Source organism: Aotus nancymaae, unplaced genomic scaffold (assembly GCF_030222135.1).
Source record: "Aotus nancymaae isolate 86718 unplaced genomic scaffold, 86718_ANA_hifiasm-v0.15.2.pri h1tg000033l, whole genome shotgun sequence".
NCBI classification, from domain to species: domain Eukaryota; kingdom Metazoa; phylum Chordata; class Mammalia; order Primates; family Aotidae; genus Aotus; species Aotus nancymaae.
Window position 1 is genome coordinate 50,917,114 of NW_026988447.1, and position 144,179 is coordinate 51,061,292.

Below are 144,179 nucleotides of genomic sequence, written 5' to 3' on the forward strand. Positions count from 1 at the left end.
AATCTTAGATTGGAGTACCTCAGAAGTGGGGAGACCCCTGGGTAATGGATGCAAAGGCCCAGATTTGGAATGGAGTTGCTGACCGAAGAGGAAGGAAGGAAAAGGTCAAGGGCTTTGACAAAACCAAAAGAATCTGATATTAACTTTTCAGATGGCCCACCAGTATTGGAAGGACTTTTAAGGCCACTAGTCCAACCTTCTTAAACAGAAAAGTATATTAAGGTGTGACTTTCAATAAACGTTGGCCAAGGAGCAGGCATCCTGAGCATGAACTAGTCACCCGTCATAGAGCATCCTATGCAAATGATTTAGCTTAGGTTCTCTAAAGCAAGTATAAAATAAGTCAGTGATACTTCCTGGGTTTTAAAATTTAAATATTATTTGCATACAGTAGTTTGTGGTTTTTACTTTTGTTTTCAGAAGAAGAAAATGGTTGACATGATTTGAAGGGAAGGATCTTTTGATTCCCTCTTGGGCAAAATCACTTCAGCAAAAATCCTAGAGGGAGGAGCAATAGGGGATGTGACAAATGTCCTCTTGGAGTTGACATCTAAATGACTTTTCACTGTTGAGGCATCGAACCAATCTAAATTCTCCCACCTCCTGTTATGTTGCTCAGCCAGCTCTATTATCTTAAACTCTCAGTTCTGACGGCCTATCAGACAATTAAATCCTATTTTTTAATCCTCATATAAATGTTAGCACTGGGCTTAATATGAAAACAACGTTTTTCAAATATGGATTTAAAAAATTCTGTTTGTGGTTTTTAATTTATTAGATTATACTGTCATTCGCCACTAGTGGAAGAAAGTTCAAAGCTGTTTGCTTTCCTGGCCTGGTTTTCTCACTTTGTCTCCAAAATGAATCAGGATCAAGGAAGAAAAGTCATTTTAATTCATCCCTAAGGAGGAGGAGTATTGTTTATTGCCAACTCCTAGGATATAATAGGCTCAATGAGCTAGAACAATCTAATCAAATCTTTGTAAAAGGGGTTAAAAGGTACTGTATCCGCAGGGACTCCACACACAAACTTGAAACTTTTCCTAATTCTATTACTTTACAGTCTGTGTTCATTACCTGTTGGCAGACAAAATATATTAAATCTGAGAAGAGAGCTATTAAATTAATAGTCAAATGTCTTGATTACTTTTTTTTTTTTTTTGAGACTGACTCTCGCTCTGTTGCCAGGCTAGAATGCAGTGGCGTAATCTAAGGGCAAGATCTCTCGGCTCACAACAAACCCCCCGCCTCCCAGGTTCAAGCAATACCCCTGCCTCAGCCTCCCGGGTAGCTGGGATTACTTCTTTTACCACACTTCATTAGTGCTCTCAGGTCCTTCAGCCATACAGAAGTTTGGTTTACCTGTCTTTTTCCTTTCAAACACTTGTGAAGCTTTAGAAACCACATTTCATATGATTCTGGGATGTGGGTTTGGTATTTGGAATGCATACTTTTGTGAAATGGAGATTAATAAAAACAGAGTAGTAACTACTCAAGCAAAACCAAGAACTGCAGGAAGAAGCAAGTGCTGATTGAATAATGTGAATAGCTACAGTTTAAATCTCTAAAACATATAATATATGACATTCGGTTATTATATTTCCTGTATAATAACTCCTTAATGTAGTAATTTCTTTTTTTATACCAAAGATATTATATAGTAACCTATGCACACCTATTTAATTCATGATTGCTTATATAATTGTAATGTTATTACTTATACACTTAATCTGTCACTTTTTTTTTTTTTTTTTGAGATGGATTCTCATTTTGTTGCACAGGCAGGAGTGCAGAGGTGTGATCTCAGCTCACTGCAACCTCTGCCTCCCAGTTTCAAGTGATTCTCCTGCCTCAGCCTCCCAAGTAGCTGGGATTACAGGTGAACACTACTACACTACCTAATTTCATATTGTTAGTAGGGGGTTTCACCATGTTGGCCAGGCTGGTCTCAAACTCCTGACCTCAGGTGATCCACCCACCTTGGCCTCCCAAAGTGCTGAGATTACAGGCGTGAGCCACTGCACCTGGCCTGTCACTGTTATTGTTGAACACTACTGTCAGTTGATACTCCTAGGCATTTATTTTTCTTTACTATATTAAGCAAAAAATAGTTTATAAGTTGTTGGATTTGCTGGATTCTTTTACTACCAGAACATATTCCTTTTCATATTTTAAGATGAAAAAATGCTCATTCCTCTTCTGCAAACTAGTAAACTAGTAAGAAGCTGTACACACTAAAACTGTTTTGCATATTTCCTAAGTCAAGCATAAGTAAACTTGAGTGCTACCCTTTTATCTATCTACAATTTAGCTTGAATAGAAAGCCACGTTATGCCAAATCATCTGTAACACAAGAAGCTTGACACCAGCTGTTTGGAAAGTTGCACTATATGACCAGGTATTGAACACTCAGGAACATAAACACGCACCTTGGGGAAAATTATTGAATAGCTAATGCAAGGCAGATTGTGTTATAGTAATAAACTGAAGAGCCAAAAGTAAGACTGAAGTCAGTTAGAAAAGTGTTTTTTTGGTTTGTTTTTGCTTAGCATAGTGGTCACATCAGTTCATCATGTAGACTCCTATCAGAGCAAACTACCTGCAGTTCCTTAATGTGCCACACTCTTCCATAAGTCGATGCCTTTACCATAGAGCCATGCCTTCCAAGAATTATCTCTATCTACTTCTTTACCTGATGAACTTCTATTTATCCTTTTTGACTCAACTAAAACAATCCCCAGGTGGAAAGTTCTCTCACTCTCCTCTATTTCAATGGCACATTGTCTGTACCCACATTACAATATATATTCCATTGCTTATTGAGATAGCTTACTTGCTGGTTTTGTCCCCTGGAAGTCAGAAACTATAGCTTCTTCATCCCTGCATTTCCAGTATCACATATAGTGCCTGGCACTTTGTAAACAGAAAATAATGTTTGTTTGTGTTTTAATAAAGGCAGTACTTACAGCAGTGAGATCAAGAGAATAATAAGAATATGGACAAAGGAATATTATTTGGTGGTGTTATAAATGAAGAAACATATGATTTTCTACAAACTAATAAATTTTACTAACTTAGGAGTATAAAAGATGTCAGTGTGTTTAGAATTGATAGCAAAGGAAGCAGGCATCTTTTGATATAATATTAAGAATTATTAGACAGAAGGTAGCAAATGAATGTAAACAAGGTTAAGTGCAAGGACTGTGATGAAAAGACCATAAAATGTAGCCAGACAGAAGATTTTAGAACAGTTTTAGGAGAGAAAGAAGATCCAATGAATATATCAAAAACTACACTACCAGTGAGGAAGAATATCCTATTATCATGCCCATATTAAGGAATGAGGCAAACAGAAAATGATGAAACACTAGTTTATGATTAGATATAAAAACATCATGAGAATGCAGATCACAGAAGAAAAATTATTAAAGCAAATGATCAGATAATTCAAGTAGAATGAAGAAAAGTGGTAAGCTGGATATTGAAAGAGAGGAAAGGAGCAACTAAAGTGGTAAAGGGATGTGCAATGAAAGCCGAGGTGGAGCTAAAAATGACCTAGGTATGTTTGAGGACCAGAAAGAAGACCAACCCCAAGAAGACAAAATGCTGTTCTGAAAGGTGTAGATGTTTGGGTTAACATTGAAAATTTGAGTTGAAATATACGAAACTTTTTATTTCATAGATCTTCAAGTCTTTTTTTGTGGTGCTGACTGAGATAAACCAAACTAACTCCATCTTAGATGTAGACCTAACTGACTCCATCTTAGCTTTTCCCCCTGCCACGTCGCCCCCAGGTGCACAACTAGGTCACGCTGTGCGTCTCCAGGTCACGCTGTGCCCAGAATCTTGCACCTGTTGTAACCACATCCTGGTTGGCAAGTCCCTTGCTCATTGTGATCAACCCCCTTAGTAACCAACAATCATGAGAATTTCCACCTTCCCTGGTTACCAGTTTCCTCCCCTAACTCGCTTATTCTGCTTCTGTAAAATTCCGCTTTGCCCCCTTAATAGAAAAGAAAATCACACCCCTTCCTCGGGGCCCAGAGATTTGAGCGTGAGCTGACTCTCGGACACTGGCAATAAAGGACTCGTGATTCAAACTCAGAGTGTGGTGCTTCCCATTCAACTTGCTCAGTTATAACACTGACAACAATGCAAATGGATATTTAACTCAAAATGAAATACAGAGCCTTCTAGGAGAAGAGACACCAGAACAAAAACAACTGGAGCTATTTGATGCCAATAACAACAAGATATTTTCCTATCCGGAACTAATAAGAGCATTTGGACTGATTGGTAAGAGGATTCAAGAGCTGGAATATCAATAACGGTCAAGTGACAAGTAGTCTTGAACAATGTTCTGTATTACAGTCGAAAATTAACAGGCAACCCACATTTTCAATTGTTAGTTTATAATTGAAATCCAAAAGGCAAAGTTTATAGAAAACCCTGAAAAGTAGCAATAAACCTGTCATCCCAAGCCATACACAAGGATAGAGTTTAAAAAACTGACAATAATTGTTTAATTGCATGAATAGATGGGTTATATATTTGTAAGCTATATATTTAGTTTCCTTTTATACTTCATAATAGAATTTTAGGATGGCACTCTTAATACTGTTAAACTTTAAAGCTTGAGTATTATAAAGTGGTGATATAAGGCTACTATTCATTTAAAGAAATACGAAATTAAATCAACATAAATTACATGAAATTTTAGTGAACCTAAAATACCTATAAAAATTGTACTGTTTCCTCATCTGGTTCTTTTCTATTTCATTTTCATAGAATATCTTAGGTAATTCGAATAGATTTACTGTACATATCTAGGAGCAGTTTCTCAACCAGTGAGGAAGAGCAAACATACTAGACCTGGCATCTGAAAGCTGGTAGATGAATAGAACAAACAACTATAAAATAAAATTCCGTGTCACCTAATGCTAAATTTATTTATGATTGGAGAACAAAAAATAGTTACATTTCTGTCATTTACCTCTGATATAATAAATGATAGACAGCAAAGAGATGTTCTGCACCTTGTCTTGATATGCACAAACATGTGAGTTGGTGCCACCTACACTTTCAGTGGTATACCCACATTGTCAGATAGGAGATCCATTTATGTTGAAATCCACATCACTAAAACATGTATGACATAATATGGCCCATATGCCTATAGATGCCTAGATATTGCCAGTCTTGCACTTGCCAAATTCCTTTGACATCTTTGGGTCTTACATTCAAGACCTTTCAAGGTCTTTGCTTGATTTTTTATCTTTCCCACCTTATCCCTGATGAAATAATAATAATAATAAGATGGATGACCATTCCAAAATATAGATTGCATAGTTGGGGGCCCCACTTATCCAATTTAGATAAGCCTCTCCGGAACATCACTGAAATATACCAAGTGGAATAAAAATACATTTTGAAAAGTATGAGAGGAATTCTGAGGTAGTTTTTGATCTGTAACCACTCACTGCTGCTTCCTTCCCAGATTGTCCTGGTCTTTGCTATCCACAACTTTCTGTTCATTTTTATAAGGAAGATAATTACTGCTGCGATCCTAGCTTCAGATACGTTTTTGAACACCTGCCATCTATTTGTTTTGGGCTTTGCTTGTGCTCTAGAAGACAGCTGGCTGTAGTTCTAGCATATTGTAACATTGGGGATATGAGCGATGTTAAGTGAAATTTACAGAATCAGAGACAACGCTCATTTTCTGGTGCAAAGGGATCCTGTTAGGAGCACCAAGAATGAATGTTTGAGGCAGGTGTCCACAGTGGAAAGCCAACATCTCTATTTGTACAAGGTAGTTGTCTAAAAATTTTAACTGACCAAGTTGGGGATAAGAAGGGGCATATGTGGCTTGATAGTTTAGAGACCACTGAGCTATGCCCCACGTGGTTCATGCAGTGCCACATCCAGAGCTTCACACAGTGCCCTGAGGGAGTGCAATGCTCATTCAGTGGTAGCCCTCCTCCCAATACCCATAAGAAGCACCATATGCACATCCGTTGTTTTTGATCTTACATCCTAAATGGCATTTATCTAGTACAGATAAAAGATTTTTTTTTTTAAAGGCTAGGCATTCTCTTGGTTTGCATGTGTAAATTAGAATGTTTGAGTTGATTGTATTTCCACATTGTTAAAAATAATAAAAAATACAAAGTATCTGGCTGGGCACAGTGGCTCACACCTGTAATCCCAGCACTTTGGGAGGCCAAGGTGGGTGGATCACTGGGGGTCAGGAATTCAAGAAGAGACTGGCCAACATGGGGAAACCCCATCTCTACTAAAAATACAAAAATTAGCTGAGTGTGGGGGAGCACATCTGTAGTTCCAGCTACTCAGGAGGCTGAGGCAGGAAAATCACTTGAACCTGGGAGGAGGAGGTTGTAGTGAGCCAAGATTGTGCCACTGCACTCCAGCCTGGGCAACAAAGTGAGACTCTGTCTCAAAAAAAAAAAAAAAAAAAAAAAAAAAAAAAAAAAAAATCATTAGATACACATTTGATACATAGGCACAATCTATGCACCATAAACTTGAAAAGGATACGGTAGCTTGGAAAATACCTAAGAGTAATAGAAAACCCAAGAGAGGAAACTGAAAGCTTGGCAGCAAGAAGATGGGAGAGAACAGGTAAGGAAGGCTATGTCCTATCAGTAGTATGAAATCTAGATCTGGGGTATGTCATATTCAAACTCAGAATTAATTGTGCTTTCTCAAATGGTGCAACTGGTGTATCCATTCTCTTGGATTCATAAAATTTACTCAGAGGTACCCAAAGTATTTCTTCCTTGCCTTCATCTTCTTTGAGATCGCAAATGAGAAGTCATGTATCAGTTTTAAGAAAAATGTTATTTATACTATAATCTAAATGTAATTTAAATTTCTAAATCTCAAAATGTTTTTCATCTTAGAATAGGAAGACAGAAGCACAAGAAAGGTGAATATATTCAAAGCAGTGACTTGATTTTATTTTGTAACAATTTCACTCTATTTATTCCTAATATTTTAAGCAAGAATTGTTACAGAGGGTACATCTGACCAAATTTCTAAAACTTGCCAGTCCTTTTGAACTTTAGTTTTAAAAAAAATAGGTTTTGCTTCTTAAAAGACTTCGAGTTCATAATATTCCCTTTCTTTAAAAAAAATCGAGAAAGCATTTTAAATGTTTTAAAAATCAAATTTCTAAAGAATTGTGAGGATAATTTAAATGCTAACTACACACACAAATATATATAAATGGTATTAATAATACATATTTTTGTTTATTTAATATGTCTTAATGACCCAAACTTGCTATTTTTAATTAATTAATTTATTTATTTATTTATTTTTAGGCTAGTCAAGTGAAGCAGTGGGAGTGGAGAAGGAACAAAGAAATCTGTAACTGGTTGTGATGAATTAGTTGTAAACACCACTGCACTCGGACCAGCCACTTTGCTATTTTTAAGTACCCTTGCCTTGCCTTCTTACTCATAAGTTGAATCTCTCATTATACCCGGAGGGCGGAATCCAGATTGGAAGCAGAATTGAGAATCTTTAATATATCATAGTGTTGGACTTTTCTGGATGTCTGATCTCTGCCAGTTCCTTTGATTTGTAGACAAAATAATTACCCAGAGATACACATCCTTGCTAATTTGAAGTTTAATGTTATCGTGCAATTTATCAAATGCATTTACATTCAAAGGTTTTCATTTTCTGTTAAAAGTAAAGAATATTCATGACCTTCAGCCAAAGTCCTACGAGGGTAACTAAAGCAAAATTATCATGAACATATGAAAATCATCCTTTGAACACATTAGATACTCTAATGCAGTACTGTGCTAAGTAAAAGAGTAATAGATCCCTCAATTAAAGTATTATCTATTTGCATAAAGGATCTCAGCAACAAAACTTTTCTCTCTGCATTGTTTTTTTGGTATTTTTTACTTCAATGGAAATATGATCCTAATATTAAGGCTAAGCCTCAGTTTAGTAGATATTATCTTCTTAATAGTACAGGTATCGGCTGGGCGCGGTGGCTCACACCTGTAATCGCTGCACTTTGGGAGGCCAAGGCGGGCAGATTACTTGAGGCCAAGAGTTGGAGGAGAGCCTAGCCCACATCTCAAAACCCCATCTCTACTAAAACTGTGAAAATTAGCTAGGTGTGATAGTGCATGCCTGTTATCCCAGCTACTAGGGAGACTGAGGCAGGAGAATTGTTTGAACCAGGGAGGTAGAGGTTTCAGTGAGCCGGGATTGCACCACTGCACTCCAGTCTGAGCTACAGAGTGAGGCTCTGTCGCCAAATAAATAAATAAATTAAGTAAATATTAAACTGACACAGTGGAACTCAAGTCACCTCTGCTCTTAGGAATATGGAATAATCACTGCACAAAATAGGGTTCCTGAAAAGTGAAAACTAATTATAGATAGAAACTAACACATAAATAAAATACTTTTAATTCTATAAAATTCAGCAAGAACTTCAGGTTTTATTGGTTAATAAATGAAAAGCCTGAGATAATATTATTACCTGAGATTAATGTTGATGTTGAACTTCTTTAAGTAGACTGACATTATAATTGTTTTATTTGAATAACATAATTCTATCTGTAGTTCTGAACTTGGATTATATATTACTCTATTAAAAATAATCTGCTGATTTTATTATACTAATAAGAAAGATCACTAATCTTGCAGGCTACAATATAAATGAATTCTCCCTTACATCATGTCTGCCTTACCCAAAGTGAAGGTATGAGTCACATAAGGATTGTGTGCCTTTGGTTTCTGTATTTTAAAAGCTATGAGTCTTGGTACCAATACACTTACCTGCCCTGCTAACCCTAACTCAGCAACCCAACACCCAAGTGATCGGAGATTTTTAACACTTTGCAGGACTTGTAGGAAAATGACAATATCAATACTTTAATTATGCTGACATCTAAGACCCTTCTAATTAAATTTGTTGGAAAAATGTTTTTGCTGTCAAAAATATCAGTAGTATCTGCACATGAAATATATGTCTTCAAAAGCTGGCTAAAACGTTACCGTCTCAGAAACATGATAAACAGCTCTTTGACGCACATTTTAGAGAAGTTTCAATAATAGAACTCCTATAATTCTCACACTTCATCATATGAAATGTAGAAGTTTTCAATTTCAGACTGTTTTTCACTATAACGATTGCAAATAACCATTCTCTAATGTGATTTTATATTTACAAGCTGTTTGAATTACTTAGAAGCTAGAATGAAATATGAATTATGCTTTCAATAAAACAGATTGCTGACATACCTTTAGATTTTTCTTTAACTTATTTTGATTCTTTCGTTTACAAACCTTTTATTTTTGAAGTGGAGTTGTTCAGTTTTAGTAGCATTTGGGACTGGGTGAGTAGTTAACTTATGAAGAGAATCTCTAGCTTCAAGCATGAACTATTACTTTAACCCAAACATTAGCTCTTACCAACCCCAGACATCCAAATCCTGCCCTTATGTCTCTGTGGAGGGATATTAGAAGTTGTCACTCTAGAGGAAAAATGTCTTCTCATTTGTGTTTGACACAATGATAGCCAGCTATGGAAATATTTTAATAGTTGCAGAAACTCTTTCTAAATAATAAATGAATAAGTACCTTCTTGAAAACTTTACTTTATTATAGACTCTAGCTCAAGCGTGGAAAATTTAAAAATTACCCTATTTACCAAAGCTGTCTAACAATAATCTTACTAGAAAAAAAACAAACAAACAACAACAACAATGATCAGTAAATACCTACAATTAACATTCTTAATTCTGGAACAGAATTTTAAGATTCATGTTGATGTCCTTGTAAGGTAAATTCCTCTGTTTAACAATAAAAAAAAAAAAGTCTCACATTTAATACATTGTTTCCACACTCATATATACATATAAAAGTTGGGAGACCTTTCTTAGAAACATGTTATATATAACATGTTTGAGATATATATATATATATAATATTATATATATATATAATATTATGAAATAAAATCTGAATAAAAATTTTATTCCAACAACACTTCTCTATTTTAAATCGTTTATTAAGTTTTTATCACAGTGGAGATTAACTTATGCTTAATCATCCAATCAGTGCCTACTGTCAACTTAATCAAATTCCAAAAAAGTAAAACCAACGCATTCATACACTCTAAGTCCTCTTACTATCCCACCATTCATTGCCTGTATCTTTTTTCCCTTTTAACGGCAACATCGTAATAAGATTGTGAAAAGGCGTAACTAACAGGTTTCTATGTATGTATAATACCATTTCTTCAAGTATTCAGAGAGCAGTACATTTGTCTGCATTGTACATTAGAAAACTACTTGTGACATTGTTTCTAAGTACAGGAGAACAGCTCCTGGTGGGAGAGTAATGAAGTTGTTTGTCATAGTGTATGCCAAGGATTTACAGCATTCTAGAATTTTCACAACTCTTCCATGTTAGTGAATGACATTAGGTAAATGTTGTATTTGCCTACTCTCAGCTATCAAATGTGGGATTTCAAACTACAAACAAATAAAGCATACACTCAACCAACAAGGGTAGTGCAAGTGCTAAGTAAACAGAATGACATGGAATAAATTCATAGTTGCCAACTAGTGAGTGCTTCAGCAGGGAGGCCCTGATTTTATGATGTCTGTGACTTGCATCCCTGTTCTCAAATGAATACTGTCACTGTTCCATGTCAGCCACGATGACCAAAAAGGCTGCTGAGGTGGGGGCTGAGGGAATAAGGAGGGTGACTGGAATTCATTTTTACAAACAAGTGGTACAATTTATCTGTCATGTCTGTATATAGTGTAAAGTAAGATTTGTTAACAAGATCTTAAACCTCTCCAGAAAAAGCAGGCACCAATATGGAAAACTGAAAATGTTCCATTTAAAAGAATTAAATATTGGCACCTAATATAACATAGATTGTGTGGCCTAAGCAATAACAGGGATCAGAAGATGGTTTTTTTAAAGGTAAAAATTTGGAAATGTAACACCTGAACATTCAAAAGTTACATCATAGAAAAGCCATCCAACAGTTAAATAAACATTCAACAATACAATGGTGCTGTTGAAAAATGCCCTAGAAGCAATACTCTTCAGTACTTTGAACAAAGTCAGAATTTCATTGCTTTGTCTTACTTATGCATTGAACATAATGTTACTCATTAAAGTGAAATAGAAAAAACTGTAAAATTCTTCCAGAAGAAAATTATTGGTATTGAGAAAACAAAATAAATGTGAAAACCAATGTATACATTTACTTAATTATATGCTTTTCCCCCAGAAGTGGCCATCCTCTATCAGAAAAGAAAAGCAAGAACAAGAACAACAACAAAAAACTAAAACAAAAAATACAAAAGAAAAAAAAGTATGCCATTCTTTTTTTCTTTTCTTCCTCTGCATCCAGTTTTGGGGGAAAGTGTTCTTTCATGGTAGTGTTCTGAGTTCACACATATTAAATGCTAGAAAAGAAACCTCTGGATCCTGACTATCTTTTTGCCTTATCTTGAATGTGTTGTACCCTCAACAAATGTAACAAGCAGCCAGTAAAAATTCTCTTAATTAGGACACATACATACACACATACACACACACATACACACAAACTTATTAAGAAAAACGAAACCATTTCTGATCTGGGACACACACGTATCAAGATTTAAAACTAAGGTCTGACATAGTCACTTAATTGATTTAAATAATTAAGGCTTCTAAAAGGTTCAGTGCCAAAACTCTCTGCATCAGTATTTGAATAAAATACATTTTTGCATTTTAGGTTTGTGCTTTTTACAGCCAGCTTAATTCCACAGAATTTCATTAGTAAGATCTCATAAGGGTGTGTTAAAATTGTTTACTGATGTTTTACTTTTAGTAGCTGTTAGACTAAATAATAGCAATAAAAATTCAATGAGTGAACCAATTTATTTCTATCACGTGGGTTGTTGGCTCATTTCACTTTCTTTTCATGTTTAATATGGCCATTTCTTTTGTACTTGCCATTGAGGATTCCATTGTGGTAATGTCCATTAACTGTGCTATGTCTACTTCTAGACCACAGACTTTTGATTTTCCTGTAGATAAATTTTGTCACCCAAGACAAGAGAAAGTAAAACAAGGCAGCACCAAGCAAAAGCACAAAGGCAATATCCAGTAAAAAATACTGACAAAAAGAGATTTGATGGACAGCGGCACGTAGGTGATGGGCTCCATTGTGACGAATAATATAATCTATCCAATAGATAGTTCGATTGACAGGGTGACCAGGTTGATCCTTGTGAATTTCCGAAAGCTTCTGGGCCCTCTGACGGTAGCTATGGAGAGGGGACAAAACACAGAATGATGATGTTTATAATAAACTTCTATATTTATGGATAACTCCATTTAAAAAGGGGAAATAATAAAAACAACTATTCTTTATTAAGTACTTTGCATGCACAAGCACTATGTTAAGTGCTTTAAGCACATTAGCTTATGTTAACTCAATAAAATATATTTTAAATTGGTGAGAAAAATGAAAATCAGGGAGACGAAGTAATTTGATTATGTTACAAAGTTGAGACCCAGAATTTTCTGACTCCAAACCTTATGCTGCTTCCACACTACATTACATACAAATTTTCTCTCCACATACTTTTTTTTTTTTCTTCTTCTAAATTTCTTTCTTTTTTTTTTTTTTTTAATTGCATTTTAGGTTTTGGGGTACATGTGAAAAACATGCAAGGTTGTTGCATAGGTGCATACGTGGCAGTGTGATTTGCTGCCTTCCTCCCCTATCTCCACATACTTTTAAATAGTATAAATCAACAAGTCTCAACCAGGTTGGAAAGTAAATTTATTAGATTCTAAAAGAAACATGGAGAAAAAGATACAGAACTTCATTCTACCACTTTTTTTTAGCAATGATATTTAATTTTAATTTAAAATAACATTAAATATGGGGTGAAGATATACTTATTAAAGAGATAACAAAAGAGTTGAGAAACACCATGAAGTCAGATTTTATGTTATATACAGTATATATTGTACAGGTAGTATATGCATGTATATATGCATAAAGAAAACACCCTCTTAAATGGTTAATTAAAAAAACAAGGAAAATGGGGAATCACAAAGTGATTAAATATAAGCATTTTATTTTAATCTAAAAACATGTGACTGCACATTCCTGTGCCAATCTTTGACAAATGGCTAAAGTCCCGTTGCATGAATCCCTGACTGAAGTTTATATTGTTTAGACATAAAAAATAATTTCCACCTCAAGAGATACAAAATCTATCATGGATGATATAGCACTATGGAGTTTTGCATTATAGAAGAACAAAAGATTGGACATGTGTGAAGACTTGATAAGCCAAGAGAAGAGTGTAAACTAAGTCATAAAAGTGGGAGAGTGAGAATATCCCCAGAACAAGTTCATTTGGAGAGTATAAAGTTTAGTCAGAAATTAGACTGGAAGAAGATATGTCTTCCCCATGGGTATTCTGAATGACAAGATATAATAGCTTCTTTCTTAGAACCAGGGAGCCATTAGATGAGGGAGACTGGGTGTTAAACCAGAAGGAAGATACTCATGGTGGAAAGTCCATTAAAAAGACCTCAACAATGGCCAATGAGAGACTGACTTGTTGACAGGAATTGGTAACAGTGTGGATTAAATGTGAAAGGAAAGGGAGAAATGATATGTAACTGCAATGTTTCCAGTTTGGATGACTCACATGGCAGAGTTAATAACAGGACACAGTAACACAGAACATAGGACATGCTGCTGGAAATGACTACAGTTTGGGATGTAATGAAAGGAAAGGTGAGAAAGTAGCTTGAAAGGTGAGGATGGAGCTACGAGATTACAAAGTCTAATGAAAAATCTACTCAGATATTTAAGAGTTGATTTGATCTTTATTTTTTATGGTTTGACTCTAGACCTAAACATTAAGTTTTAACAGTTATGAAAACAAATTTGAGAGGCAGTGGACAGAAGGTTGTTAGGAGAGAGGGAAAAAGCAAATTAAACCTATTACATAAGAGCATGTAATTAACAGGCAAGTTTTCTCTCTCGTCAATGCCTCATAAGAAAATTACGACCATACAATAAATCTAGTAGTTTTAAAAATATAAAAGCCTCACCAAATATTAAAAGGCCTCCCTTGCTTTGTAATTTATCATAATTTATAACTGATGGTAAAAGGGAAACTAGAAAGTTTATATTACTCCATTTTATGAGAAAATGCTTATGAGGCAAAGGAGTATCTTTAAAATACAAAAATGAAACATGACATCTTAGAAAATAAAATCCAACCTTCTATTTTAACAAAGATGGAAAAGGAGGACAAAAACAATCTTAAGTCTTCAGGTTCCTTAATGTCACTGTGTATATAACTCTTTCTATAGAGATGATTAAACAGATTAAAGAGATGCTTCTGTGGGAAATCTGACTTCTTGCACTCTTGAATTAATTATTAACTCATATGGAACTTCAATATGTTCACTAAGTCATAGATCACTAAAGCTCTTGGCATCTGCCTCACTTTATCTGAACAAGGACTTTCATCAGTGAGACTCTTAGTCCCACCTAGGAGTAGACTCATAAAGCTGGATTGTGGCTGGGCACGGTGGCTCACGCCTGTAATCCCAGCACTTTGGGAGGCCAAAGTGGGTGGATCATCTGAGGTCAGGAGTTGGAGACCAGCCTGACCAACATGATGAAACCTCGTCTCTACTAAAAATACAAAAATTAGCCAGGCATTATGGCATGCAGCTGTAATCCCAGCAACTCGACAGGCTGAGACAGGATAATCACTTGAACGCTGAAGATGGGCTGTAATGAGCCAAGATCATGCCATTGCACTTCAGCCTGGGCAACAAGAGCGAAACCCCATCTCAAAAAAAAAACAGCTGATTGCTTACTAATTTGATTTTGTATGACTATTCTATTCAGAAGAGGTCTATGGATCAACTGGAAAGGAATATTGGAGACGGCAGATAAATTTTTGAGGGGTAGGTAGTTTCCATGCTGAAACTGACCTCAAATTTAGTGTAGTGGCATTGTCCTATGAGCCCGGTTTACTTCACAATTCAAAGTTCCTTCCAGCAAGAATATGAATATTGCAAAAAAATAGTGTGATTAAAATAGTCACTCGAGACATCTCTAAGTTATTCCAAGGGATCTCTTAAATAAAATCTCTTTTAATAAAACAATTACCTTTTATGGGGATCATATGCACATTAAATTTTATAAAAGTATAAATATCTTCTATGAAAAGTTGACCAAAGTTTCAATATGTGCTAAGTTAATAATCAACTCTCCATCTTTCTTGTAACAATAAAAGCTCCAGACTCAAAAGAAACCTCTCAAACAACCAAAAAGCAATAGGCTTTTATTAAATGAATCCAAAGCATTAGGAAGCAGAGATGTAAGATGTGTAATTTCACTTAAGTTGAAGGTTAAAAAAAAGAAATACTTCTTGGGTCTTTTTTTTCTTCTAAAAAGAGAAAATGGGATACATGTACAGAATGTGTAGGTTTGTTACATAGGTATACACGTGCCATGGTGGTTTGCTGCACCTATTGACCCATCCGCTAAGTTCCCTCCCCCAACCTCCCAGCCCCCAACAGGCCCTGAGGCGTTGTTCCCCCTGTGTCCCATGTGTTCTCATTGTTCAACTCCCACTTATGAGTGAGAACATGTGGTATTTGGTTTTCTGTTCCTGTGTTTGTATGCTGAGGATGATGCTTCATTCATGTCTCTGCAAAGAACATGATCTCATTCCTTTTTAATGCTGCATAGTATTCCATGGTGTATATGTACCACATTTTCTTTATCCAGTCTATCATCAATGGCCATTTGGGTTGGTTCTATGTCTTTGCTATTATAATTGGGCTGCAATAAACATACAGGTGTATGTGTCTTCACAGTAGAATGATTTATATTTCTTTGGGTATATACCCAATAATGGAATTGCTGGGTCAAATGGTATTTCTGGTTCTAGATCCTTTAGGAATCACCATAGTATCTTCCACATGGTTGACCTAATTTACATTCCCACCAACAGTATAAAGCATTCCTTTTTCTCCACAGCCTCACCAGCAACTATTGTTTCCTGACTTTTTAATAATCGCCATTCTGACTGGTGTGAGATGGTATCTCATTGTGGTTTTGATTTGCATTTCTCTGATGATCATTGATGTTGAGCTTTTTTTTCATGCTTGTTGGTCACATAAGTGTCTGTTCATATCCTTTGTCCACCTTTTGATGGGGTTGTTTTTTTCTTGTAAATATGTTTAAGTTCCTTTTAAATTCTGGATAGTAGACCTTTGTCAGAGGGATAGATTGCAAAAATTTTCTCCCATTCTGTAAGTTGCCTGCTCACTTTGATCATAGTTTCTTTTGCTGTGCAGAAGCTCTTTAGTTTAATTAGATCCCATTTGCCAATTTTGGCTTTGGCTGCAATTGTTTTTGATGTTTCAGTCATGAATGTTCATGTCCTGAATGATATTGGACATGGTTTTCTTTTAGGGTTTTTATGGTTTGGGGCTTTACATTTAAGTCTTTAATCCATCTTGAGTTAATTTTCATATAAGGTGTAAGGAAGGGGTCCAGTTTTAGTTTTCTGCATATGGCTAGCCAGTTTTCCCAACACCATTTACTGAATAGGATATCCATGCCCCATTGCTAGTTTTTGGCAGGTTTGTAGATCAGATGGTTGTAGATGTCTGGTGTAATTTCTGAGGTCTCTGTTCTGCTCCACTGGTCTACATGTCTGTTTTGGTACCAGTACCATGCTATTTTGGTTACTATAACCTTGTAGTATAGTTCGAAGTCAGGTAGTATAATGATGTCTGTAGTCTTTTTTTTTTTTTTGTCCTTATGATTGTCTTGGGTATATGGGGTCTTCTTTGATTCCATATGAAATTTAAAATAGTTTTTTTGAACTCTGTGAAGAATATAAATGGTAGTTTGATGGGAATAGCATTGAATCCATAAATTACTTTGGGCAGTATGGCCATTTTCACAATATTGATTTTTCCTGTCCATGAGGATGGAATGTTTTTCCATTTGTTTGTGTCCTCTCTTATTTCATTGAGCACTGGTTTGTAGTTCTCCTTGAAGATGTCCTTCACATCCCTTGTTAGCTGTATTCCTAGATATCTTATCCTCTTTGTAGTGATTGTTGAATGGGAGTTCATTCATGATATGGCTCTCTGCTTGCCTATTGTTGGTATAAAGGAATGCTTGTGATTTTTGCACATTGATTTTGTATCCTGAGACTGCTGAAGTTCCTTTCAGTTCAAAAAGTTTTTGGGTTGAGATGATGGGGGTTTCTAAATATACAATCATGTCATCTACAAACAGAGACAATTTGACTTATTTTCTTCTGATTTGAATACCTTTATTTCTTTCTCTTGCCTGATTGCCCTGGCCAGAACTTCCAATACTATGTTGAATAGAAGTGGCGAGAAAGGGCATCCTTATCTTGTGCTGGCTTTCAAAGGGAATGCTTCTAGCTTTTACCCATTCAGTATGATATTGGCTGTGGGTTTGTCATAAATAGCTCTTATTATTTTGAGATATGTTCCATCAATATCTAGTTTATCGAGAGGTTTCTACATGAAAGGATACTGAATTTTATCAAAGGCTTCTCTGCATCTATTAAGATAATCATGTGATTTTTGTCATTGGTTCTGTTTATGTGATGGATTATGTTTATAGATTTACATATGTTGAACCAGCCTGGCATCCCAGGAATGAAGCTGATTTGATCGTGGTGGATAAGTTTTTTGATGTGCTGTTAGATTTGGTTTGCCACTGTTTTATTGAGAATTCTTGCATTGATGTTCATCAGAGATATTGGCTTGAAGTTTTCATTTTTTGTTGTGTCTCTTCCTAGTTTTGGTATCAGGATGATGGTGGCTTCATAAAAGGAATACTTCTTTTATAGTATTAGTTACTTGGTTTAAACTAGAATATCTCAGACACAATATTAGTGAAGCAAACTAAACTTTTCAATAATTATCACCTGTTAAATGTGGAATAGTGTCATATTTGAAACAAAGAAAGATAAATGACTTTATATAATGACTTTTAGCAAAGGACACGCTACACAAATCACTGGCATGTTTACATTGACTATGACATCTTTCTACGTACAAAAAGCCTTTCAGTTAAATATTTAAGGTTTTCAAGTTTCATGCAATTAACTCATTATCTGATATGCATACTTTTGGGAATGATATAAATTTATTCACTGCACAAAATAATTCTTAAATAAGCACTTACATGTCTTCAATATTCTATAGCTGGAATTTAATTGCAGTGTGACTTAAGATTGTAACCTGTTCTTGCTCTGATTCAGCTTGGCTCATGCCTCATAAAACACAACTGGACTAACTTCCTGTAAATAACCTAGATTTTTGCTCTTTCCTTTTTAACCAACCCAATCTCAGCAGTTCTGCCACTGTTTCCCCATAATTCTACTTAGGACTATATTTTACAAATCTTCCTAAAAGACTGGAAATATATATATATATGTACATACATACATGAAATAACATAATGTTTTGAAAAGCACACCTTAAAAGAAAAACTACAGATAACAGAAGAAGGAATATACTCAGGCAACCCTAGTTATGAAACACATTGCTCCAATGCCAGAGCTGTATCCAACATGGGATCCTTTAAGAAACTAAAGCATGAAGGTCACCCCTGAGCTCACATAAAGGCAGCATAATGAACCTCAGTTGAATTCAGCCTTTTATATGCAAGCTGTATCTTTTTATATAAAATAATTTTTTTTATTATTGGTTGTTCCGTAGAATGTGGCAGTGTTTCTCAAGCCAGTGTTAAGCCGTATCCCCTGGCTATAAACAGAAAAAGTTATACTCTTCTAATCTTTAATGCTGTTGGAAATGCAACATAAATTAAATATCATGTCTAAAAATGAAGAAAACTGCTGCTTTGTTTTAAAACTACACGGGCCAGTTCTTCACCCTTTGAGACTCATTTGTGAACTAGCTTAACTAATTCAGGACCCATCAAGAATTTGAAAAGCAAAATAAAATAAAGATTCTGCTTCATCATTCACCTGTGTAAATAAATCTCAGCATTTCTGCAATACTCAGTGCTAGGGAAACCCAGCAACACTGGGCTTACCACGCAGTACAAAGAGCACTGTCTTGGGAATCAGACAGTTCTGGCTTCTACTTTGGACTCCTACTGCTGTGTGAGCCAAATTACTTAAGCCCTCTGAATTTCAAGTGCCTGCTTGTATAATGTGGATAATAAACACTATGATATACAGCTGTTATAAGTATGAAAATGAAATAAAGCACACAACATTTAACACAATGTAGATGCCCGAAGATTGTTCACATTGTATTTTCTCCTTCAGTTTGGAAAATCCTGGTAGAATATTATTTGGTATTATAACATGATAGTTGAATGACTGCTGTTTTTATTTTCTAAATTATAGAAAACATGCATAAAGCATTATCACAGGAATCTAAAGGATATTTCCATAATTTGATAATTTATTAACAATCTATTAAAAATAATTGGCTACTGATAATATACTGTGGTGTGTACATTCATCAGCTTTAATGTTAACTGAAACCTTACCTGGGATTATTGATAACTTTCACCAGTGCTTCATAGAGCTCTTTTTCAGTAACTGTCTTCCATTCTAGTAATATCCCCATGCCTTTTGCCTGTACCCTGGTCATAGTATCATAGTGGTCTCCAAAGAGTGGAATTCCCACTACAGGCACACCATGATACATAGTTTCAAAAATACTGTTCAAACCACCATGGCTCAGGAAGGCTTTAATCTTTGAATGCCCTGAAGAAAGATGAAAAAGAAAACAACTTACATTATTACTCTACAGAAGAGATTTTCCCATAAATTTATTAAAAATTGACACTACAGTAAACATGCATTTCAGATAAAGGATTCCTAAAGGTATAATTTCACCAGTTCGATCTTTGAAAATATACATGTGCCAGGTACAAAATTACTGTTGTAGGAACCATGGTCTCAATGGGGCTCCTGAAGCTCTTCCTTCCTGAAGTCTAGTGGAATTGGTTAGTTAGTGTCTCTAGCCCTTACACACAAGTGGCTTCTCTGACTCTTAGGTCCAACTAAAGGATCTTCCCTAGAAGTGGACTTCAAAATTTATTTTTAGAAGAAACTCCTCTCTTTGAACAAAACCTACCACCAAGCCCAACAGTAAAAAAAATAAAGCAGAGCTGCTATGTGGCGGAGGCGGGTGGTGGGGGAAGGGGAGGCGACTATGAGGGGAGAGGAAAGATATTGATTTGATTCCCACTTCTCATCCTGGAGGAATCTTTTGATCATAGAAGGTATTAGAGGACTCACAAGGATCATGCCTGTTGTTAAAAAGGATACTAATCTTGAAAAAGTCAGAGAGCTGAGATTGAGAAGCATAGAGGAGCTATGGACTTGAGGAGGATGTTCAAGCATGGACATTGCAGTAGAGCCTCACAGTCAAAAAAAAAAATAAAGAAAAAGGAAAACAATAATAAATGGAAAACCCCACATACAATAAAGTTTAGATGTTCATACATAACAGTGTTACACTGAGGTAGCTGATAGTCAAGTTATCTTACTCAAATTTCCTGCTTCTTTCCTTAGATTCCAAGGAGTCTAAGTCATAATAGTAAACCCATAAAAGACTTGAAAAGAAAAAAAAAATACAAGTATCAAGAAAGGTAAATTGCCTCGTATTCTTTTTTCTTCAGTTTTAGCATCTATAGAATACTACTAGTATAATAAGCTAGATGAAAGAAATTATATACATAAAATTCTTTACTGGTTTTTAGTTATAAAATTCAATTTGCTAATTTTTAGGAGAATCACTATAGCTGGATTAAAATACAGTTTCAATTTCTTTTCTTAAAAGTATAATTTAAAATCAAAGCCACTTTTACATGTTAAAGGCATTAGTAATATGGAATAAATAGGGGTCAATACTGTCAAAATAAATAATCTTTTTATAATTTCCTTAATTGATAATATATTAAAGGATACTATGGCATTAAGTTTTCCTAAAAATTTAATGAATAAAAATTTACATTTTTACTATCTGTGCTTATTTGAACATGGAGTTAAATTATCTAGACTCAAACACACTTAGAAGATATGCATATAATGGTTACTATTTTAATTTTGAGAATCAGAATCCCCAAAATTAAATAATATAAAGTGCTTCAAAAATATCCAGTGATTTAGGAGGAAATAGAAGCAGATAATCCAATCAAAGTTAAAATAAATTGACTGTTCCCCTGGTCTTCTGCTTCTCTTTGGTTTCAGACAAATGAATAACTAATTTCTAATTTCTCTTGGTTCTCAGACCATCTGTAATAAACCTGTAACCTAAATCTACATTCTTATTGTTTTAACTGTTCTACTTTCACCTGATTTCTCTAATAGGTATAATATTATTCACTACTAATTTATATAGTTTATTAAGTAAATAATTTTCAGATAATTAAAATTGGTGACTGGTCTAAAAATTTTAATACGGAGACCCAAATGTTTACATTTTACAAATTCTTTTCCAATAAATAAAGACTTAAAATTTTGGCCTCAAATTTAAGACTTGAGACCCTGGATAAAAAACATAGTAACTCTACCATATACTACACACATACTGTATGAACCTCTCAAGTAAAAAAATCACATTTATGTATTAAAACCTAACAGCCAAGTAAGTAACCACACATCATTGACTTACCAAGCAGGTCATTCTGTGGTAACCATTCTATGAGTTTAGTGTTGCTTCCTAGATTCTTTGGTTTGGGTCCAGAAAACCTAAAATGTACACCAGACAATTAATCTTTTAAAAATAAAAACCATATTCATAGTATGGGCTCTCTGATTAAAGTGTGGGATTTAAAATAAATCTTAGATGATCTTTTTTTGGTATTCTTAAGAATGAATCCATGCTTTGGTAACAATAAATATTTGATTAAGTATCTTTTTAATAAAAACTTTCACTTGTTGGGGGGAAAAACAAATAATGTGTTTATATAGAGGTCTATTTTCCATTGGCTCCTCACCCTATACACATACAGAGACGGGTAAAAATAAAATAAAATAAATAATAAAGCTACTCTAGAAGGTCATTCCCTACAAACACCCAGAAGCTAGAACAAGATGGGGCAGAGAGGGCCACCTCTTGGATATTGCTAGGGCAGTCAATATCCCTAATCCTTAACACCCTGAGCCCAAGGGAAGGAACAAGTATTGAAAGAAATTAGAAAGTTCTCTTCTTTAGCTTCACCAGAGATAAAAGTTTTGTGGGGCAAAGCAGGGTGTTTCCTGTCTGATCTTCAAAAGATAAAACATAAATATGCCTAACAATTGAGAGGGTGACAAAGAGTCTAAATGGAGTAGGTATAAACTGTGCTAAAGGAAGCAGAAGAGGTACTTTCTGGGGTTCAGCCTAATAGAGGAAACCCAATGGGAGTGGAATCTGAAGGGAAAAGTCCTGAACAGTTAGAATAAAACAGGTATCAGTGCAGAGCTCAGCCAGGAGAAGTAGAAGCTAATCCTTACCCATTTGTTATAAAAGGAAAATCTGTTACTCAAAGCCTACTTGCAATGGCTTGAGGAACACTTTCTTCTACTCATGGTAGCAACTATGGGACCAACGTTGTATCCCTAGAGTTCAACAGTGGTAGTATGTGCTCAATAAATAAGTGCTAAAGAGAGTGTTCATGTCTGAATTTTTCAACATTAGGTTGCAATTTCCAAAGATAGTCATGTGTTGGCAAAGCCTTCCAAAAAAATGCTGGGGTCAATCTATGGTTCTGTCTTAAACTGTGTTAAATGGTAAGTGATTGTGTTTTTAAAGGCCAGGTTTCTTGAATAAAATAAATCAAAAACATATGTAAAGGGGACAAAGTGGGAGTCCAAAAGAGTCCACGGTATTTTAGGTATTCAAAATCCATCATTTTCTTCCCCATTTCAAAAAACTGATTTGAAGGAGTATATAAAAAGGCATGCAATTACAAATAATTTTAAAAATTATAATAAATATTAAAAGAGTTAATGCGGGTAGAATTCTGAGGGAAACATAAATATGCATCGGACACAAGGAAAAGTCATCCTGAATCATATCTTCTTTCTACGCCATAAGTTGGAGGTTTCTTTATTCATCATAGAGCCTTATGAATTAATTCCTAGATTTGAATACGCTAAGTAACAAAATGAAAAGTCAAGGGCATCTTGCTAATCTTGCCAGGGAAACAACGTGCTAGACTTTACTGGGTCTTGTGGGCTAAACAGGGAGATACTGAGTGTCAATAGCAAAGAAACAATCTGCATTATTACCTTACCTCCATATCACTTTTTGAGGCAATCTCCCCAGAGCTCCTGCCAGTTTGTTAGCAATATCTTCTGACAGATACTTGACACCAGCTCCAAAAGATACCAAGACAAAGCCATGTTCATTAGCACCATTTACCCATCTTTGGAGATCCTGTAAATAAAACAGGGCAGTAAGTTTTACAAAGACCAATCTAGTTTATAATTGGTGTCATAATCTTTCAAGTACTTTTCTTAATTAGTAAAGAAAAGAATATGATATTTTCTTCTAAATAACTGCTGTTGTTTACAACATTTCATCTGATAATGCTAACTGAAATAAGGACATACGGTTTATTTGGTAAGATCAGTAAGTAACAAAAACAACTTAAAAATCAGTGGCTAAAGCCTTAAAATCTCAGAAAAAGGTTAAAATATGGAAACGACAATGGATACATGGTCAGAGTTGTATGCAGACACAAGCAAAAGACGTGGATTAAACATATGAAAAATGAATTATACTGGCAAAAATTTGTTAATGCATCTTTGACAAATTTTTGCCAGTATGATTGATTTGCATTGAAAATCAAAGCAGTTCATTTTAAGGAATACCACCCTTACTTCATTTTATTCTATAGGCACAAACTTGTTTTTAAGGATGTCATCCCTTTGAATAAATCTTCGCCAAAGACACCCAGCTTCAGTTTAGGAAAACTAATAGAGCCATGACATGTTGAGGAACACATTAATTCCACTGTAAGAATGACACACTTGCTGTCCATTGATGACTCTTATGCCATATTGCAGTCATGAAAGCAGGGGCCTGACTCATTCTGTGTTCATAATGTGTAGAGTGAATTGCCACGGTTATATCTCATAGACCCTGCAGGTCTCTCACTCAGGAAGAATGAGTTATTGCCATGGCTGTGTCAGCCATGCTTCTGCATTTCACACCAATTTGTAGCATAACTGATTCGTAGCTAAGGAGTACTGCACAATAAGAAGTATCATCACAATGGCATCACTACAATGGCATCACTACACAGCTTAATTAAGTATTTAATGGAACAATAAGCCTAAGTTTTCTTTCCTTTCCCTTTTCCCCTTTTCTATTCATTTTATAACCTAAAGTGATTTGCATTAACTTTCTTTATTGCACTTGTTCTTAGCAGGGGACAGAGAGACCACATTTTATGACCCCCAAAATTAATAATGTCACTGCATGACCAAGACTGATGACAGAAAGGAGGTGCATCCTTCTAGCTACTGAATGAGTAAAATAGGCTATGATTATTGGTAGGGAAGAAAACCATACCAAAACATCTTATGTTCCAGGAAGCTCTATTTATAAATACAGATAATCCCTGACTTACGATTTTTCAACTTTATGATGTTGTGTGAGCTATACTCCTTCAGTAGAGCCTGTACTTCAAATTTTAAATTTTGATCTTTTCCAAGGCTGGTAATATGCTTGGACAGTGACAGTGAGCTGTAGCTGCTAGTCAGCAATGAAATCAAGAGATGCACACATAACTGTGTGCTGTCTTGGCAGATGATTTTGTCCAAGTGTAGGCTAATGCAAATGTTCTGAATATGTTTAGAGTAGGCTAGACTAGGCTATGACATTGGTATGTTATGTGTATTAAACACATTTTGACTTGAAATATTTTCAACTTACATTAGTCTTATCAGAAGAGAACCCCACTGTAAGTCAAAGAACATCTATATATAAAACAAATAGAGTCTATGTCAACTTTGAATTAAAACTTTTATATTTTGATACATTTACCAAGAATATCCAAGGTGCTGAAAATTTAATAGTGTTATCCGTGGATTGAAAGTAATAAACAAGAGCAGAATGATTTAAAATTTTATGTACAATCCTAAGCTAGAGGTACTTAAAACAAATATAAATGCTACACAGTAAAATCATTTGAACGCATATGTTGTAAAGGAGTAGAAAAAATTATATTCATCATGGTTTCCTTTGGGAAAAATACTCAGTACTTTTAGAAGATAATATTCCACTTGGCTTAGAAGGAAGAGTGGGAACCAAGGTGACATGCAAACTGCTATTTTCTGAGTCGGAGGTGAAAGGCCACAGCAGAGATAGTAAACAGGTGGATGCCTCACTGTCCCTTGATGTAACCCCTCCCCATGATCTCTAGTCTTCAGCCTAAATTCACAGAACATTTGGTGTGATGGATACTTTATAAGAACATTGAAGGGGTTGGGTTTTGGATTCAGTTGACAAGGTGGAAGCGATCTTAAATTTGCTGAACTCATGGCAAAACTTTGAAATTGGAACGTCACAAAAAGTATACTGATATCTTCCTGTGAGTTGGGAGGCCCTCAGGATGTCCCACCTTTATATAAAAATACAGGATTTTTTGGAATGTAAGATCCATCAGTTATAAAAGGCAAATTTACTTAATAACAGCTCTTAAAAAACAAACTTCATGGTAAATATTTTCGGCACACACACACACACCACCCCCTAACTCCACAAATGTAACATTTTTAGAAGTAAAAGTACTTCAGAATCCTGCTCCTGGTCAAATACCAAATTTTAAAACTGGACTAAAAAAATTATTTGTAGTAGCAACAAAATCCAAAGACCTAAGAATAAATCTGACAAAAATATACCAAATATACATGAAGAAAACATGAAAACTTTACTAAGGGACAAAAGGAAGGAAACCTGCATAAATGGGGATAATGGAACAAGATGACAGAGACAATCAGCTACTGATTTAAGAAAAAATATGAGGTTCTATCCTCTACTAATAAAAGTCAAAGAGAAATTAAAAGTTACAAATTGAATTATAATTTAAAAAGACATTTTAAAAATCAACAAAGTAATTAATAGACTGACAAATATTTATAACACACATAATAAAGGATTAATACTAAAATAATATAGGGGGAATAAGGCCAGGTGCAGTGACTCACACCTGTAATCCCAGTACTTTGGGAGGCCAAAGCAGGTGGATCATGAGGTCAGGAGATCAAGACCATCCTGGCCAACATGTTGAAACCCTGTCTCTACTAAAAATACAAAAATTCACCAGGCGTGGTGGCATGCGCCTGTAGTCCCAGCTACTCGGGAGGCTGAGGCAGGAGAATTACTTGAATCCAGGAGGCAGAGGCTGCAGTGAGCTGAGATCGCACCACTGCACTCCAGACCAAGACTCCCTCTCAAAAAAAAAAAAAAAAAAAAAATAGGGGGATTAAACCACAAGCACCAGAAAACCAGAAAGCACCTATTCACAGAAGAAAGCTAAATGGCATAAACATAAAAAAAATCTTTGTTCCACACGACTAATCAGAGAAACAAATTCAAATTGTTTTCATATTGTTTGCTGGAAGGACAAATGTCTTTTCTGAAATGGCCTCTGGGTTTACTGTCTTATTAGCAAGACTTTCTCACTTCAAGATTATCTTTTAAATGGTCCATATTTTCTTTTCAGAATTTTATAGTATCATTTCTTTAACATTTCAACATTTTATCCAATGAGAATTTATTTTAAAGATAAGAATAACACTAATATCCATCTTTATTTTTAACCAAATGGTTAGTCAGTCTTTTCAGCATTAGTTATTTAATATTTCATCTTCTCAATTATTTGAAATGCCACCCTCACAGTCTGTTTCTGAATTCTATTCTGTTCCAATTATCTATCCATCTCTGTGCCAGTGCCAAATAATTTTATTTTACATTATTATATTTGCAATGCTAGATTTTATTACTTTTCATTTTGGGAATTCCATTAGTTACTTTTGTATTTAGTACATTTTTTAAGGACCTATCTTTTTTAGTAACTCATCAACTGCCATTGACTACCAGTACTACTACTTTTTTTTTTTTTTTTTTTTTTTTTTTTTGAGACGGAGTCTTGCTCCAGCGCAAGGCTGGAGTGCAATGGCGTAATCTCGGCTCACTGCGACCTCCGCCTCCTAGCTTCAAGCGATTCTCCCGCCTCAGCCTCCCAAATAGCTGGGACCACCGGCATGTGCCACCATGCCCGGCTATTTTTTGTATTTTTAGTAGAGACGGGGTTTTACCATGTTGGCCAGGATTACTACTACTTCTTAAATATGTTATGAATATTTGGGCATTAGGTACAGACTAAACCTTCTGTTTCACTCAATATAGGAATTTAGAAATCGCACCATGTTTTACAGTGGCCAGCACTGCATGCACGTTTCTCCACTAGATGGCAGGACAGGAATGGAGCTACATCTGGGCTCAACCTGCATTACATGCCTCTACCCAGACTACCTCTATGGGTACAGGGGAACCTAAACCAAGGGGAAAAGCTGACATTTTCAAATTGAAAAGAAAACGACCACAATAAGGGACCAAGTACTGAACCGAAAATCAGCAACACTCATAGGCGTTCCCTTCACTATATTAGAATGAGTAATTCCATTCCAATACAACTAAGTAACAGATATCTACCTATACTTTGCTGTGTCTTTTGAAAAGACAACCTCACAATAAAAGTAATAATTTTAGCTTCTTGTAGGATTAAGTCATCTGACTGAAGTCTTTTATGGGAAATAAGGAAATATGGATAATATACATTCTATATACCACAATCAGATGCTATATGTTAAGTATTTGCATTTATTTTAATGATCATGGCCTGGATAGACACTCATTTGTTTCTAGTATTGCCAGAATTCTTGTCCTAGAGTAATTATACACCAAGTGCCTTGACAGCCGCAGGAAGTTTGAAGCAACGAGGGGTATGTTGTCCTCCCCAGCCTCCCACATTCCTCCATGTGGTGCTGTCTAGCATAAGCTAGTAAAGCAGCCTAGCTCTGTGAGGCTGCAGACAGGGCAGAACAGAAGCTAAGGACCAGAGTCAGACTCGGGGAGCAACTTCGTCCGAAGTATAAAATTTTCATTATTTTGAGGTAATGTTTTGATATTATGGACGTCAAACAATAGAAAATGGCAAAAAAATATTCAAAGAAGTGGAAAGCAAGATCTTGAGACTTTTAGAGAAGACAATCATTGGGTAATTCCTTTTTAAAAATATACTCATCCCCCTATCCAAAAATAAACAGAAATTTTCTATTCATTGTGGCTAGTGTAATTATATCCCAATGCCAGAAAATCATAAGTAGCTTCTTAAAAAATGAGTTTCAGAACCAATGCAAGAATAATTAAAAGTTGAATGGTGCAAGCCCTCCTCCATCCTTGGTATGCTGGATTCTGAGGACGTCAGAGTCTTTTAGACCTCTAAAGAGAACTTTAACATGTCTGAGGCATGGGGACACACTAGGCTTCCATGCTTGTGCCCCAGAGCTCTCCTGATACCAGCCTGCAACCCAAACCCACTCCTTTCTCTCCCTCAAGAATGGGAGCCTTGAGAAGGGCCCTGCGCAGTGGAGAAACCTATAACACTGCATCCTTTGTTGGCCCCATCCATTTTGAGGAAAAGAATGCCTGGACTGTGAGAGAATCCTACACAGAGATGATAATGGGACAAGGGGTAGGGGGCGGTGCTGGAGTTGCTTTTCTTATTCCCAACGCCAACATCAATAGGTCTCTTTTCTCATTTCATGTTTCTGATATAAAGAATGCTCTGCTTTGGTCAGGTGGGTTTCAAAGAATTTCATTCTGCAAAATTTAGTAGGTAAAATGATAGTGATTATTTTGATATAAATATTTTAAAAAACATCTTAGGATATCAAATGTGATCTCTGACTACTGCTAATATAGTTAATCAAGACTTATTAAACAAACAAGAAAAAAAAACACTGAAAATATAAAGGTCACCATTCAAAGTAAAAATGCACCAATCAGTTTTCACTGATTTGTTTAACAAAAGGTTTGCTTCAAACCCCAGTTACACAATTTGCTGTATGATCTTAATGATGCCACCTATTCTCTCTGAGGCCCAGATTCCACATCTCTAAAAATGCTTATGATACTTTACAAGGACATTGCAGAGATTAAATGATATTGAATATATAAAAGTGCTTTGTCAAACTAAAAATTATGCTGTTCATTTCTGGCTGCGATATCTGATAAGTAATACACAGATTATGGACTGAAATGATATCCACATTGAGAAAAGAAAAAAAAAAAGAGGTCATTCTGCACCAAGATATTTTCTCTCAGTTATATTTGTTCACTATGTTTTAGATGTTTCAGAATAAAGTTATTTAAAATACATATAAATACATATAAAATATGTTTTTATATAAATATGTTTTAATATTTTTAAATTATATTTAATTTAATTAATATATATAATTTAATTAATTATATTAATATTATATTTAATTTAATTAATTATATTAATATTTAATATAATTTATATAAATATGTTTTAAATAAAATACATATAAATACATATTTTATATGTATATAAAATACATATAAAAAATGTTTATATGTGGCATCAAATCTAGTTTTCAGCTTTTCAGAAAACTCAAATGATTTTCTAGATTATCTAAAAGAGTATAAACTACAATTACCCTACAGAAGCAATAAAAAGATCAATGTCAAGGCAATGGTTCTATTTTTAAAATCTCAAAAGATACCTTTATTAACACAGTGAAAGTTCAGGAGAATGAAATAAGCACCCAGAAGGGTGTATTCATTTCCACTGAGATTCTGCATTATCAGTTTTTCTTCATTGTGAGCTTGATGAATTTTGCCAGTACAGTTACAATTAATATAAGTAAGCAAAATTTGAAACCCTGATTTAACTTTGAAAAGTTAAATTTTCAAGGTTCTTAAGACCTTCAAGTAACTGAACACAAGCAGCCGGGACATCCTGAGGATATGATGATGGCAAGGCACTGAAGAGATATGGAAATTAACCACAAGATAGGAAAAAGGACAGAAATAATAAATGGAGGTGAAACTCTCACCAGAAAAAAAAAATCACTGTGGAAATGACATCAAAGTCTTTCTTACGTTACAAAAGAAAATTGATGAATGGACTTGGAAACCTAACTAATTTGCTAGGTCACTATTTGATAAGTGATTATTTGATAGCCATGATCAGCTGCTATGTATCATACCTGACACTCTTCTAGGCACCATATCAAAGAATAAATAAACAAAATGTTCTGTCTTCAAAGAGTTTATATTTTTTAATGAGGCCATACCTACAGTAAGTAGGTATCAGGAAATGAAAATTAGATAAAGTATTGAAACCTGGCCTCAGACTCCTCAGGTACTAGTACTTTATCTACTCTTCATTCCTCCAAATACAGCCTGCCATTGGGTGCCTGAAACTTCCCCCTCCTGTCACAGTTATTTACCAAGGTCACAACAAAGAATCCCCTCTATTGTTCTCCCTGTGAGACCTGTTCTTTCAACAGGGCACTTACCATACTTCTTGTAGCATGTGCATTTATGCACAAGACTTTTGTCCTCCTAGGTGTGAGACGCAGTAGGTGCTCAATACTTATTTCTTTTAATAAATCAAGAAAGCTAATAGTCATCTAAATATTTGAAAGCATAAACAACAAGTACACTGCTTTATTTTGTCATTCAGTTAATTGGATAAATAACACTGTCTTTTCCCTAGAACTTAAAAAAAACTATTGAGCACTTTAAAAAAAAAAATCTTCTTTTAAAAATCAAGCTTAGCTACTAAATTACGTGATGTACACAAACAAAAGAAAGGGTCTTTCTAGCTAGTCTGTCTGCCTTCTTTCCTTCCAGGAAAAAAAAGAGAAAAAAAAAACAAAGAAAGAAAACATCCAACATTTTTTTCATGATGGTAAGTATTATGCCATAAACACAGAGATTGATGAGGTATATTTAAATAGCTCCCAATTCTGATTATCAAGGTAAAATTAGTAAAGTGACAGCGAAGAAGCCTTGTACATAACACCTTAATCAAATGATCAAAGTGGACATCATCAATAATGAAGCAAGTCAAAATCATGCCCAACTAATCAGATGCAATATGCAGAATACAGTATCCCTTCTGTGACATTCCTGTATGGATGCATAACCTGAATACAATCATGAGAAACATATGATAAACTCAAACTGAGGGACATTCTACACAACAAGCTGATAGCCTACAACAGCATCAAAATCATGAGAATCAAAGAAACACTGAATAAACTCAAGAAGAAGGAGCCTAAAGACATATGGCAAATAAAGGCAACATGTAATTCTGACCTGGATTCTTTCCTTATAAAGGACACTGTTAGTGGATCTCACAAAACTTCCATGAGGTATAAGACTTAGATGGTAGTAATAAATCATTGCTAATTTCCTTATTTTGATGTTTTGTGTTATTGTTATGTAGAAAAATGTCCTTGTGACCAAGTGCGATGGCTCACACCTGTAATCCCAGCACTTTGGGAGGCTGAGGTGGGCAGATCACCTGAGGTCAGGAGTTCGAGACCAGCTTGACCAATACGGTGACATCCTGTCGCTACTAAAAATAAAATTAGCCAGGTGTGGTGGCTAATAGCACCTGTAGTCCCAGCTACTCGGGAGGCTGAGACAAGAGAATTGCTTGAACCAGGGAGGCGGAAGTTGCAGTGAGCCGAGATTGCACAACTGCATTCTAGCCTGGGTGACAGAGTGAGACTCCATCTCGAAAAAAATAAAGAAAAATGTCCTTGTGTACAAAATGTATATCAAAGTTTGGAGGGTGACAGGGTATCATATAGAAATGCTATTATTATCGGATGGTTCTGGCTAAAAACAACTTTGAACTGAGTCTGCAAATTCCCTGTAGACTTAATATTGTTTAAAAACATAATTTTGGGGATTACACTACATAAAAATAAATAAATAAAAGGAATATAGCTTTCAATTTAACAATTCCACAAGAGAAATATGGTTTACTATCAACAACCATTACAACCAAGTAACAAATGCCACCATCCAGAATAAGCCCCTGTAACCAATAATCTTTGTTTCCAGACAACTTATATGGACTTCCTTTTGTCTTTAAAAGCTTCCCCTTATTCCCAACCCCTCAGATGCATCTATGGTCTGCAACAGCATGTGTATCCATCACTGCAGACCCTTGCTATTACCAAATAAACTGTTTTAGAGAAAAAACGCACGAAACAAGCAAAAACAAATACCCCAGGATTGCGGATGCAAACTAAATAAATAAAAGTTTATTGTGGAAAAATCTAGATAATCAATTTTTATTTTTAAATTTAAACTTCCCGCCATCAATTTTACCATCTGATTAACATAATGAGATGCAAATTACTTTAAAAAAAACTAAACAGAACTAGAGACTGGGACTTGGTAAGTGGTCTATTTGGTAAAAACAATGTAGGAAAATATAAATTATTAGTCATACTTGAAAATCATAAAGCCATAGCAAAAGACATAGGAATTATATTGCATGGCAGACAGTATGTTCCCATAAACAGCTAAAGCAATATTTTCAGTCCCAGTGTGCTTTCAGAACCTCCCCATCAAAAGGTGCTATGTCCACACTGCATAAACCTGGATAGGTTAGCCTTGGCTGACTCATGAATTCTCTGACCAATTGATCACAGAAGTCATCCTACATGACTTTCAAGGGTAGATCATAACAAAAGATACAGTTGACACCTACTTCTCTCTTTTGCAATACTCACCCTTCCTTTCCCACCACTTCAGTAAAGAAGGAAACATGAAGAAGACAAGAGTAGGTGTTGTAGGTAACAGCTCAACTAAGGTCTCAGCTAACAGCTAATCTTAACTGCCAAACTATAAGACTGAACAAGTCTGAGGATGATTCCAGCCTCTAGCTCTTAAGTGTTCTAGCTGATGCCCCAGACAGTATAGAGCACAGAAAAGTTGTTTCTGCTATTCTGTCTGAATTCCTCACCTGTATCGTATAAACAACCTCATACGATAGATGGTTGTTTAAATGTCACTAGCGTGGATTTTACAGCTCTAGGAACTGAAATGTCTCAATGCATCTTCATTTGGCTTCTTTCTCAAGGGTCATAAATGGATCTGAAAAAACAGCACTAAGAGATCCACATAAGGTCCCTAGCATTTTTTTCTTCTCATAAAGATCAGGAAGAACAGAACATAAGCAACAGTCACTGAATATATATTTTATGACTTTAAACCCATTTAGTTATCTCTTCTAAGAAAATAAGAGAATAGATAAAGTTGAGTCCCAATAATACCAAAGAACCTAGTTCTAATCCATTAACCTATGGTCCTCATCAATACTTCAATAGAGAAAATATAATACTTACTGGGTTATTTCCAAAATAATTCTGGTATCTATATTCCCATTTGAAGTCCAGTGATATTACCAACAAAGACAAAGTGCAGTGCAGATCTTGTTTAACCTGCATGTATATTCATTTCATCAATAATTCAGTATCTGTTAACAAACTTCTACTGGTCAGCTTCTATGTGCCAGGCACCAGGTGCCAGGAATATAAGAGAGTAAGATGTGGTTTCCTCCCCAGAAGTTCATAGTCCATTTCAGACTCATGAGCTTCATTAACAGCACATTAATACTGCTTCTGCCCTATTTTCTCCCTGAAGACTGGAGAAATAAAGAGCTTGAAAATAAATAACAAATTTTCCAAAAATGCACTTACATGAAATATCTGTAAATTATAGCCCAGTTTTCTCTTGATTTCAGAGTTGAATTTACGAAGGAACAGTTTGGTGATAGGCAATTAAAGGTTGCACACCAGTATTTTCAAACCAATTAGAAATACATTTATAATCAGTTAAATTAAATATCACACATTCATTGGCAACTAAAGAATCCCTTCTTAAGTAAAATTTTTTTTCTAATGTAATACTGATATTTAGCATTTCTAGATTATAAACCAGTATAGAGAAAAGCAGTAAGTGCAGGATTTAGCTAAAATCAGTCTAGTTCACATCATTTCCAGGGTAAATCACTCAAACAGTAGTCCTTCCAGGTCAATAACAATATCAAAGTATACTTGAGTCAGCTTCTCTCAAATGCCTAATGTAGTACGTACCAAGCTAAACAAAGACCACAATATGCAATAAGGTCATATCCTATGACTATGATCTCATGTATATTTCCATTAGCTCTAGTGTTTCTATCTATGAGCATGAATAGCATATATGTTCAAGGGAAGAAAAGTCTTTAACTTTTATGGGGTAAGTGACTATATAGACTAGAAAACTAGGAACTGATCTGCCCCTTCTCCTCCATCTCACTCCCCGCTTTTCATAATCTATTCCTACAATTATTCAGGAAGTAAACTCGTTTGCAACAAAGTCAATGATCCAGAAGGGTATGGGCAATGGTGCATTAATCCTAGGATGGGTGACTTGATCAGATCAGGGAAAGCTTTTGTACCTTGGGCAGAAATATACAGAGCCATGATAACAGTGCCTGCTAGACTATGTACTCTTCCATGTACCACCTTATATAAAGACAAATTAAAAATAAGTCTTATTGTTTGCTTGCATAAACAATGAGAGGATCAGAATAAGATAAAAATCCTAACTGGACCCAGCAAAGACTCCAACGTTAGAATAAACATCAGTTATCAAACATAGCTACGTGGGGTTGCTATGACCTTCAGCCTTCCCTCCAGGAACTGACCTGCCAAGAGCACTCTTTCATTCATCTCATTATATTCTATAGAGTCAATTCCGTGGAATTAAAATTTGGATTTACCTCATGACTTCTTTCCATTAATACAATTTATCACTATGCTCACAGAGAAGTCTGTAATAGAAGTATATCTCCAAATAAGCAGCCCAAAATGTACTTTCTCATCAATTTCTTTTTATTGTAACTCCTAGGCCCTCACCTAAAAGTTCACTTCCCAATGCTAACCAGTATATTTTAAAAGTCCTATTAAAACACTCTGTATTCAATGCTAATGCTCAAGTTCTCTATATTAGTTACTTTAAAAAGAAAATTATCCATGAGAAAAATCTTGAAATTTTCATTGGTCCAACTACCAGTTGACATCCAAGGCCTTTCTGTTTCTTCCTACTTTGACCAACACTACATGGTTCTACATTCCCTTAGCTTAGCCCATCCCTAACCACTCTGGTGACTTTCTGCACTATGATTGCTTTTGTTAGAAGTACTTCCATCAGTTGAAATTCAAGCTCAGCTCAAATGCTACCTTCAACAGATCCTTCCAGGTCCGTTGTAATGCCACTTACTATATCAATTCATGTCTAATTAGGTCAAGTTTAGGAATATCTTCTTTGATAATACTTTATAGCTTTTGGTTCTGTTCATATTTGAATATGTGATAAAATTATTTACATGTCATCTTTTTCGCAGACTATAAATTCCTTTAATTTCAAGGCATTCAAAACACTGTATTGTCCATAATTTGTGTACATTCAATAAATAGTGATCTGATAGCTTTAAAACAAAGCCATAAAATAATTATCAACTTATAAGAGTTTATTCCAATAATTCACTTGTAAATCTTTTCAGAAATCTATGCACATTTTCCCAAAATGTAATTGTTATACATAGTAATTTAGGATAAAGTTCTACTTCAGTATTTCAGGTATATTTTGGATTAATTATTACTTCAAAAGACATTTGGAAGATACCTTAAGGTCCTGGGTACAACAAAGTAATGTTGTCTACTTCTAATCCTGGGCACCAGAGAATGACAGATTCTCTACATATGTGTAACAGTGAGCATGTTAAAGAGCTTATGACTCTAAGATATGTTTGTAACAAAGAGGGCAGGAGGAAAATCTGTATCAGTTTATTTCAGCAAAAGAGCAGAAGCAGCGTATATTATGGAAAACTAGCTTGTTCTTGTTTTTAATCTTGAAATTGTCTTAAATTTCACATAAAATTAAAATGAGATGTGAGATTTTTATATTTATAAAAGAGAAACATGTCTAAAGAAAAAAGCTTAAGTAATTCTTCCTAGAAAAGAACATTTGAAGCATTCCCAACTGTAGTAAAATGGAGTCAATCGTAACTTGTCTTTTCAAGTCAAACTGTTTGCATATTTTCTTGATGTACTTTATTTTACTATGTAACTTCACAGAAACATTGGTAAAAGAAACTACTCACTAGAATGAACATTGAAAAAATGGGGAAGCAATTTTTCCCTGCTAAATTAATAGCGACAAAGAAAAACTATACTGGCAAAGATTTCAAATATCTTGTCAAGTTCTAAAAACCAGAGTCTAAGATTAGGCAATCTGAGAACACAAGTACAGAAGGCATGTTGAGTAAAGTAGAGATCAGATCTTTCCAGGATCAATCAAGTAAGGAGTTTTTGAAAAGGTTAGTTTCAGGTAGAAAAGTCTCTATTAGAGAAAGGAAATGACAGGATGAAAAAAGGATGTTTGGGCAAAGGAAATGACAAGTTCTAAAAAAAAAAAAAGTGTTGCAGAAGGAAAACTTGCGTATTTGCAGAAGCAAAACCTTTGTATAAAAAAGCAAGAAATGAATATATCAGTGAAAGAGTAGGTGCAAAGGTTTTTCTTTTTTTTAAACAAAGCCCTGAATATATGAGTTTGTTCTAGATTCCTGTAACCTGAAGGCTGATTCTGACAAACTGAATACACCTCAAAATAGATTAAAAACCAATGACCAAAAGTCAGAAATGTCCCCAGGAAAACAGTTCTTTCAATGGAACAGGAAATCATAGTCACAATATTAGACTAAGTATCTCATAATATATATGAATACATATATATCACTTTAAATTAAAAATTGACAAATCAACTTTAACATATTTGTAAGCTGTAGTAACAGACTGCTTTGAAGGATATGAGGCTTTAAAAAATAGTTCACACCCACTTATGCCTAGTGTTCCATTATTGGAATGCTAAGTATGGGGGAGTTACTTATATCCTGCTGTTCAAGTCATCACCAAGGTCTGATTTTCCACTGATGCAAAAACTCAAAAAATTGCAACCTCTGGCATAAATGGGTTAAATAGATACAAATGTGGAAAAATTATTTAATAAGTGCTATTTGCAAAACATTCCAGGAGGATAACACGCAGGTAAGATGGTAGGAAAAGGTCTCCAATGCTAGCCAATTGCCAGGCATTCTGAAATAATGCAACTCCATAGGCAACAAATGTGACCACACAGCTGGAGTCACTGCAAAAGATTTAGCACCTGCGGAGAGGAGAATCAGTGATCCTAATACACTTCAAGTCCTCAGGGCAATTGCAGAATTGCCATGTGAGTTCAGGTTGGGAAAAATCTCTGCATACCAATGAAAGTGGTTAAAAAACCCACTGATCCAAAACATTGCTGCTTTTAATTAGCAGGTCACATCCAATTTTAAATCAGTGTTTATTGAATTTAAATAATCACATATAAATCAGTACTTCTCAAAGTGGAAAAACCCAAAGTATATCAGGGAATTAATACTATAAAGATATAAGATGAACATATTATTCTAAAATTTTAACAGTAATTTATAAATAAAGTTTAAGGGTATTTTTTTAAAATAATAAAACAAACACAGGTAGATCATTGTGGAAGAAACTGCTTCCACTTCCTTAGTAACAACTTCCAACTTTTAGCTTGGCATACCCCACGCAGCCCAGCTAAAGACTACATTTTCTAGTCTTAGCTGAAGCTAACTGTGGACACATGACTGGCCAATGTTCTGGCCAATAACACGTACTAAAAATGTACCAGCTGATGGCTAGAATGCAGCAGCCATCTTGACCGTGGGGTTGAGTGTTGCACAGAGGGGTGGTAGAGCAGAGTGTTGAAGGAGCTTGGGTCCCTACTGATTCTCAGCAGTTATACCACCCTGGACTGCCTATCTCAGAACTTTCTTGATGTGACACAAAAATAAACTTCTACTGTGTATAGCTACTTACTTTATTTCAATTATGTGGGTTAAAACCTAATCCTAAGTGATGCAACCACAAAGAAGAGTACAAAATGGGAGACTTTAAATAAATGAATAAATATCCAACTTCTGATTGACTTTATTTGGCTAGCTCAGTAACACTCAGGTAGGCAAACTGATTCCTCTGTGGTGTGTAGATCTGAGAAGCACTGCAAAGTAAATTATTAATATAATACTAATTTCTGGGTCATTCAGGTTGCTTCAAAACTAGAATACTCTCTACCCACACTACATTGGCAATCTCTAGTACCCTAGGGATCAGAAATTGCATATCCAATATGCAATCCAAAATTATCCCAGGATCATTAATTTTAAAGAAAAGCTAAAATTATATTGTATTAGTAATCTATTTTCCAGCTGAAGAAATTGAAGCAAGATATTAACTGCTAGGCGGTAACCAGAAGCAGAGTTACAATTAAGCTCCAGTTCTAAGTTCTAGTCCAGTGCCTTCCATCCTAAAATATTACCATGGCCATACACTATATGAAATAATCCAGGCTATTTAAAGTTCCTCAAAGGATAAAGTTAATAAATTGAAGCAATTCATAAGTTTTTACAAATTTGCTCAATGGGAAGAAATTATGTGGTATTATATTCCCAAAAGTTACATTCTTTTTCTTCCCCATGCTATATATTTGAAGGAAGGGACAAATAATGTTATACATAAAGAAATCTTAACCAATTTTGCAACTGTTAAACATTTTGTAGTTTCTATTAATTTCTTAATTATTTTCTTTCCTTTAAAAAAATTTATTTAGTGCATAGGCATTAATCTACCTTAAGCTCTGCAACTGGAGTTTTAAAAAATATGTCAATAGCTTGTTCCTCATAAATATATTCTTATTTAATTACAATCTATGACAAAATTGAAATAAATTATATATGCCTGAAATCTCATTTTTGTGCCATAATGGCAAGATTTTAAAAAATAATGCCTTTCCTGAAAACTATTACAATAGAGCCTAAATATCATTCATTAAGTATCCTGAATCTGATTTGTCTAAAAAAAAAATAATAATAAATTTTCTGTGTGTCTGAGATCACATACGAATGATGCTACTGAACATACATGCTCACACCATTTATAACCCTTCCTTCCGAACCACAGGCAAGAAGTGCATACTCTTCATTTCTCATATGCTTTTGAGTATTAATAATGTACATAAATGTTATCACATACTGATCTGCTCAGAGAAAGCTCAAATATGTTGAAATGGCATTTTATCCTATACAATGAAAAGAAAGGGAATCAAAATAAGGAATCTTTTATTATATATGAAAAGTCAACTAGGCAAAGGATCTCAGAAGGCAGGCTGAATTAAGTGGATTTTAGAGTCTTCAGGAAATAAAAAAATCTCTCTGGCAAATAGCACATTGAATTGACATCAACTAACCATAAAAATAAGCAAGTAACACTACATTGTCTATGAACTGAAATATCTGTCTATATTCACAAAATGTCTTCCAGAGTTCTGTCAATTAACAATCAAAAACAAGGACAAAGTAACAGAAGGATATAAGGGACAGAGGCATGGTGATGCCTAAGAGCCAGGAGCCTGAGTTCAAGTTCTGTCTTCTGCCCCTCACTGGCTGTGTAATCTTGGCAAATTCCAGTACCCTAGGGTCACTTAGCTTCCTTGGACCTCATGTTTCTCATCTGCAAAATGGAGACACAAGCAGTCCTTACCTTATAGGGATGTTATGAGGCTTAAAAGAGCTAATTCTGGTGGCTCATGCCTGTAATCCTAGCACTTTGAGAGGCCAAGGGGAGTGGATCATTTGAGGTCAAGAGTTTGAGATCAGTCTGACCAACATGATGAAACCCTGCCTCTACTAAAAACACAAAAAATTAGTTGGGCATGATGGATAAGCCTGTAGTCCCAGCTACTCAGGAGGCTGAGGCAGGAGAATCCCTTGAACCCGGGAGACTGAGGCTGCCGTGAGCTGAGATAGTGACACTGCACACCACCCTGGGCAACAGAGTAAGACCCCTTTAAAAACAAAACAAAACAAAAAGCTAATTCATGTAAATTGCTTAGAATGGTAACTGGTATAAAAAAGCATTCAATGAGCATTCGCTATTATTACTTAACTGTCATTGTAAGTAATGACCTAAAACAAAATCAGAAGTTATTACTATTGACCCTCAGGAAGGAAGCAGTTGACGTCTTTTATAACATTTCAAGCAATACCACTGGAGACTACTTACAAATTAAAGCTATAATTGATGTATTTTATAAAATCTCTACAGATGTCAATATGACTTTTTAAAAAAGAATAAATTATTTACTACTGAAATTGTCAATCTGGTTCTAGTTGTATATACTTTTTTTTTTTTTTTTTGAGACGGAGTTTCGCTCTTGTTACCCAGGCTGGAGTGCAATGGCGCTATCTCGGCTCACCGCAACCTCCGCCTCCTGGGTTCAGGCAATTCTCCTGCCTCAGCCTCCTGAGTAGCTGGGATTACAGGCACGCGCCACCATGCCCAGCTAATTTTTTGTATTTTTAGTAGAGACGGGGTTTCACCATGTTGACCAGGATGGTCTCGATCTCTTGACCTCGTGATCCACCCGCCTCGGCCTCCCAAAGTGCTGGGATTACATGTATATACTTTTACAAACAAATTCAAATCACTTCAGAATGAAGAGTTCAGACTAAATCCCAGTGATGGTAACATGCTTCTTTCCCTAGATCATTAGTCATGTTTCTGAATTCCAAAAGATTTAGTACTGTTTCAGACTCTGAAACTTCTGCAAAAGCCTGTCCCCAGTGATTGTGGAAGTGCATTTCTGCAGGACTGTGACTCTAACATGAAGGTGGTAGTGGCCCCAACAATTTGAACAAATTGAAACAAAAAGTATTGTCATTTCTAGGCATATCAAAAAACACATCATAATCATGAATTATTAGCATCACATAGCATGTAAATCTATTTCAAGAGACTAGCCAAGATCCTTTCTCATCTCTGCTTTTGTGAGAGAATCAGACCTAATGCCCTATCCAAGGTGTCCATTGTGTGCAATGAATTAACTTCTCTTGAATGCATCTGGAAATGGTACCATCTCTGTGTCATCTTTAGGAGAACTGAGAAAGTAGTCATTCAAATCATTTTTTGCAGGGCTTTATTCTCCTGTGAAACCCCAGTTGTAAAATGCTACTTCAAGAAAATAACTTGTTTTATTAAAACAGAAATTATGTCCCATAATACTCTTGATGATTATGATCATGACAATGACAACTTCACTGTTTTACATTGTTTCTATGACATTGATTGAGGCTGAAGTGTTTTATTATGCATATATACATATATCTACAGATATCTGTATACATATATCTATATATATATACATATATGTATCATCTAATATACCTTAAATTAGCAGCTATCTTTTTTTCACAGTGAATTTCAAACAAATAAATAGTTCATGTTGCTCTTTTGTTCAACTAGATATATCTGATTCAGGGTCTCTTTTAATTAGCAATTAAAATAAATGTCAAATTATTTCCCTGAAAGGCACTTTTGTTTTGTCACTAATCAACCCCATGGAAGTTTTTCTTTAAGTACCATATCACACATAAGTCTTGCAAAACAGTGTATCTAAATATATCTTCTGAGCTAATTCACTTTGAAAGATCAATAGATAGTCCGCAATATCTCTTATTACATATACCACACAATATGACAAAAAGATATTGTGTCTCTGTGCAGTTATCTATTTAACTATTTACATCGGACTTCCTGCTTAAAAATGTACATTCTTGTTTCATTCTTTCTTCTGTCCCCCAAACCTAAACAAGCTCTAGCTCACAGTATGCACTCAATAAACATTTGACAAATCAACAGTGTCCTGAAATGTGTATAATCTACTGATTTCACTAATCTTTCCCTATACAACTCAGATAAATAGAAAACATGTGTATCATATCAAAGCACAAATCTAATAAATCTAGCCTTTGTGAAATTGTCTTTTCCCAGATGGCATGTTAACTTAAGGTCTTTGGTATATATTGGATGACTACTTCTTTAGTATAAGCAGGTTTTTCTATGATGACCATAAGATAATTTTTCTTATTGTCTCTATTTTTCATCTTGTATAAAATATTAGAAATTTTAGTACACAATTACCATTTGTGGTCTTTTTCTAACGATGTGATATATAAGCACAAAAATTATGTTATGGCTTGATGATAAAAATTTAATCATGCTGTTTACAAAAAATCCAGAAAATGGGAAAATACTATTCACCTTCCAATCGTTTTTTTTAAATGATTTAGCCTATTTCAATACCAAATTAACTCTACAGCATTCAAAAATAGTGGTTAAAAACACAGGCATTCAAAAAGACCTGGGCTTGATATCTCACTATGCAACTTGGATGACATTACTCACCTTTTCTTATCTGATAAGGAAAATGAGGTTGCCAGTACTCCTTATATCTCACAGGCTATCATGAGGACAAAATGAAATGGTGCATGTAAAGCACTCAACACTACACCTCCTCATGGTAAGCATTCACCAAACAATCACCACTGGGATTGTTTTAAAGAAATCTTGGTATTGAAACTTTTGATGCTTATCCTCATTCAAGAAATTTTCCCATGGCTTGGTAACAACTTCTCACCAATATTGGGATTTGTTAATTTGTTTGCTCATTGAATGTTCTTCACCATAAACACAGCCTGAATTCCCCCTTCAAAGTTTCCTTATATTTTTCAAACCTTGAAGATGGTTAGGAAGTCTGTCTGTGTGTGAAGACAGACTGTGTAGAGTGTCATAATTAATTATAGTAGAAGAATATAACAGAATTAATTATAGTAGAAGAAGCTGAAAGCAGCTTTAAGGTGTTAATAACCAGATTAGGAATATTAAGACATAAGGATATGAACGTAGAACTGTATATGATGCATTCCAGCAAAGTAGTGTCTAAGAATGATAACTTAAGAGGCAAGTGGACCACTTTCAGCTGTAGAGGGACCATGCAGAGATGCATGTTGACCACTCCATGTTTCATGCTCAGCATATGAGGCACTCAAGAACCATTAAGTGAAAGAGATGAAGGATAGGCGGGATTTTAATAGGCATAAAGCAAGGGATAGAACACTTTAGGCAGCAAAAGGCTTGAAGATGCATAGATCATGAATTATATATTGTATTAATTCATCCATTCATTGTATGTTTATGAAAGGACTATAATATACACCAGCCTCAGGGAGACAAAGAGGATAAAATGAGTGCCTACCTCAAGAGATCCAAATGTGGAGCCAATGAATTCATCACAGTCCAAGGAGGGAAAGGTGAGTAAAAGAATCATTGCAATTCAATGTGATATGCTAAATATTCAGATAAAAACCTCAAAGGGTCCAGGAAGCCTACCAGATGAAGTGATGTTAAAAATGGAAAACAGATCACTTTACCTGAAGTGAATAACTCTGAGGCATAAAATGAGAAGGTTACCAATGAACAGGTAGGTCTGACTGCCAGTTATCAGGTTTTTTAACTTCATCATCTACATATGGGGCTCCGAAAAAACTATTTCTCAAAGGAGAAATCACATAACAAGTGCGTGTTGTTTGAAGATTAATCAGTCATTGTTTTCAGCATAGATTAGATTTAGAGAAGAAAGGCACCATGGCTGAAGGGTAAAGCCTGGAAAACAGGTTCGTAGGTGCTGTGATTGTTCGCATGTGAGGTCACAGCAGTTTGCAGAAAATGGGAGTGGAAATAAAATTGAACAGAAAAATGTAGATGACATTTCCAAGGAGAAACCACCAGTATTTGCTGAAACCAGAAAGAAGCATTGAGAGTTTGAGAAATGTGCATTTCATTTTTGATATGTCATGGCTTTTAAGAGATCTAAATAGAATATTAAAAAAGAATGCCTATGTTAGCCAAAGTGATTCCTTTTCTCTAACTCCTATGTAATATGCTTAATGTCTTAGTTTTTCCCCCATCTGAGAAACTGATATAAAAATTACAAATGCACTTATTTGTCCAGCAGATTCACTGAGTACCTACTGTGTATAATGTCAAATACATACTGTGCTTAGCATTATCAGAAGGAAATATAGTTGGAGTGATTTATCTTTTGTTTTTGAAACAGGATCTAAAATAATGCCTTGAAGCTATTTAAAGGCTAATTAGTACTGGCTTCACTCAGAAAAATGTGATAATATAACAGCTTTTCTAATCCCCTCAAGTTCCTCTTTATCAGTACCAAATGGAAAAGCACAAAACAAGAACAACTTCTCCTTGTCACTATGTGGCTCAGTGCAATATTATTTTTTCAAGGATATTCCTGCCTAATTGTCCCAACTATAATTCAAGTGGCTTATTTAGGTGCTTTATCATTCCCCAAACCTGTCTAACTATTAAAATTTAAACTTCATTTTTGGTATTTCTTTCAGTTCTCCTGAATACGAGTGCCTAATTACCTAGAAGCAACTGCCATTGACCCACATCCAAACACTGTTTTTATAACTTAATATAAACAAAAAAGTCAGAGAGTATCGTGACTGTGCATCTTAAGTCCTGGACTTAAGTTCATAATTTTACCTTGGACTTCCACCTACAATTAAACAAACTAAAACGACATTAAAATAATAAAAACAAAAAAAGCCTTTTGTTCTTCTTTTAAATATCTCAAAAAGCTACTTCCCACTGTGGACAAGAATAATCCTTTAAAGGAGTAGTTGTTTCTAATTCTGTTCTGATTGAGTTACAATACTAATCAGAGATCACATAGCTGATCTCAGAGACCCGTAGATAATAATCCACAAAATAAAAGTGCCATATTCTGCATTAAAAATAATTTTTCTAAAATATTGTCATTAAACAATTCCACCCTATTTATTTTCTATCACTTTTCCATTAAGGGCCTTTAAAACAACATATTTTTTTTGAAACAAATACATTTTTCTCACATACCAAAAGAAAGCTAAATGACAAGCAAACAAATCCTATTGCTTACAAACTAAAAGAGCTACAAGAAAGAAAGGTGCAATAAATAAAATGAGCTTTTATTTACTATAGTGATGAGTGCTAGTTTATTCAGCTGTCCATGTTGTGTGATTCAATATATAGCTGCTCATTCAAGTGAAAATATAGGAGGAGGATTCAGGAAGCAAAATAGTCACAGCCTGAGAAGTTGGTAAAAAATATCAAGTTTAGCTGAGCAGTCTCATATGGTAAAGAACACATAAATAAAACTCTACCCCCAAAATTGTAATATATGTTAATCTTGCTACAAGCTAAGAAATAGCTACTGATCACTGAGGGCCTAATATGTGTTGAGCATGGCAGAAAAAGGTGCTTTACTCACTTTATTATCCCATTTAAACTGCAAAACATCACTATAAAATAGATCATTTCCCTTAAAAATGAGAACAGAAGACTCAGGAAGTCCTATGATCTCAAAGATATAAATCACAAAAAAAACAGTCAAGAAGGGTTCATATATGTTGAAAAAGCTCATGATTTTTCAGCTTCACGTTGCTGCATCTGACCTTGCAATTTTATTACATACATGAGAGTCCTGTTAACAATTTTAACAAGAGAAGGCTGTTACTCAGCATCTAGTTTGTATTAATTCCCATCTCAACTACTTTACAAGGATAAGAAGCCCCCTTTCCTCTTTTTATTGATATTTATTTGCCTTTAACATAAATTTCCAACTTAAAAACTATTGAATGTCATCTTGTAACATCTCAAATTCACTTTTAAAACTATCAGTCACGTTGATTTTATTTTCAGTACACAGGTATATGGAAAAATACAATGTCTACCAACTTTTCCTTTTTCTATCAAAGTGTAAAAGAAAATGAGAAGATTAATTCAGGCAATGAAGACATTTTGATCTCATAATTTCTTCAAGTTTGTTTCTGTTTGAGATTCCAAAAAATCTAATAAATTTTTTTCTGTTCCATTCTTCTCTCTTGTTTTTCTCCAGTTTACTACAGTTGCTTACTACATTGGTTCCTACAGTCACTTTACTACAATGGTTAATCTCTCATTTTATGAATCAGTAAATATCATCAAGAGACTAGAGGTCTTCATATCCCAGTAACCCTGGCCAGACAAATGTATATAAATAAACCTGTGTCTAGCATCCATTAGGGTTTGCAGACACCACATTTTTTAAAAAACTAACATATTATGAAAACTTTCTAGGTCTAACATTTTAAATTATGAAATAACTCTCTCATAGCTTCCATGTATTGGAATCTATGATTGGGTCATTCAGGGAAGTTACCAGACTCAAATTTAATATAATCAAATTCCAGGTATTGCCTTGATTGTGAGAATAGAAACAAAGTGAGTCTGAACAAGGAGGGACATATTTCTCCCACAGATGAAAGGGAAGGAGTAAACACCTAATGATACCGTTATTTTAAGGTAACTTTGTCTATGAAGATAGTAATGCCACCAATAGTAGAGCTTTTGTGGCTCTTTTAGCAGCAATTGATTATTAATTGACAAAGATTCATTTCAAATTATTAATTTAGACTTAAGCTTTAGCCTTTCTAAAGGCTATGAATTTTAGTAATTAAATTTAGATATTGCCTGTCAGGTTTTTTGAACACAGCAACATTCAAAAGTTTAGAACTTCTCCACAGAAATACTCTATGACTGACAACAATGATAAAATGTCACATAGATCAGAGATTCACATAAGGTAAGACGAACCTATCCTTTTGATGATATTTCCTAAGATAGGTCTTGATATGGTTTGGCTGTATCCTCACCCAAATATCATCTTGAATTCTCATGTGTTGTGGGAGGGACCTGGTGGGAGGTGACTGAATCATGGGGGCAAGTCTTTCCTGTGCTGTTCTCATGATACTGAATAAGTCTCACAAGATCTGATGATTTTAAAAACAGGAGGTTTTCTGCACAAGCTCTCTTTTTGCCTGCCACCATCCACATAAGATGTTGACTTGCTCCTCCTTGCCTTCCGTCGTGGTTGTGAGGCTTCCCCAGCCACATGGAACTGTGAGCTCTCCATTAAATATCTTTCCTCTGTAAACTGCCTACTCTCAGGTATGTCTTTATCAGCAGTGTGAAGACAAACTAATACAGGTCTTTTGATGATATTTCCTAGGATATGTCTTTGAATTAAATAAAACCAGCTACCTTAAGGTATATCACATATATATTTTTAACTTTAGAACTTAAAAACAATCTCTTATTTTATTTTGGATGTCAGTTAGGGCTTACTTGAGTCAATAGCTTTAAATATATTCCTTCTGAAAAATATAATAGAAATAGAAACCTGAGAAACTTTTCTCTTCTAAAAAATATATTTTTACATTAAAACTATCAACCTATAAAATCTTAAGAATGAAAAGGAAAACGCACTCAATATGACACAAAACTGAAGTCAACAATTGATGTTTCATACACCCAATAAAGCATCCATTATCCTGATTCCAGTTCATTGCTTTCATGTGATCCCCTTCTCCTCCAGGCAAGTTCTGTTTCAGGAAGACAATGCTAGGCAACTAAGAAGAAGTAGGTTTACTGTGTGCCAGGTACTTAACACAATTCATTTTGTTTATTGTTTTACAAAAGAAGAAGAATTTTTCTCATTTCGTGGATAAGTTGAGGTTCTGAAAAATTAAGGAACTTTCCCAATGACTTACATCTAGTAATAGTAAACCCAGGATTACAACACAGGTTTGTCTTGTATTAAAACCTGTGCTCATTCTAGTACCAAGCAACCTCTTTAGGTCATCTCAAAGATGGTTTTCAAAAGGCACCATGCTCAGTTGTTAAGGAAAAGTCAAGAGACAATAAAAGAAGAAAAGGCAAAGCAAAGTAATGGGAAAGATTACAAAACACAGATTCTTCATTCCAAATTAACTAAAGGCCAGCAAGGCTGCCTTTCATGGTACCACCTTCTGGATACATAATCCCATTCCAACTCTTGGCCTCAACTATGTCTAGGTTTAATGGAAATGTGAATGTCCTTATGTTAAACAATAGAGCCAGGGACATCAGAACACCTAGAAGATGAGGCTTGGAGTAGCAGGTTCTTCGAGTATCTGACTGGAATAGCTCCTGATACTGAATATATTTGCTGAGAGAATTGATGAATGAAATCTGAATGGAGTCTGATAATGAGGGTAGAAGAGAGCCAGAGATTCCTATCCTTTATTTCCATTTGGGTTTTCTTTCACAAATGGAAAGGGCATTGGAATCACAGTGAACTAGAAAACTTACAGATTGCCTGCAAGATCCATGAGGGCTTTAAGGGCTACAGCATTTTATTTTGTATCTCCAGCATCTAATGGAGCCCTTTCTAGTTGATAGGCACTCAATAAATATTTCCCAGTAAGTAATGGAATTAGTCAACAATATAAGTATAAAGGTCTGGACACTATCTTTTACAAGGATAAAGTAATATCCTCTGCTAAGATCCCCACCAGATTAGGAAAGTCTCTGAGAAATCCTCAGTGAGTTTGGAATGAAAGCTAGAAAATCTTCTGCAGTAAGAGATATGTAAAAATACCAGTCAGGCCTGAGCATAATGGGACACAGCAGACCTACAAAACTTAATGGAGTCACAAAATGACATAAAGAATTCATCACCCAAACAAGTGACCAGTGGGATAAATGAACTTTCCAATAAAGTAGAGAACATTGGGCATAATCAAAGATCAGAATGACTTAAAATGTCAGTCATGATAGGAGAAGGAGGAAGGAAGTCCTTGCTCTCTGTCACAAGCGATGAGTTTAAAAGTGAGCCAGTGTCTTACACTTGGTGACCTTTGATAAATTATTATGGAAAGAATGAAATGAGCAAGGAAAATAGAAGGAGGGAGGACAGATGAATACTACTAAAATTTGCCTCATCTGGAGTTTTTCTTCCTCCTCCTTTCAGGAAGCTTTAGTTACTGGATTTTCCAGAGGGTCTTGTTGTCAGTTACCTGGTAAGCATTTTCTTAGCACAGATCCAGAAGTCAGGAATGGAAAACCTACAGTGAAACACCCTTGGAACTCTCCTGTAAAAAGCTCATAACGACCCTGTTTCTTATTCCCAGGCCCTAATGTCATACTCTCTAGCACTCTATGCTTTCCTTCGTAGCACTTCTAAATGTTGAGTAATGGGATCAGTCGTTTAACGAGGGCAAAAAACAAATGTGTTTTGTTAGATCCTGTCTTCTCAGGAGCTAACACAGTCACTGGATTTAAATGAATACATGATTTACAATGTTTTAAGTGTCATTGCTGGTCTGATCATAATGATAAAAGGTATTTTTTGCTGTTTTAAGTAAATAAATATCAAGTCATTTTAAATTTATATCATGTATGTATTCTATGGTAAAGCTAATTACAAGAAATCTGCCAAAGGTTTAAAATATTATTAATCTGGTAGAAAACATGTATGAGGTTACATATTTTAGCCTGTAATTCTGAAGGTTGGTTTAGCCCAAACTCTTTATTTTGCAAGTGAATCAAGTGGGCCTATCATGATGAAGTGGTTCTGGATATCTCTGTTCTGTCAGGTCATTACATCATCAGTATTCATTGCTTTCAGCATGCCTGCCTCAAAAATATACTTGCTGTTTTAACCTTCATAGGCTTGGAAATAAAATAACCAAGCTGTTTAGCAGGTATATAATTGGAATAAATTAACACTGCATGATGAAGGCCTAAAGGCAGCTGCAGTGAGTCAAGTAAATAAATGTTAGTTCCTGGGCATTTTGACATTTATTTTTGCCTCCCAAATGTCTTTGTGACTTTCTTTCTAGCTCTTGGTGTCATTCGAATAAATAGCACTTCCATAAAAAGCCCGTTTATTGCTGGATTTAGTAGAAGAAATGGCAGCAACATTCTAGATGTTTGGTTTTCATTAAATGTTCTCTTAAAAATGCAGCTCATCTTAGAAAATGATGCGTTGTGTTTTTAAAATTTCATTATGTATAGTTCCTACGTAATGTTGCAATAAACCCTTGGGCTTTATAATAATGCTCTGTAATTTATAGATACTTACAAGTATTATTTCAATAGATCTTCAATGTTTTGATATGGACAAAAGTATTATTTACCTTTTTTTACAAATAAGAAAGCTGCATCTGGAAAGTTCATGTGACAAATTCCATGATGTCAAAGTCAGTGAGTGGTTGACATGAGACTCAAGCTCCAATCTCTTGAATCCCAGGACTCTTTGTTACCACATGGACAGGTTTGAAAACAGTAATTAGTGAAAAGAGCTAGTCTACAAAGGCTAAAACTAAGTGTATACTTATTGAATTTCAGGAAATTGCAACTTCCTTATCTCCCAAAATGTATATTTCTAAACAAGAACACATACTCAAAAAACTATGTACAGTCTAAACAGCAACATGGCATGTGTCCGGCCTATTTTATTCTCAAACTAGAAAGGAAAAAACTACATCTACAGGAGGATGTTAAGCACCGTACCAAGCATTGTAACATTCACTATTACCTGGGAACTCACAATGATCGTGAGATGTGAGATGCAGCTAAAAATGCTGCCTTACCTTCTTCCTCAAAGTTTGAGCCATAATCGCCCATAGGAGTGGAACATAAAACTGGTATTAGGGGCATATTGTGTTCTCCTAATCCTCTTGAACCATCACCTCTCTGACTTTTACTAACCAGATTATGCTGCTGTTATTGATTCTTCCAACTTATGCCTCACTGTCACTAGACTCCAATTTCGGCATAAAATATTCACTACTCCTAGAAAGGTAATATGTTAAATTGCTATCAGCCATTAACACATAGTGCTGAATGAATGTCTTTGCCCTCATTCCTGCAGCTAAGTGTATCTGAGGTTTAGAAACAAGGTGGTTTAAATTTAAGGAAAAAAAAAAGAGAGAGAGAGAGAGAGTGAAGGGAATTTTGGAGCCTGAGCCACAATAAAGTTAATTGAGGATGCTACAGTTGGTTTGTGGCCACAGGGTTCCAATGTGGGGTAAGACAAAGCAGAGTGGAGAGGGGAGCGGGAAGTTTGAGGGGAGGGGAAAGGGGGCAGCAGAATGCTGAAATGAAGCAGAATAGAAGACAATGAAAAATAGAGAAGTCAAAGGCTACATAGAAACTTAATTTTGATAAGCTGCCTATATTTTAAAGAGATTATGGATTTCTGTGAAAGGATAATATCAAGAAATTATTTCTAGTGAGTTAAAACATTTTGTTAAAGATTGCCTGCTTTACACATTTAGTACAAATGCTTATTAATGAAACACTAATGCGTAAAGATTATTTATTTATGGTTCTCAAACAGAAATGGTATTGTATCAGCTCCACTGGGTACGCTTTGTCTGGTTTGATTTTCTAATTAGCAATTCTTAGCATGATTAAATGCTAAATACACAGCTGTGTTAGGCTTCAGCTGGTAGTAACCAGTAGTGCCTAATACTGACTTTTTAAAGAGAATAACAAAAGTACTCAAATACTGGATATAAACCTTTTGAAGCCCTATTCCCTATTCAGCTGAAAGAAGTAATCAACATAAGTACTGATTATATACAATATGTGAAAAAAGCTGATATCTATATATTATTTGACATTTCTGTTAAAATGTTATGTGGACTAGATGGAAAATAAGCCTAGCTTAAACAGCGTATTCATTTGAAATCACATATAGAACATATTAAATATGATCTCCATTAAACTGTAATCTAAAAAGACTAAAGTTATTACTAAGCAAGTCTAGAAGAAAGTCTAGAAGTCTACTATACCATCGATATCAAAACATTATCAGAATCCTATGTTCTGAAAAATGAGCTTTTTTGTATTCATATGAAAAGTCGTACATAATCTAATAGATAAATAACTTCTCTTTTCATTTTTACATATCTCTTCCTCATAACATCTAATGCTTCTAAAAATTGGAAACAACTGAGACTTTTCTATCTTCATAACAGGAAACTGACCCAAATTATACATTACAATAAATTTCTGCTCTTTAAATCCGTAAAGATCTGGTAAACAAGCCTCATTTGAAGTTTTATTTACAAAGCAAGTTACTTAAAACTTAACTGAATTAACTGTATCTCTTTTATGGGAGTGGGGGAAAGCATTTCAACTTTACCAAAATAAATTTGCAAGGTTTGAAGCATTTTCCTATAATTTCAATGTTTTCCTTAGAATGTTTCAAAAAAATATTTTACAAAATCTTATCCACAAATTCTCTATCACAAAAAGCTGAAAGGTATACTTTTTAAAAGGTAAGAAAATTATGTATATAGCTTGATGCTTTTTTTTAAAATTGTACTTTAGGTTCTGGGGGGCATGTGCAGATCATGCAGGATCGTTGCATAGGTACATACACGGCAAGTTGGTTTGCTGCCTTCATCCTCCCACCACCTATATGTGGTATTTCTCCCCTCATTATCCCTCCCCACCATCCCCACCCACTGCTGTCCCTCCCCTAGCTGCCCCCAACTGACCGCAGTGTGTGATGCTCCCCTCCCTGTGTCCACGTGTTCTAATTGTTCAACACCCGCCTATGAGTGATAACATGCGGTGTTTGGTTTTCTGTTCTTATGTCATTTTGCTGAGAATGATGGTTTCTAGACTCATCCGTGTCCCTATGAAGGACAAGAATTCATCATTTTTTATGGCTGCGTAGTATTCCATGGTTTATATGTGCCACATTTTCTTTATCCAGTCTATTGTTGATGGACATTTGGGTTGGTTCCAGGTCTTTGCTATTATAAACAGTACTGCAATGAACATACGTGTGCATGTGTCTTTATAATGGAACAATTTATAATTCTTGATGCTTTCCAAAATTCTCTTTAAGATTATAGTTGAAGAAAAAAGTCCTTCAATAAAAATTGTAATTCAATTATATTCCCTGGGGAAACAATGTACTTTCTATACTGTGCAAAATCAAATAATATGTTGGCTTGAATATATATATATATATATATATATATATATATATAGAGAGAGAGAGAGAGAGAGAGAGAGAGAGAGAGAGAGAGAGAGAGACAGACAGACAGACAGAGCCTCACTCTGTTGCCCAGGCTGGAGTGCAGTGGGGTGATCTTGGCTTACTGCAACCTGTGCCTCCTGGCTTCAAGCAATTCTCCTGTCTCAGCCTCCCATATAGCTGCGATTACAGGCACGTACCGCCATGCTTGGCTAATTTTTGTATTTTTAATAGAGGTGGGGTTTCATCATGATGGCCAGGCTGGTTTCAAACTCCTGACCTCAAGTGATGATGGCTTGAATTTTTAATCACTGGTTTTCTTAAAAAAAACAAATATTACTTGTCTTAATGCTATTTCTAATTATTGCTTATGGTTTACTAAAAAACAAATCACAGCTTCACTAGTACACAGATTGTGAAACTGATCCCTTTCTATGCCTCTCTCTTGTCCATCCTTTGCAAGACTCCATCTTCATGAATCATCAGAAATCTGCCAACTGCACTAGAAATAAGAATGTTTTAAAAATAGAAGTCTATATTTTAATGTATGTATAAGGCTCAAAATATTGTCTTATATACCATCACTGAAGTGGAAGACACGTTAAAGATTGTCCAAGCCGTATCACTAACCCACTCACAATTTAGTGATAAGGAAAGGTAAAGCAATCTTGCCAAGGACAATATATTCACCTGGTTCCCAGTGAGTGCTCTGTCACCTCCACCAATGGTCTGATGCCACAAATGTAAACAGATTGCTAAAGGAGAGTAAACATTTAGTCATTTATTACTATGTATCTACTTAGCAACAACTAAAATTGTCCAGTGACTCAAGACCACAAGGTACACATACCCAACTAACTCATGGAAACATCCGATTCACCAACACTGATAATGAATGGACCACAACATCACTTTTTCTAGTTATCCTTTATCCATTTCTAGTCATGACTTCTCAGAATTCTTGGAGACTCCTCTTCCTTCCTTCTCTTCCTTGGAGAGTCTATAAGCTACTGCATTTCTTTCTACAGCTTTACTAAAATCTCTTGGAATATAACTCCCACATCTGAATACTGAGCATTGATCTTTCTTGTTAACTCCATGCTCACATGTTCAAACATCAATTTGACATTTGAATCCACTCATATACACACAGGTTTCTCAAATTCAGTATGTCCCCAACTAAACAATGTATTTTCCTAAATAACTTCCTGATGCCCTAGTCTTTCCCATCAAGGAAATGCCATCCACCAGCTGCTCAAGAAAGAAAACTGGGTTTTTTAGAACCACCCATCACTCACCTTCACCCTATTCAATTCTACCTCCCAAATATACTTGGAATCATCCCACTTCTTACCATCTCTGCAGCCATCAACCCACCTCTGAGCTGCAACATTCACCCAATTGATCCTGCCTGTCTCCTCTCTTCCCCTTTTATTGTATTTTTTCCACAAAGCAACCAGAGTGATCCTTTCTAAAAGTGAATCCAATCATGTTAAAGCCCATCTAAAGCCTCAGAAGGAAATCCAAACCTTGGACAGTGCACAAGGTCTTGCATGATACCATCTCAGTTCATCTCTCTAAAGTCACCTCAGTCACTCTACCCTAGCTCCATGCCATCAGCTTCTCAGTCCCCACTGATCTTTCTCAGTTCTTCAAAATGTAAAGTCCTTCCCACTTGGGGGCGGGTATTGGTTGTCTGGAACACTCTTCCTCCATTGGCTGTCCCACCTTCTCAGGAGGCATTACACTGATCGCCAGAGTGTAATTATTCTTCTCTATTACTGCATTCTGTTGGCTTCTGTTACAGCACTTCAGCATTGGAATTATGCATTGTATTAATTTGTTTACATCGTTATTATTTCCCCCATTAGACTAGAAGTAACAAAACAAAAATACTATGGCTTGCAATTAGCATTGCTAGCTCAGTGCCTGTCACATATTAGGTACCCAATAAATCTGCACTGAATTTATAACTAAATGGCCATCTATCCTTTTTAACTGTAGCCATCTCTTTGTGGTTCGTAAAACCTTTTCAATGTCACACATGTGAAAAAGTTCTAAGAGGACTTTCCAGTGAAAAAAAAATGTCAAGTAGGTTTATCTGTTTCTCATTATGGGCTGAAAATGGTAGTCAAGGGATTTAGTTAGCCTCAAGGTTTTAATAATATTTATCAAGCCAATTGAGTTACTTTTCACTGATAAAAGGTCTGGAAATTTATAGTGTAACAAAACTTTCATTACATTTTTGCAAAATAAATTAGGCGAGTATGTTGGCTTTTGCAACTTCAGATTATATTACTTCAAAACGTGTATTAAAGTCCGTGCTGTGCAAGTGCTGTAGTACTAGATATGAAAGTGAATGAGACATAAAAGTTGACTGACCTGAGATCCCCTCCACTCAAAGAATAATGCTTTTTCCATTATTTTTTCTGAAAGATTTAAAATTTCTTAGAACCTAATGTTTTTCTTAAAGATCTGTGCAAATCAAATCTTTTTAAATGCTGTAAGAAGCCCTTTTCTCTAAATTTAATTCAGTATAAAACAATTCAATAGACATTTGTTAACTACTTACTATATTTAATGAAGTGTGAAACCAAGTCAGCTTACTTTGTAATGTTTATTTTACTCTATCATATATCCAGAGAGAAAAAAAAAAAAAGCAGAAGAAAATCAAGGGAAACTAGTATCCACCACATGGTCTTAAGTTTCCCCTCCTGCATTTGAACACTATAATTTTTTCTGAGAATCCACCCTGTCAAAGGCCACCCATATAAAATACTATAAGTAAATGACCACTTTATAGAAACTTCTTTGAAGTTTTAGAACAAAGGAAGATATGTTTGTCTGTCTCTCTCTTTTTCTCTCTCCTAACAGTATTTTCATCTCTCACAGCTCTTTCTAGAATGGATGCTCTGTTAACCAGCTAATTAACTCTCTATGTTTATATTAATCAGAATTCTTGAATCTCCTCCTAAAAATTATTCCTACAAATAGCAGTAAATGCTGCTTTACAAAAATATACCTTGACAAAAAGCCAAAAGCAAATGGCAAAGATGAATGAAAACAGGAAAAAGAGTTGAAAGTTATTAGTTCTGAAATAAAATAAAATAAAATAAAATAAAGTTATTAGTTCGGAGGCCCTTATCTATTATTAACATGGCTGCACATCGTCATTCTATTTAGATCTATATCTTAAAGCAAGAATTGATCATTCAACAGCATCATCTCAGTTTCACAAAATGGAACTGTCAAGTAATGAGCTGTCCAGATGTAGAATGTAATCTAGGGCTTTTCTAGTTCTTGAAATCTAGATATATATCCATTTATTTGGGTGTAAGTTACACTGAAAATAACTTTCTACAACAGAGAAAATCTTTAATTATCAGAAAAATGATTCTGATACAAAATACAGTACATAATGCTATTAAAATTTATGAATCACATTGATTGTATGAGTTTAAATTAATGGTTCTCAAATAGTGGCTTCTCCTCTGACCAACAGTATCAGCATTACCAGGTAACATGGGGCAAATTATTAGATCTACTCCAGATCTATTAAGTGGCCTACAATCATGTGTTAACAATAATTTCATGAAATTCTTATCTAAACAATACTGAGGAAAGTGAAAAAGAATATAAAGGATACAATGGGACATTACTTTTCATTTATTTATTTATTTATTTATTTATTTTTTTTTTTTTTTGAGATGGAGTCTCACTCTGTCACCCAGGCTGCAGTATAGTGGCACAATCTCAGCTCACCACAACCTCCGCCTCGCGGATTCAAGCAATTATCCTTCCTCAGCCTCTCGAGTAGGGGGCACTATAGGCATGCGCCACAATGCCCTGCTAATTTTTTTGTATTTTTAGTAGAGACAGAGTTTCATCATGTTGGCCAGGCTGGTCTTGAACTCCTGACCTCAGGTGATCCACCTGCCTCGGCCTCCCAAAGTGCTTGGAGTACAGGCATGAACCACTGAGCCCTGCTGGGATATTACCTTTAGTGGCAAAAACTGCAATTACTTTTGCACCAACCTAATAGAAAATATAGGAAGAAGTTGGGATAAATATTGGGGTCAGTTGCTGAGTGTGCACCTTAGATCTTAGAAGAAACTACTAAGCTTTTTTTTGACATTTCTAGGATACTGAGTCTGGTTCCGCAGGGTCTGAGTGTGGAGGAGATTCAGTATAATCCTGGGCTAGAAGGAAAGCAATCATTTCTTTCTCTAGAGTTTCCACCTTAGGTTCCTCAAAAATGAGAAGCACAGAGTCAGGAGAATGCATAGGTGTGGTTCCAGCAGAAGAGGGGCTACAGTCCCAGTTCCTCCACTGAAAGGCCTGAAAAACTAGACAGTGTCCCAGAGGTTAAAGAAGCCAACATTCTGATGAAGTTGCTCCCTAAATTCTTCTTTCTACCCTAGAGAAGATATATCTAACAATTTCTGCTCATTTCTTAACACACTCCAGATAATCTAAGAACAACATATCTCACTCAATTGTCATCTTCCTTCTACTTCAGTGAGAGAAAGGATGGAAAAAAGAAAAAAAAATCCCCAAAATGAAAACAGAAGTACCAGTGTCAACTGCCAGAATGAAGAGAGGTGAAATCACAGATGTTTCCTCCATATCCCTCCTACATCTCCATGCACTCCCCTTAGAACTATTCTTCTCTTCAGCATGTGGAAAATAAGAAGTGATCAGTGATTCCATACTCTTTGCTCACTGAAAGTTATGAGTTATTACAGCAATAATAAAAGTAATAGAGTAATAACTACCATCAGCAGGTATTGTCCTGGCTCTCATATACCAAAAACCCTCTGAAGTAAGTACTGACATCCTATCCTCATTTTAATTAAGCTGACTCCTTTATCCAAAAGAGTCACATGAAGATAAGACTAAAAGCCAGGGCCATTTGACTTAAAGAAGCCCACGTTTTTCCACTTTGCTATTTTGTATACCAGGTACAATACCTGGAAAATGATAATTTTTCATAAACAAAGCCAGAAAATAGGTAGTTTGTCTTCAGTGCCACTGACTTTTCATAAGCTCATGCTCACACCATCCTGTCAAAATCTGGCTCAGAATTAGATCTGACAAACTCTTTGGCAGTAGCAATTTAAATTTCATAAATAGACCTGTTTGGCTTAGGATAAGAGCATTTGTGAAGAATATCATTCCCCCAAACTGGTGTCAACAGTAATTTAATTGAGAAAATTGTAATTTCTAAAAATGATCAGTTAAAAATATTTCCCTTAAAAAATATTGCCAGTGTTTGACTTAATACCCAAATGAAAAATTCCCTGGGGCTTCTTAAAGCTTAAAAACTTAACAATGTGTGCTGCTGCAGTTAAAATCATGTCAGGTCTTGCAATATCAATTAAACACAAGTTTGTTTGATTCATTTGTATATTGTGTATCCTATCATATCAGGAAATCCTTGTAAGCCCATATTGCTTATAGAGCAGCTGATAAGCTATTTAAAACTACATTACTGCTTAGAAAATTTCTGTATCAGTGAACTGAACAGTAAGTCACTGATAGTTCCAACAGTGCCTGATTTATTTACTTCCTGGATAGATTTCTTTAGCAAGGTAATTTGGTTTCTTACTATAAAATAAAAACAAATACATGACTAGCCTATAAAACTTCTGCAAAAACATTTTACATTAATGAGTTCCCTTAGGGAATTTATTTTTTTCTGCCAAGCTTTCATTTAACAGTTCACTAAATATTACACTTTTATTGAGTGCCAACCATTTTTAGGCATTCAGGCTATAGAGTATCAACTTTTTGAGGTACTCACATTCTAGTTAAGAGAGCCATGTAAAACAAACAAACAAACAAACAGTAGTTAAAGTACTATCATTTCTGAACTTAGAATTAGTAACTGGAATGAAATAATTGTCTCTTGTAAACATTGTCGTCCTCAATTTTCTGACCCCCACATAGCTACCAACATAGCATAGTACTACCATATAGATGAAGCTTTACATCTCCAGCTTTAAATTTCATGAGATAAACTGGATATGTAACTATTAATAAAACAGCCTTAATTTTCCACATCTGCTGCAACCCTGAATCAAGTCTTTTAGCCCCAAGGGCCCTGGTCTCATATCCAAGCCTATAGATTTCATTCATTAATGATGAAATCAGATTTCAATCACCATATGTAAGAACATGTAATGGCTTCTATGTTAATCAAGGAATACCAACTATGGAAAGCCACTATTTTGTTTCTTCGTTTCATTTTTCTTCTTATAAACTCACCTGCTCACAAGTGGCTAATGTAAGGACTCTGTTGCTCAAGCTCTCATTGTTCCCAAAATTACTCTCTGAGGGAGTTCCAGCAAATGACAAAATGACAAACAGTGAATATCTCTGGGCCCATTCCTTGGTCCCATGTACTATTATCTCTGTTTATCTCTAATCTAAATCTCTCCCCATGACTGTTTCCTTAAATAAAAATGTCTCCACAACTGGTGAAATTAAGATGCCCTGAATACTCCTAATGTAGAAAAATAGCATCTCTGAAGAACCTAAAAAGGAGTGCTATGCTGCCTCAGTTGGCTTGTCTTTCACTACAGTCCCTGTTTATATGCAGTTTTGGAAGAGAGAAAAGACTATTTTAGTTCACAATTGGGTAATGTATGGTTATCTGCTTTTCTAACTATCCATAACATAGAGTAGCTATTCTAATTCATTAAAATAACTTAGGAGGAAGTGGGGCGGTGGCTCACACCTATAATCCTAGCACTTTGGGAAGCCAAGTTGGGCAGATCACTTGAGGTCAGGAGTTCAAGACCAGCCTGGCCAACATAGCAAAACCTTGTCTCGACTGAAGATATAAAAATTGACCAGGCATGGTGACACACACCTGTAATCCCAGCTACTTGGGAAGGTAAGGCAGAATCGCTTGAACCAGGGAGGCAGAGGCTGCAGTGAGCTGAAATCATGCCACTGCACATTAGCCTGAGTGATAGTGAGACTCCATCTCAAAAAAAACAAAAAACCAAAACAACTTAGCACAGATTTTTTTTTTCTTAATGGCTGGGATGGTATACAGACATAAATTTGGAATAAACAGATGATAGTTATAATATTAACACTGTTGCACTAACCGAATCACCTATTTTTGGCAACTATTTCTATTTGATACAGTTCATTAAATATTCAACTTTTATTGAGTGCCAACCATTTTTCAGGCACACAGGCTGTAGAGTATCAACCTTTTGAGGTACTCACATTCTAGTTAAGAGAGCCATGTAAAACAAAAACACACAACAACAACAAAACAGTACTTAAAGTGCTATTATGTGCTATAAGAGTTTGGGGCTATAGAAGTTGAAAAGTGGCAGACAGCAACTGCATGGCAGCCTAGGCCATTTCAGCCAATGGGAAGTCATCTAAAAGGTATCACGTGAAACATTTAATGTTTAATAACTATTAGATTGCCTAAGTAAACATGTACTCTTCTTTGGTGGTATTATTATCTGCTAATAAAATTAATAAAACTTAAAATCACTCTCCAATTAGATGTCATTAACATTTAATATTTAAAGCATCTATTCAAATAGGGGCCTGTCTACAGACCTCCTTCTTGATCAAAGCAAAGAATTTTTATTTTTTAATCTGTATCCATGTTCTCTCCTGGCCTGCAATGATGGAGTAGATAAATCACTATATAGATGTAATCCAACCCAGACTTCTTCCCCTTAGTCCACATCGTTTAAGGACTCCTATTATAGGTAGCCAGGTAGTAGATGATGAGTTGTTTTTCCAGGCACATTCCTAACATGCATTTTAAAATGATTTCTAGTATGAAGGCACACCAATTTCTTTACTCTACACTGACACATTTTGTAATCAAAAGCATTTGAATTTAGGCTGATTTAGTTTATCAAACCTGTGAAGCATAAGTAAGAGTCCATATGGTTTCATTTGACTTGAATATTAAGTCCTCACAATCTTTGAGAGATGTAAAATAATTAAGATTCAAAAAAGTGCTGTCTCTGCATGGTTTTATACAAAATTATAAATGAGTACATGGCTAAAATGAGTGACAAAAGATGCAATTACCTTGACAAAATACCTAATAAATAGCAAACAACCCACATTACACCTGACTTTGCAACAGACTTTCTGTGTGGCCCTTGATGAAGTCTTTGTATCTACTATATGAGAAATGGATGGACTGTTCTCTATGTCTATTCTACCTACTTTAAGGGAAGGAATAAATAAAATGAATGGAGCTGAAATATATGCTCTCTACAGGATTTCTTTAAGCTCAAATACTATGAAACCTCTTTAAAATGTTCTTTATAAATTTTATCTACCCTTTCATCCCAGGTTGTGAAATTCAGTCCCACTGTCCAGTCATTTACACACATCCACAAAACCTAATCTGTTCCTGGTGTAAGATACCAAGGCAACTAACAATTAGGCTGCCATATGTGAATCATGTGTTCTACACAGCTACTTGTTGGGTCCTCTTGTGTTATCATCACAACTAATGCCCTGCAAATAATACAGGCATTTGAGAAACTCATTAACTTTTAGAATGAAAAGGTACAGTTTATTATCTCAAATAAATCTACTAGAAAAATCTCACTGGGAACACATGTTCATAAGCATATAAAACGACACCTGAATAAGGAATGCCTGAAAGAGTACTGCACATCATTCTTCAAAATACTCCCTGCTCAAAAACTATAAATAACATTCTGAAATGAAAACAGCCCTTCACAATGATAATCTAAGAGACTTCCAATAATTGCAATACAGTTATCTATGTACACATACTATATATAACACATGCACACATGCCATGTCTGTGTGTGCAACCAAACTAATTGGCACAAAGCAAACATTGTAAATAAAAAAACACATTTCAAAAAAACTACTACAGAAAGCTCAGAGGAAAAAGAAGAAAGAAGTCCACAAAGTAAATCCAGCCAGTGGAAATGAGAAATTATGGCAAATCAAAGGAGATTTTGAGTTCTTTATGTCAAGCTCCGAAGACCACTAAAAAGATGTTTTTTGTGTAAAACAAAATAGTGACACTAGTAAGGAAGGACATCTGTGTGCAGAGGAATCCATGAGAGAAAAAAATGCATGGATTGTACCAAAAAAAAAATCTCAGATGCTGTGCATCTTTTTGAAAAGTAGAGTACTGAAAACAAAACATAAAGTATTATCCTATACTTATACTGTGTCATTCAAGTAGCTGAACTCAAGACAAATGGAAAGGAACTGGAAGGAAAGAAAAGGCAATCAGAACATTCTTTTTTTGGGGGGACAGGGTCTCACTCTGACACCTAGGCTGGAATGTAGTGGTGTGATCTCAGCTCACTGCAGCCTTGACCTCATGAACTCAAGTGATCCTCCCATCTCAGCCTCCTGAGTAGCTGGGACTATAGACATGTGTCACCATATCCAGTTAATTTTTGTTTATTTTTTGTAGAGAGAAGTTCTCACTATGTTGTCCAGGATAGTCTCGAACTCCTGGACTCAGGTGATCCTCCTGCCTTGGCCTCCCAAAGTGCTGGGATTACAGGCATGAGCCACAGCATCCAGCCCCTTTTCATCATATGTTTCTTCTTCAATCAAGTGATTGAAGAAGAGAGAGAGCACCCAGATGAAAACCAAAAGGAGCTGGCAGAAAGGTTGTACTCTAGTTGGGAAAAGATGAAGACCTGGAGAGAACAAAAATGATTTCTGTAACATTATAAATGACTCAGTTAGGGTAAAGAAACACCTGATTACCAAATCTTTTAGAAGCTGCTTCTAAAATCTGATTTTAGCTACCTTTAGGAAGGTGACTCTGCCAGAGAAGTTTTGATGATTCAAAATGAGCTTGGATAAATTCATGAATGGCTAAGATAAGCGGAGATTAATCCCTATCTTTTACAGTTGATGTCAGAGAGAACAAGTGTGTGCCCTCATAGCTTCCAGTGGCTGCATATATTTGAAATGCTATGGGTGTACAGACCATTTTTATGTTTCCATGTTACATGAAATATATCAATATACTATTTATTAAATATAAGTCTAATGACCATATTAGAAAAGCCTACGGGTCATATATTTCTAAAAACTTTATTGCCTTATGACAAAATTCAGCCCTGTGATTGTTCTCATCTATATGAGAAAATCTGGATTTACTTTTCATCAAGGCCCTGACAGAATTTTCAGTATGTAGTACCAGAGCTAGAAATCAACAATTTAGCAGAATTGTTTTGAGTGGCTATTTCCAGAGGTAGGAGTACAAATAGTTTGAATAGAGAAAATCCTGCAATAAGCCCTACACTTCCTAGTAAATGGGACCTGATGTTGAGTTAAATTTAGAGATTCAGACTGACGTTAGAAAACTCACTGCAACAATAGGTATGTCTATGGCTTCTGCTAGTGTGGGATACCTAATAAAAAACAAACTAGGATGGTGAACAGGATACCAGGGGATTTACTGATGACTCAACCAATAAAAGAATTTAAGTTTGACATAAGGAACAGAGTTTCTTAAAGTACCACTGATTCCATCATTAAAATGAAATAGCAATAGAGTATGCTTTCCTTAAAACCATTACATTTACTTACTAGCTTAAATTAACTGACTCTCTACTTTGATGGAAGTTACCACCTCACTTTCATGATTGGACATAAACTAGTGTTATACCCTCCCAGAGAAGACCTCTATTCACTTGTTTTATTCTTATTTCAGTTCACTCAACCAAAGCTAAACATAGATACCTGTGCTATTTGGGGTAGAACAGAGGGGACTCTGTGTGTAATTAAAGGTAAAATCACTTATACTCATTAAAACTAACCATTTAATTATATTCTCCTCACATACTATAACTATTCCTTAATCAGAAATTTATTTCCCAGCCAGTTTATTGACCATATGGCACAGTGGTCTTTTCAGAATTCCAGAAATGCTCATTCAAAGCAGGAATGTTTCCCAGGGAAGTGTTGAACCCAAATAAAGGGACTTTTGAGGCCTCATGTCCTAATCACGTTTTAGAGTACTGTTACCTATCAAACAGTAACTAATCCTATCTCTTCCAAAAATCAAAATTGACTTTTACATTAAAAAAGAATTACCAAGGAATTCAGCAAACCTTACTTCTGGTAGTGGGCTGGCTGGCTTGGTTAGGATTCCTCCCACATAAACAACATTAGGTAGAGTAGGTCTTGGGAATTCCAGTGCTACGTCAGTACACAGCATCCACAGGCTGGACCCATGAACCAAATCATACATGGACTTCTCTGGCAGCATGTTGTACTTCTGCATTATCCTTTCGTATTTGGGAAGAACCAGAAAGCTGACTCCTAATCTGGAAATGAGGTAAACACCGGTATTTTTCATCCTTTGCAACAAGTTCATGCGGTCTGTGAGGAGTGAGTTAAACTCTGGGACGTATGCTAATGGAGCAGGAGCGCCCACTTCAGCAGGATACCAAAGGCCAGTTGAAAATACAGCATATTTAACCCCTAAAAGATGAGCTATCACAAATCCACACATATCATTAGGGTCCACCAGCAGCAGGTCAAACTTTTCTTTCTTCAGACCCTGGATCAGGGCATGGTTGCCAACCATCATGTCACAGTTCTTGGTATAGTGATCCAGTATGTCAAACAGTTCGACTGCTGTCAATCTCCCAGAGAAAATATTCCGCATCTTTGACTGTAGGAAAGCATCTGAGGTGGTACTGTTAAAGATCCCTGGGTAGCGCTGGAGGCTGTAATGATTAGATGGGGCGATGTCTCTGCCTTCAGAGAGGAGGAACACTGTATGGTGGCCTCTCTCGTGCAAGGCTGAGGCTAGCGTCTTGAAAATGTACATATGGCTTTCAAACATAATTGGCGGCACGATGATGATTTTGGCAGCCTTCACTATCCCAACAGCACTCCACAGGAGCATGAAGTATGGAGTGTAAGACTTCATAGCTGTAACAACAACCAGAAAACAACTTAAAAAAAAATATTATGCTTGCCATTCAAAACAAGCAATCACAGAGCTTTTTTCCCAAAAAATATCTGATCTAATACTTGGTCTAAAAAAAAGTCACTATTAAATATTATCCTGATATTTGTTCTAATTATCTTTTTGTTTTTGAAAGATCAATTATGTAAATATAGAATTGAAAGTAAAGTTGACATAAACTGAAATATACTAAAAATGGATCTGTTTGGGAACAAAATTGCATTAGTAAACTATTTTCAAACATTTGAAATAACATTTTGATGAGGTTGAATGACACATAATATATCTTTTCGGAATGATACCTATGAAATATCTACAGAACATCTGTTCATCTTCGAATTAAATGTCAATATTAATCCCAGGAACAAGAGTTGAGCTTTTTTTTTTTTTTTTTTTTTTTTGAGATGAAGTCTCACTCTGTAGCCCAGGCTGGAGTGCAATGGCGTAATCTAGGCTCACTGCAACGTCTGCCTACTGGGTTCAAGTAATTCTCCTGCCTCAGACTTCAAAGTAGCTGGGATTACAGTCATGGGCCACTGCACCTGGCTAATTTTTTGTATTTTTAGTAGAGACAGGGTTTCACCATGTTGGTCAGGCTGATCTTGTACCCCCCACCTCAGGTAATCCTCAGGTAATCAGCCTTGGCCTCCCAAAGTGCTAGGATTAGAGGCATGAGCCACCACACCTGGCCAAGCTACACTTTTTAATTTCCAGATATATCAGCATGTGTATCTTATTTAAATCATTTTATTTCAACAGCATACCAAAGAAAGATTATGTTTTAGAAAATAATTCTTTTGAATAGTTTCGTAATTTCGTAGAAAAGACTTTTTTCCCAGAGGAAAAAGAATCTTTAATACATATTTTCCCTTTATCTAAATACCATAAGTGTCCTAGCAACCTATATTTATGTAATCTATGTCAATTTGCTGATTCATTTCAGATCATTATGTAAAAGAGAAACTTTTAATAGAAAAGCTCAAGAGGGTTAATGGATCTCAGTAAATACTTACTGAAAAAGGACTGCTGAATGATTGCATCGCAGACTACACTCGCTATTTTGTACTTTTAACTCAGATGCAAATGACAAGTGAGATGATGGCTGTACACTTGAAGGCTGGTACTTCTCCTACCTTTTCATGTTAACAGACATGTGTAATAAAGTTGTCTTCTACTGGTTTTAGAGATAAACAATACTATACATGAGACCATATAGTGTGCAAATATATCCACTAATTTAGTCAATATAATTAATTATTAGACTCTAAGTTAGACCTCCAAATAGAGAAAATACCTAATCAATTGCTCATGCAAATTGGACACATTTCAAAAAACTCAAAATAGATTTACACATACATCACCAAACTGATACCTATTTTTACTCCTTAGAATACATTAACCCTCCTATTTGTACAAATTCCCACCATATATATGCAGTTTTAATAACTACACCTTCTCAACATTCAAACACTGCGAGCAATCTAAAGAAATCAATAGTAGGCAACTAATGGATTATTTCAATAACAAGACTGAACTCTAAAATACATATATTTCTAGATGCTTTTCTCCTCTCCTGCTCTAAGGAAAGTTTCAAACTATTTGAAAGTTGAAATTATACCATTAAGAATAAGTAAACGTAATGCACATTACAAACATATAAATGTCACTTAAACTATTATAAGGGCTTTAAAAATAATTAACTTTGGAGGAGATACTGATCCTATTGTAAAGTTTACTCTACAATTAGAAGATCAATGAAGGAAGAGAATTAGGAGCCTATCTTAGAAAAACCTTGCAAATCTTTGTTCTACTGCACTGCCTCACCTATGTGTCTCTCCAATGTTGCCTTCTCACAAATCTGAGGAAGGAAAAATGAGAGGTTTTACAAGGCAATATTATGAACTTTACAAGGAAATATTATGAGATTAATGCTAAAATAGGCAGATATTCCCACAGCTACTGCCCACTGCTGTCACTGCTTACATATTCGAGAGGATAGTACTTGATGATGGAACAATGGTAGAAAACCTCTCTCCTCACTGGGTTCTGGATCTACTGAGCAGACTACAGGCACACTCTGTTCAGCTAGAGTTAAAACAACTACTTTACTGATCATAAATAACTTAAAATAAAAATAATAGTAGAGAACAAATCTTTTCACTGTGTTTTTGTTTAATTCTTCCTTTGTAATTTTAATATTTTATTTCAGCAATTACTATAAAGTAAAAATAAATCATATAATTTTTTAATGAACAACTGCTTATATTTTAGAATAGCACCATCAAAGAGAACTTTCTGTAATAACAAATATGTTCAACGTCCAATATGGTATCCCCTATCCATGTGTGGCTACTGAACAGTTGAAAATGTGGCTGGTATGACTGAGAAACTGAAATAGAAATTTTATTGAGTTTTGCTACATGCTTCTAGTGACTTCCATACTAGAATAAGATTTAAAAGACAGTAGATTCTAAAAGTCACTGTTCAGAAATGCTAATATTCATGTGACAAAATACCTTCTAAAAATCATGCCTACTGGAAGTTCATACATCTTCATGAAACAATACTGATTACCAAGAAAAAAGCATTATTTATACAAGCATGGTATTCTACTGTTAAAATAAGAAATTATTTATTAAACATTACAACAGCACTTTAATCTCATAAACATCATTGTACAGAATGACTAACACAACTAGCAACAAACACTGAGATTCTTGCTAGTCTAGAATTAATTGAGTGTGCCTACTGAAAACATGATTTTCTGACATAATTATTGTATCATATCCCAATTTTAACATTTTGCTTTTAAAGCTTTTACAGTCAGGGGTTTTACTTATAAGATAGGATACAGTACCATAATTTCTTACCAAAATATAAGCACTTACAATTTCTGTTCATCAAACCAACCAAATAAGCATTCAATGAGTCATACATTGGTACTGCAGATTCCAGATGCCACATGAAAATATTAAAATTTTAATTATGACCCATCATTTTCAGTATATGACTTATGGTAGCACTTGACATTTAAAATGCCAACAGTATGGATTTTTTAAATACACGGTTAAAAAATGCTATGTCTAAAGTTTCTTGCATAATAACACCAGGAAAGGGTTGAATGAGACTTTAAGTGTAGTAACATCCAAGCAATGAATTCACTCTTCACAAAAGCACAAATCCACTCTTACCGATGGTCGTCAAACCTAAAGGCTAGTGACAACTGAAAAATTCCCCTATTATTTGCATTATTTAACATATTTCTCAATGTAATAAGAAATAAATGAGGTGTAAAGATTAGAAAGCAGGAAACAAGACTTACTGAATATTAGAAGATTTTCTTCACAGTAAACTCTAAAGAATTAACAAGGCAAACTGGTAAGAAAGGTCAAGATTCCTAGTTACCACACACACCTCCCAATAGCTTTGATCACCAGGAATAAGTATTTACATGTTAATCTATTCAGAAAGACACTGGGAATTATTCAAAAATAATAAATATCCAAAATGACAGAAATCTCCATATTTATGAAGCTTGCATTCTATTGGAAGGAGAGAAAAAATTTTTAAAAAATGAACAAAAATACATACTGTATAGCCATTTGGAAAATATTACCAAAATAAAAAGACCTTTATATCCATTTCCTAAATATTAAAGTTTTGGCTGTTGATTTTAATTAACTTAAGAATCTGAGTATTGAATGTCCTAGCTGATTTGAGACTATCAAAAAATACTTCAGAAAGTATATATTGGTATTTTAATGTGGCTTTTTTTGAGACTTTTTAAAACCCAGTATAAATATTGAATTTTATCAACAGTGCAACTGTTTTCTGCTTCTAAAGTTTACACTTTTGTTCAAAAGGAAATACAAAGAATGTTAAAGGGAATCAATATTATACTCATTATTTAATCATTCATTATTTCAAACCTGTTTAATAACTTACTATCTAAGAATTATAAAAGAGAAGCAAAAGAAAACATGACTAAGAACTGTGTATGAAGATAAAATTTTCTCAGATATAGTAGAGACCTAAAACAACCGCAAACTCCTAGTAATAAATCCCTTCAAAGGTAACAAAATGATTCTCAAATCCATCTGAAAAATAAAATTGTAAAACAAGCAAGAAGACATTGAAATGGGAGAATAATCAGTAGGCTTGCATTTTCAGTTACTAAAATATACTACAATATTACATTAAAATAATGTTACATTAAAATAATCCAGTAATGGTAGAAGAGTAGGATCAATGCAAAAAAAAAAAAGCCCCAAACATTTACATATGTTTGTAATGTAGTGTATAGTATGTATTGTACATTAATATATATTACACTAAACACTGACATTTCAAATCAGTGGTGAATGAGCAAATCATTCTAATAACTGGATTTGTCACTTTTAAAAAATTTGAAAAGAAGTTAGGAACTTACTTCAAACCACGAAACAAAACAAATTTCAGACCAGTTCAAGAGTTAAATAAAATAAATAAATAAAGCTATAAAATAATGGAAATGTTGGTGAAAATGTGTAGTACTCAAGCAGGGAAGAGCTTTCTAAAACAAAATCTCAAACAACAATCTAAATGGACACTGACAGACTTGAATACATTAAAAATGTGTGGACATCAAGAGAAAAAGAAGACAAGCCACAGATTAGGAGAAGCTATTTGGAAAAGATAGGTCTGATAAAGGAGTGCTATCGAAAACATACAAAGAACTCTTAAAACTCAACCATTTTTTAAAAACTCAATTAAAAAAAATAGGCCAGACCTTCACTGACACCACATCACAAAACATAGACAGATGGCAAATAAGCATATGCTCTATAACATACATCATTAGGGAAATGCAAATTACAACAGTGAGATAACACTACACATCATTAAAATGGCCAAAATCCAGAAAGCTGACATAATGCCGATGAGGATGTGGAGTAACAGGAACTCTCATTCATTGTTAGTGGAAATGCAAAACAGTACAGTCACTTTGGAAGACAGTGTGGCTGTCATACAAAACTAAACGTATTCTTATCACAATCCTGCAATCATGCTCCTTGGTATTTACCCAAAGAAGCTAAAAAAATAATGTCCAGATTAAAACCTGCACACAGGTGTTAATAGCAGCTTTACTAAATTGACAAAACTTGGAAACAACAAAGTAGGTGAATTAATTAATAAAGTGGTATATCAGACAATAGATTATATTCAGTGCTAAAAAAGTAAATGAGCTATTAAGCCATGAAAAGACATGGAGGAAACTTAAATGCATACTACTAAGTAAAAGAAGTCAATCTGAAATAGCTACATACTATTATGTTGGCACAAAAGTAATTGTGTTTTCTTGGTCATTACTTTTAATGGTTTTTGCCCAACCTAATATGTGATTTTGTACCTAATATATGATTCAAGCTATAGAGACATTCTGGAAAAGGCAAAAATACAGAGCTCACAACAAGATTATTGGTTGCCAAAGGTTAGGAAGTAAGTGAGAGATAACACAGGCAAAGCACAGAGGATTTTCAGGGCAAGTGAAACGACTATGTATGATACTATAACGGTGGATATATGTCATTACACATGCATCTAAACTCATTAAATGTACAACATCAAGAACGAATACTAATATAAACTTTGGACTTTGGATGATAATGATGGGTCAGTGTAGGTTCATTGACTGTAATAAATGTACTACTCCCGTGCAGAATGTCCATAGTGCAGGAAGTTGTGCATGTGAGAAGAGGGAGTACATAGGAAATCTCTGTATTTTTTGCTCAATTTTTCTGTGAACAAAAAACTGCTCTAAAAAATAAAATTCATTAATTTTTTTAAAAGGCTTTCATTCAAGCAGCCCACAATACTTATCTTAGAGTTTATATAATTATATAATTATCTTATTTCCGTTATATAATTCATTATAATTAGAAAAGATAATATAATTATCTTATATTTTAATATAATTATGTTGTTACAATAGCCAATCTGAAAAACACTCAATAAAAAGAAAATAAACTAAGTAATACAAATAAAATATGTAGACACATCAAATGCACCATAAACAAATATAATGACAAATGATATCCTAGATATACAACCTGCAACATACATAATAGATATTTAACTTCCCTAAGCATTCTCCTGAATTCATTTAGTGCAGGAGAGGATTATTACTATTCACAAATCTTAAAGGTATGTTAAATTCTCAACAACTGGGGATTGGTTAGACAAACTGTCATTGATTCATATAATGTAGCCACTAAAATAAACTTATAAAAAGAATATAGCATAAGATATTCAAGATTTAATGTTGACTAGAAATTAGGATACTAAATATTATACAGATCATGTACCACTTTGCAAAATATATACATGTGTACAATTATAGGAATGGTACTGCCAAAATAGTAGCATTTTTCTCCATATAGTATGAATTATAAGGGATTTTAACTTTTTCCTTTTGTGTATTCTAATTCACAGTGGGCATGTGTTACTCTTACTGAAAGAAAAACAAATATTATTTTAAAGTAGTACAGGATAAAAAAAATACCTCATTCACAGAAACAATAAAGTGTACAACATACCTTTTACATGACCAACACAGGATATTTGTTGGCTATAACATGGCCAGACTTCCTCTGAAGTTATGTACACAGGAATATTTTCTAAATGTATAGAAACACTTTTGTTTTAATGAAAGGAAATATTATAAAACAGTTAATCCTTCCCATGTTACAAATGATTCCCATGCTACAAATAGATTGAATAAAATTCTTTCAAATCCCAATGGATGATTTGTTATGTTTTGCTTGGAATTTAATCAAATTATACCTATGTTCATTCGAAAAATATAAAAAGAAGAGAGAATACATTTTTGAAAAAGAAACAATAATGATTTGGGATATCCATATAAATATTAAAACATATTTTTAAATCCAGTAATTAAAAACTGGAACTAACCCAATAATTCTACATGAAATTAATGTATCAATGTAGGAAGCCTATTAGAATTCCCTGAATAAATATAAACATAATATACAATGAAGGAAGTACCACAAATAGATGAGGATGGAGAAACTTATTCAATTGTGTTAAATATTTACTCTGTATTTGAAAAATAAAATCATTACTTTTTTTACCTTAAATCTTCCTTAAAGTAAATTGAATAGCATAATATTAAAAGTTTTTTAGATAAAGCCATTTAAGATGTTTAGCTTTAAAGGATTATCTGGAAAGAGAAAAAGAACTTTAAGCATAAAGCAAAGAAAACAGTTTTGATTCCAGAAACCACTATGAATCCAGCAGTAGATTAATTTAATTGTAGTATATTTTTAACAATGGAAAATTATAGAACCATCGAAAATTATGTTTTAAGATAATTTTAGTATCAAAAAATACTTATAACACTAAGATTAGAAATAAAATCACCTATATGACATATAAAGTAATTATGACAATAAAGTAAATATCAAACTGATAACAGTTTAAGGTTGTCGTCTTGAGCAATTTTCTTTGCTTTTCTTATATTTTTCAGGATTTTCAAAGATTTCTACCAAAAGTAGATAATTCTTATAACAGCTATCAGCTGGCACATCCATGGAGCTGAAGCCTTACTCTTATCCTCCCTTTGGAGTTAAGCATCTTAAAACATCAGCTTCTATTTGCTGGTCTTCACTTACTCCCCAGATGTTTATAGTCAGCCTTTGAATCTACCACAATTCTAACGAAATTCTCATTGTTAGGGGAACTAACACTTCCCAATTTCCACTTATCTGTTTGGACTTCCCTTTAACACTAGCCACTAGTGATTCTATATTCCTCTAAATTCTCTCTTGGCTTCTGGGATACTACTACTACTTGACTACAAGATTTTGGCAGTAGAATAATATACTGCCAGAATCTTGAAGAAAATTCGAAATTCAAAGAATGTACAAAAACTCAAAGGCTCTACACAAACAACTGCATATCAGTCTATCCTTTCTTATTCCTATTAAAAATTATTTCCATGCTTGCCTTCAAGACAGAAAGCCAAAAGCATTTTAATAGGTGTGTCTACCACTTGCCATAGGGAAACCTTTAACATCTCAGTGTGAATTAATTTGGGGAAAACAGTAAGAATATCAGGATATTGGAGTGGTACTTTACTTAAATGTTGCACATCCATAACATTCATCTATAAAAGTGATTTCTCCAAGGCCAAAGGAAGGGTGTCTTTTTTATTTTTATTTTTATTGAGACAGTCTCACTCTGTCACCCAGGCTGGAATGGCTCACTGCAACCTCTGCCTCCTGGGTTAAAGCAATTTTCCTGCCTCAGCCTCCTGAGTAGCTGGGATTACAAGCACACACCACAATGCCTGACTAATTTTTGTATTTTTTTTTTTTAGTAGAGACGGGGTTTCATCATGTTTGCCAGGCTGATATCAAACTCCTGACCTTGTGATCCACCCACCTTGGCCTTCCAAAGTGCTGAGATTACAGGTGTGAGCCACCAAGCCCGACTCAAAGGAAGGGTTTTAAACCCTTAGAACTCCAGAAAACAAATCAAATTAGCTATAATGCTCCTGTGCCTAGGTATCAATGGTTCATATATGCTGAAATTTAATACAGAAACACCCCAATATACTATTCAAATATTTTAAAGATGAAAATAGGCTTTTATAAATCCCTTGTGGTTCTCATTTTCCCAAAGATACTAAAGCTAAAATATCAGAGTTTAATATTGTACATGACTCCTGGTTACATTACTTTTTTTTTTGGAACATATTAACTCTCTTTAATTTTTATTTTTAAGTTCGGGGGTACAAGTGCAAGTTTGTTACACAGATAAACTTGTGCCATGGGGGTTTGTTGTAGAGATTATTTCATCACCCAGGTATTAAGCCTAGTACTCAATTATTTTCCTGATCCTCTCCCTCCTCCCACCCTCCACCCTTGTTATTTTTTTAAAAAGTGGGGAATCGCCTTTGACTACCACTTGAAAGAATCATTTCTCTAGTTTCACTAATTTAAGAGCTGCTCATTGTTAATAACTCTGAACTGGAAAGCATTCATGTGGATGAACCATTGAACCACATAAGAAAAAAACGACAAGCACATAAACTACATGAAAGAAGTTAATTTTTGAGAGTCTATCATCCCAGCAGCTCAGCAATTCATTATTTTAAACAAGAATTAATCAAAGTATCTTTGCATTAAGTGAAAAACAAAATAAGGGCTTATGGAAAATATAAAATCATGTCTGTCTACGGTGAATCATATTTAGAATAACAAAGGGGATGATTTAGTCCAAAGCAGATTATGTAATCTGAACAACTGAGGTTCTCTGTACTTTTAAGTTTTCCTGGCATTTACTGCTATGTGGACTGCAATAACGTGAGCAAATATACCAATCAATTGCCACCAGAGGTCAAACTCTGTACTACACAGAATATTGTAAGAGAAACTTCATCTCTCTTCAAAGCACCTTCTACAAATACACCTTGGAAAATGCCATCCAGCAAAATAATAAATATAAATTCAGTAAAATAAATATTGATTATCATTACTGATACTTTTAAATAAATTTTATTTTAAAAATGTATTTTTCTGCCTTTCCCTAGTATGACTTATGCTCCATAAAGGTGGGGATTTTAGTTAAATTTGGTAATTGCTTTATTCTCATTGCCTAACTATGTAGTAAGCACTCAATAATTACTTACTGAGTAAATGACTGCAATTGTGACTTCAAACCACAATATATAGATGGACCACATGCATCTCCACTACCAGCCCCACTTTTTTCTTTGATTTTAAATAAATGAACCTTCTAATTATATAAATTGTCTTATTTTTGAACAAAATTATGAATAAAAAGCCTTTTCCTGAGGCACTGATGTTGTTTACACACCTCAACTACAGAGAAAATTTCTGGGGTAATGTATACTACAAGTGGAGGAAGAAAGTAGCAAGTAAAAGTACTGATTTCATTACAGCTTCTCCTTGAATCTGGGGCCTCTCATCTTACACATTCACATTAGTGTTACAAATGACCAAGAGCATTGCCATTATCTTCAGTAATAACAAGAATTATGAAAGGAAACTAGAACTTAGATGCCAGGCATAGGAACATGAGAGACAGCTGTGCTCTTTTTTCTTTCTTCCAGTAATGGAATCCCTCCTCTACTTCAGTTTGGCTAATAGCCAAAAAGACGAAAGACAATTTTTCTCTACCACTCTAATAGCTGGTTTTAGTCATAAAAACGAGTTTACTCAATTAGAGTGAGACGGAAGCAGAAGTGCTATGTGCACTTTCTAATGTATGCCCTTGGAGGTTCACTTTTCAACTTCCTGCCAGCTGGAATAAGACATGGTAATGATTAACATCCTGGACTATACCGACAGAATTATAAACCAGAAAAGGGGTAACAACAAAGACACTTTGGTCCTCAGATTGTGTAACCATAACACCAGTCTGCCTGCTTATGCCCAAATTATTGTGTATGAAGCAGATAAGCTACCTTTTCTAAGTCACTGAAGCCCTAGGGGGAACTCAGAATCCTGGTTTGCCTAGAACTGGGGGGAAGTTCCCCAGGATGTGGGACTTACAATGCTAAAACTGGGAAAGTCTTGGGCACATGGGGACGAGCTGGTCACCCTATTTCTTTGACTTAACACACAAGTGTCAATAAACAGCAGCTGTTTTTAATTGCTACATGCCTTCCTTATATTACCTGCTTTATAAACATTATCTCATTTCATATTCATCTGAAGGCAAGAAAGTAGCCCCCAGTTTACAGGTAATAAGACCGAGAGGTTAAAAACTTGACAAAGATCTAGTATCTAGTAAATTAATGTACTTGTATCCCATCAAGTGAAGAGAGAAAGAAAAGAAAGCTTAAAAAAAAGTGTAACTGTCGACAAACTGGGGAAAAACCCAGCTTTATATCTACTTAGTTGTTAAATAACCCAGATTTTAAGCATGCATCTTCCATCTGTAGACAATTCTTGGTATTCTTAAGTTATTTATGGTAGCTATTAGCAATAAAACTACTAAAAGCAAGGAATCCCCTAAAATCACATGGTAGAATGGGAACATATTGATTTGAGGTAGGAGAAGAAATAATTCAGAAAATTGAAGCCACTTGTGGTTGGTTAAAACTGCCACCTGCAAAAAAAAAAAAAAAAAATCTGGCACCTTTAATTAAGAGTACAATCTGAGTGAAAACCTTACATTGAGAGAACTCAGTTTGGCTGTCAGCAGTAAATAAATATAGGTAACTCTAGATTTTCAAAATCTGCCACATTACTAAATTAATGTTTTTCATTCCATTAGAAAAATTAAAGGTATTTGCATAGAAGCACACAGCTTAACTGCAGAAATAAAACCAAAAATGCTGGCTGAATGCAAAGGAGGAATGAATTTGGTTTCATTTCATACATTTAATGAAATAATCCAAAGTTCCTTGTCAGAAGTTTTTGGTAAAAATTTCTGATGCAATCACTTTTGCTTTTAAAATATTGGTTTGCCTGATAACGAAATCATTTAAAAGAGCGTGATGAAAAATATTGTATCACTGTTACATTCCTTACACTATTATGTCATCTTATGAAAAATAAGATGAATAGAACTCTCTACAAGTATTACAGAGGCAGATCTTTCTTTACACACATGAAATACTGAAAGGAAGAAACTATTAGCAATACCACTTAAAAAATTCAATTTTGCACCTGAGACATCGCCAAGAGGAATACAAAAGAACCTCTTCTTGAAGGAGAGGTTATAAAGAAAGTTGTTGTTGCTGTTGTACGATTCCAAGCTAGCTGCACTTACCACTTTTTCAACACAAGTATCTGCAGTTATCTCTTTTCAGACATCTACAGTACAGGTGGTGAAGCTGTAATGAGAAACTCAACCCTATTCACTTATCAGTGATAGCTGGCTCAGGCCCACCTGGGGAGTTTCTCTGCAAACATTAAACAGGAAGGTAAGATAAAAAACAAAAACACAGAGAGAAAAGAAAAATAAGACAATAAAGAAAAATAAGATAATAAGATAAAAAGAAAAATAAGATAATACAAATATCAACAGACCGCACTCAGTACTTATACATAGTATGTGTCCCATTAATGCTTGCTGATAGTGATTAAATTTAACTATATAAAACACAAATATATAATCACCTAATGAAGTTGTTTTCATTAATGCTTGATGATAGTGATTAAACTATATAAAACACAAATATATAATCACCTAATGAAGTTGTTTTCATTAATGCTTTCTGATAGTGATTAAATTTAACTATATAAAACACAAATATGTATCACCTAATGAAGTTGTTTTCATTAATGCTTGCTGATAGTGATTAAATTTAACTATATAAAACACAAATATATAATCATCTAATGAAGTTGTTTTCATTAATGCTTGATGATAGTGATTAAATTTAACTATATAAAACACAAACATATAATCACCTAAAGAAGTTGTTTTCAAATTCCGGCATCCAGAAGAATCACCTTAGGTACTTAATAAAAATGCAGGTTCCAAAGTCACCTCAGCAAATAAGCTGTTACGGAGTGTAGGGAGAAACCTGAGACTCTGAATTTTTAGAAAGCAGCTGGAAATATTTATGCAATTCTCCCAGCATATTGACAGATAAGGATCTAGCACTGGCAACTTACATGCAATAAGAGAAATACAGGTAATACAATGATGGTAATATGGATCCCAACTATCAAGACCTAAATTGAAGCTCATCAATTATCCCGGGAATTTAGAAAAGCATAATGCACATAGCCCAGATTCCCAGGAACTCAGAATAAATAATTCCAAACAACTTTTTAAATTTCTGTATACAAAGTACCAGCAGTCCCTCAAGAGCACGTGAATAGTTTTAATACCTAATAAGCAGTAAGGAAACATGGCAGTTTCTTTCATTTACATTCTGTTTAATAGTCAACTTCCCCATTATTAGTTAATAAACAAATTCTAAGCTAATTTGAAGTAGTGTGTTAGTAAAGTTATCAAGATGAGTAATTAAAATAATTGTTAATGCATATTTAAAATGTTGGGGTTTTTTTTGGACATGTATGATACTTGGTACCTTAAGACTATCTTTTCAGTTAGTTCACATTTTAAGTGGTTTAAATTATAGAGATAATATCATTTTAAGTGACGTATAATGACAAGAGAAACAACATGATTGCAGCATGAATCTATGGATCCTCAAATCAGTAGCCTTTGTCATAGGCCCAAGTCATTTAATTTTTGTTCCTAATTTTCTTCACCTGTCAGATATGGCCATGAAATTATGTAGCTTGGAATATCCCTTACTATTCTAAAACTTACTGGAAAAAAAACTGGGTTTAAGAATAGGTTTAATGAGATGATTGATATATTTGGTTCCTAAAAAGTAGTTAAGACCAGACCAATGAATTCTAAGAAACAAAATGAAAAGAAATAGAATTTACCTTGATTTTAAATTTTAAGTTATAGAGAATCACTAATCTGAAGACATACTTTATAGGAATACTATTAAAATATAAATTGTGGTTCGGTAGATCTAGGATGGGGTCCTATATTACTTATTTCTGAAACAAGCTCTCTAGTAATAGGGGATGCCACTAGTGCTTGGAGTACACTTTGAATAAGCAAGGATTTATAGCAAAACCAAGAGGTAGAATAAAGAGTAACAAAATGATCAATAACATGATTAAGCAAATCAACAATACCAATAACCTATTGGAAAAGAAATTATTTTTTAATGAACCATACACTAAAGGACAATTTGTTTAAAAAAATAAAAGAACCTAATAGATCTAATGTGCAATTTTCTTAATGGACCGATATGTGGTAGGTGGGCCAATCTTTGAACACATGGCTATAGTCCCACACTGGCTGCACATAATAATCACCTGGGAAGCTTTGGAAAACTAGAGATGGATGAAAACCTGCCATCTACAATGTAGTTCAACCAAAGCAGAATTTCTGAGGATGAGGCCTAGGACTAATAGTTTTTTGCTTTTTAAATTCTCCTCCCCCTCATTTCCTATAATAAAAATCAAGAAAATCTAGGCTACACTTAGATGATGTCATAGCAAAATCTTAAAAAAAAAAAAAAAAATAATTCAACCCTGTTTTCTTTAAGAAATTGAGAACTGTGTGGGTTTACCTGAATTAACAATATTTGTTGATGCCTAAATAACCAATTAGTAAGTAAAATCAGATATCATGAGTTTAGGTTATAAAACTAACCAGGCAAGTATTTTAAAATATCAACTGAATTTTTCTTTTTTCCTTAAGATGATCAGAATTTTTTCATTATCCAAGAAAAGTGTGAATTGATGAGATATTTGATATCATAGATAAGTGGGTCTCAAACATCAGTATGCATCACAATAACCTGTAGGGCTTGTCACAACACACACTGTTGGGCCTGCCTTCATGGCTTCCAATTTTACAGATCTAGGATGGGTCCCAAAATTTCCATTTCTAACAAATTGCCAGGTAACACTGATGCTTCTGTTACAGAAACCAAATTTAGACAATGTAAGTACAAGTTTGTAATTTAAAAAAAATGCAATTTTCCTTTTTAATAAAGAAAACAGTGGTATTAAAACACTTGTGTCTTGATCACATACATAGTTTTAAAATAAACATGCATATATATTTTTATATGTGTATATATATTTTATATATGTATGTACAGATATATGTACATATATCCTACAGAGTAAGATGTGGGTTTCTATTTCTGCAGTTCCCCAAGACTAGCCTCGTACAGTTATCTCCATGAATCTGTATCATGTGATGAACATTCAGCAAACAATATGGAAATTCCTTGTTTTGATTCTGATCCCATCCTTACACAAGTGAGAAAAGTTTCATAAATCATACAACTGAGATTATCTGAGGCTTTACATTCTGACAAGTATAATTTTCTTTAAAAAAAATACAAAAACAATGCTTTATGTTTTAAAATGTTTTGTTAGGATTCTTTATAATTATCTTTTATTGGGATTTTAATTAGTAGAATACTGCAAGTGAATCTGGAGAATATCCAGATCAAATTTTCATCTTCTCCTCCAATGAAACGCATTCACATGTAGGAGAAACAGCTTTTCAATACATTACTAGAGATTCTTAAGGCTACAGTAATGTTGGAGAATTACAAAAGATCATGGGATTGTTTCCGCACTAATTAAGATGTCCTTTCTTCACTATCACTAGTTTAAATGTATTTTTAACATTATTAAGAGTCATAAAATACATTTTCATGTAATGTGTCAAACATGTTTTCAGGACAAAACTGCCAAACATAACCAAAAAGCAAATCAGAACAAGAAACAAAATTCTAGGTATTTTTCCTATTCCATTCCTTGAAAGTCTTCACAGGTGCACAAATAACAAACTTCCCTATTCTTCCCTATAGAATTCCACCATCATCACTAGGAGAAGGTTGTATTAGATAGGTTGAGTATTAGATTAAATATAGAAGTTATCTTAGACCCCAGAAGTGGGAAAATTTTGGTAGCTTTTGCAGAAAGAATAAATTTCTTTGATGTTCCTTTACTAACAGGTTAAAATGTACAGTTTTGTGTGTTCTAAGTATCTAGGATTATAATAGATATTCACCACAATGAGGCATGTCCAGAGAAAGTCTTTTATATATCATTGCCATTGTCTTATGAAAATAAGATAAATATACTTAAACATTGACATTTAATATATTTGTGCCAAAATGATACAAAAAATTTTAAAAACATGTATTTTCATTAAAAAATAAATTAGTCTTTGGGAGGCCAAGGTGGGCAGATCACGAGGTCAAGAGATTGAGACCATACTAGCCAACATGGTGAAACCCTGTCTCTACTAAAAATACAAAAAAAAAAAAAAAAAAAAAAAAATTAGCTGGGCATGGTGGCGTGCACCTGTAGTCCCAGTTACCCGGGAGGCTGAGACCTGAGAATCGCTTAAACCCAGCAGGCGGAGGTTGCAGTGAGCCGAGATTGCGCCACTGCACTCCAGCCTGACGCCTGGTGACAAAGCAAGACTTTGTCTCAAAAATAAAATAAAATAAAATAAAAATAAAAATAAATTAGTCACACTTTACAAACTAAAGATAGGTGACTTCAAATCCTTCATTTGTAGAGAAAGTGGCCAAGTCTCCATGGGGTGGTTGCCTGGAATCACACAGCTAGTTCAGTTACTCACTGGCAGAGTCAGAGCTAGCATTAAGGTTTCCTGGGTCCTAATCCAGAATCCTTTGTGTGTATCATATAAACACTCTCCAAAGTTGTTACTGCCATATGTCAGATAATAGTTTGACTTTTTATTGAATTCTGTGATACATGAATCAAAATAGCAGTCTTTGTAAAGCTTTGGTCATGACTTTATTAAACTTTATAAAACCCTTAAATATTTAGACTATAAAAAAAATATGATACATCTTGGCTCTAAAGCAGAAGAGTTCTAGCATATACTAGGTTGCTTATTGAATGAATGAATTAATTAATTCTAAATGTTACAGATACTGTACAGTCCACCAGGAAATCAACATATCTGGTTCAAAATGTCTTCCTTTCAATCTCCTTTTGGATGGAGTAATGGGGTAGAATAGGAACAGAACTGCATTTAGGTAATATTAAAATAAGCTACCTCATTTTTGCTGGCAAAAATAATGGTCAGAAAGCATAAGGCATGTAGAGCTCACATAGAGGCTAGAGGAACAACCAAATCCTAGTGATGGGCAGACGCCTATCCCATCTCCACTCTATCCATCCCTTCCCCACACAAGTTTGTAAACCACTCACTAGGATCCCTCCTGTGAATTTCCTAGAAGAAGCAGGAAAATTATCTTCTGAAAAGCTGAAGGGAGAGAAAAAAATAAAGGAGAGAGGATAGCCAGAGGGCCTTATTTCTGTATATTGCATGTAGTTTAGAAGTTTAAAGACAAAGTATATTCCAAAGCATATTTTCAGATAGCGTCTAAGTGACTAAAAGAATATAATGACCTCTCAAATGCCTTCAAGAATTATTTAAAACTGGCGAATTAAACAGACAAGCATTGCTTCTGATTAATAATCTTATCTAACTTATCTCTTCTTTTCCTTTTGCTGAGGAATTGTCTTAAAATATATTCTTGTTTTTTATTTTTTTTAAGAGACAAGGTCTCCCTATGTTGCCCAGGCTAGAGTGCAGCAGCTATTCACAGGCATGAACCCCACAGCACACTACAGCCTGAGACTCAACTCCTGGCCTCAAGCAATTCTCCCATCTCAGCCTCCAGAGTAGCTGGGACCACCAACCTGCACCACTTCACCTGGTTTAAAATTTATTCTTATTCCTATTGCTCTGCTCAGAGGGAGATGGAAAGGGAAATCTTTTGGCCAGAAGAATTCTGTGATTATCAAAGGAGGAAATAGGCACAAAGAATGAAAAAAAAGTATTCTGTCTGGGCTGGTGCTTTAATTTAATTGGTATAAAAGGTCTATGGGGAAGTGGGGAACTGGACAATTAGAACACTTCCTAAGTCATCTTCCTCATGGATATAATCATTCTTTTCTCTAACTGTGGTTTCATGACATCAAGCATACATATACTGAAATGTAAATACAAAATAAAAACTAAATGCAGTTATCACTTGATTATTTTATTAGCATTACCTAGTATTAGTTGTGAATGCACGTCCATCTATTAGAAGCCCCAGGTAAATTTAAAAGAAAAACTTACTAAACCATTATAATTTTATAGTAGAGTTCCATGGAACTGTAATATAATCTTTCTATATATCAAACTTTTTTTTCTATTGTGACTAATGTAGCAATCCCTATACGATATGTTGTTCCTATGCAGAATACCACGTTAAAAAAAAATAGGGGAATGTTTCAAGTTTGAATGATGAAGTTCTGGAAAAAACAACAGATAAAAAAATCAATCAAAATATGTATAAAAATTAGGAAACTTACCCTTATTGCCTTGTGAACAAACTAAAGATGCCATTCAATCATGTTCAAATATCTTATCTCTGATCAGTAGTGTTTGTCCAAGGAGTATGAGGAGACAAGAGACTCCACACTCCAAGAGTTCATACTCTCCTTAGAGGGAGAATGAAACCTAATTGTTAACATCAATATATATACAAATCAAAGTCACAGAAAAGTGACAGAGACTGGAAAGCCACAGTCTGAGGTGGGACTTGAGTGTCCAAACCTTGGGTGAGAATTTGGAAGTGCAGAGGAAAAAAAAGGCAGGACATCTCAAGTCGGGGGATATCCTGAAAGGAATGCCCCATTGGGTAAACAGAATAGAATCCTATTGAGGAGTAGGAGAAAATAAGACTGATCAGAAAGCAGCTAGACAATAAAGAGCCTTGAAAGCCAGGTTAAAGATTTTGGATCCCCATGTGAAAATAAATGTCAGAGATAGTTAACTATAACACTTTCCCACCAATATTCCTAGTAAACTTCAGCCCTGCCTTGGCAAGGTGTTCCCTATTTTGGATGTTGAAGACCACAGAGGCTGTGAGTTTTTTGTTTGTTTGTTTTAATTAAATTCATTCTTAAATCAATACCATGGTTTCCTGCTATAACACACCCAGTTTACATAAAGCCCAGATATGATACTGAAACACTATTCCTTTCTTCTTGAGATTTTTTTTCTCCATTGTTTCTCCTTCCTTCTCCCCATCTTGTCCTTATCCCCTATACCTAACTTACTTCCCCTTCCAGTTTCTCTGACTCTTAAGTTTATCGCCATTAAGATATATTCTCACAAATGTTTCTAAAGTATTTTCAAAACCAGTAGAAAACAAAGTCAGTGATTAGCATTAATATTCCTTAAAACAGTTTTATCCTGGACTCTTATCAATACATTTAACTGTTTTTCCCTGCTTTTGAATAGACTGGCAAACCTGTTTGACTAGTTTTCCCCTAAGCAAAGCTCCCCAGGTTGGCTTGGTGAGAACAACTCAAAAGGGACAGCAGCACAAATGCAAAATCTATGTAAAACACAAGGGCCTTCTTCATAAAGAGAACCCACAAGAAGGGCCTGCTGCCCAGCACTAACTGCCTAGTCTTAGAGCAGCTCTCTCAAAGCAGGAAGACACCACCACTAAATCACTCTAACTGTGCTAGTAAAAAAATAATAATAAATTAAAATTTAATTCTTCTTGTTGATGCCTTTCCTCTAAATAATGGATATTATGAGGATGAGGCAGAATCAGATTAAGACTTAAGTGTAGAAGTTTAAAAACTTTCAGTAGATAAGACTATATTCAACTGTTACAGAAGTGTGCCCAAGTTTGTTGCTGTTGTTATTGTGTGTGTGTGTGTGTGTGTGTGTGTCTGCTTAAGCCCATTAGAAAAATCTGAATTTGCAAAACAGGTATTAATAAATCAGGACAGAATTTTTTCTATGATAAATTGGATGTTGATATTGTTTTAAATAGCAAAGTCCCTGTGGATATTTATAATATAAATGTGCCTTAATGTCACTATCCACAAATTTTTTTCTGTAAACTATTTCTAACATATAGAAAAATATAAAGATTAACATAAACATCTGTATGCCCATCACTTAATATTTAAAAAGTATTAAATGTTTGCCCTATTTTCTTAAATTCTATAAACATGATTAAATGTATAAAAGTTGAGTTCTTATACAGTTTTTCAGGAACCTATTACAGAATATATAACATGTTTGCACACTTGATTCTACTTTGTAAATTCATGTGTGCATTATTTAAACTTAATGTTTCACTTGGAAGAAAATTAGCCCCACAGTTTTTACTTATTAAAATAAGTTATAGTTAATGTAATAACTAAAAAGTCATGACATGGTGTCTTGAAACATTTCGAGTATTAAATTTCTTCAAAACAATTAAAAAGTACAAAATGATTTCGCAAATATTCTGTTACCTAATATTTCCAAATCAAGCAAATATTTACCAAATCAGTTATGAATGTAAATTTCTTTAATGAACTGGAATCCTTGCAGATGCATTTCTCTTATTCATATCAAGTCAATGGAAATAGATTGTACCTTCAAAATAAAATGAATATAGTGATTATTCCAAATTAATAATTTAGATGAATAGTACAAGACTACAAGCAAAGAGTATCTCTGAAATGTTCCTACTATACACCTTTCCATCTACTCTAAATGTTTTAATATTTACATAAATGTCCAGCCAGAGAATATGAACTGACCTACACTGTCCCAGAGACCCTGCCATTCATAAACCAAAGGTACAGTTTTATTTTAGCTATGCACTCCTAAATGCTATTCTGTATAAGTCAATTTCAACTTGGCATCTGTTATCTCTGTAAGGGAGTGCTGAGCATGACAATACACAGTTTAAAACTGAGTTGATGAATATACAACATAGAACTAGAAGAAAGCCTAAACTGAAAATCACCTGCACGGATTACTATGCTTTACAAATAACAGGATCATAAACCATGAAGGACTAAGCACAGTGGGAAAAAAAAAAGCACTAAAACTCAACTGGAAAATAGAGAAGTGCTGATAACAAAGAGTGTGGCTAGTGATTTTCAGGTAAAGAAAATAATCAAATAATAAAACTACACATATAAAATTCATTTCATCTTAAAAATATGGAACATCTAATTTTGTTTTATTCAGCAAATATTTATTAGGAGTCCTAAAAGCTATGTACTCCTCAAATGCCATAGAAACAAATGACAAGTGGTGAATAACAGAATATCTTAAAATAGATATACTAATCTGAACTAAAAAAAAACCAATAAACATCATTTATAACCAATTAATAACCAATATGCCTTATAACCAATTAGTAAACAATATGTACTATGTTCAATTGTTGGTTGATTCTCAAACCAGTGCACAGATGTAAACATTTTCTCAAATTACACACTAATTGCAGACAAAAAACATTCACATACATATGAAAATAAAACTCTAATTTAAAATTTTTATCTCTAACATAAAGCATCACTTCCTTCAAACAGAGAAAATCCTAGGGAAAAAGTAGGTATATTTAAATATTACCATGGTAGTCTAAATTTGAAAAAAAAAAAAAATCAAACCAACTTCTACAAATCAGTCCTTTCGTTATTACACAGGCTAATAAATATTTCTCACACGTTGATTTTTAAGACCCTATGAGATATCGAAGTACCTTTGGAATCACCAAATATTAAATTATACATTGTTATGTTTTGAAATCATCTGTATTGTTTTCTGAGTTTGTTTTCAGCTACTACTCAAATGAATAATCAATATCCTTATATATAATATCCAAGGAAATAGAACACACTTAAAATACTAAGAGTACTTTAAATAAGACATTAGAAACGTGTAGGTTTAATTACCAGGTACTTTTTAAACAATATGCCACAAGACCCTCCAGACTGGTGGAACCATGGCTTGTCCTGAGAAACCCAACATCTCTGCAACGCTCTTGAGGTAACTTCCACTCTCTCTTCAAGGACTTTGTTCAGTTAGCTCCCTCTGCTCCCTAAAAAATTTTCAATGGCTCTTATTCTACTGGCTTCTAACCCAAAAAGTTAAAAGTATGATCAAGTTTTCATCTTAAAAATATATTTTCAATCACTCTCTGTGAATTCTGAGAGCGAGTACTTGTGAAAGCAAAAATGACTGGGCACCTTCTAATCACAAATCCAAGTCCTGGTTTCCATAAGACAGCTAGCATTTGTTAAACACAGACCAGTAACCTTCCAGGCATTGTGCATGACAGACTTTATCTCATCTGATCCTCGCAGTAGCCCTATAAAGTAGTCGCTTCTCTCCCCATTTGGTAAATGAGGAAACAAAACTAAATTGTGAGCTCAAGGTCACAGAGCTTTTCAGGGGTGGGGTGACAGGAACAAGACAGTCTAATACTCCTCATTTTAGTACCTCACAGTCTCACTTTCTGAACTTTTCTCATTTTTCAGCTACTTTTAAAAGTTACACTCCCCTAATTTTCCTCTTGCCTCTCTTGTTCTGTACCTTCTCATTCTTCTTTATTGCTCGCTATTTCTCTACTCAACTCTGATTTTAGGATCTCCCCAGACCTCTGTTTCCCTGTTAACTTTTGGTACTTGCCCTGGAAAACATATCAACTTTCACTGTTTATAATGACCTATACACTGAAAACTGCTAAATGTTTCTGTGTGTCTATCCATTTATCTACCTACCTATCTAGCCCAGGACCTCTCTGCCCAAAACTTATATGCAATGGTTCATTGGACACACATCTCCAATTGGATTTTCTATAAGCACTTCATGTTCTACATGTCTAAAACTGAACTCTATCACTCTTGCTCTCAAATCTGGATATCCTTTTAAGTTTTATACCATCTTCCTATACCACCCACTCCCAATCCTCCATCAAATCAGTCACCTAATCAGAGATTCTACCACCTGAATGTCATTGTAACCAAACCCTTTCTCTCATCCCACTGCCAACACTTTGGTACAAGGACCTCAACCTCTCTTACCAAGGTCACCCCAATACCTTCTAAACTACCATTCATATCTCATGTTCCTCAGATCCATTCTTCTAGATTGCCGTAAGAGCTGTTTTCTGATCACATCACACCTTTGTTTAAAACAACCTTGACCTGAAAATAGTCCATACTCCTGAGGACGGCAAACAGCCCTCCATGATCTTGCTCCTGCCTCCAGTGATTCATCTTTTATGCCACCCTCTAAGAAACCGTTGGATCTCCTGCCCCCACACAGAATTGACCACTTCCAAATCTCTGTTCAGGGTATGGTGTGTATATCTCTATCACGGCACTTACAGAACAGCCAGCACTATATTGTACATATTGAAAATAGCCTGTTTTCAATGGGCACAGGGAGGGGAACATCACACACCAGGCCCCATAGGGCAGTGGAGGTATAGGAGAGGGATGTGGGGACAGGAGAGAGGTAGCATTAGGAGAAATACACCTAACGTAGATAATGGGGTGATGGATGCAGAAAACCACCATGGCACGTGTATACCTATGTAACAAATCTGCACATTCTGCACATGTACCCCAGAACTTAAAGAATAATAATAATAATAAAAGAAAATGGCCTGTTTCTTCCTTATCTCCCCCTTTTAAGCCTAAAGTCCTCCCAGGGCCTTAATTGTATGCACATCCCCAGAGCACAGTGCCTGGCACATGGTATGCTTTTAACAAATATTTGTCGAATAAAAGAATGAATGTTTATGAAATGCTTCAGATTAAAGAGATATGATTACCACTGTTTTGAAGACCAAATTAAATTAAGCCATTTTAATCAAATTTATTATGATTATATGCCTTCTCCATAAGTAGGTATGCAAAATATTTAAATAATTAACCTACTCTCAAGTATGGTTAGCAGGATTCTCAAATCATACTTCTTATTCCAGACTTCCAGGGTAGAAAAATATTAACTACACTACATTATGGTTAGTAAGTTTCAGTGGCAGAAAGTAGTATGTAAAATATCCTAGTATATAAATTCCTAAATAAAGACAATCTGGGCCTATCATTAAAAAGTAAACTTTTGGGCCGGGCACAGTGACTCGCTCAAGCCTGTAATCCCAGCACTTTGGGAGGCCGAGGTGGGCGGATCACGAGGTAAAGAGATCTAGACCATTCTGGTTAACATGGTGAAATCCTGTCTCTACTAAAAAAAAAATACAAAAATTAGCTGGGCTTGCTGGCGCACACCTGTAGTCCCAGCTACTCGGAAGGCTGAGGCAGGAGAATCACCTGAACTCAGGAGGCGGAGGTTGCAGTGAGCTGAGATCGTGCCACTGCACTTCAGCCTGGGCAACAAGACTAAAACACCTTCTCAAACAAAAAAAAGGTAAATTTTTTTAAAGAGCTGCTTCAGTTTCTCAGAAACACTAAGATTTTCCAGAAGACTGAACTGTCTGAAATTAAGACACCCTCCTAAAGATCTCATACACAAATTTTTCTACAAAAAGTACATTAAAACCTTTTATATAGAGGCCACCCTTCTGGAAACCTAAACATTTCAGCTCACAGTCCAGACCACAAATAAAGCATGTGAAAAGAAACTATCTGTCACAAAGTCTACAGGCTTTATACTCAAGCAATAGCCCACATCATTTAATGGAAAAAAAGACAACAGATAATATAGCAGCAGGGCCCGCTCACAGTCTGACAGCAGCAGAAAGTGATAGCTGATAACAGAAAGAGAACCCAGAAAAAAACATAAAAAGAAGAATGGTACTTCTGTCTCCATTCTAGTATTTCAACCCAGCAGGCTGAGACCATTTACTATAAACAAAAACAGCTCTATACACCTCAGCAAATAGCACTATTCAATTCTTTATGAATTCATAAAGACAGCCCAACAAGAAAAAATAACTTATATCCAATATCCTCCAAGGGAACAAGGAAGGCAGTAAGGTTTAGAAATTGCTTGTATGTTATAATGTCTCTTTTTTTTTTAAGTTTCAGTAATTAATGATGTGAAGAGTCAGCTACCTAGAAAATGTTCTTATGTAAATAAGTACCAATGCAGATGAAGTCAAATAAATGAGACATTATATCTTGCATAAATAATCAAAAGTTCTCACTTTCTAAGTATATCTTAGAAATTCCCAGGTGTATGTTGGAAAATATAATATGAATTAAAAAGCAACAAATTAATATTATTTGATAAACATGATTTTAAAAACGATTTGAGAATCGAAGGTGGGATTTTCAGCAATATTTAAAAGGTAATAAAGCTGACAGTTGTTCATAAGGTGCAATAAAATGTTTTAATTTAAATTAAATTATTGGGAAATGTAAACTGTCAACATCTCTAAACGAAAAGTAGGTTTTATCCCAAAAAATGGTTATAAGCATCTTTATTTACTGCATTGATTTATTTATTATAAGATGTGTGCCAAGTTTAAATACAACAAGCATAATCCTCTGGAAATCTTAAATTTAAAAAGTTTGAATTTCTATAGTAGTATTATCTGGAAAAAGAAGTATAGTTTCTGCTCAGGTATGCCCAACCTCCTAATAGAGTATCAAGCTTTTACTAAATATCGGGGAACTATGCTTTATTGTAGTTTTTAAAGATTCGTATAATATTAAGTCACACAACACTAGATGTCAACTTAACCTTGTAGGTGGCAGGAAATTCATACAATACTAGAGTGTTTTTCTTTGGCTTATCTAGAATAGTTGCTGAACAGAGACACATTCCTAAAGCAAAACCTCAAACCACGGAGAGATAGTTTTTATAGGAGAAAACTAAGCTGACTAAAATTTAATTCAATTAACACAAAGTTCTGGTCTCCTTTATCATGTAATACTGAGGTGCATGGTTAATTTTAAAATCTCCTGGGGACACAGTGTGGTTACTCTTAACACTATTAAAATACCCATTAAAGATAACTATTGGGTACTGGGTTTAATAACTGGGTGATGAAATAATATGTACAACAAACCCCCGTGACATGTATTTAACGTAACAACCCGTCACATGTAGCCCAAACCCTAAAATAAAAGTTTAAAAACAAGAAAAGAGTAAAAGGCACTTTCTATCCTTCCTTCAAATGGTGATCATTTTTTTCTAAGGATACATCATAAGCACACCAATTCGGAGTGAATATAGATATTTTTGAACATGAAATTATCAGAAATAGTAACAACAACAACTTCGTATCTAGCCAAACTGCCTAACATTCACGTCATTGATCCTGAAAAACTGGTAGTACAAGGTGACAGCCGGAGGGGACTTAAGATTTTTAGAGTAGTGTGTTTTTTTCTAATTTTTACCAATGGGACCCACCATAAATAAAAGGCTCTATCGTCATTGCTAACACTGGCTCATAATAAAGGTGATTCTCAGGAGCATGCCTGGTTTGATACCGCCAGCCACCCCTTCCCTTGACGACATTCTCTGCTGAGAACGCCTAGTTAGCGCAATCCAGCCCTTCGCGTTAGTTCTCAGGACTCTCTCAGAAGTTCTTCACCTTCTCTCCTCCCCTCCCCGCCTGGATGCTGAAAGGTGATGGGAACTCGCGGTACAGGTACAAAGGCTATTCCTTCCCTAAGGAAATGCTGCACTGTGGCGCGTTAGCGGTACTCAATTTTATAAACCCTAAATTAAACAGTGAGTTCAATTAAACCAGCGAGTTTGCATATACAGAATGGGTACCCTGCCCGCCTCCTCGGATTGTCCTTTTGCCCTGAAGCACTGCATCTACTTGCACTCTCCGATTCGGCTTGCCTCCTTCAAATCCAAAACACACCTCCCAGGCCCCCTCGCCGCTCCTCCAGTCCGTGGAAGGCGCCCTTCTTTCTGCCAGCAGCGCGTCCTTCTCTCCCTGCCCGCAGGCGCTCACCTCTTCTCTAATCCAGGGGGCCCGCACAGGCTTCTCTAATGCAAGGGCACCTCGTACCACTCCCAGATGGGCGCGGGGACCCGTGAAACCCTGCCACCCCTGTACACTGTCCATTGTTGGGGGTCGCGCGCGCACGCGGAAACGGCGGGCCCTGAAAGGTCTCAGCAAGCGTGTACAGCCCCGAGATACTCCCCACCCCCAACATCTCCCGCTCTCGTTCCTTCAGAGGAGGAAGAGGGAGTAAAGGGGAGTTGGAGAGGTGAGAGGTCCCGAAGCACCTCCTGGTCCTCCATCTCTATCCCTGTCCTGGCAGCTGGCTCTGGCCTCGGGGCTCCGCGGTGCCCATTCCCTCAGGGGTCAAGTACAAGGTCCTCGGCCGAATCGCCTCCCTCTTATACCCTCCCTCTGCCTTGGGCGCACAAACGCGAGAGGACCCTCGAACGGATGCCATATGGGAGAAACAGGATTGCAGGCGCTATAAGCGGCCAGCCTAAAAAGATCTCCTCACACTCCCTCAACCTCTGGCCTTTCTCCCTACCCCGCCAACCCCCACTATCCACTCCTAACTTCCTCAGCCCAACCCCATCTGCGCTTTCTGATTCCAACCCCCCGCCCCTGGATCGCAGCCATTCGCCCGGCACTCACCTCAGGGAGCAAACAACGCCCCCCTCCTCCTCCCAGCCCGCCCCCCGTCCGCCCGCTGGAACGGCGTGGTCCCTCCGCTCACCTCGTCTCTTGGCTGCCCCGCGCGAGTTTGAGAGTGTCTCTGCCGCGTAATTGTATCCGGGACAGAACGCCCCGTGTTTATGCGCTGAATCAGGTGTCGCCGCCTTCGGTGGTTCGGGGGTGTAAGGGAGGCTTCAGAGTTAGCTTGTTGGCTTAGAGGGCTCTCTGGTTTCACAGTTGATAGCAATGCTTTGACCGTGTCCTCCCTCGGGTCCGCAGCGCGCCTGCTCGTCCTCAGCTCCCCGGCGGGCGGCCAGGCCCCCCGCCCGCCAGCCGCGCCCCGCCCCGCGCGCAGCGAGCAGAGATGTTGCGCGCCGCTGTCCTTCGGCGCTTGGCTCAGCGGCGCACTACAAGGGCCGCCACGCGCTCAGCCTCGCATCACTTGCCTTGGGCTGCGAGCGCCTCCAGCTCCCCCGGCTGAGGCATGGATGCGGATGAGCCTTCTTACCACGCGCTCGCAGGCTGTGCGAGGGGCAGGGCTCTGGAACCAGCCACTCACCCGCTGAGCGCGCTTGGCTTGCAGCTGGGACTTTAGCGAGCCCTCTGGGAGCTTGAATTGCGAACTCCGGCACCCGCACGTGGCCCCGCCCACTGTTTCCTCTCTGCAAGGCGTGTCCCACGCCCTTTCTGCCACCACCCACAGAGTCCCTGTACCCGCCTTTTTTTTTTTTTTTTTTTTTTTTTAGAAGGAGTCTCGCTCTGTCGCCAGGCTGGAGTGCAGTGGCGTGATCTTGGCTCACTGCACCCTCCGCCTCCCGGGTTCAAACGATTCTCCTGCCTCAGCCTCCTGAGTAGCTGGGATTACAGGCGCGCGCCACCACGCCCAGCTAATTTTTGTATTTTTTTGGTAGAGACGGGATTTCACCATGTTGGCCAGGATGGTCTCGATTTGTTGACCTCGTGGTCCGCCCGCCTCGGCCTCCCAAAGTGCTGGGGTTACAGGCGTGAGCCACCGCGCTGGCCTGTGCCTGCCTCTTATCATCAAGGCAGCGCAGTATTGATACCGCGCCTTTTCTCACCTTCCTATCTTTCCTGCCTCACTCCTGCTGAATCCATTCAAAAGTTATACTTGGGCAAGTGGATGGAGGAGATAGTAAAATAAAGAGGGGGATGCTTAGGTGATCAGGTAGCTGTACTGCCGCCAACCCAGGCTCCAATTCTGGCTCCCTTGAAACAGAAAGCCTTAAAAAAAAGCGAGTTTGGGGATCTCGAAATAAAGTAAATTGGGTTGCTGGGCTCAATAACATCCCTCCTCTCGGGCTCGTGCTGAAAGGGCCATTCATGTTTTGCCTGGTTGAGCCTGTGGCGACTTTATTCTGACGAATCTGCCTTTGCCAGCTGCATAACCTTGCCAAGTTGGCGTCTTGTCCAGCAAACGACTGTGCCCAAGGCCTGCTGGAGCAGCCTCTCTGTGGCACCTCAGACCTGAGAGGCCGAGTGACTTTGAACTCCTGAGGTGGATTGTGAGTTTCATAGAAACCCAGAAAGTCTAAGAGTGTACGTGTGTGAGATTATATATATATCACGTGAACTGAATTGTTTTTTGTTTATGTTTCATATCGGGCATGAATTCCAGAAGCTAATATGCTGCCACGGCACACAAACATTACGTGTTTAAACGTTAGAAATCAAAAATGCCAAGTCAGGTCGTTCTTCCCTTGTTCCAAAGTGAGATTCAGAAATAGATTGGGACTTTCTGCCCTTAGATAAGAAAACGGAAATTATATTTTATTGTATATGTTATCAGTTAATGATAAATGAAAAAAACTAATATACACTGCTGTTCTTATAAAATCCATATGCTCAAGAATGTTCACCATTGGAGAGGTTTTCAAATGCCATTTCTAAAAAGATAATGCACTTTTTTTCTTTACAGATTAGAAATTTGAACATGTTCCCTGTGAAAAACACAGGAAATATTTTTCACAGCCTTTGTACCTGATCTAAAGAGATTACCATACTCTCTATACATTTCTTATTTAAATTTCACTAGAAAACCTAAAATAAATGAAACATAACATAATCAAGAAAAGAGAATTTAGACATTTATTTTAAAAGCTTTCTCAAGTGTCAAGCTTCAGTTGCAAGCTACTGTTTTGATGATGCATATGTAAATTCTTGTTAAAAACTTGATCATTAACAATTAAAAGTTTTTTTTTATTTTACAAAAATCTTTAAAAATGTTTTGTCACATCCTTGTGCTTAAAATGTTGTAAACTGACCATTGTTTAAGTTTTTGTCAAACTTTTAGATAGAAAAGGAGTATATATTATGTGTGGATATGTCCATGTTTGTTGTTTCTCATCTAGGTATTGTTGTCCACAAGTATATTGATTACTGAATTTCTCACAGCTCTACACAGTAAGGGCATTCCATAATGTAAAACAAGTTTAGTCAATCATCATATAAATAGTTGAAATGCACTGTTGGAGTTCCAAATGATACAATCAAGAACCCAGTGAGGTTCACTTCACTGGCCCACCCCACCTTTCCTTTTTTTAATGCTTCAGCATTTAGTCCTTAACATTATTGACTAACTGGTTGAATAAATGAATAATGAAAACATTTACTACTTCTCTTTAAGAAAGGTTGTATATTTTTCATATTTAGTGCATCCTTCAAGCTCCCATCCAGATTAAACAAGATTCTCCCTGACATCTTTAGTTTATAGATTGTTGAATTGGACAGCAATCTGTAGTGAGAAAGTTTCAGCCAATGTGGAATATGGTATTAAAATTCCCTTATTATTTCTACATACCACATATGTCAGTATTCTCAATTGTTATTTTTCTCAGAAATACTTGTTATAATTATTCACCCCTATAACTTTATTGGAAAATATAAACAACCATATGAGAGATACTATATAAGCTTTGTAATCATACATCATTAACTCTGGGATCAGACTCCCTAGACTTGAACTTCCGCCTCACCATTTGTTAGCTGTGTGATTTTTTGGTATATTACCTAATTTCTCTGTGTTTTGATTTCTTTACCTGTGAAATGAATATAATAATAGTATCTACTTCATAAAGTAGGACATAGCCCCTGTCACCTAGTAGTGCTCAATACATGTTAACTATATTATCTATCTATGACTCTAACTGGTAATGGGGAAAGTTAATCAGCTTTCTAAGTTTTGTTGGGGTGGTTATATTTATTAACAGATTTAATTAGAGATTTTTCTGTCCTTTTGTTAGCTTCTTTGCTACCTTTTTTTGACTGCAGGACTGATTTTTTCATACAGTGTTCTGACAAGACCAAGTTCTTCTAATGCTTCACCTTTTATTATAATAAGTAACCCAGCATTTCTTTTAAACAGTTCTTACATTCATTTTATTGATCTCATTAGCTGTACTGCATTCACCCATCTAGCAAATGTTTGTTAAACACCCAATTTATGCTCAGTTTTAATAAACACTGTAGAGAATTTTCTCCCTTAACCCCTAACAAAAATTATTTCATTGATTCTGCCCTTAACAAGCTGGAGAAAGGAGTAACTTGCAATAATTTTAAAAAAATATATAAGTATATAATAATACTGTACTTAAATGTAATCAAGTGCCAAACACAAAGAAAAAGTAGTGAGAGAAGAGAAGGTGAGATTAATATTAGCTAGACTTGTTAAACAAAGGATATTGGGAAAGATTGAACTTGACTAGGGCATGAAGAACAGGTAGGATTCTTAGTTCTTCAAGAACTAAAGGATATTTTATCTGAGAATAAAATAATGTATTATTAATCTTTCTTGCACTATTTTATAAACCAAGTGAATAAACCTACTACCTTAAAGTATATATTACAATTTTAAAAGTACCTTCTATATATGAAACTTGAAATATATTGCTTTGTTAAATTGTACTTAGTAGAAATAGTAGAGACATTACCTGCTGACAAAGTAATATATGAAAGGATGAGTAGAACATAAAATTGATAGATACATATATTATAATACATGTAAACACCTTGTGGAAGAAGAATAGAAATAGGGTTTGTTTTGGTTGGTTGTTTTTTTTTCCATTTTTATTTTAGATTCAGGAGGTATATGTGCAGGTTTCTTACTTGGGTATATTGTGTGATGCTGAGGTTTAGGACATGATGATGTTGGTAGTTTGATAGAAATAGCACTGAATCTGCAACCTGCTTTAGGCAGTATGGCCATTTTAATGATATCAGTTCTTCCAATCCACGAGCATGGAACGTTTATCCATTTGCTTGTATCATCTATATATATATATATATTTTTTAGCAGTGTTGTGTAGTTCTCTTTTCGCCTCCTTGGTTAGATGTATTCCTAGGTATCTTGTGTGTATGTGTCTATCGTACATAGGATTCCATTACTGGTTTGGCTCTAAGCTTGACTGTCATTGGTGTATATACATGCTACTGATTTTTGTACAGTAATTTTGTATCCTGAAACTTTACTGAAGTCAAGAATAGGTTTAAAATGAAGACCTCTTAAAGAAGAATACTAGAGAAAAAAAGAGTGTGCTTAAAACTCTACATGAGTTTTAGGCATTTTTTAGTAAATGTGACATGGTTTAAAAAGTTTTTATATGTTCAGATATTAAACTACTTGCAAGAATATACTCTTGTAATGTCACAATTAACAAATACTTTAAAAGCAATATACAAATTTTCCTTTAATACTTTCAAAAATGATACTTTCTAAAATAAATTATTAATGACACAGTTTTACATCAAATGACCCAGTAATGTAGATCATGTAAAGTAGAATACAGCAGAATGGATTTAAATTCAATCATAGGGAGAAATATGGGTAGCTGTACATTCCAACACCCCTTTGCTAACAGATCCAAATATTTGAATATATTGTGATCGGGCACCTTATACCTCTGACAATATCACTGATTTCACAAACTAGCTCTGCTCTTTGAGCTCTTTAAATGTGATTGTCTACGTTGGAGACCTGAGGAACATAGAGCATCTAAATGTACACAAAGATTCATTAGGTCTAATTTGATGCTGCTCTCCATAATAATAATAATGATAAAAATTATGGCTTCTGCATTTAATTCTAAGTAGTATTTTCCAGGTGCGATTACTGTATAATTTTAATTACAAAAATCCTGGAAGTAGGTACTGTTATTATCCCTGTAGCAGAGGGTTTAGGAATAAAACTTATCTAAGGTCACTGCTGGAAAGTTGCAAAACTGAAAACTGAATTGAGGTCTGTATGAGTCAATGATCATGCCCTGAGCTACACAAGCCATTAAGACTGGATCTCATAGCACAGTGTAAATCTTGGTGGTGGAAAGGTTGAAAAGTATAAATGCAACCTGGCCATTTGAGGAACCCTAAAAATTCGAGTAGCGCATAATCTCAGTCTGCTTTGTGTATCTCCTCTCTTACCCCAGAGCAACTGCTTTATAAATAAGTCACAGTACAAAGATGTCCACGATAATTAGGCCTAAATCTCCTATACATCCAGTTTTAATATTGTACCATTTTTGTTTTAATTCCCATTTCCTGCAGATGCTGGCTTGCTATGTTTATAGGAACACTAAACCTGATAATAAACAGAATGAAGATCATTCACAAAATCCATATGATAACAAAATACACCATTATCTCTTCACCTTTTCTTTTTGCTCTTTCCTTTTTTCTTTCCCATCATCTCTTATTTTTTTCCAAAACACCAGTTCTTGCTTTCAGTTGTAACTATTTTATATATATATATATATATATATATATATATATACCATACACCACAGCACATTTTTGTATGTATTAATTAATTTATTAATTTATATTGTTTCGAATAATTTATTATATTTTGTTAGGCATTGGGGACTACATTAGAAAATGTTGATCAATGGATAAAATTTTAATAGAGAAGAAGGATCAGGGGAGCAAAAGGGGATTTCTAGAAATTTGAAAATGATGGTGATAGCTGTATTGCCTGACAACTTCTAGACTCTCATTAAATGTTTTATAAGCTGTCTAAAGGAATATCCCATAAAGGAACAAGCCAAATAAAGCTTATATTTTTAATAATTTTAATTATATGATTGTAGACATCGTGTAGACATATATCTATATGTCCTTCTAAAGCGACATATATTTTCATGATTAGAAAATAGCATCAATGAAACTCTACTTTCTAATCCAGTACCTAGTAGTTGAAACTTTTTAAATAATTTCAAAAACTTCATGATGAACTCTGGTGAGTTGTAGGAAATTTATGGAAATAGAAAATCTGTCTTATATAACCCTTAAACTTTTCAGGCCTGGAAAGTTTGCTATACTGGATTATTAAATAGCCTATATTGAACCCTTGATAATTAAAGACCAATCCAGATTTTAAAGGAGAATACTGCATGAGCTCAAAGTTAAAACACAGCTTTCTTCCCACTTATTTTGTGGGTGTTACTTACTATTATAGTCTCTCTGTGTTTGGGTCATAATACCTCCTGATAATAAAGAACTTTATATACCTTAGTATCACGATAATTTGTTTTATTTTATATAAATGAATTGCAAGCTCCAGGAAATACCAAGTAGTTCTAATATTGCAGCACTAGGTGAGTGAATGAGGTCACAATATCCTTTTTATCTTATAGATGCTAATCTTCATCCAGATCTTCTATTAATTGTCAATTTCTATGGCAGTTCTCAGTTCCATTAAGCATAATTCAAAACTATCAAAACTTTCTGACCTATATCATATCCTGCTGATACCATGGTTTCTGTGCTTCCCAAAGCAAACAGTTTCTCACATAGTCAGCTTACCCTTTTTTTGTTTGTTTCTTCTGAGATGGAGTTTCACTGTGTCTCCCAGGCTGGAATGCAGTGATGCAATCTTGGCTCACTGCAACCTCCGCCTCCTGGGTTCAAGCAATTCTTTTGCCTCAGTCTCCCAAGTAGCTGGAATTATAGGCGCCCACCACTACATCTAGCTAATTTTTGTATTTTTAGCAGAGACAGCATTTCACCATGTTGGCCAGGCTGGTCTCAAACTCCTGACCTCGTGATCTGCCCACCTCGTCCTCCCAAAGTCAGGATTACAGGTATGAGCCACTGCACCCAATCAAGTCAACTTACTCTTATTGGAAAGTTCTGTAGGTTGAATGTGTCCCCCAAAAGTTCATGTGTTCAAAATCTAATCCCCGGTGCAACAGTGTTGAGAGGTGTGTCCTAGTAAGAGGTGATTGAGTCATCAGGGCAGAGTTTTCATAAATGGATTAATGTTGTTATATCAGGAGTGGGGGAGTCATAAAGTGAGTTTGGCTCCTGATGTCTCTTTAGCATTTGCTTACTTGCCCTTTTACCCTCCTGCCATGATATAATGAAGCAAGGAGCCCTTCATCTGATGCAGCTGCCCAATCTTAGACTTTGCAGTCTCCGGAACTCCAAGCTAAGTAAATCTCTCTTCTTTCTGAATTACCCAGTCTTTGATATTCTGTTACAGCAACAGAAAATGGACTAAGGAAAGTTAAAGAAGACCTCAAAATCCACTCTTATTTTTAGGGCAATATCCTCTGCTCTTTAACATTAAAAAACTACTTATATTAGTTTTAAGAAAGAAGTAAGGGTCTTGCCATGGCAGATTTGTATAAGCAATATTTTGTGGCCACGATTTCACTTGGTTATCTTAAAATCGTCATGCTTAAATAGTGACTCTCTCAGGTCAGGCTCTAGCTCCCAGATGAAACTACTAAGTATATGTTTGTTTGTACATGTCAGTCCCAAGCCTGATCCTCCATTGATCTGTAAAGAAACTAGGTTTCTGTATCAGTGAGAAGTAATAAGCCCTAAGGACTTTGCCCCTAGTATTCAGACTTAGGATGTTATCTGTATGTATTTTACTTTATGATTGGAATCTCATTGTGAGTATCTCCATTGCCTTGTTTTTCATTTATTGCCTCCCTTAGTTTCTGTAATAAAGAACCATGGCATAGTAAACAAACTGTCTAAATGAATATTCCACATAAAAGGGCAAGCTAGGTAGAAAAAACCTGGCCAGTTGTAGCTTATTTCTGTTATATAAGGACATTGGTTTGTATATGTATTTCAGGATATTGTCCATAAAAAATTTTCCAACCTTGCAATAGAGGCCAACAGTTTAATTGAAGAAATACAGAGAACCCCTGCAAGATTATACACAAGATCATCCCCAAGATATAATCATCAGATTTTTCAAGGTTGAAATGAAAGAAAGAATGCTAAAGGCAGCTATAGAAAAAGGACAGCTCACTCACAAAGGGAAACCCATCAGGCTAATAGTTGACCTCTCAGCTGAAACCCTATAAGCCAGAAAAGATTGGGAACCTACACTCAACATTCTTAAAGAAAATCAGAAATTTCATATTCAGCCAAACTAAGCTTTCTTAGTGATGGAGAAATAAGATCGTTTTCAGGTAAGCAAACATTCAAGGAGTTTCTTTATTTATTTATTTTTATTTTTATTATTTTTTGAGATGGAGTCTTGCTCTGTCACCAGGCTGAGTGCAGTGGGGCAATCTCGGCTCACTGCAGCCTCTGCCTCCTGGGTCCAAGTGATTCTTCCACCTCAGCCTCCCGAGTAGCTGGGACCACAGGTGCACGCCACCACTGGCTAATTTTTGTATTTTTAGCAGAGACGGGGTTTCACCATGTTGGCCAGGATGGTCTCCATCTCTTGACCTCCTGACCCACCTGCCTTAGCCTCCCAAAGTGCTGGGATTACAGGCGTGAACCACTGCGCCTGGCCACATTCAAGGAGTTTATTACCACCAGACCTGCCTTACAAGAGATTTTGAAAGGAGCACTAAATATAGAAAGGAAAGACCACTACTATCAGCTAATACAAAACATACTTAAATACACAGACCAGTGACACCATAAACAACCACACAAACAAACCAGAACAACCAGCTAACAACATAATGATAGGATCAAATCCACACATATCTACACTAAGCTTGAATGTAAATGGGCTAAATGCCCCAGTTAAAAAGCATAAAGTGGCAAGCTGGGCAAAAAGCAAGACCCAATGGTACGCTGTCTTCGGGAGACCCATCTCATATGTAAAGACACCTATCGGCTCAAAGTAAAATGATGGAGGAAAATCTACCAAACAAATTGAAAACAGAAAAAAGCAGGAGTTGCAATTCTAATTTCAAGCAAAACAGAGTTTAAATGAACAAAGATCAAGAAAGGCATTACATAATGACAGAGGGATTAATTCAACAAGAAGACCTAACTCTCCTAAATGTAAATGCACCTAACACAGGAACACCTAGATTCTATAAAGGATGTTCTTAGAGATCTACAAAGAGATGTATACTACCACATAATAATAATGAGAGACTTAAACACTCCACTGACACTATTGGACAGATCGTCAAGGCAGAAAATTAACAAAGATATTCACAACCTGAACTCAGCCTTGGACCAAATGGATCTGATAGACCTGTACAGAACTCTCCATCAAAAAACAACAGAATACACATTCTTCTCATTGCCTCGTGGCACATATTCTAAAATCTACCACAAAATTGGATGTAAAACAATCCTCAGCAAATGCAAAGGAACTGAAATCACACCAAACACACTCTCTGACCACAGCAGAATAAAAATAGAAATCAAGACTAAGAAAATTGCTCAAAACCATGCAATTACATGGAAGTTTAATAATATGTTCCTGAATAACGTTAGGATAAATAATGTAATTAAGGCAGAAAGCAAGTAGTTTTTTGGAATTAATGAGAATAAAGATACAACATACCAGAATCTCCAGGACACAGCTAAAGCAGTGCTGAGGGAAATTCATAGCTCTAAATGCCCAATCAAATAGTTAGAAAGATCTTGAATTAACAACCTGACATCATAACTGAAAGAATTAGAGAAGCAAGAACATATCAGTCCCAAATCTAGTAGAAGACAAGACATAACCAAAATCAGAGCTAAACTGAAGGATAATGAGACATGAAAAACCATTCTAAAGATCAACAAATCCAGGAGTTGGTTTTTTGAAAAAATTAATAAGATAGGCTGCTAGCTAGACTAATAAAGAAGAAAAGAGAGAAGATCCAAAGAAATAGAATTAGAAATGAAGAAGGGGATGTTAACAGTGACCCCACAGAAATAAAAATAACCATCAGAAACTACTTTTAACACCTCTATGCACACAAACTAGAAAACCTAGAAGAGGTAGACAAATTCCTGGACACATAACACCTCCCAAGACTGAACCAGGAAAAAACAGATTCCCTGAACAAGACAATAATGAGATCCATAATTGAATCAATAATAAATGGCCTACCAACAAAAAGAAGCCCAGGACCAGAAGGATTTATTGCCAAATTCTTCCAGACATACAAATAAGAGCTGGTACCATTTCTACTGAAATTATTCCCAAAAAAAATGAGGAGGAGGGACTCATGAGTGGGCTCATTCTATTAAGACAGCCTCATCCTGATACCAAAACCTGGCAGAGACACAGCAAAAAAAGAAAAGAAAACTTTATGCCAGTTTCTTTGCTGAACACTGATGCAAAAATTCTCAACAAAATATTTGCAAACCAAATCCAGCAGCACATCAGAAAGCTCATTCAACATGATCAAGTTGATTTCTTCCTCAGGATATAAGGTTAGGTCAACATATGCAAATCAATAAATGTGATTCATCACATAAACAGAACTAAAGACAAAAACCACATGATAATAGAAGCAAAAAGGCTTTTGATAAAATTCAAAATTTCTTCATGTTAAAAACTTTCAGTAAACTAGGTATTGAAGGAGCATACCTCAATAAAAGCCAGCCAGGAAGTCAATATTATACCGAATGGGCAAAACCTGGAAGCATTCCTCTTGAAAACTGGCACAAGCCAAGGATGCCCTCCCATACCACTTCTATTCAACATAGTTTAGGAAGTCTTGGCCAGAGCAATCAGTTAAGAGAAAGAAATAAAGGGCATCTGAATAGGAAGGGAGGAAGTCAAACCATACCTGTTTGTAAATGACATAATCCTATATCTAGAAAACCCCATAGTCTTGGCCCAAAAGCTCCTTCAACTGATAAATGACTTCAACAAAATTTCAGAAAACAAAATCAATGTACAAAAATTACTAGCATTCCTATACACCACCAACAGCCAAGCTGAGAGCCAAATCAGAAAGGTATTACCATTCACAGTTGCCACAAAAAGAATTAAATACCTAGGAATATAGCAAACCAGGGAAGTGAAAGATTCCACAATGAGAATTACAAAACACTGCTCAAAGAAATCAGTGATGACACAAATAAATGGAAAAACATTCCATGCTCATTGATAGGAATCAATGTTATTAAAATGGCCATAACTGCTCAAAGCAATTTACAGATTCAGTGCTATTTTTATTCTTTGCAGAACTAGAGAAAACTATCTTAAAATTTACATGAAACCAAAAAGGAGCTCAAATAGCCAAGGCAATCCTAAGCAAAAAGAACAATGCTGGAGGCATCACATTACCTGACTTCAAACTTTACTACAAGGCTACAGTAGCCAGAACAGCATGGTACCAGTACAAAAGCAGACACATAGATCAATGGAACAGAATAGAGAGCCCAGAAACAAGGCTGCACACCTACAACTATATAATCTTTGACAAAACTGACAAAAACAATCAGGAAAAGACTCCCTTTTCAATAAATGGTTCTGGGATAACTGGCTGGCCATATGCAGAAGATTGAAATTGAACCCTTTCCTTACACTATAGTTAAAAAAAAAAAAAAAAAACCTCAAGATGGATTAAAGACTTAAGTGTAAAACTCAAGACTATAAAACTCTGAAAAACGCCGGGCGCGGTGGCTCACGACTATAATCCCAGCACTTTGGGAGGCCGAGGCGGGTGGATAACGAGGTCAAGAGATCGAGACCATCCTGGTCAACATGGTGAAACCCCGTCTCTACTAAAAATACAAAAATTAGCTGGGCATGGTGGCGCATGCCTGTAATCCCAGCTACTTAGGAGGCTAAGGCAGGAGAATTGCTTGAACCCAGGAGGCGGAGGTTGCAGTGAGCCTAGATCGCGCCATTGCACTCCAGCCTCGATAACAAGAGCGAAACTCCATCTCAAAAAAAGAAAAGAAGAAAAAAAACCTCTGGAAAACAACCTAGGCAATAGCACCCTGGACATAGGAATGGGCAAAGATTTCATGATAATGACATCAAAAGCAATTGCAACAAAAAAATTGACAAATGGGATCTAGTTAAACTTAAGAGATCTACACAGCAAATGAAACTCAACAGAGTAAGAAGATCACCTACAGAATGGGAGAAAATATTTGCTAACTATGCATCTGAAAAGGTCCAATTCCAGCATCTACAAGGAACTTAAATTTACAAGAGTAAAACAACCCCATTAAACACTGGACAAAGGATATGAGCAGAAACCTTTGAAAATAAGACATACATGCAGTCAACAAGCATATTTTAAAAAGCTCAATATCACTGATCATTAGAGAAATGAGAATTAAAACCACAACGAGATCCCATCTCATGCCGGTCAATATGGTTATTATTAAAAAGTCAAAAAATAATGGAGGCTGGTGAGGTTGCAAAGAAAAAGGGAACATTTTTACATTGTTGGAAGGAGTGTAAATTAGCTTAACCATTGTGGAAAGCAGTATACTGATTCCTCAAAGAGCTAAAAGCAGAACTACCATTCAGCCTAGCAATTCCATTGTTGGGCATATACTCAGAGGAACATAAATAATTCCACCATAAAAAAAATGCACACAAATGTTGACTGCAGCACTATTCATAATAGCAAAGGTATGGAATCAACCTAGATGCCCATCAATGACAGATTGGATAAAGAAAAATGTGGTACATATACACCATTCAACAATAAAAAACAATGAGATCATGTCCTTTGTGGGAACATGGATGGGTCTGGAGGCTATTATTCTTAGTAAACTAATACAGAAAGGATACTAAATACCACATGTTCTCATATATAAGTGGGAGATAAATTATGAGAACTTATGAACACAAAGAAGGGAACAACAGACACAGGGGTCAGCTTGAGGATGGAGGAGTGGAAGGAGGGAGAGGAGTAGAAAACAGTAACTATTGGGTACTAAGCTTAATACCTGGGTGACAAAATAATCTGTACAACAAATGCCTGTGACATGAGTTCACCTATATAACAAACCAGCGTGTGTGCCCTGAACCTAAAATAAAGGTTTAAAAAATGTGATGGCTAATTAAAAGATGCCCCTTTATGTTTAATCTCTATTTTTTAGACCAAAAATAATCCTCTCTTTCAGATTATCTCCCAAAAACATTTGGTTAAAAAATTGCCTGCCATTGAACATACCTAGGATCTCAGAAATCTGTCCTAACACAGATCAAGTACAAATTGTAACAAAACACAGATGGAGCAAGATGGCTTCATAAGTTGATGTTTCCATGTAACCTTGTACTCCAAACAAAAATGAAAAATGTTACAAATTTAAAAAGGAAAAAATTAAAGAAATTTTAAAATGAGGTAAACATTTTCATGAACTAGAAATAAAACACAAATGCAAAGCAGGGAACCAAACTGAGGCCAAGTGCTGTGGCTTCTGGGACAGGACATAGATGGTGATTTTGGGACTAAGGGTGCTTATAGCAGATGGAACCTAAGGTGATTCAATGATTCTCACCCCTTGGCATTCATGCCTTCTATGATTCCCACCTTATGTGTGCAGCTGGAACCTGTGACTACTCCTAGTCACTAGAATATGGTAAAAGTGTGATATGGTTTGGCTATGTCCCCACCCAAATCTCATCTATTTTCTACGTTTCTTCACACTCACTTTCTGGTAATTTTCCTAGAAGGGAATCACCTCCATACACAAGTTCTTGTCCTACCCAGCACACTTACCAACATAGTTTATTGTCAACTAATTTTTCTTATCATCTCTGTCCTCTAACAGGCCTCCCTTTATATCAGGCTAGCTCACAGAGGCAGCTATCTCTAGTGAAAAGAGCTTTGGAATTTTGCAGTGGTACTGTCCCTTACTAAGTATGTGTGAATTTAAGTATATCACATACAACCATTGCCTCAGTTTTCTAACTTGCAAAATGGCCACAGGATTCCCACTTCATAGATGTGTTGTAAAGATTAAATGAAGTAGCATACATGAGAATATTCTAAAATATCTGGTATACTATGGATATAAGTCATTAAATTCCACTTCCGAGAATACTTTGCAGTTTCTAAGGAAACCTATACACCAGCTGTCCCCAACCTTTTTGGCACCTGGAATCAGTTTCCTGGAAGATAATTTTTCTATGGACAGAGGCTGGGAGGTGGGGGATGGTTCTGGGATGAAACTGTTTCACCTCAGATCATCAGGCATTAGTTAGATTCTCAAAAGGAGTGTGCAACCTAGATCTCTCGCATGTATAGTTCACAATAGGGTTCCTGCTCCTGTGAGAATCTAATGCTGCTTCTAATCTGACAGGAGGTGGAGTTCAGCAGGTAATGCTGCTTGCCCACCACTCACCTCCTGCTGTGTGGTCCAGTTCTCAGCAGGCCATGGACCAGTACCGGTCTGTAGCACAGCGGTTGGGGATCCCTGTCATACACTATATAGGAAAAAATATAGTCACTTCTTAATCTACCTTCAGTAGTCAAATCAGTTTTTTTCTAAATCGATTAAGCCTTGTTGCAGAGAATTTGGATGTAGTAGACTCTATATAAACTGAAGTCTTGCAGGTTGTTGCTACTCAACTTCTAAGTGTTTTTCTTCCCCATTTTCTCATGGTGAAAATGAAGTACACTGTTCAACCATGCTTTTCTTTGCAACTAAATTTTAATTTCATTTCTAGGAAACTTCCTTGTATGTATTCCCACAGACTCTCAATACAAAGTAGAATAATTGTATGATGTTACATGGGCACAACTAGATAATACACAGCATCATTACCAATTGTATTAACATTAAATCATATAAATTCCAGCTTAATGAGCTGACTTTCAGAAACATTTGGAGCAATTGCCTACATTTTCCTCCAATGTAATTTTAAGAGTTTTGTATTTCATAGCCCAGAGGTTCAAGCTAAGACACTGTTACTGCTTACTGCTAATTAAACATCTACCATCAAAGATTCACGATGTATTATGGAATCTCGAGTTTGGTTCATATTCTTAGAACTCCATATACAGAATAGATTCTATTCAGTGCATTCTATTTCATACAGTTTATAGGTTTCCATGAAATTAAAAAGGATTTTGATGAAAAGTCCCCAAAGTTTTCACAAATAGAATGGATACTGAATATTTGCTAAATTCATTCACTTATAAACATTACTGAGTATATTTTATTTTAATACAAAGATTATAAGATATTGGCTTTTGTCTTTAAGTAGCTGACAGTCTATTAAGAGGGATAAAGGGAATGAAGTGGGAAGAGAGAGAGAATAGCAAATCATTGCTATAGAGACAGAAAATTCTAGTAGCACTAACGAGAGTAATATGGGAACAGAGCGTAAAAAGTGTTTGAGAAATTTTTCTGAAGAAAAATTACATTTGAACAGAATTCAATAGATGATTTATTTTCAAACTAATAGAAGCTAGCACAAAATTTAATCTCTACTTTGGTTTTAATGTTCAACTTTGTATCTTTACTGCTGGAAACACTACCTGGTTCATGGTATGCTAAAAGTCCTGTGTTAAATGGATGAATAAATGAAAGTCTACTTGGTGATAGGAGCACCCAAATGAAAATATTTACTTTCTAGAGAGTTAAATCATGTCTTTTATGGCAACTCCTGACATCATTATCTTTTTCACATAACTTGAAATGCAGCATAAGTCAAGCTGGTTAACCAGATGACTCCATCTTAGATCATTCCAATTTCCACTGGGGGCCATGAAGAATTTTAGGAACTAGAAAGGATCTGATAATAAGAATAAATAACTAAAAAGATGTCTGAAGTTGAGGAAAAGGCAAGCACAACTGCTTATTCCACTACAATTCCTCACAAATACATATATTTACATGGCTTGCTCAGATGGACCAAATATTTATATGACTAAAAATGCTTACAGAATAATTTTTTTGATCAGATGAACAGAAACTGAATGAAGAAAAATTAGAAACTAATTGCAGACATTCAATAGACTCTTTGAGATACAACCTGAACTGACTGCATCCTATTGTAAAACCTTCACTCCAGCAAAACTAAAGACTCTCCAAGCTATGGATGTGTACTATATGGTAAAATAATATGGAGAAAGTTGTAGAACATATGCTTCCCCATTTCCATTAAAAAGAAATGCAAACCATCTTTAAAATGTCAGCTCCATGGTGAGGCATTCCTGAAATGATCTCCCCTGCTTCCGTCATGCACCCATAGCTCTTTGATCAGGTCTTTCTCTCAAAATTAATAGAGTCTGTACTGACTTAAGTACACCTCAAATTCCTTTTAGAATGTGAGTTCTTTGTAGACATGTATGATACCTTTTTATTCTAATACTTGACCTTACCTCTTCTAACTTCCCCTCAAATACACATACACATAAACGTTTGCTGAGTGAATGTTGAAAGAAAAGTATAACCTGATATACTTACAGGAAAAGAGACTTGACATTTTCTAAAATAATGAAGAAAACATAAACGTTGATACAAGACCTATGATGGCAATGCAAGATGCAAAAGATACTTTGGAAAATAAACAGAAAGGTAATCAGAATGTGTGATATAAACATGTTATGATAAAAATACTCAGCCCTTTGCAACAATATGACAAAAACCCATCTCTACCAAAAATACAAAAATTAGCAGGGCGTCGTGATATGTGCCTGGAGCCCAGGAGGTAGAGACTTCAGTGAGCTGAGATCGCACCACTGCACTCCAGCCTGGGTGACTGAGAAAGACCTTGTCTCAAAAAAAAAAAAAGTTAACAAAAGAATACTTAATGATTTTGATGGACATATTTTATTAAAATCTTGTTATTTAGGGGTAACTATACCTCTGCTTCTGATAGCTACAGAATCAGTAACTTTTACATATCATCCAAATGCCTTTTGATCATCACTGGGAAGTTGCTGCATGCTTCTTATTCCTTGTATCAGTTAGGATGCTCTCATCTGCAAATACTGCATTACGCATCTACAGTAGCTTAAACAAAAGATAAGACCTTTATCTCATAAAGTAAGAAGCCTGGAGGTTAGAGATCCGAAGTTTGGTGCAGTGACTCAATGGCGATTTCAGGATTTAGGCTTTTTCTATCTTCTACTTTTATGGTTGCGATATGAATGCCATAGCTGCACGTCTAGTATCCCAAGCCAGAAGGTTAGGTGAACACAGAAACAGAGACTTTTTTTCTTGAGCACCTCTCTGAAAAGAGTGTCTTTCTTAGAAGACATTTCTTAGCAGATTTCCCTTCTCACTGGCCAAGTTATAGAGTGCAATAACTAACATAAAGGAGGGGTATTGCTATGATGTGCTTAGACAGTTGAAATTCACCCACTAATGTTGGTACATCATGCCTTAACAAAATCGAGTTGCTATTAACAGTGATGGAAAGAAAGTAACTCTTGGAAAGGAAACCATTAGTGCCTATAATATCATAAAAGATAGTCTCTATAATTACTGTGATATAGACAGTAGATATTTGTTGGCCTCAAATTTATTAATTAGTAGAAATAACTGAAAATTTGTTATTGCCTTAATGCTTAGCTTCAAATGATTTCCTTAAAGCTTGAGTGAAGTGGAGTAAGAGCTGTGTTCATGTGCAGCATCCGTAAATAACTGTAAATGGCAGAGATAATCATTACATTTTAACTCTCAATGCCTATGTCGAGTAATATAAATTAATGAAACATCGTTTTAACAAAAATAACAGAACTTAGACATACACATGATTGTTTTCCTATAAAGTGATTACCTTGAGAAACTGAATACTTCCAAAGTAGCCACTGGTCAAAGAAAGCCAAAACTAATCTTAAAGCATTACCATTAGCCTGTGGCACAGCATTAAGGGCTACTTTTGGTAATAAGAAATCTTTGTCTTTTGTGAATGAATTTGCTTATTGAAAATAAAGAAATGCCATTTTGGGCCAAGCCTTGAGAATTGGATAGGTAGTCAAGCTGGGTATGGCAATATTTTGGTCAAAAAACAGTGACTACTAAGAAGCATCTTTTATGCTTATTATGGCTTGTTAACATACTCTAGAAACAATTCCAAGTGGAATATTCTAAACCTACTTTGAGAACAGAGTTGAAGGGCATCCCAAAACCTAGTTGGACAATATTATTTTCGGCAGTTATATTAGAAATTATGTGTAAAATTAGTTTGTGTATGTATAGTTACCTTCAAACCAAGCCAATTTTAGCAATACTAGTCTCAAACATATCAGCTTAGCATAAAATATATATATTTAAAGCTATGCCTTTGAAGTGAGATAATTATTATAGACATTTCTTCTAAGAGCTTAGAACCTAATAGTTACTCGATAAATGCTGTTAGATAATTGAGTTGCAGTCAATCTTAAGTAATAGATTGAAGAAAATATAAATTTGTTAATTATGATTTATGATTATTACCTGGAAGTAAATGTAATCTTCCTATTGACTTAAAGTATTGGGAAATTCAGCTTATGTGGAAGTAGCCTACTTAAGTGTATCATAATAGAACCTGTGTTTTTCATTTGGTTTATTAGGTCATATTCAAAGATATACTTCCTCATGAGAATCTTCATAATATAAAATAATTGCCTAGGTTTTTAGAAGCAGTATAGATTATATAGATCTAAAATTGTGTATTTGAGCATAGACTTGGCCAACAACATTGGTAGCAACAATAAAAACATTACAGATTATATAATCATTGTAGTTGGCACAGCCCTTCACAAGTTAAGTAGTTTGCTCTGCCCTGTAAATGTATTAATTACCTAAGTAAGTAATTAGAAAAACATAAAGTTATTTAGAACTTTAGATGTTTACTTAGAAATCTTATGTATTCTATTTATGAAAATTACCCTGGAGGAGCAGTAGTGTAGTTTTCTTAACAAAAAGGTTGTGTTTGATTTTAATTACACATAAAAGAAGGGAAATTTGTCCACAAAGAAAGTTAGTATCAGTGAGTATGCCTCCCAGATGAGGAGCTACTCTCCTTTTTAACTTAAATATATGACAATAACAGGCAAATATAAAATAATGAAAAATGATCAGATATTTTGAAAGTATAACTCACATAGGATCTTGGTGTATTATGTTTATATTAATTTGATGAATATTTATTGTACCCTAGTGTAAAATGTTTCCATAGCAGATTGTTTGCCTTTAACCTGTTGCATTTTCCTACTTTGTTTTTCAAAAAAAGTTATTTTAACTTTCCTATTCATATTGTAATTTAACACATGCATACACACATGCACACAAAGATATATCTATATATACATATATTTATATATGATATAGACACATGTATCTATATTGAATACTTCCAAAGTAGCTACTGGTCAGAGAAAGCCAGAACTAATCTTAAAGCATTACCATTGGCCTGTGGCTATGGTAATATATATACGTATATCTATATGTGTATATATCACAGCATGTCACTCTGGGTATCTCAGAATGATGTATTTTTATTACAAGGACCCTAAGTTTGTGCCTTGCCTACACATTACTTCTCTTAATGTGGTATAAATTAAGAGTTGGAAACTATACTAAACAGAACAGCTCTGAAAAACGGCATCTTACTCTGACATTTACCAAAGAAGATGTTTAGCACATGCTTATTTATTGACCTGATCTAGCCTGGAAGATAAGCATCCTCTCTCTGTGTTCTCTCTTCTTGTAGAACTTTGAGAAAACCATTTCTTCTTTTTGAGTCCTTTTTCTCTGTTCAATTAATGAACAATTTATGGATTTTGCTATGAGTAGCCCTATTTTGCAATTGTATACTGTCTTTGCTAAAACTGACATCAAGAATTTCTGCGTTTTTCAATTATTCACCCCAAAGCTAGTTTCTTCTCAACACATACTTACACATGTATGTAGACACATTCATATTTTGGCATCCTTCCCTTCATGGTAGAAAATATTATAAAAATACTCTCTTGAACCCTTTTTTACAACTGCTTTAATTATTTTATTAAGTTTACCAGTTAATTGCCACTGAATGAGATTTCACATATAAAGTCCAAACACATTGCCTTGCACATAAAACTCAATAAGCTGTGATTATTATTCTTAGCACTCTCCCATTTTATTAAAAAATTAAATAAACCAGAGGAAATGAAGAGTCACAGATTTATAACTTTACTCTTTTTCTTTATATGTATATAATAAAGTAATATCCATGTTTAGAAAGGCAAATATTTGCCCAGTTACTTCTCAACAGCCATTTCAGGTGGTGAGAACTACTCAAGGAAGAAATACGAAGATTTACTGTTGTTCATGATGGCTTGAAATACCTAAGCTAGATCAAGACTCTTAAACCAAAGCAGAATAGAAGGAGGAAATACATAATAACTGTTTTAAGAAATAGACAACCAATTGATTAAGCATTTATTTTGCAGACTGTTTTATTGCAATAGTAGTTTTTATCTGAATTAGGTTAGGATGTGGATCTAAATCTGAACACCTTCTTCTGTTGCCCTGGTGTCTTTGCCTATCTTGTACCTGTATTACATTATTTTAATCATTTAAGCCTCATCATTTTTCTTTCCTTCTTAATACAGTTTGATCACACAAAATGTAAATAATTATCATTGTTTTTCATGTGTTTATGGATGTATTCTCTTATTTAATGATGATATCTTGGGTACTGGTCCCCCAGGGAAGACCAAATAGCTTTGAAAGCCTTGTCGCAGGAGTCATTTGTAGAATCCTTGAAGGTAAGCTGATGATAAATCTCCCATGTATTTTATAAAGAAACAGTAGTCTAGGCCAAAGTGTGCCTTATTGGCTCAGAGAATACAAGATCATTAAAAACAGGTCTGGAATTGAACTTAGAAGCTATGTTTCCTGGCCAATGACATTATTCAACAAATAACATTATGCATGCAAATTAAATACAAAACCTTAATTTATCTTTTATAATTCAGTTGTTATTTCAATTGTAAAAGGAAGTCAGGAACATCTAGAGTCATTTCACACTGAAATGATAACTCTGATGAGAGGTTTAAAACAATAGTTTTTCATCTCTGTAACACAATGGATATAGAAAGCCAAAAATCAAGAGGGATAAAAAAATGTTGCAACAGTTTTAAAGCATCACTCCCTAACTCCTGTATGTAGGAATACACAAATATTGGTGAAAGTGCTATATATAATATATATAACATATATATGTACATGTGATATATAATATATATCATATATATATTATATATCACATGTATATATGTCTGTGAAAGGATTTTGAAAGTATATAATACACACACACACACACACACACACACAGGATTAACAGCATACCATTCTGTTCCTTTCTCACTTTGTAATCTCTTTTACAATATGTCAAGGTGTTCAGCTCAATGTGAAACAGATATTAATTCACCAGACAGACCTGAGCCATAACAATGCAAAACTATAGAACTGTACTTCTCAACAAGTGTATATGGAGTCTTGACCCAGCACCCCACTGAGTTCTTTAGAAGGATTGAAAAGAAGCATATGACATTGACCTACCCCTTTCAAGAAATAGAACTAAACATTCTCACTGCAATATGAAGATCTTTAATATGTTCCTTGAATACCAGCTTCTCCATTGTCACTAATGCTGCCAGACCTCTGCTTTTAAATTCTTCATTTCTAATTTTAAAAGGTAAGTAATATGCCTCTCTTCTCTGTAAACTTTGCCTGATTCACTTTAGGTCTCTTTTCTTCAGAAAATATCCTCTGAGCCCTTCTCAGGGTTGGTTGTCCATCTCTAGTCTGGCCCTTATGCTGCTTTAATGTAATTGCTTCGTTGTCTGTATCCTCAAGCTAAACTGTAAATTATATAATGACAAATATATGTACATATTGGGAAAATTACAAATTAATGAATGATAGTAGACTGTCAAATTTCTGTGGTTTGAAATGTGCATATTAATTTCCAGGCATGTTACTGGCAAATAAAATGTATAGTTGTTAATATTTGTTACATACGGCTATGCTTGGCAGCACACCAAGCAATTTACTTCATTATCAAATTTACTTCTCACAACAACTTCATGATGTTAACACTGTTCCCATGTTATACCTGGGGCCAGCTGATTTTATCAAGCATAAGCAGTCAAAGGTCACAAAGCTATTAAGTGAAGGGGTCAGGAACTAAATTTAAGCAATCTACAGGTCCCAGCTATTATCTACCATGCAATACTTCTTGTCACTATGCTACTTGTGCTAGTTATTAATCTGTATCTCAGCTTCAAAATATCTTTCTCCCCTCGGCTGGCTTTGAAATTCCAAAGCTGGAAAGCCACATTTCTGCTTTTCTAGCTGGATCTATGCTAGTGTCTGCCAAGAGGGGGCACGAGAGGGTGACTGCAAGGCTGGAGGAGGAAGACTGACTTTAAAGGCTGCTTCCTGTGGGTTTCCTGTATTATTCTTATATGGTCGTGCTCCCACTGGGCATATATGAGCCCTGTATAGTTCCCCACTGAAGGAGCAGAAGTTTTTGTATAAGATTCTAGTTTGGGATTATCCAACACTTGCAGAGCCAGCTTTATCAAGCTCCTCTCCTTAGAGAGTCAGGTCCCACTCCCACAGGAACCCTCCCTTAAGGTCCTCAATTTTAATGATCATTCTCTTTGTTCTGACCTAATTAACAACTTCATACACAGGAGTGGTGTCTTCTGAGTGGACTTTGACTCACACCAGGTCACACATACAACTGTTAAGTGATACATTCAGAAACAAGTTAGGCCAGTCTCCCAACCACAGCTGTTATCTTTTGTGAAATATTCTTATCACTGTGCTAACATAGGTGAAATTCCATTTGTTTTTCGTCATTTTCTAAATAAATAAATAAATAAATAAATTATAGGAGGAGGTAGAACAGCAAAGAAATAACAAAAACAAGTTTAAAGCTTAGAAACTCTCAAATTTAAATCTATTGTTCATACAATCACATGGGTTTCTTTAAACAGTCTTTTCAATTCTAATATAGCCATATAGCTAGATATAAAACTACATATATGACTATAACATAGCTAATACATAGTCATATGTAAATAGATATATAGCTAGATATATAGTGGCTATATTGTTAAAATATACAAAATATAGCCAATATATCTCTCTGTATTGTCATATATAGAGGGAGAGATATAGGTATCCAGCTAGCAAGCCACTAATTTGGGCTTTCAGATTTATCTACCGGTTTAAAGTGGTGGTCAGAAACATAACTTTTCACATCTACAATGGATAATTAGAATGTCTATACTTCTATCTATCCAAATAAGTGCCATAAAGAAATTTGTGAGTTTTCTATATTCAGGTTTAAAACTACTAGATTGTTGTTTTTGCTGCTACTGCTGCCATTATTTTTCACACCACTGCAATTGTAAGTGAATTTTTTTTTCTTTTCTTTCTTTTTCTTTTTTTTTTTTAAGACGGGGTTTCACCATGTTGATCAGGCTGGTCTTGAACTCCTGACCTCAGGTGATCTGCCCACCTTGGCCTCCAAAGTGCTTGGATTACAGGCGTGAGCCACCACGCCTGGCCATGAATTTTTTTTTTCAAGGTCTTATTTGGAGAATTTTAACAAGTGATATATATGACTTTCATTTGATCAGTAAATATTTTAATCACTCATATGCCAGGTACTGTGCCAAGTGCTAGTTTTATAATGCAAATAAGACAGAATATGCAATTCCTGCCCTGCCCTTATGGTCCAGCTGGGTAGATATGTTTAAAAAGTAAGTACTTTATAGAGTATTTAATTTAATGTTTATGTATTAGCTTTGGGTTTTTTATTTTTATTTTTTTGGAGGAAGAGTGAAAATAAGACAGTACCTCTTAATATGCAAGATAGTATAAAAGCAAAATAAACCTTGGGACCCCAAAATCACTGAGCAAAAAGGAAAAGTTAAGCTGCCTATTGCTTAGAGCAAACCTGCCTCACATTCTATTCAAAGTTATCCCTCTGCTCACTGAGATAAATGCATATCTGATTGCCTCCTTTGGAAAGGCTCATTAGAAACTCAAAAGAATGCAGTCCTTCATCTCTTATCTACCTATGATCTGGAAGTCCCTTCCCCACTTTGAGTTGTCCTGCCTTTGCTTCCAGTTGCCTTGCCTTTTTGGACTGAGCCAATGTTCATCTTACATATATTGATTGATGTCTCATGTTTCCTTAAAATGTGTAAAACTAAGCTGTGCACTGACCACCTTGGGCACACGTCATCAGTGTTAAAAATGCGTGCTTTGAATGAAGAGATCCCCCAAACAGGCTTTGTGTGAGCAACATGGCTGTTTATTCACCTAGGTGCAGGTGGGCTAAGGGTGTTAGCAAAGGGCAGTGGGATGGGAGTTGGTTTTATAGGTTTGGGGTGGGCAGTGGAAAGTTGCAGAGTAAGATCAGTTACAGTGGTGAGGGCTGGGGAAAGAAGTATACATTACCATAAATTCAGTTACAATGGCGGGTGGGATAAGAGTAGTTAAAATGGTAGGGTGGGGTGAGGGGAAGCTTATATCCAGGAGGAAGCTCCAGAGATAATGGTGAACAATGCAGGTGGGAGGGGCGGGTCAGCCAAGCAGGCAGGACTTTAGATTTTAAACTTTCTGGGTCCGGGCTTGCACATGGAGGTCTGACAATCAGGATCTCCTGAGCTGTGGCACAGGCATGCATCCTTAACCTTGGCAAAATAAACTTTCTAAATCGACTGGGACCTGTCTTAGATATTCAGGGTTCACATTTTGGTAACCAGGAAGAGATTGTGAGTGGAGATGCCCCTGACCTTTGAAAAATTTCCTGAAGGTGCTTGGTACCAGCTTGAGCTAACTTTATGGCTCAAACCAATAGGACAGTTATCTGAGGCCTGGAAGCACTCCCTCCAGAGAATCCTTGATCTCCCAAAATCTATGTGAGATCTGATGTTTATTTGGCTGTGCAACTTTTTTTTTTTTTTTTTTTTTTGAGTTTTACTTGCTTCCAACAAGGAAGGCAGGTTTTCCTGTCTCTATTGATACAGAAGGCAGGGCTCCTTGCCAAATTCCACCCTCAAGCCTGGAACCTCAGCCCTAAGTGAAAACAACTGACCCTGATATAAAAGGGCTGGGCTCCCAGCTACACTCCATGCTCAAGCCTGGGACCTAGAACTTAAGTGAAAGCAGCTGACCCCATTTTTCCAAATGATTGCTTTTTTTCCCACCCTGCCACCTATCCCATGCCCATTAAAAACCAGCCCAGCTGGCAGAAGAAAAATAAAGCAACACGAGCAGCTGAGACTTGGGGATAAAAGTGACTGAGCGGTGAGCAGAGAAGTAACTGAGCATTGGAGACTATGGATAAATATTGCTAACATCAGATGGTGAGGTTTTGGAGGGGCGCCTGGCCAGAGACGGCTGGGCTTCAGGGAAAGATCACCTTTTTCCCACAGCATCCCCTAAGGCTAATGAGAAGCTCAAAATAATGCAGGCATTTGTGTTTCAAGTACCTGTATCCTGGAAGCCCCCTTCCCAGTTCAAGTTGTTCCATTTTACATATGTTGATTAATGCCATGTCTTCCTAAAATGTATAAAACCAAGCCTCTTGAAGCTGTGTCATGGGCATGCGTATTCAACCTTGGAAAAACAAACTTTCTAAATTAACTGAGGCCTGTCTCAAATGTTGAGGGTTTACAAATTTACTGTTAGCTAAATCTTCCGAGTTATTGGCAAAAATACCTGCATATTTAAGGTTGAGGTTCTTACTTAGGTTTAGGTAAGCATTTGATGTTCATTGACTATTAAAAAAATGTGGTTAGCAAGGAAATAACTAACTTTAAATGATAGTATCTAATATCTCAGTTTACAGAAGTAATCTAGATAAACTGATAAAATAATTGAATACAGTGAATGGGATAACACTTTAGGTAAACTTTTTGTGTAAATTAAGATCTTAAAAGTTTTCATGCTCATTCAATATCTGCATCATTTCCAATTAAAAAAGGGTTATGATATGGGAACCATGTTTCTAAAATTGTGGATTTGTTTTTATCTATAAATGCCCATATCTGATGGTTCAGGATTTCTTGCTTTTTAGGGTTTCATTAAAGTTTTAGATTACTAAGGATAAGAATTCTAGTTAACACATAATTCTCTATACCAAATGTGCCAGAAAAGTTTGTTATTAGGTGAGGAAAATAATAATTTTGTCTAATTCAAAAGTTATCTAACAGTTCAAATTACAGATTTGAAAAGGTTATTTATGAAACAATGTAGTAAGGAACCAGCAAGTAGGGGAGAAAGATGTGAGAAATATGTGAATAATAAAATATTCTTTAAAACCTGATAGAGAATTAGAGGCATTTGGCTAATTAACATTTTCATAGTTAAAGATCTGATTCTTGATTAAAGTAAAATAAGAAGTATTGTTAAAAAAAAGAAGCCATTAACAGTTGGGCAATTCTTTTTGTAAATACAGTTAAGCATGAAGTCGGATTTAGTGCAGAGCCAAATTTCACAGGCATGCTTGCATTACTTCATACTATGTTTACTGTTTTGCATGGATAGTGCTGGCACTGGAGTACTTATTGGTCATGTGCCTAAAGTGAATTCCTTAACTGCACAGGATTTATAATATTGGTAAACTTGAGGATATTGAATTGTGTATCAGGAAAAAAATATTCATTATGAGGATTTTTAAGGGTCCTGGATAACACTGTACTGGATAACACCGTAGCCTCCTGGGAAGACTGAGTAGGAATATATAGGTTTGGTTTCCTGTTTGTTTTGGCTTCTAGTTTTCATTCATTTGCTGTTTATTCTTTGGCTTTGGCTGTGTACGCAGATATAAAACCATAGTTTTTTTTTTTTTTTTTTTTTTCTTTTTTTCTTTTTAGTTTCTAGTGGAAGGCTTTTATTTGGTTCTGTGAATAGTTATTTTTGTTTCCTATGCATTTCTAGTAAGTCATTATTTGTTCCATTTATCTTGAATTCCTAGGTTAACTTTATCAGGTCCCACAGGTACTGATGGAACATACCAGCTTTTTAACCTTAAATTAAGTTTTTGGATTTTAGGCTTCCTGATATTTTAAGTGTGTTGAGTATATTTTTGTAAACAAAATTTGAGTCGCATTTCTCTAATTTCTTCAAAATTTGTAAACTACTTGTGAATATTCTTAATTCATGGCAATATATTTGTTTGCATACAGTTTAGCAGGGTTGCTAAGACCGCTCAGGGAGAGAAAACCCAGAAACCTGGTGTGCCAGGAAAAAGGTAAAAATTTATTACCAGTCACACTGTGGCCTCCCTCTCTCTGTGCAAACTGGTTAAATAAATAATAAAAGTTACTGTTTATCTCCTCTGTAAAATTTTGATTAATACAAAAAAGAATTCTGAGGTTGATCTTAAACTGTAGTGAATCTGTTGTGTTTTGTATGTCTTTTTGTATTGTTCTGTTTTAAAGAGGGAAATCTTAGGATAAAATGCATGCCTATAACTTCATAGGCCCTCTGTTCAAGACGGCCCAGCAAACTGACCAGCCACATCCTTGGGAGTTTGACCTTGTAACCATATGGCCGTGCTTTCTCTTTTTATAATGGCTTTAGGGTTCAATTTCTCACTTACGGAACAAGTCATTTATCCTCTATGTGTCTGTATTTAAATGTGTTCTATGTGTAATATAAAAAAACTTTAATTAATTGGTTTAATAAAAGAGCTTAAATCAAATATATTGTCAGAAAAGTTTAATGGTTTTTATTTAGATCCTGTGTCTTAAGTAATCTTTAGAAAATAAAGACAGATTTAAAGATTATTGGTAAAATAAAAATCTTCAAAAATGTAAATATTTGGCTTAAATTATGCAGGTCAGATATTACCGACCTGCATAAAAGGTCATAAACTACTTTTTTGACTTTTAAATTGTTCAATGTATTTTGGAGGATTCGATTCTAGATAAGGCCTGGGGACATAGGAATTTAGCTATGCCCCCTAGCTATGCAAAGAAGGTTACAGAAAAAGAGGTTTTATATAAGAACGGATCTTGTATGGTAAATTTTTGTCTAAAAGTAAAATAACTGGTTGTTTAAAAGTGGAATGTTCAGGACAAATCAGAAAGCTCAAGCATGTCATAGAGGATCTATGTAAGTTGTGAAAGAATTTATACAAGAAATGTCGTACAATTTAAAGGTGATTTGGCGACCTAAATGCTTCAAAAATTTCACTATGACTTTTAACTGTACAATGTGTCTGCTTCACAGTTAGGTAAGGCCTGGGACATATGGAGATAGACACTGAAAAGGGTCACAACTTATCTGCACTTCTGTCTGGGTTCTAGGCTCTACACCTAATATAATTCAAATCCTGAAGTTACCAAGGTTTTTGCCAAAAGTAAAAGTTACTAAGATTTAACATTGTAACATGTAATTGAGACTACTGAAGAAACAGTTTTACATGCAAGGTGTATAAGAAAAGTGAAATGTGTTTTGGTAAAAGATTATAAGAAGGCATGGGAATGTAAATTTTTGTTGTTGTTTTTGCCTAAAGGGTTAAAGGATTGACTTAAGTTAGGATAAAGCTAAAAGTTTGAAAAAGTTGTAGAAAGTTTGTAAAAAACAAAAATCTTTTAAAACACATGTGTGAACATATTGACTAATTTTAAAGGGTCGTTTTCTGGTTTTTCCATAAATTGAACATCAAAATAAAAGCACAAACAGGATTTTCTTAAGGCACTGATATTTGCTTTAACAGAAATTTGTATAGGGTTATAAAGATTTATGAGAATCTCACCTTATGATTAAAGTGATTAAAATTAGAAAGATTTGTCTACAAGGTTTTATTAAAAATTGGAGCTGACATTAATTGTACACTAATGCAAGGGTAAAATTTAGCTTTCTCTCTTGAGCAAGATTTTCATGTAATATTAAAATATAGTGAAAGATTTTTGTTTGCCTTTTGAATAAACTACCACAAAAATGGAAAGACAAGAGAACAATTGTTTGGAAAGCTAAGTCTTCCCTCTATCAATGAGTAAAGGTTTTTGCCTTTTAAATTTTTGAGTCATTTTGGCTAAATGAATGACTTATAGTAACCTGGAATTTTATTTCATAATATCAAATGTTTTAAACCTTTAACATATTTGATAGTCCTCCCAAAATCAAATTGCAGCTTTAAAATAGTCTTTTCTGACCTCTAACTATGAGATGCTACAGATGGCTCCTGAAACATCCAAAAGAGAGGTAAACATGATTATTTGACATGTTTAGTTAAATGGGAAGCATTGTCCAAAAAAATGTTTAATTTTCAGGTTATATTTAGTGAATGATATTAATATAGTTTCTAAAATTATATGCTATTTCTGAAATTCTAATATGTCTGAGTACATGCTATCAATTCTAATTATGGTTATTATTTTAAGTTATTGTAAATCAAAAAAATAAACAATTTCCTTGTATAAAGCTACTAATCCAAAGGAAATTAGTTGAATAGCAAGAAAATACTTTGTCAGATTTTCATGTGAAACCAGCAGATACTGAAATTGTTTAGATATACAATTTGAATGAACTCCACAGTCTAAGTCAAATTACCTTGATAATCCATCAGTTAGCAGTGCTATGCACTGATTTGGTGAAACAACTGGTATTCAGGAGGATATAAGCCTAAAGTTAGTTAAGCATGGACTCATGGAGAAGCAGGATGGTCACCTTGTCCTTCCTGAGTCCTTAAAGCTTTTGTTATTACAAGTTCTGCATTCCGTGACTCATCATGGAAAAAACAAAATTATCCAAATTAAATATATTTTTTGTGGTGATTTATAAATTGTTAAACTAGTTGATAATAAATGTTTAGTCTCATCTTCCTGGGAAAACAATCAAAGCTTCAGGTACATTTGGTCACCTGATAGACCATTTAAACATTATATATATGAATTTCATTCAATTGGCATTTTCAATACATGTTCTCTGGTTGTATAAAAGCTTTAACATGCAAGAAGGCTGATGTTATAACAGTAGATTATTATACTACAGTGTATTTTTGTCAGGTAAAGAAAACCTCCTTTGGTTCAGTGACTGAGGACGATCAACCCCTTCACAATCTAGAACCCAAAGATTATATCTTCTGAGAACATCAGAGAAAGACTGTCCTTGCCATCCACACTACAGCAAATCTTGAGGACCTTAAACCTTGGATTCATGATCTCACAACTGAGAAGCATCCCTCTGTACTCTTGGGACTGTGCACCCATTGGAACCCTTAAGGTAAAGCTAATCAGCATAGTTTCTCCTCAGAAGATGGCATCCTTTATGTGACTAGCTTTTCCCAAAATCATGGATCAAGACTTCTCTACTATTATGAGACTTATCTTTGAATATTTTTTTTTCTTGCTTATGCTTCTATGAACAATAGAAATGAAAAAGGGATCTGTTATGTGAACTTATGGGGTATGCTTTTATTTATGAAAAAGTTTTCAGCCAGCTTATACATGAGTAAACTAATACTTTGACAGGTAAAATATGAAGACCCAATGTAGGCGATAAACATTAATGGTACATAGATTGCCCTATAATCAGTCAGAAACAAAACATTTGTTCCCTTCTCTAAACTCACATCATGGGTTAAAGAGAACATTGCCAAAAAGCCTTTACTCTTCTAGAAGGGTATCATTTGTTAGGTCCTTTTTCCATAGTTTGGACAAGTTATAGAAAGTTTGTAAAAAACAAAAATCTTGTAAAACACATGTGTGAATATATTGACTAATTTTGAAGGGTCATTTTCTGTTTTTTCCTAAAATTAGATGTCAAAATAAAAGCACAAACAGGATTTTCTTAGTTTGGAGTAAAAGAAGCAATGATTAGAAATATACCACTTGTGACAGACTCTATAGCAAATTCTATTGTAAAGGCTACAGTTACACAACAGACTTTAAATTATCTTGTGAAGGTTATGATAAAATTGGCTGAACAGAGAAGTATCCGTGCAGCTGCTGGCACTCATGGCCTATAGAAAAAACATTAAGTATTACATAGATTCAGTTGTAGTGTACAAAGTAAATGACTTTGTAACTACTTCATTCTCTTCATTTACATAGATTGTACAACAAGTAATGAATGGAAAACTCTAGAGGATATTTAAACCACAGAAAATGGATTAATGAAGAGACTGCTTAGTTAAGTGAATGGACTCTTTATTTTGCTCATTCTTTGATCTGTTTGATTTTAGGAGGTTTGGTTTATGGGGACCCTGGGTAAGAAGCATGCTACAAACTCTTGATATTCTCCTCCTGATAATCATAATGACAGTCTCCCTGGTGCACTGCATTCTCTCAAAGGTCTTAAATGTTTGCATACAATGACTGCTAGAGTGTCAAATGGTCTTTCTTTAGAATGACAAGAGCTAACAGAAATGCATGACCATGAGGACACTATAACTGGTGAATAACATGCTGAGACCAGAAACTCAAAATTATGGTAACTAAGTGTGGTGCTAAGGCCCTAAGTTTTGATCGCACTCTCACCTCTGTGAGAACCTGACTAAAAGTGGGGAATTTTTTTTTTTTAAATTATGAGAGGTCATTGTTTTGGACTGAGCTCATGCACTAGGCCCCAACACACCAAACCAAAACCAAAATGAGGTTCTTCTTGCTAAGACTTTAAGGAAACACATAGATCCTAGAATAGACCACAGACCAGGTTTTGTTTTTCTCCTGCAAATCCATATAACAAACATTCCTGACAGCATGGGTATCTACTCCCTTAAGTCTCCATTAAATTTTTTAACTAAAATCATTTCCTCTTGCCTGGAGACCATCAAACTTCAGATGATCATGTGACAAGGGTTCCAGCCATTTCCAAGTGAAGACACCACCCCTGGCCATCAATAAACTACCCTGACTCCACTAGACAGGGCAGGACGAAAGTTTCATGATCCCTCACAGGCAGGTACTAAACCCCAAGCCAGCAGGAAGCACTTACAGAAGGAAGACCATCAGTTTTTCCATCACCCATAAAGATTTATGGGGATCACATCTCTCAAGGGGAAAATGAGGCAGGAAAATAGGTTCTGGAGGCAGAGAACATAAGGTCAATTTACACTGACTTCTTAAAACTAAATCAAATGGAAACACTTCAGCTATGACAGGAAATAGCCTCTCCATTTACATAGGGCATACAAGTAAATGACTTTGTAATTTTACTTCATCCTCTTCATTTACATAGGTTCTACAACAAGTAACCAATGGAAAAGTCTAGAGGGTATTTAAACCCCAGAAAATTCTGTAATGGGGCTCTTGAACCACTATGCTTGGGCCCACACACACTCTGTGGAGTGTACTTTTGTTTTCAGTAAATCTTTGCTGTTGTTGCTTCATGCTTTTCTTGCTTTGTTTGTGCATTTTGCCCATTTCTTTGTTCAAGATGCCAAGAACATGGACGCCTTCAACTGGTAACACTAGCACACGTCAATACACTTCACAAAAGCCCTAGGCCACAGCTCTGTTCCTCCTCTTAAGAAAAAAAATAAAAAGTGGGAAAAATCCAAGAATGAAAATGAGAATGACCTCCTATTCAGCATTCCATTAGTTCTATGGCAACTCTACTTGCTAGAGTCAGTGTAAAATGGAAATATTATGGTTTTTGTGCACGTTTACTTCAAGAAAAAAGAGCCCTGAGGTAAACCTGCACGCTGTAGAGTTCCTAAGCTCTCTTTTTCTCTATTTTCTTTTCTGCCTTCTTTAAACTGCTGTTACTTTGCTGCTGAGATAAAAATCACTGTTTGGATCCAGTTGTTTTTTTTTTTTTTTTCTTGCAAGCTGATAAATTTGTATTAATATCTCATGGCTAGATTTCTGAAATAGAAGATATAAGATCTGAAATAGAAGTTATAAGATCACCATAAATTGGCCAGGCACAGTGGTTGACACCTATACTCCCAGCATTTTGGGAGACAGAGGTGGGTGGATCATTTGAGGTCAGGAGATCAAGACCAGCCTGGCCAATGTGGTGAAAACCTCATCTCTACTAAAAATACAAAAAATTAGCTGGGCAATAGTGGTATATGCCTGTAATTCCAGCTGCTCAGGAGACTGAGACAGGAGAATTGCTTGAGTCTGGGAGGCAGAGGTTGTGGTGAGCCAAGATCATGCCACTGCACTCCAGTCTGGGCAACCGAGTAAGACCCTGTCTTAAAAAAATCATAAAGGCCTTTTAAATACACACACACACACACACACACACACACACGTATACATTATATTCATATATATGTATATTATATATGCATATATATAATTATATATGCATATATAATATATATTATATATACATATATAATATATATACACATATACATTTATATATGTGTGTGTGTGTGTGTGTGTGTGTATATATATATGTCATCCCACCTTTGCTTTCAGTTGTTCCACCTTTTTGGACTGAACCAATGTTCATCTTACATATATTGTTTGATCACTCAGATTTAATCACTCGGCTCTTCCTGAAATGTATAAAACCAAGCTGTGTCTCAACTACCTTGGCCATATGTCATCAGGACCTCTGGAGACTGTGTCACGAGTATGAGTCCTTAATCATGGCAAATAAACTTTCTAAATTGGCTGGGACCTGTCTCAGATATTTGGGGTTCATAATATTAATCAAAATTTTAAGATTTTTTTTCTAGCAAATGGATTAATTACTTCAATCAAGTTCCTAACTTACACAGAAATCTCAAGAAGACCAAGCAGTAAGCAGTGACTAGTCTACTTTCCTTAGTTTTAGGTTATGTCCCTAAACTTATATGTCTATATCATCAACTATATTTGTTGATAACAGGATGCAATTACATTGAGTTATAACTCACATTAATTATTCTTATATATAGTTCTCATGTCCACACACTTTGAAAAGCTTTCTTTAGTTTTGCTGTAAAGTGGCTTGGTTTCACACTATGACTGGAAGGAAATAAGAACAGGATATCATTTTCCCCTTGGTCTCCTACATCTCATTGTTTTCTCTTGCTTCTCATTCTACACAGTTTTTAAAGCTGTAGTCTGCAAATTTGATGTACCCAGGAATCACACAGGAAGTTTCTTAAATTTAGAATTTTCTGACACCCACCTTTAGAGATTTGACTCATTAAGCCTGGGGTGCATTTCAAGAATCTTCATTTTTAAGATGAACTAAGGGTAAGAAAGTTCTGATGCACCAGAATTATTGTTTTGAAGATTAGCTAGATGCATCATAGTGAGTGTGAACCAGGAGATGGGTTTTATGAGATCAGGATCTAGAATATAATGTAAATTAAATCTATGTGGATTCTGAAGATATCTTGGGACTAGATCATTGTTCTCCTTACTAGTCTGATGTTAATAATCACCTGGGAACTTTTTCAAACAGTTCATTCCCAGTTTCATCTCATGGGAAACCTTCATCTGCCCAAGAGAGTTACCTGGGGCACATTTTAAAATCCAGATATGCAAGCCACATCCCACACTCAATTAAAATCCTTAGGGCTTAGCCCAGGTACGAGTATTTTTTAAAGCTCCGCTTTGATTTAGGAATGCAACCAGAGTTTTGAGCCATTGTGCTAGAGACTGATTCCCAAAGTCTCGGGTGGTGACAAAGAATCTATGTTTTTAGTAAAAGCTCCAGGTGGTCCTTATAAACACACCATTTGGAAGTTATTAAATTTGATATGTAAGTTTGTATTTCAAAATAGTTAGAGAAAATTATCCACCTTTGACGAACTTCATAATATGCAGTATAAAGAGATGTGCTTCTATTATTTAGAATTGATGATTATGACATTCTTTACTTCAGATTGCCTATTCTTTATCATCACTGAAAACAGTATTAAATATATGTACACATACACACTTGTATATATAGATGTATGTGTATTTAGATAGATAGATAGATGGATAAATATGTATTAAGGTTCTTCAGAGAAAGAAAACCAATGGAACATAGCTATATATAAGAGAAGCCATATTACAGGATTGGCTCACATGTTTATAGAGGCTGAGAAGTTCCTTGATCTGCTGGCTGCAAACTGTAGAACTAGGAAAGTTGGTAGTATAATTAAGTCAGAGTCCAAAGGCCTGAGAATCAGGAGATCAATATATAAGTACTGGTGTGAGTTCACAAGCCCAAGAACCAGGAGTGCTGGTGGCTAAGGGAAGAAAAAGACAGATGTCTCAGCTCAAGCGGAAAGTATAAATTTGCTCTTCCTCTGCTTTTGTGTTCAATTTGGGCCCGCAACCGATTAAATGGTAATCACCCAAATTGCTGAGTGCCATCTGCTTTACTGAGTTCAACAATTCAAATTCTAATCTCTTCCAGAATACCCTGAGAGCAGATATGCCCAGAAATAATGTTTTACCAGCTATTCAAATATCTCTGAACCTAGTCAAGTTGACACACAAAATTAGTCATAGAGGGAGGGAGGGAGATAGATAGATAGATAGATAGATAGATGATAGATAGATAGAAGCGTTTGGGCCCTTACCTTGTGAAATAAGCACTAAACACACAATGGAGAGGTTATTAACTTAATAATGATTTACTACTACTTTACTACTGTGATGAAATATTACTTCCCCGAAAGGTGATTTTCAGGGTGTGATGTTAATATTGCTTTTCCTGGTTTAAACTTACTATTAATCTTCATCATATTCTTTAAGATCGAAAGTGGAGAACTTATTCCTAAAAAGAAAATGTACTACCACACCTTCCAAAATCACTTACACTGAAACACCGTATATGTTCTTCTGAGTACAACAGAATATAGAGGTTACCTCTCCAAACCTATCCAAAGGGGCAAAGTTATTTACAACTTCCTCAATTATTTATATCCAACAACACAGATACCATGAATCTGTGTCTCAATTCCAGAAAAAAACTTATCTATGATTTCCTCCATCATGTTCCACAATAATCTTGCAGAATCCTAACACCTTAAATCAGAACTGGACAAATGCTTTTGGTCTAGTCCAAATGCCACATTTGAAAGAAAGGGAAACTGGTGAACAGAGAAATTAACTGATTTACCTCAAGTTACATAGTGAGATAATGCCTAGTTTTTATGCCTCATGACTCTCAGCCCAAGACTTTCAAACTTCCCCTGTCTACACTGTCTGTCTTCTCTTTTGTCTCACGCACCTTTGGGCTAGTTGTTATTAAACACTAAACTTCAGCAATTTGGGGGGATCTGACACTCCTCTTCATTCACTTTGAGGAAGGGAAGTGCTGAGATATGTGAAAGCCAAGTGCTGAGGATGGAGCTTTCATTGTGATTCAGAAGGGTTTAAAAGTCTTTGTGTTGGGCCTTTTGAATGGCTTTCTTATCTTTTCACTCCTTGAGTCTTTTAGGGGTAAGATCAGGGATTATGTCAGGATGGTAAACACAAAACAATTGTTTAAGCTGTGTTCTAAACCTCAAAAAGGTTTCACTTTCTTTTGACCCTCATTTCCTTATTTCAGTTTATTTTGCTTCTATACCCTCTGTGACATTAAGACCTCTTGAACAGCAAGTATTTTTCTGAGAATGACCTGTTTTTTCATTTAGGCCAGAAATTCTTCAAATGTTATGTATTCTTTGGTACTCTAGAGTTTCTTATGAGAAACTAAAATTTATTTTAGTGCATTCTATAATTTTTGGATGGCAAACTTTTATTCTAGCATCATTACTTGTGTTGCATTCATAGGTATGTTTAATTTAGTGAAGGCCAAATACCACAGAATGCAGTAGGTAGAAAATGTTTGCAGCACATAAGGAAAATAAAAGGATAACTGAGTCAAAGAACACCCAGTAGTATAGACTCCTTAGTAGTCAGACAATATATTTACTGTAATTGGCTATTTTGCTGGTTGGGATCCACTTCATTGTGTGAAACAACTTAAAATGCTGTAAGTGTAATTGGTAGCACTGTGGCTCATGCCAGGAAACACCTATAATTTTTCTCTATTGTGTTCTGCAATTATCTTACAGAATTACTTCACTTATAAATGAAGCAGTGAATGTGAAAAGAACTTTTTTTTTTCCATTCCAGCAATCATTAATAACATACTCTATTCCTATGGATTTTATAATTCTCATGATACTTTTCTATAAGTGACTAAAACAGTCTTGTACTGTTATCAAGTGACACCTCATTCAATCATCATTTCTAGATTGCCTTAGGGCAAGTCTGAGAGTTGACTATACAAATTTAAGCAAACATAGTAATGGAAGGTAGCTTCCCCCTGTAAAGCTCAAGCTCTGGCGTCAGGATGCCTAGATCTGAATCACAGTTCTCTAGAGCTACATCACTTTACCAGACAAGTTGCTGAAAATGTTTCTTCATTTCCTCATTTGCAAAATGGTGTTAATAACAATTTCTATTTCATAGCATTATTTTGAATATTAAATTAGTAATAAATAAAAAACACTTAGAATAGTACCTCATGCAGGGTAAATGCTCAAAAAAAGTGTTAGTAGTATTAAATTTGTAAAAATAGGAACATTTTAAATCTGATTTTATATCATTTTGTCATTAAACCCAGCACTGGTCATTTGGTTTCAGTAAAACAGCATCATTTGTCATATCAGAAATGCTTCTAATCATTTATTTTTTGGGTTGTATGTTCATAATTAACTTGCAAACTTATTTACATTTGGTTTATCTTAGTATATTTTTAGATAACAGTAAAAGAAAAAACATTTAAAACAAGCAGAATATGCTTAAGTATATTCACTTACCTGGTTTAAGAAACAAGTTTAAGTCTAAATCAATGGTTGTACTTGTTTTTATGAGCATTCCTCATTTTATTTAGCAAGGGAATCCTATTGGAGGAGATGGGTTTGCAAATAAAAAAACAGAAACACAATGAACTTAATGCTAAATACACTAGTGAAATGTTATATGGGACAACCAAAGAATCATTTTTCACTTGGATAATGAGGGAAGTTTTGTAAAGAGATGGTTTTAAATGAGTTATAAACAGATGAGGAATTGAATGGATAAAGAAGGTGTTTTTATTTTCTTATAATTCTGGAGATTTGGAAGCCCGAGATCAGGGTGCCAGCATGGTCAGTTTCTTGTGAGGGCACACTTTCTGGCTTGCAGGTGGCCACCATCTCACTGTGTCCTCACATAGCCTTCCATTGCTTGGAAAGAGAGTGAACTCTCGTGTCTCTTCTTGCAGGGAGAGTAATCCTATGGATCAAGGCCCCAATACTGTGACCTCGTTAAACATTAATTACTTCCAGAAAGTACACATCTCCAAATATTGTCACATGGATGGTTAGGCCTTTGACATATGAATGGGGGGTGGGTACCAACATTTGGTCTATAACAGATTGGTTAGGCTTTGAAAGGAGAGGGGACAGGAAGGGAAAGGAATAGGCAAAGTTGTGAGAGAATGAGGAATAATGAAATAGTTTTACTCTTTTGGTGTTAAATATAGGCAAATAAGGAAAAAGAGTTGAGCCAGGGTTTCAAGGCTTTTCAGAAGAGTTGCTCTTTGGGAATTATGTATTCATTGTTTCCTAAATTTACCAGATTATGAAAATCAACTATAACATTATTAAAAAATATGCATTTCCATAGAGATTCTTACCTAAGAGATTCTATCTACATCCAGATTGGGTTGTAAAACTTTTAACAAACCTCCTGGGAAATGTTTATAATTTCCAGGGATAGAGAACTAGAACCCACAGAGAAGGGGAGATAAATATAGGTGAATAAAAGAATTGAAAGATAACACTGAGGGCTTATTATAAAGACAACCAATCTAGTTGTATGCTTCCTGTAAAGATTATTTAGAACCAAGGGTCTGGTACATTTGGTTGAGTGTACCTTGAACTAAGAATTGGCAGAAAGGTTAGACTTTGGTTAGGGGAAAAAGGAATCTGAGGTGTCACTGAATGTACAGTTGAAATGCTGACCTATGTGGTTTAGGCTTCATAGGAATAGAGAAGAAAAACAGGCTTGGGCAAAGAAAAAAGGTGGAAAGTTGTTTGGTCCTAAAAGTAATGAGGGTTGTATTTACTGGGAGACTTGAAAGAGTAAGAGGTTGTGGTTCAAAATTTCAGGCATCAAGATTTCTGTAGTATGGTGGATTCTGAATTTATGTAGATGTGAATGCCATAAAAAATGACATAGTTGGCCAGGAGCAGTGGCTCATGCCTGTAATCCCAGCACTTTAGGAGGCCGAGGCGGCAGAATCATGAGGTTAAGAGATCTAGACCATCCTGGCCAACATGGTGAAACCCCGTCTCTACTAAAATACAAAAATTAGCTAGGCATGGTGGCACGTGCCTGTAGTCCCAGCTACTTGGGAGGCTGAGGCAGGAGAAATGCTTGAACCCGGGAGGCGGAGGTTCCAGTGAGCTGAGATTGTGCCACTGCACTCCAGCCTGGCACTTGGCGGCTGGCTACAGAGCAATACTTTGTCTCAAAAAAAAGACAGTTTTTTTTCCCTTTACTTCCTTCAAATCCATGATTACTGCCAAGATGTACTTTCTAAAATAAAAGTCTGATTATATTTTTCTGTGGTGTCAAATACTTTCCTGACTCTCTGCTGCCTAAAATATGTCAAAACCCTTACCATGGCATTTGGAGTCCTTCACTATTGCCTGCAAACATTACATACTTAACACCATACTGCCTATACATCCTTGAAAATCTTCGCTCATGTTTCACCTTTGATTATGTAGTTATCTTTGCGAGGTCTACGTGGCAAATTGGGAAACCCATTTTAGTTTTCTCTTTCCTTTTTTTTTTTTTTTTTTTGAGACGGAGTTTCGCTCTTGTTACCCAGGCTGGAGTGCAATGGCGTGATCTCGGCTCACCACAACCTCCGCCTCCTGGGTTCAGGCAATTCTCCTGCCTCAGCCTCCAGAGTAGTTGGGATTACAGGCACGTGCCACTATGCCCAGCTAACTTTTTGTATTTTTAGTAGAGATGGGGTTTCACCATGTTGACCAGGATGGTCTCGATCTCTTGACCTCGTGATCCACCCGCCTCGGCTTCCCAAAGTGCAGGGATTACAGGCGTGAGCCACCGCGCCCGGCCCATTTTAGTTTTTAAATGTCTTCAGGAAAGTTTTAATAAAATACTCCTCCTTTCAGTGTCTATTACACACATTAGTTTATTTTTTTCTTCTCTTTTCTACTTTGATAATTTGCATGTGCTTTTGTCCTTGATCTTAACAGTACAGGGTAAGAGGTGCAAGATGCATTTAACATAAATATCAAAATTAGATGAGTTGAAAGACAATTCATGCTAAGGTGCTTGTATAGTAACAAAGTGTAACACTGACTACTTAAATTGTTTTTTAAAACGTTGTTGCCATAACAAATGAAGCACATCCAAGGCAGATGTGGTCCTCCTCTGCTACACAGGTCATAGCAAAACTAAAATGAAAGAGTGGTGTCAAAATAGTATCAAATAATATTCTATGGTTAAGGTGTGTGCATCAGAAAAGCAATTTAAATGTGAGGTGGGGGATAATATTATATATAAACACTAGCGGGACTGGATGAATTCAGTATGCTAGGATAACAGTGTCTGCTATCTGAAGAAAACTAGTGACACAAATTCCTTACCCAGCAAAGAGCTGAAAATGCACTTTAAACTGAGATGTAAAGACCTATAGAGTCCAACCGTCCCTTTGTTGGCTCTCCCATCATATTGGCTTTCACAATGTTTGAAAAACTGGCCATGTGCTTTTTACCAAAGTTATAAACCATCTTTTGTGATTTATTTCTCAGTTTATGAATTAGTTAAAATCAGTCTAAAAGAGAGACCTTTAAGTGTTTGGCAAGAGAAGTAAGTTTTCAAGAAGTCCTTTCAGCTGCATCAGTGAAAACTTTATTATCTATATTCTAGTGGCTCACAAATCTCCGTTACTAACCAAGATTTCTCACATAACTTCAGAGAGATATATCCAGCTTTCTCCTGGCCATCTCTCATATGACCCACAGGCATTTAAAAATTATGCCCAAAATGGAATCTGTCATTTCTCCCTTCATTACCAAAATCAAAGACAAAACATTGCTTTTCTTCATGATTCTTCTAGCTTCCCAGTGCAGAAAACTATTGGTCATCTTGGAAAACATCATTCTCCCTCTTCTTATCTAACCAGCTCTATCAGTTTCTTTTCCTGTCTCTCAAGCCTGTTCCGAATGGCATAATCCCTGTTTTCTCAGGTAACTAATAGATTGACCCCTGCTCTTTTCCAATTTGTTCTTTATATTGTAAACAAAATGATTTTTTCTAAAATGCAACCACAGCTTGAAACATTTCTCTATCTCCTGCTACTCTTAGGACGAAGGTAAGAACTCCTCAATATGGCCAAGAAAAGCCTGCTTAATTTATCCCCTGGCTAATTCTCTAGATTCTTTTCTGCTATTCCCTCTCTTACCTCTCAGGTATTTGCCCTTTCATTGATTCAACAAACATGGAGTGCCTACTAAAAAAAAAGTGGGGTGAACAAAGCAGGACATGAGGAGATAGAATTTTTTAAAAAATCACATAATGACACGTTATTAAGTTTTCTGGAAAAAATGTAGAGGACACATTGAATAGTATTGTAACCAGGGCCGGGTGACTTACTCAGCTCCCTCCCCGTTGGATTCTGAGGTTTTTAGCCTCTTTTACCCAGAAGAATGGGGAAAGGGGCTTGGAGGCAGTGAGCTTCCCACTGGAATAAATATCACAGACCCAAAGACTTTAGCAGAGAGTGATTTATTAGGCAGAGAGAGCGAGAGAGAGAGAGAGAGAAAAGGAGACAGCGCTCCCATACTGCTATGGGAGGGGAATCCGGAGGGGATATCAGTATAGGTAAGGAGCAGCAGAGTTTTAACCCTGGAGTTATTTCCTCCTCATTCATGTTCTCATCCAAATGAGAGGAGTTCTTTCAAACGTTCTCTAGAGTGATTGATATTTGACTCTGATACTGGATTGGCTGCTTGGTCCACAACAGAGTGCCCCTCCTCCCAGCGCTTTCGGGGGCTTTTTGGACAAGAAGCCCACATGGATTCCTCTACCTCACCCCCCTGTGCTGGAAACCTAGACAAAGAACTTTACATTCCCAGATGTGGGCGTAGATGCAGGCATGACACTGGGAAACTCCTGCCTTTGAAACCACGCTCCTCATGGACCGGGGAAGAGAAGTTTTTTTTCTTAACACAGTCTCTCAATATTAGTGAATGACGAGATTTAGATTGGTTATCCAGGGACCCCAATCCTGATACTCCAATACAGCTTTCCTGAAAAGAGTGAGGTTCTGCACATATGGGACTTTTCCTCGTCCATCACTTTTCTACCGTTCACCTATGTCTCAGCCCACATGGTATTTTTTTTCAGGCAGCCATCCCTGAGACTCAGAGCCTGGGTTTGGTGCTTCTCCATCTGCCGCAGTTTCCTCAGCCTTTGTATTGTAGTTGTTTACTTTACTATAGTTAGCTGATGGAGGGACTCTCCCAGTTTTGGTTACATTGGATCCTTAGCTTCCAGCACTGTGGCTGTTACAGAGTAGATCCTCAATAAACATTCTTAGATCAATAAATGGCAGAATGTTTCTGTCAGTGACAGAAGTGAATAAAATGCTAAAGAACTAACGCTCATGAAAATTCTGCCCCTTTCTGACTAACCCCAAAAGATTAAATCTTAAAACCTTTCCCTTTTCCAATTTTCCCAAACATCAACCCTATTTATATTAATTATTTGAAATATAAGTGCCTGACAACTGCAGGAGGGTACAAGATTGCAAGTAGTTCAAATAAATAGACCTAAATAAGTTATTAAATAAAAATCTAAGACTCCACGACTTTATTACAAATGTGATTGTGCTTTGTCTTCAGCTTCATCTACTGATGGCCATCTCCAGTCCCACCCTACTCATATGGAGCAGCAGTTTATGTCCTTATGGTTTGTTTGATCTCACATTAATCAAGCAGAAATATTGAAATAAAAGCCCATTGCAAACTTGACATATTACAGAAGAAACACATATGTAACTTTGAAATATCATTTGAAATGATATTGGTGAATACTTGAAGAGGCTTCATGGAGACAGGTGGTAAGATTTATACAGGTTGCTTTATAAATGGGCTAATAGGAGATGTCTATATTTCAAAAAAGAACCAGATGAAATTCATAACTTAATGACCTAATTTTTGAATCCAGGTGTGTCATAAATAGAGCATATGATGCAAATCATGTTACCTATTGAGAACAGATTAAACAAATGCATACAAAGCAGTCTGTTGCCATTATCTTAACATCACTTCTTGATTTACTAGGCCTATATAGGCACCAAGCTGCTTTATATCCTGCAGCAATCACCTGGAGCCCTGTGGAACTCTGTAGTTGATGACCCTCCCTCTTTTGGCCTTACCTCTTCCTCCAGTGCACTACTCTTAGGAGCACAAAATTTAGCATGACTATGTGGTGAGGTTAGGAGGAATGACCTACTCATCCCCTCTCACTGACTGCTTCATGCATTTAGGAGATGTGTGATGTATCTCTCAGAATTGTGGTTAACACACATATAATTTCTTGCTAAGCAAAGTGGGAGACAGTAATGTGACAAGATCAAATTGAGCTTTGACAATGGTCTAGTGGATTTTTAAACTCAAAGGCATTTTTAAAGTAATAATTTCAAACAACATGCTCTTGCCTAAACAACTTTCTCTATGACTTTTTTCATTCTCTTTCCTAGAATGACTTTCTGTGCCTTCAACATCATCATGTTTTTTTATCTGAATCTTACCCACCTACCCTAGCTCAAATGCCAACTCCACCAGAAAACCTTCTCAGATTTGCTCAGCTAGATGTGATCTCTTCCTGATCCTGATTTCTGAGCTCTTCTATGGGTTAAATTTCTTGAAGCCTTTGTTCTGCATAGGTGTTCATAAGTAACTTGTTGATCAAATAAAAACTTTTACTTACATGATTAGGTAAAGTAGACAACCTCAGGATTTCTACAACATTGAGTTAAATCCTTGCATTTGGAAATGAAATTATTCTCTGTGACTTTCTGCCACACTGAAGTGCTTGTGTTTGGCTTATAGTTGAGAATACTTCTCTGACTTCACAGCTTTATTCTCTTTTCCTTATTTCTCTATATTGTTAAACAGTCCTGTTCATTAAATTGGCAGGGTTTGTTCCCTCCTGAGGTGATTTGCACTAACAATTCCCTGTACTTGGAATTCTCTTTTTCAATTATTTTCTGCCTGACTGGTGTTTCATTGTTTCAGTGCCAGCCAGGTATACCTCTTTTAGAGAAGAATTACTCTATCCTCAATCTAATGTAGTCTTTTATCTCTAAAAGTAGTCAGTCATGTCACCTGGGTTTCATTTTCTTCATAGTATGTGTTACTGACTAAATTTATCTTGCCTATTTTTAACCTTGTTTTAATTCTTTATATTTCCAGGCTGATTTTCCCCTTTCAATAGATTGAAACCTCCATGAAAGAAGAAATCTTGTCTTCCTTGTTGCTATACAGCCAGCTCCAAGAAGAGTGTTTGGAAATGGAAGATGCTCGATATATAACTGTGGAAAGAACGAATGACTTCCAAATAGAAGGTTTTATGTATATTTTTAGTGAAAAGCACCAGGCCACACAAAAGCACAGGGTTTTATTTCTTGAAATTCCTTTGGGAAGGTGACCTGGTCTACATTCTCTGCCCTTTTGGAACTTCAGTCATAGCATCTGAAACACCTTATTAAACATAGGTGACTTATTAAAATCAGGGCAGGACATTGCTCATCTGTGCATCCGCAATAGGTAGCACAGTGTATCAGGTTTCTGTAGAGGGATACAACTAACCGGATAGATGTATATATAAAAGGGAGTTTATTAAGGGGTAATGACTCACATGATCACAAGTTGAGGTCGCACAATAGGCCATTTGCAAGCTGAGGAGCAAGAAAGCCAGTCTGAGTCTCAAAATCTCAAAAGGAGGGAAACCAACAGTGTAGCCTTCAGACAGTGGTAGAAAGTCTAAGAGTCCCAAAGCTGAAGAATTTGGGGTCCAATGTTGAAGGGCAGGAAGCATCCAGCACAGGAGAAAGATGCAGGCTGGAAAACTGAGCCAGTCTAGTCTTTCCACATTTCCTGTGCCTGCTTTTATCCTACTGGCAGCTGTTCAGACGGTGCCCACCCAGATTTAGGGTGAGTCTGCCTCTACCAGTACACTGACAAATGATAATTTTTTGGCAACACTCTCACAGACACACCCAGGAACAATACTTTGCATCCTTCAATCCAATCAAGTTGACACTCAATATTAATCACTACACACAGTTCCTGATATTAGGTTGAGCAAATTGAGTAAAGATTAAATAAATTTTGCTTGTTCTCAAACTCTGATTTCTTTACCTATATATTTACACAATTCATAACAATAATAGCTACTATTTTTTGGAATAGCTACTCAGTAGATGGTGTTTTATGTTCTTTATTATGTTAATTCTATTAAATAACCCTTTGTAAAAGGATTATTACCCCCATTTTAAGATGAAGCAAGCTGAAAGTAAGTGATTTTTTAGAACTGGATCCAGGTCTAATCTCCAAAATCCATAATCTCAATCAATCGCATTACCTGCTTTTACTGGAATAAAAAAAATTTTAATGTACTTAACAGCTTATTCAAACATTAATGATTATCCAAAACTTTCCTATCCCAAAATATGCTTAACACTAACTTACTTCAAAGCAAATAATTATCATGTATTATAATATGAATCTGTTTTTAATAACAAAACAAAATAAGTTTTTTTGCTATACATCTAACCTACTGTCATTTTTTTATGGTTTAAGAAAAACAGCTTTATTTTTTGTATTTGTAAAAAGTAAAGTAGTAATTTGAAAAAAAATCAAATAATACAGAAAATATGATGAAGCGAACACAATTAAAAATCACTTTTTTTTTTAATGCTTCTTGGCCACCTATACATCTTCTTTAGAAAATTATCTGTTCATGTCCTTGCCCACTTTTTAAAGGGGTTGTTTCTTGTAAAATTGTTTAAGTTCCTTATAGATGCTGGGTATTAGATCTTTGTCAGATGCATAGTTTGTAAATATTTTCTCCCATTCTGTCAGCTGTCTTTACTCTGTTGACAGTATTTTGCTGTGCAAGAGCTCTTAGATTTAATTAGATCCCATTTGTCAGTTTTTGCTCTTGTGATTGCTTTTAGCATCTTTGTTATGAAATCTTTGCCCATTTCTATGACAAGAATGAGATTGCCTATGGAAAAAAGCTGAACATCAGTGATCATTAGAGAAATGTAAATCAAAACCGCAATGAGATACCATCTCACACCAGTCAGCATGGCTATTACTAAAAATAAAAAAATAACAGATGCTGGTGAGTTTGCAGAGAAAAGTAAACACTTAGGCACTGTTGGTGGGAGTGTAAATTAGTTCAACAACTGCAGAAAGCTATATGGTGATTCCTCTAAGAGCTAAAAGTAGAACTACCATTCAATCCAGCAATCCCATTACTGAGTATATACCTAGGAGAATATAATCATTTTACCATAAAGACACATGCACAAAAATGTTCATTACAGCACTGTTCACAATAGCAAAGAAATGAAATCAACCTAAATGCCTATCAAGGACAGATTGAATAAGGCAAATGTGGTACATATATACCATGGAATACTATGCAGCTATGAAAAAGAATGAAGTCATGTCTTTTGTGGGAACATGAATGGAGCTGGAGGCCATTATCCTTAGCAAACAAATACTGTAACAGAAAACAAAAGACCACATGTTCTCACTTATAAGTGGGAGCTAAATGATGAAAACTCATGAACACAAATATGAAAACGGGACACACTGGTGCCTTCTTGAGAGGGCAGGGTAGGAGGAAAGAGAGGAGCAAAAAAGTAACATTTGGGTACTAGGCTTACTACTTGGGTGACAAAATAATCTGTACAACAAACCCCTATGACACTAGTTTATCTATATAACAAACCAGAGCATATATCCTGAACCTAAATGAAAGATAAAAATATAAAATAAAATAAAAACATCTTATGGAACCAATAGATGCTGAACACTGGGTACCACTAAAGGTAGGAGGCTGCCAGGAGGGTGAGGGTTGAAAAACTACCTGTAGATACCATGCTCACTACCTGGGTGATGAGATCCTTTGTACACCAAACCTCAGTGACATGCAATTTACCTATGTAACAAACCTGTGTATATGCTCCCTGAACCTAAAATAAAAGGTGAAAATAAAATTAGTGGAGTACGTATGGAACCTTCTCACTGTCACTGCTGTTCACTATTCCTCCTTTTCCTGTGCCTCACTTCCTTCCATCTTTAGGGACCTCACAGTCTCACAGCTCATTTTTCACTTAAATGCCATTCCATCCTTTTCATCTCATTTGCCTGACCAATATGAAATATCCAGTTATCTGATCCTCAGCTATTGTAATTCTTACATATTATTTTACCCACTCTAATAATTATTATATATCATATTATCAGTTATGTCTTTCTGAAATATTCATTTTTTTAAGGATTAAACTCAAGCATCTTATTAGACATTGCAGGCCCTCCACAATCTGGGTTCAACCTACTTCTCACCACCTTTCCACCTCGTGGGCTCTACATTTAGACTAGACTGCTCTAAGCCATTTTCAGAAAAGATCCTGTGCATTGTTTCTCTCTCTTCATTTGGTACCCCTTTTAGGAAAAATGTTTTCTAAGTTCTTGGTATGCTTTAACACTCAAATATCATCTTCTGAAGGCTTTTCTAAATAACCTGATTTGTTTCTCCTTAATGCAGGTATCATCTATAGAATTAATTTATACCAAAAAATGTATTATTAAATATCTACTATGTGTCAGACACTGTTCAAGGTACTAGGAATATATCAGAGAATCAAATGGACAAAAAATCTCTGACATCATGGAATTTGTGCTCTTATGGATAGACAGAAGGTCTCTATCATTAGCAGAGATAAAAAAGAGCCTGGTTGGTCTAGTAGTCAAGACAGTGGGGAAAGGGTCCCAAAGGGATCACCTCTTCTGTCATAGGTCCAGAGTTTCAGGATGATAGAATGGTTTGAGGGGTCAAACCTGGGGCTCCATTGTCCTAATGCCACCTCAGGATACTGTTTCCTGCATCCCAACTGCTCTGGTTATAGCCATGGGTCAAACAGCTCCATGTGCTGCTTGGATTGCAACTCTGGAGAGTGAAGACAATAAGCCTGCGTGGCATCCATGTGGTGTTAAGTCTGCAGGCACAGAGAATGCAAGAGTGGTGGAGGCTTGGCAGCTTCCACCTAGATTTCAGAAGATGTACAAGAAAGCATGGATGCCCAGGCAGAAAGTTGTCACAGAGACAGAGCCATCATGGAGAGCCTCTAGCAGGGCAGTATCTGCTGGAGCTATGGGAGCAGGGCCACTGCTGCATAGACTCCAGAATTACCGAGCCACTGGCAGTGTGCACCCATTGCCCAGAAAAGCCACAGGCATTTAACTCCAACCCATGAGACCAGCTACACATGCTGCGCACGGCAAAGCCATGGACATAGGGCTGTCCAAAACCTTGTGTGCCCCTCTTCTACCAGTGTGCCTATGAATGATGGGGACAAGGAGTCAAAGATTACTTCAGAGCTTTAAGACTTAATGTCTACCCTTACAGGTTTCAGACTTGTATCGTGCATTTTACCACTTTCTATGGGCCAGTATCTTCTTTTTTGAATGGAAGCATTAACCCAATGCCTATACAACCGTTGTATCTTCACAGTAAATAATTTGTTTTTGATTATACAAACTCACAGTTTTAAGGAACTTGCCTTGAGTCTCAGATGAGACTGGACTTTGGAGTCTATACTGAAACAATTTAAGACTTTGTGGGACTATTAAGATTAAATGATTTTATTTTGCATGTGAGAAGGATATGAGATTTGGGAGATTGGGGCAGAATTCTATATTCTGTTCCCCTAAACTACATGTTGGAATTTGATCCCCAATGTTAGGTGAGGCCTAATGGGGCATATATGAGTCATGGAGGTGAATCTCTCACCAATGGCTTGGTGCCATTTTCACGGTAATGAGTGAGATTTTACCCTATTAGTTCCCATAAGGATTGGTTATTAAAAAGATCCTGGCACCTCCTTAGTCCCTCCCTTGTTTCCTCTCTCACCATGTGATCTCTACACATGGCACTCCCCTTCACTTTCCCCCATGAGTGAAGCACTCTGAGGCTTTCACCAGATGCCCAGTTTTCCAGCTGGCAGAGTTGTGAGTCAAATAAACTTTTTTTTTTTTTTTTAATTAAACAGCCCCAGGTATACCTTTACAGCAACACTAAATGGACTAAAACGTGTACCTTTTGAGCTGTGCAAAAATAGGCAGTTGCCAGCTTTGGCACATGAGTTGTATTTTGCCAAATGTTGTGTGAACTATTGAAAAATTGGCATTATTAAAGACTAGAAGGAGATAAGGGAGTGAGCATGCAAATATTTAGGAACAGAACATTCTAGACAGAGAGTATAGTCACTGAGAAATTTCTGAGATAGAGCCATGCTTAGTGTGTTTCAGGAATAAACAGTATACTAGTGCAACTGCGCAAGTTGAGTGAGACAGGAAGAGAGGTAAGGGGTGAGGAAGGAGAGGCAAGAAAGATGAGATTGTATAGTGGGCCAGTTAAAGACTTTAACGTTTACTCTGAGTGAAAAGTTGAGCCACTAGAAGACTTTGAGCAAAGAGTAATATAATTTATTTATAAATAACAGACGGTAACTGTAGCTTCTTATATCTAGAAGAAAAAAAAAACCTAAAAAATTGTCTGTAGTCTCAGTGTGTTTAATAGGTTTAAACACAGATGACCAACTCTAATTGGGGTTCTATGTTAGCAAGATTCTGAGACTGAACTCTCTTAGCCAGAACACTTCTGTGATCAGTTAGCAAAGCCTGCTCAAGTGTTAGGGCTGTTGGTTGCCATGTGTTTATGGTCCTCATCTAGTCTAACATTCACCTTTTCCAAATTTGAATACACTGATCTTCCAACAGGTTGCATGGCTTCTACCATGTCATCACCTAATTAATGTCAGCATTTCTCATCCCGAGATAGTGATCTTCATTGTATCTTCATCCTTCCCCCTTTCAGTTTTTACACTTCAGACAGTAAACAATGCCAGTGCTTCCTGGAAGCTGAAAAGACATTAAAATTAAAAACTGTTGTGGTGATGATAATTACGCAAACTTTAGTTCCTTAAATTTATATACATTTCACCATTTGTAAAACACTTTTGTCTTTATCTTAGTTGAGCCCCCAAATTATCTGATAAATTCTTCATAATCCCATTAAGTTATACTAGGGCCATGAACACGAAAGAACGGGCCCTCCAGCTGCTTCTAACTGGAATTTCATTTGTCAGTGATTGCAAAGTTTTGCTTTTTTTTTTTTTTAACAATTACATTTATAAAATCTAGTTAAAATTATTACCATAGTTATTTCATATTTGTTACTAAAATACTTCTTAGTGCAAGTGGAACAAAAGGAAGGAAGCACCGATGCTTTCAAAATGGTCAATGATAAGCTTAAAGCTGCCATTCTTTCTGTGCATTGTGGGGAAAAAGAGGAGGAGTTTGTGTTGAGTCTCTGTGATGACTAATGAAATTTTTATTCTTTTCAATAAGAGCTTTAACAATTAGGCTGTGTTATAATGAAATGCCCATTTGTCCAAAGTCTGATTCCTGGTCCATCAATACCTCTTTGTGAGAGGTGCACCCCTAAAATATGCCTTTGTCTTGAGTGGAATGCAACCAGAGGCGTTCAGTGCAAGGAGTCTCAGTAAAGCAGCCTGAAATGAACAATGGGGCTTCAGAGAAGCTGAAATTAAAATGTATATGTATATATTTTTTCTGTACCATGTGCTATTCATTACCTGACTAAAAGATTATCTAAAACAATGGAGAGTAAAACTTCACACTTAAATATGATCATAGAGGAATGTTTAAAAATCCAAATTAGTAAAAGGCCTTTTACACTCTTAGTAACAGTGTAAAGGACATCTGGAAACTACCTTTTTGTTGTATATTTTTAAAGGATTTCAGTTCAAAACTAAATAATGATTTTAAATAGTTTGTGCTTTCCTAGAAATACTTTTAAAGCTTTTATTTAAAGTTGAGTGGTACATGTGCGAGTTTGTGATATAGGTAAACTTGTGTCATGGAGGTTTGTTGTACAGATTATTTTGTCACCTAGGTATTATGACTAGTAACCATTAGTTATTTTTCCTGATCATCTCTCTCCTCCCAACTTCTACTCTCCAATAGATCCCAGTGTGTGCTGTTCCCCTTTATGTGTCCATGTGTTCTCATCATTTAGCTCACACTTTTAAGTCCTAGAAATACGACTTTTGTATTTTGATGAGACGTATTCAGTTTTTCCTCTCCTATTACGAATGCAGTTGAAACAGGTGGGATGTGTTTTAATTACATTTTTCTTGTCGCACTACTTCATCTCCTTTTGTTCATATTTAATCTTTGAGGAGATCTAAATAAAAAAAAAAAAGTTGGACTTGTATTAAATGTGACCTTAGTCACAGTGGGCTCACATTTCCAACATGACAATCAAGAGTCAGGTATTTATAAAGAATCCCCATATAGCAGAGAACAGAAGCAACACGTTAAAAATCTTGTGGATTTACATCAACTATAAATGGACTCTGGTGTTTTCCACAGCTTGACATAATTCCAAAATGTCAGAAGGTCTTAAAGGAGGACTTCTTCTTCTCCCTCTTTTTTTTTTTTTTTTTAAGGAATGGCATTTAAGTGAGTAAAGAACTGTGAGACTGTGAGTTCCTTGGAGATGGAGGGAAGTGAGGCACAAGCAGAAGGGGGAATAGTGAACCACCACAATGACAGTCAGAGAGTTCCGCACTCTACTGGTTTTATCCTCCACTATTATATGATCAATCCATGGATCTATGGATACCCACTAAGTCTTTGGACCCCATTCTAGTTTTCTACTTATCTTACAAATGTTAGAGCTTCTGATTGGA

The 144,179-nt window shown here is 35.6% G+C and overlaps 1 protein-coding gene across 3 annotated transcripts; it reads right to left on the minus strand.

Annotated features, from left to right (window-relative positions):
• Positions 1-10,042: 10,042 nt before the first annotated feature.
• On the minus strand, positions 10,043-92,330 carry UGT8 (UDP glycosyltransferase 8). Of its 3 annotated transcripts, none has more exons than XM_012472888.3 (6): positions 92,101-92,330; positions 64,199-65,022; positions 23,372-23,514; positions 21,766-21,842; positions 19,631-19,850; positions 10,043-12,329 (listed from the first exon to the last, which is right to left on the minus strand). In XM_012472888.3, the coding sequence occupies exons 2-6, from the start codon at positions 65,018-65,020 to the stop codon at positions 11,966-11,968; spliced, it is 1,626 nt and encodes a 541-aa protein (XP_012328311.2). In that variant the 5' UTR covers positions 65,021-65,022; positions 92,101-92,330; the 3' UTR covers positions 10,043-11,965. The 3 variants fall into 3 exon arrangements, with proteins under 3 accessions (XP_012328311.2, XP_012328312.2, XP_021532093.2); XM_012472889.2 differs by lacking the exon at positions 92,101-92,330 and adding an exon at positions 91,374-91,393; XM_021676418.2 differs by lacking the exon at positions 92,101-92,330 and adding an exon at positions 66,073-66,134.
• Positions 92,331-144,179: the final 51,849 nt, after the last annotated feature.

Excerpts from the sequence above, each read along its gene's own strand:
- UGT8 (XM_012472888.3), bottom strand. The coding sequence starts at position 65,020 with ATGAAGTCTTACACTCCATACTTCATGCTCCTGTGGAGTGCTGTTGGG. Across the intron at positions 19,851-21,765 it reads ACCACAGAATGACCTGCTTG|GGCATTCAAAGATTAAAGCC; the intron begins GTAAGTCAATGA and ends ATCTTTCTTCAG. Across the intron at positions 12,330-19,630 it reads AAAGTTATCAATAATCCCAG|CTACCGTCAGAGGGCCCAGA; the intron begins GTAAGGTTTCAG and ends CCCTCTCCATAG.